The 122362-nt window shown below is 35.4% G+C and overlaps 6 protein-coding genes and 1 pseudogene across 9 annotated transcripts; 4 read left to right on the forward strand and 3 right to left on the reverse strand.

Annotated features, from left to right (window-relative positions):
- Nucleotides 1-8533: 8533 nt before the first annotated feature.
- Nucleotides 8534-9599, reverse strand: LOC102669058 (uncharacterized). Its single transcript, XM_006574139.1, has 3 exons — nucleotides 9529-9599; nucleotides 8829-9243; nucleotides 8534-8752 (listed from the first exon to the last, which is right to left on the reverse strand). The coding sequence occupies exons 1-3, from the start codon at nucleotides 9597-9599 to the stop codon at nucleotides 8534-8536; spliced, it is 705 nt and encodes a 234-aa protein (XP_006574202.1).
- Nucleotides 9350-14928, forward strand: LOC100799641 (ethylene-overproduction protein 1). Its single transcript, XM_003516928.5, has 4 exons — nucleotides 9350-11959; nucleotides 12675-12966; nucleotides 13054-13363; nucleotides 14245-14928. The coding sequence occupies exons 1-4, from the start codon at nucleotides 9927-9929 to the stop codon at nucleotides 14472-14474; spliced, it is 2865 nt and encodes a 954-aa protein (XP_003516976.1). The 5' UTR covers nucleotides 9350-9926; the 3' UTR covers nucleotides 14475-14928.
- A 32-nt stretch (nucleotides 14929-14960) lies between these two features.
- LOC102661002 (uncharacterized) lies at nucleotides 14961-16976 on the forward strand. Its single transcript, XM_014779385.2, has 3 exons — nucleotides 14961-15092; nucleotides 15611-15680; nucleotides 15816-16976. The coding sequence occupies exon 3, from the start codon at nucleotides 15902-15904 to the stop codon at nucleotides 16706-16708; it is 807 nt and encodes a 268-aa protein (XP_014634871.1). The 5' UTR covers nucleotides 14961-15092; nucleotides 15611-15680; nucleotides 15816-15901; the 3' UTR covers nucleotides 16709-16976.
- Nucleotides 16977-26268: 9292 nt separating this feature from the next.
- Nucleotides 26269-57638, reverse strand: LOC106799806 (lectin-domain containing receptor kinase VI.4-like; annotated as a pseudogene).
- A 5870-nt stretch (nucleotides 57639-63508) lies between these two features.
- LOC100800176 (gamma-interferon-responsive lysosomal thiol protein) lies at nucleotides 63509-69987 on the reverse strand. Of its 4 annotated transcripts, XM_014774825.3 has the most exons (6): nucleotides 69599-69987; nucleotides 69434-69488; nucleotides 65021-65086; nucleotides 64598-64735; nucleotides 64359-64451; nucleotides 63509-64280 (listed from the first exon to the last, which is right to left on the reverse strand). In XM_014774825.3, the coding sequence occupies exons 1-6, from the start codon at nucleotides 69604-69606 to the stop codon at nucleotides 64080-64082; spliced, it is 561 nt and encodes a 186-aa protein (XP_014630311.1). In that variant the 5' UTR covers nucleotides 69607-69987; the 3' UTR covers nucleotides 63509-64079. The 4 variants fall into 4 exon arrangements, with proteins under 4 accessions (XP_014630311.1, XP_040871222.1, XP_003516977.1 ...); XM_041015288.1 differs by lacking the exon at nucleotides 69434-69488; XM_003516929.5 differs by having other exon boundaries at nucleotides 69434-69987.
- A 14353-nt stretch (nucleotides 69988-84340) lies between these two features.
- On the forward strand, nucleotides 84341-92147 carry LOC100801248 (protein TIC 56, chloroplastic). The gene is made up of 6 exons (XM_003516931.5): nucleotides 84341-86349; nucleotides 89013-89210; nucleotides 89674-89956; nucleotides 90094-90256; nucleotides 91060-91309; nucleotides 91970-92147. Exons 1-5 carry the CDS (start codon nucleotides 85632-85634, stop codon nucleotides 91273-91275), a joined length of 1578 nt encoding a protein of 525 aa, XP_003516979.1. The 5' UTR covers nucleotides 84341-85631; the 3' UTR covers nucleotides 91276-91309; nucleotides 91970-92147.
- Nucleotides 92148-94899: 2752 nt separating this feature from the next.
- On the forward strand, nucleotides 94900-97666 carry LOC100801792 (40S ribosomal protein S4). The gene is made up of 5 exons (XM_003516932.4): nucleotides 94900-95012; nucleotides 96172-96249; nucleotides 96348-96528; nucleotides 96668-96765; nucleotides 97097-97666. The coding sequence occupies exons 1-5, from the start codon at nucleotides 95010-95012 to the stop codon at nucleotides 97529-97531; spliced, it is 795 nt and encodes a 264-aa protein (XP_003516980.1). The 5' UTR covers nucleotides 94900-95009; the 3' UTR covers nucleotides 97532-97666.
- The last annotated feature ends 24696 nt before the right edge of the window (nucleotides 97667-122362 follow it).

Genomic DNA, 122362 nt, shown 5'->3' on the forward strand with positions numbered 1-122362 from the left:
TAATCACTAAAAATGATAGCCATTGATATAATGATTGATATTTTATTCACCTCAATGACTAATTACATTTCAACTCCTAACTCTTAGAAATACCAACTGAGTTTATTTTAGTTATTGGTTAAGAAAAGAATTTTGTTGCTTAGTAGTTGGTGATTAATTATGACCCAATAAAACACAAGTCTAAGGGGGTTGAATCCTACATCCTCATACCTATATCCTACACTCCCAACCACCTTTGAAATTACTAAATTATCCTTAATGAATAACAACCCCAATCCTAATGCTTCATTTCTTTAGAAACATACCCTAACACCTCCATTTGTAACAGTTGGTTTCCTTTGATCTTTTTTTAAAATAAAATAAATAAAATAAGAATTAGGTCATTAGTTTTCTCACTATATAAAGAAAATTTTAACTCCAAAATAGTTTTACAAAACAATCTTTATTCTTTTTTCTCTGACTCTCAAGAACCCTAATAGAGCGATCGAAGGAAGAGTTCTAGAGAGCACAAAAAATGTCACCATTGCTAACGAACAATGCTTGAACGATTACATTGAGGTAAGGGATGAGTTACTCACACTTGGGGATTAAAATGAACATGTGTAGGGATCCCTAGAGGATCAATTTTTGGGTGATTTTAGGTTGTTTTATGAAATTCAATTTTGTTCTTATGTTTTTAATCATGGATTGATTGTGTTTGATAGACCAATTAGTATCCCGATGCAAAATTGTTATGAAATTGATATGTTCTTGTGTTGAGTGTGAACCCTAGAAATTGGAATTCTTTCTAATTAGCATGAATTGATAGAGTTTCTCTTGTTTGCTTAAACCTGAGAAGAATTTTTATTTTTCCTCTTTCCAAATCCTTTTGATTTTTTAAAATTTACATATATATTTTTTATACTTGACATATTGGCATTTAAATCTTGTTGGTTTCTTTTTCTTCTTTCTATAATTTCCAACATTGCACTGTATACATATTGACACTTTTATTTCACAAGCTTTATTTATTTTTCTTTTGCGTACGTGGTTTATCATGAAATGCATATCTGCAGTGGTTATTGGGTACTTGAATTGACTAAAGCTTTATTCACATCATGTAATTAGACAATTATTGGATTCCCTTGGCTTCATTGCAATATATGTATATAAATTTCTTATTTGTTATATGTGTATTATATATATATATATATATATATATATATATATATATATAATACATTATTAGTTATTATTAATAATTAAATATGTTTATCTATTGGTACTTTGATTATTTGTTGTTATTATATGTGTGTATATATTTAATATTACTTGTAGCTTTATACTAGTGTGCTATATCTATTTGTTACATGTAAATATATTTAAAAGCTTTTAAGTTAGATATATTTTATTGTTATAAGACATGCTTATTTAATTGTTAAGTATATTTTGTAGTTAGTTAGTTTGTGAGATGTTAAATTATGGACATGGGATATGGTTGTGAATAAGTGTGCGGTTAACACTTGATGTGACAATTACTTGTGTTGTGAGTTGTGAATTATACAATAATCCGACTAGTGTTTATTTACTTTGAGAAAAGTGTTTATACGTGAGGTGTTAAAAGAAAAGTGTAGGGTTCCAAATTAAGAACCTGAGGTGTTAAATTATAGCGCAATGTGTTAAACGTGTTTGAAAAAAAGTGAGGTCATGGATATTGTATAATTCATGAACAATGTTTACATGCAAAAATTATTTTAGGGGTTGGACCTGAATGAGGAAGGTGACACCCTAATGGATTCTTCGGAGTCTAGGCCTTGGGGATAAATACACTCGATTTGAATGCTCCTTTAAGCTTATGTTGATCTCATATGGTGGGAGCTTTCTCACAAAACAGAGTGATCTTGACTGGTCATCTTATGATTTTACTTATTGAGAGTTACCTGACATACCTATTGTGTGGCGTGTCTTATTATGTACTCCTAAGCACCTTGGTGTTGTTTTTCACTAACATGGTATCACATTGCATATAGGCTTGAGTCTTAGTATAATTGTTGCATAACGCCTGTGAATTGTTTATTATGAAATTGGTGAGTGTTGTTACGTCTTGAATCGAGTGTGTGATTCATGTGTAATGTGAATGATAATTGAAAAATGATTTTTAAATGATAAAGTGGTGAAGCAACGTGAATTGTATTAAGTTGGGCTATGTGATAAATATTTCCTTAATGTATTTTGCTTATGTCTTTGTTTATCCGTATTTTATTTAGAAATATGATAACTCACTTCAAGTGTGTGTTTGTGTTTGGGTTAATTGTCATTTTGTTTCATGTGAGTCAGCCTATGATGATGATCATGCTGGAGATGAAAAGACTTAGTCTTTCTCAAGAAAATGCTCTGATAGATGTGACATTAGGGCATCGGGCTTTTATTTCACATGTTATAATTGCATGAACAATGTAGTTACTTTATGATTTCCACTGTTAGTTAAATTCCTTTTCATAAACTTGGTTGGCCGTGTTTTAAGCTGAGACAATTCGAATTCATTATTTGGGCTAGTTCTATTTTGATACTTGAGAAGTGAATGTAAACCTTTTACCCTTCAAAATACTTTTATATACTATGTGGTTGATGAACTTTTGATTAGTTATGCATTTACCTTTCATTTATTACATATATGTGTGCAGGGTAGAGGGTGTCACACCCTTCCCCGCAGCAACAACACTTCTCATCTTCCTACAACCTCCTTGTTGCCATTAAAGGTAGGTAAGTTCCTTTCATCTCTTTTGGCATGGGGTGGGGCTTGGGTTCTGGTTTTGGTGGAGGGTTGGTGGGGTGTTGGGTTCTGGTTTTGGTGGAGGGGGTTGGTGAGGGGTTGGGTTATGGTAGGGAAGGTCTACAGGTGCCCAGAATACGTGTTTCAGAAAACCCATTCTGTAACAGGCGTTCTAGAATAGATATTTCATAATAGGAATTTTAAAATAGCTATTTCATAACCCTAGTTTTTGGAATAGGTGTTCTAAAATGCCTATTCCGAAAGAGGTGTAGAGTTGGAGGAGAAGGACTTCTGCACTAGAACCTTTGATGGTTGCGAGAAGAAGGCTTGAGTTGGAGAGAATAAAAGAACTAAAAAGCAAGGTGCGCCACGGGAAGAAGAGAAGAATGAACGAAAGGGTTGCACGTCTATTGTTGTTGATGCATGAGAAAGAAGAGGAAGAAGGGGAAGAATATAAGAGGGGTATGTTGGGGTTATTTAAAAAATGGGAGGTGCAGGATATACATAGGGTGGTGCAAGATTCAAGTCCCCAAGTCTAAAATTGACGATTGGTGAAAGCTCAAGTGTAACACTTATGATTGACCAAGGTCCAATAAGATCAAGTGCAACATTAGTGATTGGTCAAGACCCAATAAGACCTAATGTTGATTCTTAAATGATCATTCCAAAAGCCCAAGTGTAACACTCAATAGTGTTAGTATCAAATGGAAAGAAGAATCATGACCTATCTCTTTTCACTTATGTTGCCAAAGTTATTGGAACTCATGACCTATCTCTTTTCACTTAATTACTTTTCCACATAATTAATGAGTGCTACTCTTTTTGTTGAATCCTTATAGGAAAGACAATGCATTTATCTTTTTCGTATATACTAGTAGCATTTATTGTAAAGTAATTAAGAATATTTAGGTGAAAAAATAATTAATGTAAAATAAAACTTGAAAAATATCTTATAAAAATGGACAAACAAAATTGAAAAAAAGTCTTATATTTAAGGATGAAAGAAGTAAAATGATACACTCAAGCCTAGTCCCATGACCGAAGGGAGCAAAAAAAAAAAAAAACCTTTAATGTGAGGAGGTAAAAAGAGTTTCCAAATACTATGACAAGAATTCAAAAAATTACTAATTTTAACTTATCCAAACATTAAAGTTAAGAAAATTTTAATTTCTTCTAAAACATTAAATGACTATTCATATGTAATATTTTATATTTGTATGTATTTTTTAGTAGGGAAAATAAATATTTTGTCTGTAATAAAATATAGTATTTTAATGAAATTACATGCCTATTTTAACAAAATGTAGCTTAAATATATTTTTCTTTAATTCCTCGCATTGAAATTTTTGTTATTTTTTGTCTCCTAAATTTTACTTTGTTTTTTTAGTTCCTCATAATGAAATGTCTATTTGAAAAATGATCTTTCTAGTTCCTCCTAATTATTTTTTATTGTTTGGATGTATAATTTATGACGGTTTTATTATCATATGATGAACTAAAAAAAGTATTTTTGAAATCAAAGAACTTAAAAATAATAAATTTAGGGCTTATTTGGGACTGGTTGCAAGTCTTGGTTTTTGTTTTTCAAATATAATTTTTAAAACATATATAAACCTTTTCAATACTTGTATATAAAGGGTCCTTATAAATTGTTTTGCTTTAGGCCCCTAAAATTTTATGACCGACCTAATGACACCGAGATCCAAGTTACTACACTTTGCATATTGTAATAATTAAGTGAGTTTGGAGTAGCAATACCCAACAACCACTACTATAGAAAAAACCTTTTACATTGATTATCGAACGCATGCTACATCGGTTTTGGAACTAATGTTCAAGGTAATATTAAATGTAGGTGTATTGATAGTTCCTCCTACTACATCAGTTTTTACTAGAACCAATGTAGAATTCATTTTTTTAAAAAAATAAAATAAAATTACATTATGTTTTGTGTTCATTGTCCCATATTTTATACATGTAATTATGTATCTTTTTAATACACCATAGCCTATATGCTGTTAGCTTTAGATTCAATGTTAATTATAATAATCAACACATAAGTTGTAGTCAATAAAATTATAAGGTTAAAACTCACAAGACACAAAAGTTTTTAATGTGAAAAATAGGATAAAAATCACATGTCACCTAATAAGTACACAAACAACGCATACACAAATGATGAAAATAAAGCCAAACACAAAACTTATAAAATATAAATATACAAAATGAAAAAAACTCCAAAATATAGTCTGTGGGGTGAGCAAAGTGTTCTCCCTCTCTAAACCTTCGATCCAAGCAATTGTTTTCACGTATGATCTTGTCATCTATCCTGCCCAAGCATAAAAATGCTAGAATACAATATTCAAGCAAAATAATTAATTTTATTTGTTATATTCTTGCTAGATACCCGTATCTCTGTAATCTGTATATATAGAGAGGTGATAAAATTATTAAATATTTTTTTTTTGAAATTTATGAAAAATGTAAAATTTTTAGATAGGATTTATTAAGTCCGTGACTAATATAAATTGTGGTTTATTAGGCTAAGCCCCATGTTACGAATCTTTTTTAACGGCACTTGTTTTGAAGGCAATAATAAGAACATTTTTTTAAGGACAATAAAAAGAACATTAAACACCAGAAAGTATACATACCTATTAATAGTGGATACACGTACACAGACCCACCATGAGTACGTAATCTTTGCAAGTCCAATTTCAGTATACTGATAATTCGAATGAAATAAACGATTTCTCTTTAAGGGTGCACCACGTTCATTATTAATTGAACTTTGGAAAGAGAAGGAAGGGGAAACAGAAATAAGGATGATGAAATTAATGTACGTAGGTTTAAAGTCATAGACAGCTATCATCAATAAATCACCCAAATAATTTTGCTATCACGTGCTTTCATCACACGCGTTTAATTAATTAGACCAAAACCAAAGGGAAAATTATCCACCCTCTTCCTTTTATTCTCCTATTGCTGCGGGAGTTGCCGGTTTGAGAGAGAGAGTTTAGAGAGAGAAATAATGCAAATTATTAACAATAATGGGTTATTCTAATATTGGAGGACATGGCATCATACAACACCATTTTCCCTGGCTCTCCTTTACCACAGGCTTATTTCGTTTATATTGTTATTATTAGTTTATTAATTTTCCACAACACGTCCATAAAAGAAGACAATTCCTTTTGCTTTTGTTTTCATTAAAAAAAAATACATATGGTCATTTTTTACTTTACAATTATTTGTGTAGGAATGCTACTAATTATAAAATCAATATGTGGATGTTAAAACAAATTTGAAATTTTATCTATAGCCCGCTCATTTTGGTAAGAATTGTTTGTTTGAGTACACAAAAGTGCTTTTAAGATTGTATATAAGTAATTTATTATTTTTCAAAAATGATTCGCTATAGTTTTTAAATAACCTATTTTTTTCTTTTATTATTTTAAAACTGACCCAAATATATTGGAAGTAATATTATAAACAGAAAAAAAATAAGAAAAGAATCTTAAACAAACACACTTTTTCGGGTTTAAATCTCAAGGTTTCCTCCTCCACCACCGGACACAATTTTAGTTAAACAGAAATAATTTTCACGTAATTAAGTTGATACACTTGCTTGATAAATATTAATATAGGATAATTTTTTTTCTCATTATCCATCAATTCTTTCAATAATTATATTTCTCATGTTTTACATTTTAAATTGAAATTGAATTACTTAACACTTTAATACTACCTCCAACATAAGATAAATCATGGCCAAGGAAAGTGATACATACATTTAATACTATCACAAATTTAAATTTTATTTTAAGAGTATCCTCAAATTTAAATATTATAAGTAATGATTTTATTTAATCTTAATACTCACAAGTCTAATATAATATGTGAATGACTAATAAATAGAATTAAGATATAAAAAAAAATTTAATCCTTCATAAATTTTAAAACTAGTCATTATTTCTTATCATTCGAACTAAAGAAAAAATTAATTTATTACTTAAGAGGAAAGAGAGTAAATATTAATTTTGCTTTTTTATTAAAAGGTTAAAACTAATATCTAAGTTATCAACAACACTCAAGATTTTAATCACTCAAGATTTTAATCATCCATTGAGTCTCCTCTCCCTTTTTTTTTGGAAAAAATATAAATTATATTAAATCCAAAATGATACAATAATAAACGGGGCATACCCCGCACTTAAAGAAAATCAAAAGTCTCCCTAATACAAGAAGACCTATATCAAGATGCTAAAACAAATGTAACAGGTGCGCTTGTCTATACATAAGAAACTTAATCTTGCTAATAACCTCTATTACAGAAAATTGATAATCTTCAAAAATCAGTTTGTTCCTAGACAGCCAAATGCAGTAGACTGTAATTGCTATAGTCAGACAATGTAATTTTCCTTGAACACCTGATGTGGATCTGCCCCTAATTAAAGAGTCAGTAATGCGTTGTAAAGAAGTGAAACGCCTACGGAAAGGAGCCAAATCACGAATGTGAGCCCAAACTTGGAGAGATTTCCTACAAGAAAAGAACAAATGAGTATTTGACTCAGGCTCATTTGAACATAAAGGGCAGAGGGAACCCTTGTTCAAAAAAGCAACTTTGTCAAGAGTAAGTAGCCGATTCCTTTTAGCAAGCCACAAAATGAAAGACATCTTAGGAGGGATTGCTGGGTTCCATATAACAGAACACCAACTAACAGTAGGCTTGACACCTCTAATGTATTCATAGACTTTGCCAACAAGCAATTGTTCATTGGTGCTCCAAGATTGAATCCTCTTTTTGGCCTCTTCCGTACTTAGCTCTTTAGAGATAATAAAGTCCCTTATTTGAATGATTTTCTTTATCAAAACTGAATCTGATGAAGAAGTATTGTAATTCCTCACATCGCTCCCTCTGAAATAGTAATGGTGAACCCACCGAACCCATAGAGAATCTTTCTTACAATGAAAGTCCCATAGGATACGGGAAAGAAGCGTAAGGTTCCAGTCCTTGAGATTAAAAAGGCCTAAACCCCCTTCTGTTTTCGGAGAACAAACTACTGACCAAGCAACCAAGGGCTTGTTTTTGTCAATATCCGCTTTGCCCCACAGAAAATTACAGCACGAAGCGTTGATCCGGTCCAGAACAGATTGCGGCAAATGGAAAATCCCCATCCAGAAATTCACAATTCCTTGAATAACCGCTCTGATCAACTCTAACTTACCTGCATAAGATAAAGACTTTTTGTTCCATCCTTGAATCAGGCCAGTAATCTTGGAAAGCAAGGGAGCATAATGACATACATTTAATCTAGATGATAAAAGGGGAACACCCAAGTATCTGAAAGGGAAGTCACCCAAGCTAAATCCAGTAAGCTGCTGAATATGAGAAAGCTCATGAGGCCTAATACCGGCTAAGTATATGGCAGATTTATCAGAGCTGATGGAAAGCCCTGAAACCCTACAGAAGTGCTGAAGCTTGGCAAACATAGTTGACACAGAAGGGATATCTCCTCTAGATAGAAGCATAATATCATCTGCAAAAGCCAAATGAGATAGCTGAATACTTGCACAGTTGGGATGAAATTTAAAATTGGCATCATCCTTGAGGCTGCTTATATCTCTGGAAAAGTACTCCAAACAGAGCACAAACAGATAAGGGGAGAGAGGATCCCCTTGTCTAAGACCCCGCTGCCCTTTGAAGTGACCATAAATGGATCCATTGACTGCCACACTAAAGGAAGTGGAAGAAACACATTCCATGATCCAAGTACAGAATTAGGCTAGGAAGCCAATGGACTTAAGCATCCAATCCAAGAATTCCCAGGAAATGGAATCATAAGCTTTATGCAAGTCAATTTTTAGGAGGCATCTCGGAGAGGATCTTTTCCGGGCATATTTGCGCAAAATCTCTTGAACTAGGAAGATGTTGTCCATCATCTTTCTGTTCTTAATGAAAGCAGTTTGAGTTTCCCCAATAATAGTCAAGCACTGGGGCTATGCGGTTGGCCAGAATTTTAGATACAATCTTGTATAACAAATTACAACAAGATATGGGTCTAAAATGGTTAACCTGGGAGGCCTGATCATGCTTAGGAATAAGTGCAATAATAGCATGGTTGAGTTGCTTTAGAATTTTTCCAGTTGTAAAGAATTCATTAACCGCTGCAAAGATATCATCATCAATGATATTCCAAGCCTTCTTGAAGAATAAAACATTGAAACCATCTGGCCCAGGAGCTTTATTATTATCCATCACAGAAATAACGTTCCAAACCTCTTGCTTAAAAGTAGGACAAAGTAAGGCCGCAAAACAATCGGTGGGAACCTTAGGACCCCTGTTGCAGATCGAAATGGATGGAGTTTGGGTCAACTCATGAGCACTAAACAAATTCCTAAAGTGATTCACAAAAGCAAGGGCAATTTCATCTTGGGAGGAAGTGTTATGCCCATCCTCTAACCTTATGACAGCAATAAACCGACTGTGTCTGTTGCGCTTAATTAAAAATAAAAGAAATCCAAGGTGAATCTTGTCAGGAGATAATTTAATCAACTAACACATTCCCCTATCTATATCTTATTCTCTCGTTCTCATCTTGTCTATATCTATGTTCAACAAATAAAAATTAGACACAAATCCAATCCCATCCCAATTAGTAGAAATAGCAAACCCCACAAAGATAAAAGTGGCAAATCCATATATTTAGAATAAAAAAATAATAGCAGCAAAAGTTCAGAGAGAGAGAAAGGTCGTAAAAAAAAAAAAAACTGACATAAAGAGCGTGGGCGTTTCAACGGCAACCTCAATCTCCGCCTCACCAGACCAAGTTGGGCACTCCTCCATCGTTCCCACCTTCCCTATTTTCTGCTTCCCTCCATTTTCTCACTAACAAAAATAAGAAAACCCCAAACAAAAAAACATAACAGGATGGGGAAAAAGAAAATAAAAATAAAAAACCTGGGTTACCCAAAAACCAAACCACACCTCACACCACCCCCACAAAACAACACAACACAATCCTTAAAAATCAACCTATTCCTTCCACTTTTCCTCCCAAACCAAAAACTCTAAACACATTTTTTTCTTCTTTTTTTCTTTCTCCTAATGCTACCTCCTTAGAAATTGCTTAATCTTTTTCATTCATTCAATTACTTAGCAAATTGTTAGAAAATGCAACACAACATCTTCGCCTCAATGCGTAGCTTGAAGATCATGGACGGTTGCAAGGGCACTCAGGTCTACGCCATCAACCCCTCCAGCGCCACCGGCGGTGGAATTGGCGAGAAGCTTCTCCAACAGCTTCACGACCACATCAAAAGCCACACCCTTAGAACCAAATCGGTTCGGAACTTACAACCTCCGAACATGACGACGCCGTCGGAGGTTTTCGTCTCCGACGGGTCGCTCCTTCCTTACGGCCTCCCCATGACGGACCTCCTAGAGCCCAAAATTGAACCCTCCTTGGTGTCGGTGGATTTTGTCGAAACCCTCGCCGGAGTCTACCGCCGCACCGAGGACCGCCACCAGTTCGACCGCTCCGAGGTGTACCTCGAGCAATGCGCGGTATTCCAGGGGCTGGCCGACCCGAAGCTCTTCCGCCGCAGCCTCCGCGCCGCCCGGCAGCACGCCATCAACGTGCACGCGAAGGTCGTGCTTTCCGCATGGCTTCGCTACGAGCGCCGCGAGGATGAGCTCATCGGCTCGTCCTTGATGGACTGCAGCGGGAGGAACCTCGAGTGCCCCCGCACCACGCTGGTTCCAGGCTACGACCCGGAGTTGGTGTTTGATTCCTGCGCGTGCACGGGTGCACGCGCAGGTAATGGTGATAACGATAATGATGATGCAATGGCAATAGTGGTTGATGAGCAATGCTCCACCTCGGAAGAGGAGGAGGAGGATGGTGACATGTCTTTTTGTGTTGGTGATGATGAGATTAAGTGTAATAGGTTCAATATAGCCTCACTTTCAAGGCCCTTTAAGATAATGTTGTATGGTGGATTCATTGAGTCAACGAGAGAGAAGATAAATTTTTCGCGGAATTGTTTTTCTGTTGAGGCATTGAGGGCTGCTGAGGTGTTCAGTAGGAGAAAGAGGTTGAGTCATTTGGAGCCCAAGGTTATTTTGGAGTTGCTATCTTTGGCAAACCGGTTTTGTTGCGAGGAGATGAAGAATGCTTGTGACGCGCATTTGGCATCGCTTGTTTGTGACATAGACGATGCCTTGTTGCTTGTTGAGTATGGACTGGAGGAGACCGCATACCTGCTGGTGGCTGCCTGCTTGCAGGTGTTTCTCCGGGAGCTCCCTGGTTCGATGCAAAGTTTGAGTGTTGTGAAGATATTTTGTAGTCCGGAGGGTAGGGATAGGCTTGCTCTGGCGGGGCACGCGTCGTTTGTGTTGTATTATTTTTTGAGTCAGATTGCGATGGAGGAAGAGATGAGGTCGAACACCACTGTGATGCTGTTGGAGAGGTTAGTGGAGTGCGCAAAGGATGGTTGGGAGAAGCAAGTTGCGTTTCATCTATTGGGTGTTGTTATGCTTGAGAGAAAAGAATACAAAGATGCACAATATTGGTTTCAGGCAGCGGTTGATGCAGGGCATGCTTATTCTTTGGTGGGAGTTGCAAGGGCAAAATATAAGCGTGGTCACACATATTCAGCATATAAGTTGATGAACTCACTTATTTCTGATCATAAACCGGTTGGGTGGATGTATCAGGAAAGGTCTTTGTATTGTGTTGGGAAGGAGAAATTGATGGACTTGATGTCTGCAACTGAGTTAGATCCAACTCTTTCCTTTCCATATAAATTCCGGGCTGTTTCTTTCCTGGAGGAAAACAAGATTGGACCTGCCATTGCAGAAATCAATAAAATAATTGGCTTCAAGGTTTCTCCTGATTGCCTTGAATTGAGAGCTTGGTTCTTGATTGCCATGGAAGATTATGAAGGAGCCCTCAGGGATGTCCGGGCAATTTTGACATTGGATCCAAATTATATGATGTTCTATGGGCATATGCACGGTGATCAGTTGGTAGAACTTCTCCAACCTTTTGTTCAGCAGTGGAGTCAGGCTGATTGCTGGATTCAGTTGTATGACCGATGGTCCTCTGTTGATGATATTGGTTCTTTGGCTGTTGTACACCAGATGTTAGCAAAAGACCCGGGGAAAAGTCTTTTATGCTTTCGGCAATCTCTCCTTCTTCTACGGTGAGTGTAATCCCTACATTAATTCAGTTATATCTTATTTCATTAGTGAGTTCTGATATAGATTCTAGTTTGACTTAATAATTTTCTCCATGCATGAATTCTCTGCGAATGAATTGCCTACTGTGGGCTGTTTTATACTTTTCCTATTATCAGTGACGAGTAATATCAAAGTCTGGCTAGAAATATTTTGTTGATCCTTTTCCTTTTTAACTGGCCATATACCTGCATGGGATTCATGTTTCTATTTGCTGCAAAACAAACTAGTTTATAGTCACATTTTATTATATCAAAATTAGAGAAAATTGTCACATGTTCCACCCATCAAAGCAAACTATGGTAAACTAATGAAACTGCAGATCATTTTTATTGTGTACTGGCCAGGATCTACATTGAGGTATTTATTATGTAATTTGCCAAAAGCTACCCACATTTTATGTATAGTTTCATAAATATTAGTCCAGGAGGTGACTTTCAGTTATTGTATCTTCTCTGCTTTCAGAATGAATGGAAACTGATAAGTACTTTGAAAAACTAGTTGGCTGTGTTTTAATACTTATTCTATCTTTTTTAGTTATGTACTTTTTGCTAGTTTTTCCTTTTAGAAAGTGTTGATACTTGATTGTTATTAACTTAGATAGCTAATTTGTCTTAGTCCTGGTTCATTTTAATGCCAGAGCTTGACTATTATGGGTGTTGATTTTCCTGAATCTTGTAGGTTGAATTGTCCAAAGTCTGCCATGCGTAGTTTGCGGCTGGCTAGAAATCATTCTACTTCTGATCATGAAAGGCTTGTGTATGAAGGATGGATACTGTATGACACTGGTTATCGTGAAGAAGCATTAGCAAAGGCTGAGGAATCTATTTCTATTCGAAGATCATTTGAAGCTTACTTTCTCAAAGCTTATGCGTTAGCTGACTCAAATCTTGATTCAGAGTCTTCAAAGTATGTGATCTGTCTCTTGGAGGAAGCTCTTAGATGCCCTTTAGATGGTCTTCGGAAAGGACAAGTGAGTGCTAAGTTTTGGATTAAACATTTTATGCTGATATCAGTGCTGAAGTAATGTATTTATATTTGTTATTCTTTTAAATTGTAGGCACTGAATAATCTAGGGAGTGTCTATGTAGACTGTGATAAACTGGACCTTGCTGCTGACTGCTACATGAATGCACTCAACATCAAGCATACACGAGCACATCAGGGGTTGGCACGTGTATATCATCTTAAAAATCTCCGGAAAGCAGCATATGATGAGATGACAAAGCTAATAGAAAAGGCTCGGAGTAATGCATCAGCTTATGAGAAACGTTCAGAATATTGCGACCGTGACATGGCAAAGAGTGATCTTAGTATGGCATCACAATTGGATCCTCTAAGGACTTATCCTTACCGATATAGGGCTGCAGGTGAGTCTCATATGAGTGGTTCTATTATCCCGTGTTTTCTCCTGATTATTCATGATGGTAACTTGGTGAGGGAGGGGAATTGTAGCTGTGATTGTAATTTGCAAGCCATTTTTGTGTTTCAAATATTATCTGTGGCATTTGTATAGCCATGATGGTTTTATTACTGTCTTAGATTCCAGGGTACAATCTTCAATGCTGTTGTTTTTTACCAAATTTTTTCCTATAAACTGATTTGTCTGCATAACTTCATAGACATATTTTAGTTTTCCATGAAAAAAATAGTAGTTGATGACTTTCCTTAGATTTACTATGTAACATTTAAATGAATGAAAAATCACTGTGTTTATCTTTCTGCTTTCTTTGTTTACTTGTTTATATACCCCAACTCAAATGCCAAATGTTTATGTTGACCACCCATGATTTATTTAAGTTTCCCCTCTAAAAATGCTTTTTGTCTGAATTTGTGGCATTAATCATGCAGTTACTCAGAAACATTATATTGCATAAGTATTGCAGGAAATGACTTGTGGAATTTTCACAGTTATGCAGTAAAAACTGACCATCGTTGCTGTAAATGTTGACAGAAAATCATGGCTGTTCATAGGTTTCCTGTTCATAGCACGCCTATCAAATCATACATTATTGTAGGGTACATGTTCATTTTGCTTTGTTTTATCATATCAAGAGTGATCAGTTATGAAGAGATCTTTTGAGTTTGTGCCTATCCGTGTGGCTTTGTATGCTTATGTTCTGACTTTTGGTCTTGGTTCATGGTGAGATACTTTTGTTTGCCATGAGCATCTTGATAGAGCAATATGAACACAATATATTAGAACCTCTGCAACCTGTTATCAACTTCTGACTCAAACTCTGTTTACCAGTTTTAATGGATGATCATAAGGAAGCTGAGGCAATAGAAGAGCTTTCAAGAGCCATTGATTTTAAGCCAGATCTGCAACTATTACATCTTCGAGCGGCATTTTATGATTCAATGGGTGATTTTGTCTCTGCAGTCCGGGACTGTGAAGCAGCCCTTTGTCTTGATCCTAATCATAATGAGATTCTTGATCTCTGTAATAAAGCACGGGAGCATATTCGAGAACCAAAGTGACAGAATCAGATATTTAAAAAATATAATTTTTTCCTAGTGTTCCCTATGGGGACAAGCCTATTCTTGCCAACCTGTACTTTTTCTACTCATGAAGGTCCAGTAATCATCAGTGTCATTCATCTGTTGTTAGATTTTCAATCCAGAAGCGGCATGGTCTACATCTTTCAGCTGGCCTTCCGGAGAGTGGAACTACAGAAAAGGGAAAAGAAAAATTAGAAAGCTCATTTGGATTGAAACCAAAGAGGAAGTAGAGAAGGATAGCTTGTAAATATATGTAATGACTTATGTTTTTGTCAGAGAATGGTCAAGTAGTGCAAACAACTGCTGCTGCTATGCTCCAGTATGCCACACCAGCAAATTGGTGATTAGTTACTAGTTAGACAAAACATGTACATGGAAAAACCAATTGTTATGTAAGTCCAAGATTTAGATAATTACAATTATATTTTTGTCTGAGCAATTGGCCAATTCACATTGTGTTATAACATTTTCCACTTTTCTCTGTTGTATAAGCACAATTTTCCCTGACGACCCTTTGAACATATATTGATGCCGAGTTATCCATGGAGAAGCTATACCCATAACTAGTTATCAACCTTACATCTGCTTAATTCATCTGTACGTCTGTTCCCTTATTTTTCATTATTACTCTTGTTATTGTCGGTATTTTATTTTATGTAAAACCCAAGTGTCTATTGAGAGAGGCACACCGAGACTCTGTTTGGATAAAATTTTTCTTGGAAGAAAAAAAAGGTTAAAATATTGAATTTCTTTTATTTTTTTAAGTTAAGATCAACGTATGTTTTTAATTTTTTTTGTAGTTCTTTCATTTAACTTTTTCAAAAATTGAAGTGCATAAGTTGATTTAACTTGTATAAGAAATTTAATCCATTTTATCTTCTTATTTATGAAAAAGTTTTTCTAAGGGTGACACTGTTACCTGATTTTAAACCTCAGTCCTTTTTCCTTTTATGCTGCGTCTGCAACCCTCTATTTTTAACCTGTTTTATTAGGCTTTTTTGCTTAGTAGATATTATATTAGTTGCTCCTTTTGCGTGTAATACTTATTGAATAAGGAGATTTTTTTTTGTTGGGGGATGCTGTGCATGAAACGTTAAAATGGCCGGTGAGTTCAGGTTCCTTGCTTCTATGTAGTCTTCCCACGTGGAAGGAGAGCTTTTCAACGAACCTGTGACCCACTAGAAAGTAAGACCTTAGTTTAAATGCTTTTCACGAGATACCCATATTTCCAACTGCTGTTATTTATTCTCCCCAACCAACAATACGTGATGTACTTTCTAATACCATTTTTTTGAACTTTATGTCAAAAAATCATCTCAGATACTCAATTTAGTTATTGAAGCTCCCTTATATGGAAGCCAAGGAAACAAAAGAAGAATAAGGAGGTGGAGCTTGTTTTGGAAACCATGGATAGGAAACGTCCTAGAAAGTTAAACTTGAATGCACCCCTTTTGTCCACACGGCGTCTCGGTAGTCCAAATGTTGCAGATACTTCATGTTCATCATATTCAGTTGGAGCAGTCCAAAATACAAGTGAAAGGGTTCCATTTTCTTGGGAGAAAGCACCAGGCAAGCCAAAAGAAACTGAGAGGAGTGATAACACACAAGACGGTGGCACGCTGCGCCTAAGACTACCACCTCGCCATTGGTTTCTTCCGAAAGAAGCAGTCGAAGAAGATGTTGATCGTGGTGATGATGCATTTCATGATCAGGGAGATGGTAGTTGTGATGGCGACGATGACAAGGATGATTTCTTCTCGGATGCTATGGATGTTTTATCTCTATCAGAGGCATTAGATTATGTCCAAAAGAAATCGGAGAATGCTCATAGTAACACCAATGATGGGTTGAGGTTAAAGCTTGCAGAGTCTAATGGATACCAATCTCCTACTTACATGATCAATCGCTTTCTTCCCGATGCCACTGCTTTGGCTGCATCATCTGCTTTGCATTTTTCTACTAACTTAGAAGAGAAAGATTGTGATACTTGTAGCTATCCAGGGTGTTACACAAGGCATTCATATGCTTCTTCTCCAAAGGGTTGTGGCTTGGAACTACTCTTCCCGTGGCGTATGAAGCATAAACTTTGTTCTATAGAGAGCCCTGTGTTGCCATGTTCTACTAATCTGCACAAGCATAAGCGCAACTCCAAACAGAAGAAACACCGTTCTTCAACAACCTACATTCCTTGTACAAACATGAAAGATATTTGATGGGTGAGAAATGCTAGAAACATACTCTCTGTCACACCCTTTTAAACACCATCTCTCTTGTTGGTTGAAATTTATTAAAAATGAGAAAAATTTATGGGTTTCACATCATATTTAATTATTCTTTCTCTTAATGTTGTAGTTTTTAATAAATTTTAACCAATTAGAAAAAGTGTTAGAGAGTGTGTTGTTAGCTCTTCTTTGATGGGTAGAGCTAGTTCTTTGATTTGTTCATTGCTACTTCATACAAAATCTTTATTTTATGTGTAAATAATATATATTATTTGTTATCTTAGCTACTTAAAAAATGTGCAATTGTTGTCTTTCAATTCTTAATCAGTTTGTTGGTGGAGTGAGACTCAATGTGATAGTAGTTGGCTTTCTTGAAAACCAGTAACATATTCAGGTTGAATTCATTTCATCTTGCCATTATTTAGGAGTGGAGAAAGGGTATAGAATTAACTGATTGATAGTTTTGTGAAAAAAGCAAATCAGTTTATTATCTAGATTGGTAGTCATTCATAATTTAAAACTAAAGCAGCCAACTGATAAACTTTGATTCATTTAAAAGCTTTTGATTATAAGGGGTGACATTACTTGATCTGTGGTTTGTAAATCGACTTACTCCGTATATGGTATTAGTGTTTTCAAAATTAAATAAATTTATAAAATATAAACTGAATGAAAAATATTTCAAATTATAAAGAAGTATACACAACTAATATATAAACAATGTATTAAAAGGTAAAAAGTCATTAATAAATGTTAACTTTAAACCAATTAGGAATGCAAGTTTTGGGGTTTTAAATAATCAAAACTGTATTTTTACATTGTCACACATCACACTTTTTTTTTGTGAAGTGATTCCACATCAACATGGTTATTGAGAGTCTATTTGGAAGGAGTAAAAGTGAGAGGAAAGAAAATAAACATGCATAATGATGTATTTTTATTTGTTTGGTTAAAGAGAAAATGAAAGAAAAATTTGAAGAAAACCTGATTTCAAGAAACAAAAATTTAAATTTTTATTTCTTCCACTTTCTCTCCAATTTAAATTTCAAATTTTATTTGTTTCTTTATTTTCTTTTCTCTCTACCAAACATAGGGTGATGGAGATAGTGGAGGGACATTAGTTACAAATTTCATATTAAAGGAAAATTTCATTGATTTGAAAATGTAGAGTCAAGAGGTTGACTTCTTGAATGGATTGCTAACTAAAATCCTATAAAAATACGAAATAGTAACGTATATATTCATTATATTATGTTAGCTATATTATTTTTTTTAATATATATCAGACAAATTAGGTTAATTATTAACTCACCAATTCAACAACAACCCATTGACCCACTGACCGAGTTGGCGATCGGAGAATTTTCACACCATTGCTTTAAACTATATCTTTTTCTTTACAATTTTTTTCTTTTAGACGTTTAACCTTTATTTTCATGCAACTCTTTCTTTTCTTTCTTCTTTTTTGTTCACTCATACCAAGCATCTTTTGGAAAATCTTAGAAACCTAGTTAAGAAACAAATTTCCGTTCTTGACACAAATTGTCTGATCATTAATTGGGATCATTTTGTAGAAAGATTAGTAAAAACACTTTGGCTAAAAATTATTTTGCAACAACAACATATAACACACTATTAAGAAATTATAATTGTTGTAATTGTTAACAAAAATAAAAATAATTTTTTAATTACAAATAAAAATCTTTTATTTAAGTCGAATTCCTACATTTTTTTTGAAAAAAAATGCACTACGTCAGCTATTAATTAAATGCTATTAAACATTTAATAAAAAATTGCAAAAAATTATTTAACTTGAATTAGTCTCATGTTATTTAATGAGAGAAGATTTTGTCTGTCTGTATGTATTTTAGGTCAGCGACAACCACATACTGCAATCAAAATTAGTTTTTTACTCGTTAAATTGAGAAACAATCATATATAATTTCTAACTTAGAAAGTTACATTTTCTTGAGTGTAGGTAACTCAATATTATACAGGTTTCTTTTTTTATTACCAACATTATACAATTGAGTAGTAATATATCATACTTTCTCTCCTCAACTAATCCATCTTGAAAACAAAAAAGCAGCTCTTTCTTGTTTGTTTTCTTTCTTGTGGATTTTTTTGTTTTTTTAGTTTTTTAGGTCGACAAGGAGTTTGTCTTTGCTCCTATGTATCTCCAGATGCAATGAAAAAATTAGACTTACGTAGTTCTTTAAGTAAAAAATAGTTTGTGTGTTATGTTGATTTTATCTTCTTAGAAAGATTTGTTTCAATTACGTGAAAAATAGTTGTTAAGGTATTGGACCTTGAGATGATGTTTAATTTTAAAAAAAAAAACAACGGAGAAAATAACTTAAGGCATTGGACCTTGAAGTGATCTCGAGTAATGCAAAATTTTTGTGGAGAAAAAGAAGAATTGAGTGATCATTTGTTTGAGGAGAAAAATGAGAATCTCAAGTATGCTTTGTGAAGTCAAGCAAGTCAGAGACCCAACATGACAATCACAAAATTTCACTCACATGTTATTGAAACACCACCAAGCAAGACATAGACCCAACATGAAGTGAACGAAATGAGAACAAAGATTTTGGATTTGCGGTAAACTTTGTGCAGTCAAGCAAGTCGGAGACCCTGCATGACATTCACAAAATTTACCCACACGATATTAAAACGCCACCAAGCAAGTCGGAGACCCAGCATGGAGTGCACGGAATGAGAAAAAAGATTTTGGATTTGCGGTAAACTTTGAAAAGTCAAGCAAGTCAGAGACCCTGCATGATATTCACAAAATTTACCCACATGTTATTAAAACTCCACCAAGCAAGTCGGAGACCCATTATGGAATGCACGGAACGTAAGCGCATACTAAAGAATACTAACACATAATTGAAAAATAAATGAATAATCAACATAGTGTTATGTAATTAATTAAATGTATAAGATGTGCACAAATAAATTGAATGAGATAAAATAGAAGCGGGAAATACACTTAATAATAAAAGGTGCGAGGTTAAAACATGGGGAAAAATAAATAAGTGATAGAATATTTACAACACATTACTAACCAGACAATAATAAATCAAATTGGAGAATAAAATATATAATAGAGCCAAGCCGAAAAAAGGGTGGTGTAAATAGCAGTTTTTATTTTATTTGGACAGTGAGTGGGGTGTCCAGTAAATGGGGTGTGACTAGTAACATTTATTTTATGTAGGCTTTTTTTGAAAGTGGATCAGGCCCAAAATGATAAAAATAAGTGTATATGTAAAAAGGAGGTGTAAATAGCAATTGTGTTTTAGGGTTAAGCAACTAGGCTTGTTTCAACTCTTTTTTCGTTTTTCATTTAATTTTTTTTTCAAAAAAAAAAATTGCGCAACAAACAATAACAAAATAATTCTAAGGATCTTGCCGGTGGCCAAGAACCCATTAGCGAAATGAAACAAATCAAACAACAGATCAAAAGAAAGAACGAAGAAGGAGAAGAGAGGGAAGGAAGAGCGAAGGAGAGACGAAGGGAGAAATGAAGAGATAAGGGGGAAGGAATGAAGGATACCTGGAGTTCCGCTGTTGGCTCTTTTCGCCTCCTTGAGATTCATACCTCTTGTGTGTTCCTTTGATGTTTTCTCTGAGGGTTTGTTTTGTGTTTTGTTTATGTAATCGTGTGTTCTTGTGATATTCATATCTCTTCCTTTTATACTGTTTCTTCTCCTTTTGCCCCTATTATTCTTTTCCTTTTTATTATTATTTTTCTATTTTATTTTTGTTCTTCCTTTTCTTTTTTTTTCTCTCTTTTTTTTCCTTGTTTACGTTTTCTTTCTTTCCTTTTTTTCTTCTCTTTTTTCTATTTTCTTTCTTTCCTTTTTTTTTTCTTTTTTTTTCCTGTTCTTTCTTTCCCTTTTTTTGTTTTCTTTGTTCTTCCTTTCCTTTTTATTTTTCCGATTTCTCTTTGTTTCTTCCTATTCTTTTCTCTTTTTTTATTTTTACTTTTTTATTATTTTTTGTTATTATTATTAATTTTTTTTTACTTATTTTGCATTTTTTGTTTTATTTATTTATTTATATTATTTTTAACACAATTGTCTAGACATAATTAGGGTCAGTTGTCCCTCTTTACTTGTCTTTTATTGAAAATAAAAGACAAGTAAAGATGATGACACTAATTTTGTTCAAGTGATCCTTCGAAAGATCAAAATATGAGAACGAAGAGTTTTCAGAAAGATCACAACTGAAGACTTTGAATCTATGAAACATAAAAACATAGGACGTTGAGTTTTATGAAACATAGAACAGAGGACGTTGAGTCCTACGAAATTAAAAACAGAGAACATTGAGTCGTATGAAACATAAAACAAAGGACATTGAGTCCTAGGAAATTAAAAACAAAGGACGTTGAGTCATATGAAACTAAAAAATGGAGGACATTGAGTCCTATGAAACTAAAAAATGGAGGACGTTGAGTCCTATGAAATTAAAAATGGAGGATGTTGAGTCCTATGAAACTAAAAACAAAGGACATTGAGTCTTATGAAACTAAAAAATAGAGGACAAAAAGCAGAGGACGTTGAGTCATAGGAGATTAAAGATAGAGGACACTGAGTCCTATGAACATGCCAACAGGTACTAGTACATAGAGGCTCAAACTTGTAAAAAGGTGAGAGGTTGACTCTCTAAAAGGACCATTCATCCCAAACTCCAAAAGGAAAACACTGGATCTTAAAAACTGGCATATAGAGAGAAGGCTATGCACTTAAAGCTTGATATGAAACATATAAGTTTTGGAATGCATTATGATGAATGAAAAAAGGCATGCGAACTTCGCAATGAGTGCAGGCTTTGTACCCAGCAATGCAATGCAAAGGGCTTTGAGTCATGAAAATTGTGCAATGCTCATGCCATTTTTTCTCTCTTGTTATACTTTGCTGGTCTTTTTTTTTTTTATAAAAAAAACACAAATTGACTGTCTCTTTCTAAAATATGTAATGATTCATGCAACCTCATCTTGTCTTCTGTTTGATTCAACCGCTTGGCAATTTTGGATGATGGCAGTGGAGCCATTTGACATTTAATCAATCAATTGAAATATTGATTCTAGGGTTTGTTCCTTTTTTGTTTAAAAAACTTTGATTACTCTGCACAACAAGGAAATATAAGGCTTCAGGATTGACTGTGTGAACCATTGAAGGATGGCAAGGGATTGTTACACTTTGGTATATGACCCAAGTGAAAATTTCTTGATTTAAGATCATAGAGGAATACCATGGCTCCATCAATCCCATTGAAGCTTGATGATATGGGCTGACCCCGAAAGGAGTTACTTAACAAAGACTACCATTAGATTTGAAAGAAACCCTAGGGACTCAGTGTGAGAGACTGACGTCGAAGGTACCCACTATCACAATTGCCTTCAAGTATCTTCTGCGAGCTCTTGGTTTTGCTTCTCAAATGTGCAAGTGCGAACCTCAGGATTTTTTTTACAATCACAAGCGTGTGCGTGTTCCATTCTAGAATCCGAACTTAAAAGAAAAATTAGTCCTTCCTTGATCCACATAGGCTTTATTGGGCTTGTAACATGGCCAAGGGTTAAGAGGGCTATGAAAGAAAAGTTTGAGAGGCTCAAAGAGTGTTTAAGGGTTACATAGAGTAAGAACCTTGAGCGCCTTGCTCGCACTTGTTGGACAAACGACCTCAATAACTTAAGAGGGGGGGGGGGGTGAATTAAGTTTTAAAATTTTCCCACTAACAAATTTTAACCCCCATTTAAATGATATATGATAGGTTCAGAATGCAAAAGAAGAAGAAGCAATTAAGTTAATCAATGCTCTTTAAACGTGCAAGACAAAATCAGATGCAATAAAATAAATGAGATAAGAGAAGAGAGAATTGTAAACTCAATTTATACTGGTTCGACCACTTCCCGTGCCTATGTCTAGTCCTCAAGCAACCCACTTGAGATTTTCCACTATCTTTGTAAATCCTTTATAGTCTTTGAATACACCTTGGGATCCCTCACCCTTGTGTTCAAGATTCTCACAAGCTAAGAAACAAACAGTCTCTTGATTACAACTAAGTATATGAGATGAACAGAAAGATTTCTCTCCTTTAGAGTAGATAATACAAATTGAAGTTCCTAGAAGAATTCTCAATAGATTTGGAAGAGTTTGGCCAATAGTTGTTTAGAGAGCATTTGACAATTAAGTTCTCTTAGAAAAATATCTCTTGTACTTTTCAAAGTCAGACACACACATATATAAGCCCATTGTGCTTTTTCAAAATAGTTTGAAGAGATGTGTCTTTTTAAAAAGCTTTTCTAAAATTTTCTCACTGGTAATCGATTACAGGTTTCTGGTAATCGATTACACAATTATATTTTGAAGGGTCATGACTTTTCAAAGTATTTTCTGAAGTTTGGTTTCTGGTAATCGATTACAGACATTTGGTAATCGATTACAAGATTTAAAATTCAAATTTCAAAACCCTTTTTGAAAAGCCCATTTGCAATCTGTCTTTGGTAATTGATTAGAATACCTAGCAATCGATTACTAGTGCCTTGAGTTGTTGAAAATAATTGCTTGAGGCCAAAACTGATCAACCAATGTGAGATTCTTTTAACAAATAAACTAAGGCCTTATCTTTTTCTTGGTCTTGTTTGCTTGACCTTGAATTAATCTTGAAGCAATATCTGTTTGCTAAACCTTGAAAGTTTCTTGAAGCAATCTTGTTTGCTTATACTTTGGCATCATAAAAAACCTGTATACATACATTCACATTCTCCTCCTTTTTGATGATGACAACCATTATCAAGTAAATTCTTTTGACATCATCAAAACCTGGATGATTCACAGTACTATTATTCATTTCCACTTTTTGAGCTGGGCTATACTTCATTTTTCTTATACATTGACCACCATTGCACTTTTGTGCCTTTCTTGTGAAATTTGGAGAAATTTTATCTCTTTTTGATTCACTCTCCTTTGGCGGATTTTTTTTTACATCATTGAGCCTAGCCTAGAGCTTAGTAAACCTCATGCATGTGTTGCTTGCATTGCTCTTCTTGGTAGTTTGGCGGTGGTTCCTACTCTAGGTTTTTGTTTTTGTTTTTTTGTTGTTGTTGTTTATTCTTTTTTTAAGAAAACAATTATACTTTGGCTCAGAGTGGGTAGCAAAGGATAAATTAGTGTTTGGGATGAAGAAACACGACCACGTGTCATCTCAAATCTTGGCTAGAGACTCTTACAGTTTGGATTTTGGGACAAAACCTCTGATAAACACGCTTCTGATTGTTTTCTTCTTTTTTTCATTTCCTAAGTTTTGCCTAGGCTACCCTATTCGGGTTTTCAACCTACTAGGAGAGAACTTTTTATTTATCCCTAAGTTTGCTTGAAGCTCATGCATGGTGTTTGTCATTGCTGCGGTATAGTGTTTGGAGGTATCCGTTGTTGTCATCGGACATGCCTTTGTAGCAAGAAGAAATGAATGGAAAAGAAGAAATGAAAGAAACTGTGCAAGTTCTTGAAAAAGAATTTTCAAGGACGAGAAATAGTTAAAAAAAATTCTATTGATAGATTAAACCAAATGGCTCACTCCTCACAAAACTTTTAAGAAAGATAAGATGAGGTTGCATGCATGTTTGTATTTATATTTATTAATTTGAAACACAGTAAATGAAATATTTATTCAATTTTACTCATTGCTTATGGAACCCCCGCCAGACATATAGAATGTGTAATTTCTGATCGGGCAATCTTGGAGATCAACTCTGGAGCACAGGTCACATAAGCAAACAAACCAACAACATACACTCATATTCCAGTGAAAGTTAAATAAATATGTAAAGATATAATCATGAAAGAATGAGAGACAATGACATCAAATTCATCCATATTATTAACATCGCGATTGTTGTTTACAATAAAAACATGAAAGACCCTAATGAGTCCTTGGAATGTCCAACAATAAACCTTCAAATTGCCCCAAGCATTATGCATAGTATCACTTGACGACATCAGAATTTATAGGCAAAGGCAATTCTTCCCGATCCATGTTTGTGAGTATCAGTGTTCCACCTGAGAAAGCCTTCTTCACCACAAAAGGTTGTTGGATCGAGTGGCCTCAGAATAATTAAGAAGGGGGGGGGGGTTGAATTAATTATTCCTAAACCTTTACTAATTAAAAATTACTCTTTTAAGGCTTTTACTAAATTGTTAAGAGAAAGAGGAGTAGAAGAGAAACTTAACAAAAAGTAAAAGCGGAAATTAAATGCACAGCGGAAAGTAAAAGAGTAGGGAAGAAGGAAACAAACACACAAGGATTTTTATACTGGTTCAGCACAAACCCGTGCCTACCTCCAGTCCCCAAGCAACCTGCGGTCCTTGGGATTTCTTTCAACCTTGTAAAAAACCTTTTACAAGCAAAGATCCACAAGGGATGTACCCTCCATTGTTCTCCTTGAACCTAGTGGATGTACCCTCCACTAGAACTGATCCACAAGAGATGTACCCTCTCTTGTTCTTAGTCAAACCCAAGTAGATGTACCCTCTACTTGTGCCACAAATGATGTACCCTCCAATGTGTTAAGACAAAGATCTCAGGCTGTTACACCTTTGATACTTTGTGAATGGGGATACAAAAGAATTCTCAGGCGGTTAAACCTTTGAATGCTTTTGTATTAGGGAATGGGAAGAATCAAAAGAATTCTCAGACTGTGTCGTTTTGAATTCTTTGACAAGGGAGAAGGGAGACACAAAAGAATTCAGGCGGTTAGTCCTTCCTTCTTTTGGAAAAGGGAGAAGAGAGACACAAAAAGAATTCAGGCGATTAGTCCTTGGCGAATTCTTTTTGGCAAAGGGAGGAGAGAATGGAAAGGATGAATAGCACAAGTTTTCAAGGTTTGGAAAAACCAAAAAACTTCAGAAAACTTTTGGTACAAAGAAGAAGAAGAAGTTCAAAGAGATTCAAGGCTTGTAAAGGATTGTAAGAGATTGTTAGAAAGACTTGGAATTAATTTATTCAAAATGCAAAACAAAGCCTTGCTTTTATAGACTCTTCATGTCTGGTCAAGAAAGCCATTCAGAAGAGTTATATCTTTTAGAAAAGCTTAAAACCCATTTGAAAGAGTCAAAACCTTTTTGAAGAGTTACATCTTTAGTTTTTTCAGAAACAAACACTGGTAATCGATTACCAAATATATGTAATCGATTACACAAAGCTTTTGAATGAAACAATGTGACTCTTCACATTTAAATTTGAATTTCAACGTTCAAGGGCACTGGTAATCGATTACCAAAACATTGTAATCGATTACAGCCTTTTGAAAATATTTGGAACGTTGTAAATTCAGTTTGAAAATATTTTCAAACTCATTTTGCTACTGGTAATCGATTACAACAATATGGTAATCGATTACCAGAGAGTCATTCATGGTTTAAGGCCTATTTTCCTCAAAGATCTTTCTAAATAGGTGACACTTTCTTCCAAACAAGGTGTCCCTCATTGAATTTACGTGGGCACACCTTTTTGTTGAAAATGTTCTTCATTCTTCTTTGATACAACTACCCATGACTCATAGCAGTCGATCTCTTTCCCTCAATAAGATCCAACTTGTTAGAATGCGCCTGGGCCAATTCTACTTCCTCCAACTCTGCTTTCGATTGAACCCTTAAAGAAGGAATATCTAGTTCAAAAGGAAGAAGAACTTACATCCTATACACCAACGAAAATGGGGTTTCCCCAGTAGAAGTACACACAAAAGTTTGATAACCATGCAATGCAAACAACAACATCTCGGGCCAATCTTTGTATGTCACTGTCATCTTTTGAATGATTTTCTTGATATTCTTATTGGCGACCTCAACTGCATCATTCATGTTGGGCCGATAAGGTGTCAAATTATGGTGTTGGATCTTGAAATCCTCATACAACTCCTTCATCATCTTGTTCATGCTCATCATCATTTCCATCATCGTTGTCATCTGGTCTTTCATGGCCTCCATATCAACCTTCATCGGCTCCTATACTTGTTCTATGTCACTCATTATCTTAGTCTTGGCACACGTCTGGTATGGGTGTCGTAAAACACAATCTTTCTTTCTTAGCACAATGATTACTTTTTTTTATTTCAAGGAAAGAATGTAATGAGCAATGCAACAATGCAACAAAACAAATATGCATGAGTGCATGTAAATGATAAGTTGTTGAAGTATTGCTAATTTTACACAGAATTAGAACATAGGGTAATCAACTCTAATTTTCATTAAAACAATATTACATCATGTCAAGGTCAAAGTACAATTAGAAATAAAACGTGGACACATTAGCAGTTCATGATTATGTAAGTCATTAGTTCTATCCGCTGCCCCAACTTTCGCAAGTTGGCCACTTTTATAATTTTGACCTTGACTTGATAAAACCTTTCCTTAAAAGACTGGTCTTAGTTCAAACCCATGTTCTAAGGGATATAAATTTTGATTGTCAATACTTTGGCAACCTATCATAGAGGAGATATGATGAATGAACTGGATATGCTTATGCGATACATGGCAGATGTACTTTTGAGACCGACATGAGACCCCTGAAAGACCATCATTTCTTGCTATTAGACACATTGGGTACAATGTTCACATGATTTATTTTTTTTATCATTTTTAGGAAAGAGGAGTGTATAACCCCAACATGTTTTGTTTATAACTATCACCATAGTACCCAACGCACGTAACCAAGAATGCGGTGTAAGCTTTCACGCTTCATTGTGACTTTGGCTATACAAAGGAGAATTCAAGGTATGAACAAATATATGTTAGGATCATGCATGAGTGAACATGGCATGAGAATGACGACGACAAAATGAATGTGATTGTCTAAACAAAAAAAACATGCTAAATGGATATGTATGAAAATGCAATGTCTTATGTGAATGCAATGAGTGAATATGATAAATGATGAATGCAAAAATGATATGTCCATCGGGATGCTATGAAGAGACGCATGATGTGATCAAGGAAACAAGGTGGGGTGAGTCTGCTCCCTAATTTAGGAACCTATCAGAAAAAGTCTAAAATTTCACTATCTAGTGACAATTTCCAAGGGTAGTTTCTTGTAACCTCACTGGCCTCTAGAGATATCATCCTATTGAGTAACAACACTGGTGATAGGGACTACTAGCGGCAATGCATCACAAAAAGAGAAAAAATCTACATGAGATTTCACTGTCATTAAGCAAGTCAGAGACTCAGCATGACCACAGATCGACCTCCACTCCCTAAGGCTCACACAGACCTAGATATAGGGCCCAATATCTCAAAGTGTATGCAAAAAGTGTAGGTGTCATGTGTGAACGAAGCAACCTAAGAACTACCCAACCCCACCTACAAAACGACCAAAAAATTCCCAAGCAGATACAAAAAATATAGCAAATGTCGTCTTAAAGAAAAAGGAAAAATAAATAAAGAAAAAGTCACGATAAAATTGCATGCTCGATTAACTAGCTTAACTCTCTTACCAGTCTCTAGTGGAGTCGCCATCTGTCACAACATGGGCCGTGACGGGAAAGCGATAAAAAAATACAGAGAGAGGTCTTCCAAAAAGAAAAATTGGGGGAGTTGCCACCAACATTTATTTAAGGAAAATGTCAAGAAAACAAAAAATGATATAGAATGGTCTATAGTTTGAGAAAAATAATTCGAGAGTCATTTACACAACATTATACAGTCTTCCTTTTTACTGCCAACATTATACAATTGAGTAGTAATATATCATACTTTCTCTCCTCGACATTAATCCATCTTGAAAATGAAAAAGTAGTTCTTTCTTGTGGAGTTTTATGTTTTTTTAGTTTTTTTAAGTCGACAAGGGATTTGCCCTTGCTCCTACGTATCCCCATGTGTAATGAGGGAATCAGACTTACGTAGTTATTTGGGTAGAAAATAGTTTATGTGTTAAGTTGATTTTATCTTTTTAGAAAGATTTGTTTTAATTGCTTGAAAAATAGTCGTTAAGATGTTGGACCTTGAGGCGACAATGAATTTTAAGAAAAAAAGCAGAGAAAATCACTTAAGGGATTGGACCTTGAAGCGATCTCGAGTAATGCATAATTTTGTTGGAGAAAAAGGAGAATCCCAAGTATACTTTGTGAAGGCAAGCAAGTTGGAGACCCAGCATGACATTCATAAAATTTTACTCACACATTATTGAAACACCACCAAGCAAGTCGAAGATCCAACATGGAGTGCACAAAATGTGAAAAAAGATTTCGGATTTGCAGTAAACTTTGTGAAGTCAAGCAAGTCAGAGACCCAATATGACATTCACAAAATTTACCACATGTTATTAAAACACCACCAAGTAAGTCAGGGACCCAACATGGAGTGCACAAAACGTAAGCGTGTACTAAAGAATACTAACGGAGAATTGCAAAATAAATGAATAATCGACGTAGCATTACATAATTAATTAAATGGACATGATGTGAACTAATAAATTGAATGAGAATAGAATAATATAAAATAGAAGCGGGGAATACACTTAGTAATAAAGGGTGCGAGGTTAAAACATAGGAAAAAAATAAATAAGTGACAGAATATTTACAACACATTACTAACTAACCAGACAATGTAAATAACAACTTTTATTTTATTTGGGCAATGCCTAAAAGGGTGGGGGTGTGCGCGTAAATGGGGCGTGACTAGTAGCATTTATTTTATGTTAAGATTTTTTTGAAAATGGGTCAGGCCCAAAATGAAAAAAAAGTATATATGTTAAAAGGAAGTGTAAATAGCAATTGTGTTTCAACTGTTTTTCATTTTTTTTTTCAAAAAAAAAATTGCACAACAAACATTAACAAAATAATTCTAAGGATCTCGCCAGCGGCCAAGGGGCTCACCGGTGAGATGAAACAAATCAAACAATAGACCAAAAGAAAGAACAAAAAAAAAAACAAAAGACAAGAAGAGAGGGAAGGAAGAATGAAGGTTGAAATTAAGAGATGAGAGGGAAGGAATGAGGGATACCTGTAGATTCCCCTATTGGCTCCTTTCATCTCCTAGGGATTCATGTCTCTTCTTATTTTTTTTGTGTTCCCTCTATATTTTCTCTATGGTCTTTTTGTGTTTTCGTCTGTCTAATCGTGTGTTCTCATGATGCTTAGACCTCTTCCTTTTATACTGTTTCTTCTCCTCTTGCCTATATTATTCTTTTCCTTTTTATTGTTATTTCTATCCGTTTTATTTTTATTCTTCATTTCATTTTTTTCCTTTTTACCTTTTCTTTCTTTCCTTTTTTTCTTTTTTCCATTTTCTTTCTTTCCTTTTTTTTCTTTTTCCTGCTTTCTATTTTGTTCTTTCTTTACTTTTTTTTTGTTTTTCTTTGTTCTTCCTTTCCTTTTTCTTTTTCCCGTTTTTCTTTTTTTCTTCCTTTCCTTTTTTCTTTCTTTTTTTAATTATTTTTGTTTTCTTTTGTTTTATTTTTTTATTTTTTAAAAAAATTTGTCCAAACAGAATTAGGGTCTGACACATATGCACACACAAGAAATTTAATGGGATTCGACAAGTGTGTCTACACATATGCAAATACAAGAGATTTAATAAACTAAGTGTATCTATGTCCTTAGGAGCAGAGTAACTATTTGTTTTTCTTATTCATAAATAATAGGTTATATCACAATATATAATATTACACATACAGTGGACTTTACTAGCATCCCAATCCACTTTGTAACCCAATGACAGGTGGCATTTATGTTCTATTCTATCATTTTGTCTAACACACCTAAAAAGACAAAAAGTACACTAAAGAATAGATGTAATAAATATTGAACGACAAAGAAAAGAGAAATAAAGATAAGTGCCAAAAAATGTCTAAAATGTTTGAATATCACTCCTTAAATAAAAAAGTTCCAACAACTTTAATTATTGCAACCATGAAATTTAAGAATTATTTTTGTAGTCATCAAATAAAATAAAAACTTAAAAGGAAATCTTTGCTCGAAAACTATTAATAAGAATTGTTTTAACGTATGGAACTAATTTTAGTTAGTTCCTATTAAATCAAATAAACTTAAACGAATTTTTTGTGGTTTTTTTAATAATTTCAAACGGAGTCTTGTAACTTTTTCATGATTATCTATTACTTAACAGCAACAATCTCTAGTGTTCTTATCCCTCACAAGCCTAGCCACGCAAAAATTCCAAGACCCAATATGGATGCTGTTTTGTGTTCACGTACAGCCATATAAGAGAATTTGGGCAAAATGTAACTCATGCAAAGGGTTTACTCCTTATTCTTATGAAAACTTTTGTACCATTAATTAGCAAGACTATAAATAGAAAAAAAATTATGATTCATAATGTAAAATAATTTTATTTAATTATAAATCATGATATATAATAAATTTAACTTTTTAATAATTACTTTAAAAGTCATATGAATAATAATTTACAATTAAATGATACTGTAATAATTAAACTCATAAAAAGAATCATTAATTCTCACAAAGTAGAAGTAACAAGTCCCACATTGTGAAAGGGAATATGAAATAAAACTCTAGTACTCTAGTAGGTACAAACAAGTAAGGGAATATAGTTAAAAGAAATAACAAATTAAACAAATACTCTTGTGCTCTCTACCTGTTTTTATTGGCATTGTATTTCTACTGCCAATGGAAGATAAACTGTATGAAGATGCAATCTTTCTCGTAGACATGGCTTTTGAGAAACTTAAGCTTGTTGTGCTGCTTTGTGAATCACAGTATCTCCAATAAGAGATATCAAGAAGAGGGTCATCAAAGTGTAGGTACCTAGCCATTTGTTTCATAGAAGGTCTATAGTCAACTTTGTATTGTGAACACAAGAGACCCAATTTCAGCACTAACTCCACTTCCTCCTCATCATAAACTGAACCTAGCTTAGGATCAACCACTCTTAGAATCTGACCAAGTTGGCAATTCTCAAGAACCCAATCCACCAACAAAAACTGACCTGATGAGCCAAGAGGTCTTATGCCAGCAACCACTTCAAGGAGTAAGACCCCAAATGCATACACATCGGAGCTTGTAGATACTTTTCTTGTTCTAGTTAAGTCTGGTGCAATATATGTAGAAGAAAAGACATTTTAATGTTTTGATGATGCCAAAGAATCATGCGCTTTTCAAGTTTAATTCAAGACAAGAAATGTAAGTTCCATTGGAGCTTGTAGGCCTAGGATCTTCTTCATCAATGGATTCCTTTCCTTCTTGAAAGATGAATGGCAACGGAATAGAGAAGGAAGAGAGAGAAGAGACACCACTTCAAGTAGAAGATGAGTCTAGAAGAAGCTCACCACCATAGGAGGCCATGGATAAGAGCTTGGAGGAAGAAGGAGATGAATGAAGGAAGAAGAAGAGAAGAGCTCCAAATTTTGTGCTCTAAAGGAGCTCTGAAATATGAAGTTTAATTTTCAAATGATCAAAGTTGACAAAATGCACACACATGACCTCTATTTATAGCCTGAGTGTCACACAAAATTGGAGGGAAATTTGAATTTCTATTCAAATTTCAGTTGAATTTGAAATTGAATTTGTGGAGCCACATTTTGGAGCCAAAATCTCACTAATTATGATTAGTGTTTAGCTATGGTTCAGTCCACTAATCCAAGATCAAGTCCAAGATTCTCCACTAAGTGTGCTTAGGTGTCATGAGACATGTAAAGCATGAAGGACATGCACAAAGTGTGACTATATGATGTGGCAATGGGGTGTAGCAAGCAAATGCTCACCTCCCCCTCTAAAATTTAATTGGATTGAACTTCTTCCAATTCAATTAAATTTATTTCCAACCACACACATCAAATATTCACTTAATGCATGTGAAATTACAAAACTACCCCTAATACAAAAAACTAGTCTAGGTGCCCTAAAATACAAGGGCTGAAAAATCTTACACTTCTAGGGTACCTTACCTATATTATGGAGCCCAAAATACAAGGCCCAAAAATAATGAAACCTTAATCTAATATGTACAAAGATAAGTGGGCTCATACTTAGCCCATGGGCCTGAAATCTACCCTAAGGCTCATGAAAACCCTAGGGCCTTCTCTTGCATCTCTGGCCCAATCTTCTTGGAGTCTTCTATCCAATGCCCTTGCAGGGTAGGATTGCATCAACAAGAATCCAAGAAATTCAAGATATATGATCAAGATAATCTCTAGAAACTTAGGAAGGGAATTCCAAGTTGAAACAACAAGAGGTTTGGCCAAAGAATTTAAGCTAAAATGTTTTTACAAAAGATTTACTCTCTGGTAATCGATTACCAGAGGATGTAATCGATTACCAGTGGCCAAAATACTTCCTGAAATGCTTTTAAAATGATTTTGAATACTTTTGAAAGCATGTAATCGATTACATGAGTATTGTAATCGATTACCATCAGTTGAAACTATTTATAACAACTATTAGAAATTTGAATTCAAATTTTACAATATGTAATCGATTACACTTGGATGGTAATCGATTACCAGCAGTTATTGAATGTTTTTAATTCAAATTTTAAAGCCTGTAATCGATTACACAAGTCTTGTAATCAATTACCAGAGGAGATTTTCAGAAAATATTTTCCAAGAGTCACATCTGTTCAATTGGTATTTGAATGGCCATCAAAGATCTATTTATATGTGACTTGGAACACGAATTTGATTCGAGTTTTTCTGAACAAAAAGTCTTATCCTCTCAAAAGCAAAATTGTCTTATCCTCTAAAACATTCCTTGGCCAAAACACTTGCAATTCAATAAGGAATTATTTAAGTGCTTCATTGTTCAATCTATGTCTTTCAAGAGAGATTTCTTCTTCTCTTCTTCTTACTTCTGAAAAGGGATTAAGAGACTGAGGGTCTCTTGTTGTAAAGCAATCTGAACACAAAGGAAGGGTTTCCCTTGTGTGGTTCAGAACTTGTAAAGGGTTTTTACAAGATAGTGGAACTCTCAAGCAGGTTGCTTGGGGAATGGACATAGGCAGAAGGGTGTGGCCGAACCAGTATAAAACTGAGTTTGCACTTTCTCTTCCCTTAAACTCTTTTATTTATTGTTGCTTTACATTTACATTCAGATTGGTTATTTTGAATCATCTTTTAGAAATCTATATTTAAGGGAACTTGGAACTTGCATTAAAATCAAAGTAGAATTTTAATTGGGGAAATAGTTTGTAATATCTTAATTCAACCTCCCTTCTTAAGATATCTAAGGCCACTTGTCTAACAAGTGGTATCAGAGCTTCATTCTTGTATAAAGTTTAGAAACTTCAAGAATAATGGCCTTAGCAAACTTCTTATTCCCAGAAGGAAATTCAATAAATAGGCCTCTTATTTTTAATGGAGAGGGTTACCACTACTGGAAAACCTGAATGTAAATCTTCATTGAGGCAATAGACTTAAACATTTGGGAAGCCATAGAAGTTGGACCTTATGTACCCACCATGGTGGCTGGAAATGCAACAATAGAAAAACCTAGAGAAGAGTGGACTGAAGATGAAAGAAGATTAGTGCAGTACAATTTAAAGGCTAAAAAAATCATTACTTATGCCCTAGGAATGGATGAATATTTTAGGGTTTCAAACTGTAAGAGTGCTAAGGATATGTGGGACACTCTACAAGTTACACATGAGGGAACAACTGATGTCAAACGATCTAGGATAAATACTTTAACTCATGAGTATGAATTATTTAGGATGAAGACAAATGAAAGTATACAAGATATGCAGAAAAGATTCACACATATAGTTAATCATCTTGCATCATTAGGAAGAATATTTCCAAACGAGGATCTCATAAATAAAGTGTTAAGATGTCTAAGTAGAGAGTGGCAACCAAAGGTAACAGCCATCACATAATCTAGAGATTTGTCTATTATGTCTCTTGCTACACTATTTGGAAAATTGCAGGAACATGAGATGGAGTTGCAAAGACTAAATCAACATGAAGAAAATGATAAGAAGAAAAAGGGAATTGCTCTTAAAGTCTCATCTTCAATCCAAGAGGAAAGTGACATAGAAGATTCAATTGACTTAGATGAAGATGAAGATCTTAGCCTCTTTGTCAAAAGATTCAACAAATTTATTAGAATGAGAGGAAGTCAAAGAAGACAAAACTTCAAACCTAAAAGAAGGACAGAAGAGTCATTTCAAACTCCAAAATGCTTTGACTGCAATCAACCCGAACATCTGAGGGCTGATTGTCCAATCTTTAAGAAAAGAATAGAGAAGTCTGAAAAGAAGACTATTGGAGAAAAGAAGGCAAAGAAGGCCTACATCACATGGGATGATAACGACTTTGAATTGTCCGATGATTCTTAAAAATAAATGATTAATCTATGTCTAATGGGCAAAAACTATGAAAGCGACGAAGAGGAACCATTGAGGAAAAAGTGGTACATAGATAGCGGGTGCTCAAAACATATGACGGGAGATGCATCAAAGTTCACACATATCTCTCCCAAGAAAAGTGGGCATGTAACTTATGGTGACAACAACAAAGGTAGAATTCTTGGAGTTGGAAAAATAGGTACGAATTCTTCAAACTCCATTGAAAATGTTCTACTTGTTGAAGGCCTTAAGCACAACTTGCTTAGTGTTAGTCAATTATGTGATAAAGACTATCTAGTATTATTTGATTCTCAAAAACGGCTCATTGAACATAAACATGATACTAATATAAATCATATAGGGTTTAGAGTCAACAATGTTTATATGATAGACTTAAGTCAAAAACTAGATAATAATCAATGTTTTCTTAGCAAAGATAATGATCCATGGCTATGGCATAAACGAATTGCTCACATAAACATGGAACACTTAAATAAATTAATTTCAAAAGATTTAGATGTTGGTTTACCTAAACTAAAATTTGAAAAAGATAGACTGTGTGATGCATGCCAAAAGGGAAAACAAACTAGAGTTTCATTCAAATTCAAAAACATTGTTTCAACTACTCAACCATTACAATTGTTACATATGGATTTGTTTGGTCCTTCTAGAATTATGGGTTTTGGTGGAAGCTATTATGCACTTGTCATTGTTGATGATTATTGTAGATATACTTGGACACTATTTATCACTCATAAGAATGATGCATTTCAAGCATTTAGGAAACTTGCAAAAGTTATTCAAAATAAGAAAAATCTCAAAATTATATCTATTATGAGTGATCATGGGGTGAGTTTGAAAATAAAGAATTTGATTTATTTTGTAATAAGCTTGGCATTGAACATAACTTTTCTGCACCTAGAACCCCTCAACAAAATGGAGTTGTTGAAAGAAAAAATAGGTCTTTGGAAGAAATTGCTAGAACCTTATTAAATGATACTCCTCTTCCAAAATATTTTTGGGCTGAAGCCGTTAATACTGCATGCTATATCATGAATAGGGCTTTAATAAGACCCATTTTAAAGAAAACTCCATATGAACTATTCAATGGTAGGAAACCAAACATCTCGCATCTTCATGTTTTTGGTTGCAAGTGTTTTGTATTAAACAATGGAAAAAGAAAACTTAGGAAAGTTTGATGCTAAGTAAGATGAAGGAATTTTCCTTGGTTATTCTTTGCATAGTAAAGCTTATAGAATATATAATAAGATAACAATGACAATTGAAGAATCGATTCATGTTTCCATTGATGAGTCTAATGCTATTTCTCCAAGAAAGGATATTTTAGATAATATTGCAGAATCTTTAGAATAAATGCACATTCATGGACAAGATTCTAAAGGAAAAGGAGAAGGAAGCAATGAAGATCCTCCAGTAGAAGTCAAAGCAAATAATGATCTTCCAAGAGAGTGGAAAGCTTCAAGAGATCATCCCCTTGACAACATTATTGGTGATATCTCAAAAGGGGTAACAACTAGACACTCTCTCAAAGATTTATGCAATAACATGGCTTTTGTATCTATGATTGAACCTAAAAATTTAAATGAAGCCATAATAGATGAAAATTGGATAATAGCTATGCAGGAAGAACTAAACCAATTTGAAAGAAATAATGTTTGAGAGTTAGTTGAGAAACTTGAAAACTACCCAATCATTGGAACAAAATGGGTGTTTAGAAATAAATTAGATGAAAATGGCATAGTTATTAGAAATAAGGCTAGATTAGTCGCCAAAGGATATAATCAAGAAGAGGGGATAGATTATGAGGAAACATATGCTCCAGTTGCTAGATTAGAAGCCATCCGAATGTTATTAGCCTATGCATCCATAATGGACTTTAAGCTTTATCAAATGGATGTAAAAAGTGAATTTTTAAATGGCTTTATTCAAGAGGAAGTATATGTAGATTAACCCCCTAGATTTGAAAACTCAAACAAGCCTAATCATGTTTTTAGATTAAAAAAGGCTTTATATGGCTTGAAGCAAGCCCCTAGGGTTTGGTATGAGTGTCTAAGTAAATTTCTTTTAGAAAAGGATTTCTCTAGAGGCAAAGTAGATACTACTCTTTTCATAAAGAGAAAATTACATGATATTTTATTGGTTCAAATTTATGTTGATCATATTATTTTTGGATCTACTAATGAATTATTGTGCAAGGAATTCTCTCCTGACATGCAAAGTGAGTTTGAAATGTCAAGGATGGGAGAACTAAATTTCTTTCTTGGATTACAAATTAAACAAACCAAGACTGGAATTTTTGTCAATCAATCCAAGTACTGCAAAGAGTTAATTCACAAATTCAGGATGGAAAATGCTAAGGACATGACTACACCAATGAGCACTGCTTGCTATTTAGATAAAGATGAAATCGGTCAGTCAATAGATGTTAAGCAATATCGAGGTATGATCAGATTCCTTCTTTATTTATCTGCTAGCAGACCTGATATAATCTTTAGAGTGTGTATGTGTGCTAGATTTCAATCAAATCCCAAACAGTCACATCTTAGTGTCGTTAAAAGAATCATAAGATATTTGTTAGGCACTATGAATATAGGTTTATGGTATCCTAGGAATTCCACATGCACCTTAATAGGATATTCTGATTCAGACTTTGCCGGTTCTAAAACAGATAGAAAGAGCACAAGTGGAACTTGTCAATTCATTGGATATGCTTTAGTCTCTTGGCATAGTAAGAAACAAAATAGTGTTGACTTATCCACTGCAGAAGCGGAATATATTTCTGCTAGCAGTTGTTGTGCACAGATTTTATGGATGAAGCAACAACTCTCTGACTATGGAATCCTTCTTGACATATACCTGTCGCAACGTGCCCTTCGCGGGCGAGCGAGGGCGAGGCTCACGGGTGCGCTTTCCAAAGGAGGAAAGATGCGCGGAGTCGCCACCAACATTTATTTGTGGAAAACGTCGGAAAAACCGAAGGAAACCGGTCAAAATGAAAATTCTAAGTTCGGGAGTTGTATTTACGCTTGAGGAAGGTATTAGCACCTCTTACATTTGTCTCGAAAGACAACAACCTATTTTTAGAATTGTGGAATTGTGTTATCTTAACTTTTATTTCTTTTTATTTTTTGAGGTCGACAAAAGCGGGGCTTTTGCTCCTACGTACCCTCCTTTGGAGAGGAAATCAGACCTACGTAGTTCTTTCTTATGCGTGAATCAAGCAATTCTTTTTACTTGAGGGGTGATCATTTTAAGGCGTTGGACCTTAAAAATGATCCATTTACTTGGTAAGAAACTGAAATGATAAACTTTCAAAACCCTATTTTTGTGGACGAGCTTGACTAGGCGAGTTGATTTTAGCCTTAATTTCACTTTAGTTATTTAGTCAATTCAATTAAGAATGAGAAATCCCAAAGAGAAAACATCCGATTGATCTTTCGCTTTTATTTTACTAAAAGGTATTTTTTGATTATTATATTATTATTTTACCTCTTTTTTTATTTCCAACGTGATTACGGCACGACCGAACGGTCGGAATTCATTTTAACCAAAATTAACGGATGACACAATTCAAACGATCAGTGGAAATTTATTTTATTTTTAGATTAGGCGAGAAATGACTTAAATAAATGGCTTAAGCACGTCAAAAGGGGGTATAAAAAGTAAATGAAAACGAGAATAAAAATACATGAAACACAATGTGGACCACCACGGGTACATATAATGAATTGAAAAGCTTGGTTTGAGGTACTTACCCGTTGAAGACTGAAGAAAACGAAGAACGAATGGTGAATCTTGAAGAACGGTCGAGAATCTTCGCGTAATTACTCACGGAAACGTTACGGAAGCGCCTCGGCTTAGATTTTCTTCACGGAACTAATTTTCCTCAGCAAATTCGAAAGAGAAAGAAGTGCCTAAGGGGCTGAACCCTTTTCTTCTTCACTTCTCCCCCTATTTATAGCAAAATATGGGAGAAGCTTGCCGCCCAGCTCGCCCAGGCGAGCAAGGTTGCTTCCTACAGAAGCAACAGCCTTCTGGAGGAATCTTCTGGAGGGCCCAAGTGGGCCTAGTTGCTATTTGCACCCCCCTTTCTATTTTTTTGTAATTCTTTTTCCGTAACGTTACGAAACTTTACGAATTTCGTAACGATACTTATTTTCCTTCCGTAAGGTTACGAATCCTTACGGATTATGTATTTACTCTTTTTTACCTTTCGAAGAAGTTACGAAAACTCACGCATTGCACAAAAACACCTCTTTTCAACTTCCGCCACAATACGGAATTTCATGGATCGCGCAAGCCTGCTTCCTTTTGATTTCTGAGACGTCTCGGGACTTCATTTATTGTGCAACAAAGGACGCCAAGTATCTCAAAGCGGCTAACCAAAGGTTGCATGTTATCAAGTAATAATCCCCGGACGAAATTAGGGTATGACAGTTGCCCCTCTTTACTTACCTCTCATTGGAGATAAGAGGAAAGCAAAGATAGGACACTGATTTCGTCCGCCCTGCCTTTCCATGATGACGACTCTCATCTCTACTTCTTCTTTTTTCTTCTGCACAAAACAAAATACAAAACAACAACCAGAACAAACGAATATAATACATATATACACATATACACATACTTGGTGAAGGAACCGATATGGAAAACAACAGAATAACGTGCTTCCCAGTCACCAGAAGCTTCGCACTTGATAATGGAGAACACATGAACAGCGCTAGGCAATAACATTCATGGTACTCTGAACAAAGGTGGAGTATGGAGGATTGCCTTGAGGGTCCGCACTTAGGCAATCATGAAACTCAGCTCCAAACTCGAAAGTGGAGGACACATGAACAGCCCTAAGCAATAACATTCATGTGGCTCCGGCAAAGGATGAGAATGGAGGATTGCCTTGAGGGTCCTCTCTTAGGCAATCATGGAACTCAGCGCCAAACTCGAAAATGGAGGACACATGAATGACAACGCAATTCATCCATGTGGCTCCGGAAAAGGATGAGAATGGAGGATTGTCTTGAGGGTCCTCTCTTAGGCAATCATGGAACACAGCTCCAAACTCAAAAATGGAGGACACATGAATGACAACGCAATTCATCCATGTGGCTCCGGAAAAGGATGAGAATGGAGGATTGCCTTGAGGGTCCTCTCTTAGGCAATCATGGAACACAGCTCCAAACTCAAAAATGGAGGGCACATGAATGACAACGCAATTCATCCATGTGGCTCCGGAAAAGGATGAGAATGGAGGATTGCCTTGAGGGTCCTCTCTTAGGCAATCATGGAACTCAGCTCCAAACTCGAAAATGGAGGACACATGAATGACAATGCAATTCATCCATGTGGCTCCGGAAAAGGATGAGAATGGAGGATTGCCTTGAGGGTCCTCTCTTGGGCAATCATGGAACTTAGCTCCAAACTCGAAAATGGAGGACACATGAATGACAACACAATTCATCCATGTGGCTCCAGAAAAGGATGAGAATGAAGGATTGCCTTGAGGGTCCTCTCTTAGGCAATCATGGAACACAGCTCCAAACTCGAAAATGGAGGACACATGAATGACAACACAATTCATCCATGTGGCTTCGGAAAAGGATGAGAATGGAGGATTGCCTTGAGGGTCCTCTCTTAGGCAATCATGGAACTCAGCTCCAAACTCGAAAATGGAGGACACATGAACAACCCTAAGCAATAACATTCACGTGGCTCCGGAAAAGGATGAGAATGGAGGATTGCCTTGAGGGTCCTCTCTTAGGCAATCATGGAACTCAGCTCCAAACTCGACAATGGAGGACACATGAACAACCCTAAGCAATAACATTCATGTGGCTCCGGAAAAGGATGTTGGCGGGACCGAACGGTCCACCGGGTTTTTCCACCTAACAGGATAACATGCTTTTCGCAAAGAAAAATAAATCATTCGCGAGAGCACCACATCTTAGAGAAACAATATACTTGTGACAAGGGTAATCTTCCTTGTAACCGAGAATGAAGGGTAGGGTGTCAACTTCTAGCTTTCAAATGAACACGCAGGGGAAACATCAGGCTAAGCTGAAAATAAATCACTCATAGTGTATAAAACTCACAAGGCAAGTGTCTTAACCTATTCCCAAACCAATAACTGCACCATGACTCTATTTTGCACACGATTTCCTATCGAATCAAAGATCAAACATACGATCACGGACCAATAGGATTTTCTCGAGGGTAGTGTTTTTGGAGAGGAAGCTGGGTGTTTCGGTCTTTTCCCCTTTGCTCATGTGGGGTGGGATATCGCCAGTCGAATGATTCTGAGTGGCAATCTGGCTTGAAGAACTTTTGCCCTCTTTCCTTCATTGATTGAGGATTGCTTCTTTCCCCTTTTCTCTTCTTTTCGATCTTTGATCGGGAATCCTTCTTTCCTTTCTTCTGTTATTTCCTTTATTTTCATCTCTTTTTTCCTTTTTTCTTTCTTTCCATTTCTTCCTTTTCTTTCTTTTCACTTTTTCCATCCCCATCCCTTCTTTGGGAAATCGGGTTTTAGCATTCTATTTGCTCTCCCTTGAGGAGATTTCACTGTCCTTTGCTTCGGGGGAAAGAATGAGGATTCCTTTTTTACAGGCCAAGGTTCAAAAAGGTCTGAGGTTGTGTCTCAATGGGGTCTTTTATCGTGGGAACCCAATCTTGATATCTGGGGCGAAACAAATCTGGGTGACAAGGTGTCGGTCTCGGGCCGAACTTCCACATTATTCCATAAGGCACGCGTGACAATGATGATTTGAAAATAACGTGCAAAATTAGTCATGGCTACAGCCAGGTGGGCACTCAAGCATCCCTTTTATGGCATCGTGACACTACGGTTGCGAATTTACACAGACAAACCCAACGTTTCCAAATTATGTTCTTTCAGCAGTTCAATGCATTCATCCATCCTTATCTCGGTTCATTCCGGAAAATAGACTCTTAGCATCAGTCCCTTGTTTCCAGAAGATGCGTTTGCTCTTTACGAATGATTTATACTTCTTAACTATAACATGTTGACCTTCGCGGTCTTTCTTTCTTTTTCCTTTTTGTTTCATCTTTATATATTCACAAAATTATACACCTGTGGTCCTTTATGAGGAAAACCTTTCTTTGTACATCTATATGACAAACTTTTTTGTACACGCATTAGAACTCTTCTTTTTACGTCACACGGTCTATATACAAACCTTATTTATATTCAAAGATTTTTTTCATTTTTCCCAACACACACTTATAGTTCACACAAAAGTTTCTTCATATACACTCGTTGCTCACACACACAAGAATTTCTTTCCACGCATCATTTACACACAAAAAACCTTCTATACACATTTTCCTTTTAAAAACATTTTTCTTTGTATACGCAGACATTTTATTCACAACGCTTCTTTCTTTTTTTATCATGATTTTGGTTCATTTTATTTTTAGGATGACGTTCCTAAATGGAAAACTCCACACAACTCCGGAATTTCAAAAACACACTATTGACAACAATGAAGTAAATACTAACGTAACAGTTCAAACGACATGTATGCACAAAACAAAAGTCAATCAAAACGAAATAAACGTTAGTCCCTCAGTTAAACAAAAGATAGCATACAAATGATAAATGATGGAACATACGAATTTAGGGATCCCACGGTCATGTGGCTCCGCATGCCCCCGGACTCTTGGGTCACGGTAACAAAAAGTGTGGTGGTCGACAAAAGCAGGGCTTTTGCTCCTACGTATCCTCAATTTGTGATGAGGAACTCAGACCTACGTAGTTCTTGCTAACTGTGAGACTAAAAATAGTCTCGGTGTTTTCTTTACCAAAATGCGAACATGCTTTAGTAAAGAGACAAAAAAAAAACTTCTAACTGATCAGAGCATCAAATGTTTTTTGGATGAAAAAATGATGTGTCTATCGGGGAAGGAGAGTATGCTGATGAAATTTTCTCATAACCGTAAATGAGATTTTGGATATTAGCATTTTGTTTCTAAATGACCATTTAGAGGAAGCACTGGGTTCAACAAAAATAGAAGAAAATCACTCAAAGTGTATCAATCTCACACAGGTAAGTGTTTTATCCTAATTCCGAACCATAGATATGTCATGACTTGATTTTGCAAATCATTTCCTATCAAATCAAAGATTACATGCGTGATCATGGATCAATAGGACTTATTTTGGGAATGGCTTTTAGGTGGGGAATTTGGCTTTGAGTGTTTTCGCCTTTTCCTTTTCTATTTTTGTTTAATGCGTGCACAGGATTTTGGTTGGCAATCAAAGGGAGAGGGCCACTTTGGGTCGTGGTTTCCTTTCTTTTTGTTTTCTTTTTTTGTTTTTTTTTATTTGGTGACAATTCTGTATTGTTCAGATATTGTCTGGTCCGAAGACCTTTCTGCATATTTCTTCTGTTTTCTTCCGATCCTTGATCGAGAATTTTCCTTTCTTCTTCTTTTTTTTCTGCTTTCTCCCACTCTTTCATTGGGAATTTTCTTTCTGTTTTGTGTCTTCTCCCTTTCTTGGATTGGGAATTTTCTTTTCTTTTTGTGTCTTCTCCCTTTCTTGGATTGGGAATTTTCTTTTCTTTTTGTGTCTTCTCCCTTCCTTGGATTGGGAATTTTCCTTCTCTTTGTGTTTTCTTCCAAGGGTAAGGATTATGGTGAGTTGGGATTTTGGCTCAAGGCTTGTAGAACGGCTGGTCATGATACATGTCAGGGTTTGACTAGCGGTTCGGGGATAAAGGGGATGTCCTACATTATTTCCATGATACACATGCAACAATGATGATTAGGAAATTTTATGCAAAACTGGTCACGCATGCACCCATGTGGACACTCAAGCATCAAGTTTGTATGGTCATGTGACACTAGGGCTCAGGATTCATTTTCCCTATTTTAAGTCAACCCAGTGTTTCCAAAATATGTTCTTCTATCAATTTGTGCATTCATCTGAGTCTATCTTGGGTGTTCGAAAAACTTTTCACAGCATTTACCCTTCAAATGTGTACACATTTTTTTTCAAAAACTGGTTAAGATCTGTGAAATCTTTCAAAAAAAAGCTGGAAGTTATCTCTTTTCACAAGCATGTTGTTCTTTAGCTAGACAACTTTTATTATTTTTTATTTCTATATTTTTTTTCTTCTTATTCTTTTCTTGCTCGCTCTCTTTTTTTCCATGAGATATTTTGCTACCTAAACATACGTATATTTTTGTGAAGTGTTTTGCTATATACATGTGTGTCCCAGGTATCTTGCTACCTAAACATACATACATATGTTTTGTGAGATATTTTTGCTATATACATGCATATCCAAGGTATCTTGCTACCTAAACATACATATATATATTTTGTGAAGTATTTTTGCTACATACATGCATATCCAAGGTATCTTTCTACCTAAACATACATATATATATTTTTTATGAGGTATGACTACCCTCCGAGCTTGTGCTTGTTTTATTTAAATTCCTAGGATCATGAGCAACTAGGTGTGTCCTGCTATGACTTGAGAAACAAAAAGTGATCAAATAACAAGCAGAGATTTAAAAGGTACTAGGTTGCCTCCTAGTAGCGCTTCTGTAACGTCTTGAGCTGGACGCTTAATGGCTTGTCGGTCACGGACCTAGTACCTTGCTTACCTTTGGCTCTGGACTTGGTCGCCTATTGCTCGGCCATGGGTCGTAAGCAACTCTCTAACCTTTTTGTGGATGAGCTGACGTAAACTCTAGAGGTGATGGAGGTGTGTCTGTTGCCCGCTGCCGGCCATCCCCAGGCTGCTGTGGTGTTTCGCCCTGCGCCTGCCTGGAAGCGCAGTACTTCTTGACGAAAGCTCGATTAGTAGGGGGCCTGATGCCCTTGCTGGAGGTGACAGGCACTCCGTAGAACTGACAGAGACCTGTAATTAGAGCTTGACAATTCCAAGACCCTGTTGGGCTTCTTCGGGTCCACTGGGTGTTTTGCAGGCGCGATCCCTGCAAACAATAGATGAAATCAGAAATCAGTCGAGCGATGTGCATACTTACCTATGATGACGTGACCTTGTCGGGGGGAACGGGCACCCTGTAGGACTACAGAGGCCCGTAACCAGAGCTAGAAACCCCAGGGACCTGTTTGACTTCTCCGGGTCCACTGGGTCTCTTTGTGGGTGCGATTCCTGCAAACAATAGATGGTATCAGAAATTAGTTGAACCATCTGTATACTTACCTATGTCACAATGGCATGACCTCGCTGGGGGAACGGGCCCCCTGTAGGACTGACAGAGGCCCGTAACCAGAGCTGGAAACCCCAGGGACCTGTTGGACTTCTCCGGGCCCACTGGGCGTCTTGTGGGTGCGATCCCTGCAAACAATAGATGACATCAGAAATCAATTGAACCATGTGCATACTTACCTATGTCATGACGGCACAGACCAACCGATACATCTGTAGGGGGAGATTGGCATTGTGGTCGCCGGGCAGAATGTTACTTAATAGCAACGTCATCCATATCCATGTAAAAGTGGTCATGTTGGTGCGCATGATCTACACTCGTCTTTTTGCAGCGGCACGGGTGAAATCTTGCCCCGGTATGCATACTAGATGCGTGATAGCCTCCCTCTCTGGATGTGCTTGCACAGTTGGTCGCCCTCCAATATCAGGGGGTGGCCCAGGAACTGATAAAAGGAAACTACTGGCCCCTTAACCGAGAGCGCAAGTCTCGGTTAAGCATCTAAGGGCAAAGGACCTTATATTCTCTTAAGGTGTGGATATAGAGCACACTGAAAATGAGGACGCGTAGCCCTCTAAAGGTGAGGGCGTGCAGCCCTCTGCAGGCGAGGACATATAGTCCTCTAAAGGTGATAGGTACTAGTACCCAAGGGTCCACCTTTATGAGAAAGCAAGAGATCGACTCATCGAGAAGGCAGGTCATCCAAAAAGATTGGACACGAGATGTAGGAACTCTATGCAGTTAACATGATTTTTAGGGATGCAGACGCATGCAACCTTTGTTGTGAAATTTGGTAATGCTGACCGCACATGAAACAATGCAATGCAATGGAAAGTTGTACAATGTTCATGACATTCTTCCCCTATTTTGTGATTTTGATTTTTTTTTTTTTTTTGGAAAACACAGATTGACTGTCCTTTTGAAAAAGGTGATAATTCATGCAACCTTATCCTATCTTTTGCAAATCTCTCCGGGAACTCCCTAGAGTGTATATCATGTTTGATTTAGTCACTTGACCATTTTGGAGTGACGGCAATGGAGTCGTTTGACGTTTAATCAATCTATTGAAATTCCAGGGTTTGTCTCCCCTTTCTTTGTTTAAAAACATCGACGGGTGAGAACTTTTGATCTGCCCCTATGTTCACTTGAGGCTCATGCACGATGCCCCTCATTGCCTCAGTGTAAGGCTTTGGGGTACCAATTGTTATCTTTCGTCATGACCTTGTATCTGGGAACCTATTGGGTGAAAACTTCTAATCTGCCCCTAGGTTCGCTTGAGGTTTTTGCATGGTGCCTTTCATTGTCCCAGTGTAAGGCTTTGAGGTACAATCGTTGTCTTTCGTCATGACCTTGTAGCAAGGAACCTATTGGGTGAGAACTTCTAATCTGCCCCTAGGTTCGTTTGAGGTTTATGCATGGGGCCTTTCATTGCCCTAGTGTAGGGCTTAGAGGTACCAATTGTTGTCTTGTTTTCACAACCTCGCAGTGAGGAAGAACGAAAGATGCAGTCGATTCTTGCAAAAAGAATTTTCCAAGGACGAGAAATAGTTGAAGGATCTTTCAGTTGATGGATTAAGTCAAATGACTCCTATGTAGAAGCAAGATGTTTTGATGTCTTGATGATGCTAAAGGATCAAGTGCTTCTAAGTTTTACTCAAGACAAGAATCCAAGAAAATCAAGATATATGATCAAGTTGATCTCTAGAATCTTTAAGAAGAAGTTTCCAAATTGAATATACAAAAGGTTTGACCAAAGAATTCTATCATTTCAAATTGAGATTTTCTCTATGGTAATCGATTACCGACAATTGAAAATGTTTTAATTCAAATTTTTAAAACCTGTAATCGATTACACAAGTCTTGTAATTGATTACCAGAGGGGATTTTCAGAAAATAATTGCCAAGAGTCACACCTATTCAAATTTTTTATGAATGACCATCAAAGGTGACTTGGACACACGAACTTAAAGGGAGTCTTCATTCCCCAAAAAAGTTTTATCCTCTCAAAAGATTAAGAGTTTTTCTGAACTGAAATGTTTTATCCTCTCAAAAAGATTCCTTGGTCAACCACTTGCATATTCAATAAGGAATTTTGATTGATCTTCATTTTACAATCTATCTCTTTTAAGAGAGATTTCTTCTTCTCTTTTTCTTATTTCTGAAAAGGGATTAAGAGACCGTGGGTCTCTTGTGGTAGGGGATTCTTGAACACAAGGGAAGGGTTGCCCATGTGTGCATTGTTAATCCGAAAAGAGAGAGTGAAAGTTTAATTGGGGAATAATCTTCGTATCTTAATTCAACCCTCATTTTTCTTAAGTTAACTGAGGCCATTTGTCCAACATCCTATTCTTGATAACTCACTTCTCTCTAAAAAGACAAAATTTCCAGAATGATAAAATGAGGTTACATGAATGTCTTGAAAACACAGTCAATCAAATGCTTTTTTTTTTTAAACTCCCTTTTTTATTTTTATTTTGAAACTTATTTGTTTTGAACTTTACTCGTTGATTTATGGCACCCCCACCAACGTGCAAGACGAGTAATCTCTGATTGAACGGTCTTGGAAGTCCAAACTTAGGAGCACAGGTCGCTTGAGCAAACAGACCAATGGCTTGCACCCACATTCCGGTGAAAGTTGAATAAGCAAAGATGCGTTTGCGAGAGGATGAGGGACAAAGATATCAACTTTATCCATTTCTTTTAACATTGTAACTGTGGTTTACAATAATGGTACAAACTTGAAAATCCTGATGGGTCATTAGAGACATCTAACAACAGCTTTCAAAATTGCCCCATGTGTGGCATCCCTTGTCAATGTCAGGATTTACACGCGATTCTTCTCAAGTTTCAGCCAGCCCGCATCAATTAGACCTTGCACATTACGCTTCAGGCCCCTACAATGCTCAATGGAATGCCCCGGGGCCTCTCCATGACAAGCACACGTTGCGTTCGAGTCGTATTCTTGGAGAAATGGAGGTTGATGAACCTCGGCTAGGGTTATGGCTACCATTGAATTATCAAGTAGATATGGGAGCAAGTCAGCATAGGACACTGGAATTGGGGTGAATTCTAAGGCTTTCTCGCTGTAAAATTCATTTCTTGGTTGGTGTTTTGGTTTACGCTAAAGGTGGTGTTTGTCATTGGAAGTGCGGTAGGTAGGCTTTGTGATTGATTTTAGGGATGGCCTTTGTGGACAACTGGGCGGTGGGTAAGGAGAAGGTTTGTTATTGGCTGAGTAATGACATTGTTGGGTTGGTGGGAAACTTGGTTGTATTGGAATGGCAGTCACAGCACGGGCTTCTCCTTCATCCTTACCCTCTTCATTTGCCCCAGTTTTCTCATTTGTCCAAGCAGGATGACTAAATTTGCCTCTTTTCAGACCCACATCGATCCTTTCACTGGCAAAGACCAAATCCGCAAAGCTTTGAAGGTGCGTAGCCCACCATTTTCCATAGTAGAATACTGGTAATGTGTCTACTATCATTATCATTTTTTTTCTCCGTCATTGAGGTGCCACTTGAGCTACCAGGTTCTTCACCTTTGGGCGTATTCTTTGAAAGATCTGTGCCCCTTTTTGCACATGTTCTGTTGTTGCATCCTATCCGGAACCATATCAAAATTGTACTGATACTACCTAACGAAGGCAAGCATTAGGTCCTTCCAAGAGTGGACTCGAGAAGGTTCCAGGTTAGTGTACCAGGTAACAGCTACCCCAGTAAGATTTTCTTGGAAGGAATGTATCAGCAGTTCCTCATCTTTTGCGCGTGCCCCCATCTTCCGATAATACATCTTTAGATGGTTCTTGGGGCAAGTAGTCCCCTTGTACTTGTCAAAGTCCAGCACCTTGAACTTGGGAAGGGTGATGATATTGGGTACTAGGAACAACTCTTCTAGGTTAGCAAAGGCATAATCTTCACCTCCTTCAATGGCCCTGAGCCTTTCCTCAAGATGACCCAACTTTCCCATTTCTGCCATAGCATGAGGGTTTTTACTTGTCGTGGAATGCAAGAGGTGTAGTTGTGGGTGATACTGAGGGCCTTCCGAATTGTTTTCAAGGGGTATACCACCAACTGCTTGCCCTTCAGTGGCATATCCGAGCCAAGGCTCGAAGTCGGCTAGATTGTGATGGGGAATTTCATGTGTCTCACCCATGGGTTGAGAGACATGTGCATGATCAGTTTGGGGTTGTTGGCTCTCAATGGGTATAGGAGTGGAGTTATTGACATCCTCATTGGGAGTGTATGCCACATTGGGTGGTGTATAGTTGGGAGGCAGGCCATATGGCGGGAAGGCGTGCTCGTTTTGAATTTGCACATCATGGGGGCCGCCCATACTTCCCAAATCTTTGCTTACCATAGTTGAGGTTGGATGATTCATTTGGTTGAGGCCAGATTGGGGCATCGGATTCACCTTAGCAACAGTGCTGGTAGCGGCAACTGCAACTGCACTGGCTTCCATTATCTTCTTCATGATCATCATGGCCTCCATTATCAAGGCCATTTGCTCTTTCATGGCCTCCATGTCGGCCTTCATCTTCTCTTGTACCTCCTCTGCTTTACCCATTACTCTAGCTCTAGCACAGGTTCGGTGAGGGCACCGTAAAGCATGCTTTTTTTTTTCTTTTTGATAACAATGATTAAGTTCTTTTTTTTTCAAGGAAAGAATGCAATGAGCAATGCAACCAATGAACAACATGGATGTATGCGAATGATGCACAGTTGAAGTATTGCAAATTTGTACACTGGATATGGGGTTGAATCAATTTAGATTTTCAACATGGTCCATGACATCTTCGTCAAGGTGAAACTGGAAGTAATAGGGACATCAGCAGCCCTAAATGTGTTTGGCAGTAGACGAAGGAGCGATGTAACATGATCCATCTTTTGCCCCAATTTTTGCAAGATGGTTACTTCCATACTTCAACTTGACTCGATGAACCTTTTCGTAAAAGCACGAGCTTGGTTCAACCCCATAACCCAGAGAATAGCAATTTTGATCGCCAATACTTTAACAACATTTCATAGGGATGAAAGACTCGAGAATACGCATGCTATGCATGGAAAATGTAATTATGAGATTGAGATGCCCGAAGGGACATCCTTTATTAGGTACCATGCTCAATCATTTTGTTTTTTTGTTCGTGTTTTTTTTTTTAATTTTAGAAATGGGTTTATGATCCCAACATGGTTGGCTCATGGTACCTAACACATGCAACTAAGAATGCATCATGAATTTTCATGCTTCCCCTTTTTTTGTTTTTGTTTTGTAGAGGAAAATACAAGGATCATGTATGAGCAAACATGTAGAACAAAAAGTATGTTGAACGCATACGCATGATGATGCAATGACTCATGCAAAATGGGAATGTGATAACGGACAAATGCAGGAACGATATGTTCATTATGATGCTGAAGAGATGTTTATGTGGTGCATGATATGAATGCATTTACGGACACGAGAGCCCGGAAAATTATCTCTCCTTATTGCGCATTTGGGGGGCGCAGTGCCCCATGTGTGCAGTTAAGAAGACGATATGGATCTTCCGGCTTCCCATGACAAAAGACGAGACCCACATACAACGCATGTGTGACGGTAAGATGCAGATGCGCATGCATGAAACGGAAAGAAAACAACACAAAGGGGGAATTCACACATACGAGACTGCAGAGATCCAACTTTAATGCTACGTTTTGGGCATAATGGCGCCTCAACGTAGTATTAAAAAGGTTATGTATTACTCTAAAGAAACCAAACATCACTAGCAAAACTATAAACCAGTGCTATTTACCAAAAAATGCATGAGAACGAATGGCACGGAGCGTGTTTGCTCTTTGCCCCTATTTGGGAACCTATAGGACAATATCTAGGGGTCTCTAATAACTACTCCCCACAATTCATAACTCACACGGCTGTTTTCTAGAGGTATCATCACTCAAGATAATAATATTGTGGCGGTATGGAATACCAGCGACAACACATTATAAAGAGAGAAAGCTCTAGACGAGGTTTCACTATTATCAAGCAAGTCGGAGACCTAGCATGATGATAGATTCACCTCCACTCCTTAAATTCCCATGAACCCGGGTATAGGGCCCCTTTTTTACTCAAACCCGTGGGTGCTTAGAATGCAGTGTAAAGAATGTGAAATAGATAACAGTTATTTACATTTTGCACAGTTCAACAAATGCACACACGAAGTTTCACAAATCCACAATTCCTTAAAATAGGCCTAACTCACAAAAATAATCCCCAGTGGAGTCGCCAACTGTCGCAACGTGCCCTTCGCGGGCGAGCAAGGGCGAGGCTCACGGGTGCGCTTTCCAAAGGAGGAAAGATGCGCGGAGTTGCCACCAACATTTATTTGTGGAAAACGTCGGAAAAACCGAAGGAAACCGGTCAAAATGAAAATTCTAAGTTCGGGAGTTGTATTTACGCTTGAGGAAGGTATTAGCACCTCTTACGTTTGTCTCGAAAGACAACAACCTATTTTTAGAATTGTGGAATTGTGTTATCTTAACTTTTATTTCTTTTTATTTTTTGAGGTCGACAAAAGCGGGGCTTTTGCTCCTACGTACCCTCCTTTGGAGAGGAAATCAGACCTACGTAGTTCTTTCTTATGCGTGAATCAAGCGATTCTTTTTACTTGAAGGGTGATCATTTTAAGGCGTTGGACCTTAAAAATGATCCATTTACTTGGTAAGAAACTGAAATGATAAACTTTCAAAACCCTATTTTTGTGGACGAGCTTGACTAGGCGAGTTGATTTTAGCCTTAATTTCACTTTAGTTATTTAGTCAATTCAATTAAGAATGAGAAATCCCAAAGAGAAAACGTCCGATTGATCTTTCGCTTTTATTTTACTAAAAGGTATTTTTTGATTATTATATTATTATTTTACCTCTTTTTTTATTTCCAACGTGATTACGGCACGACCGAACGGTCAGAATTCATTTTAACCAAAATTAACGGATGACACAATTCAAACGATCGGTGGAAATTTATTTTATTTTTAGATTAGGCGAGAAATGACTTAAATAAATGGCTTAAGCACGTCAAAAGGGGGTATAAAAAGTAAATGAAAACGAGAATAAAAATACATGAAACACAATGTGGACCACCACGGGTACATATAATGAATTGAAAAGCTTGGTTTGAGGTACTTACCCGTTGAAGACTGAAGAAAACGAAGAACGAACGGTGAATCTTGAAGAACGGTCGAGAATCTTCGCGTAATTACTCACGGAAACATTACGGAAACGTTACGGAAGCGCCTCGACTTAGATTTTCTTCACGGAACTAATTTTCCTCAGCAAATTCGAAAGAGAGAGAAGTGCCTAAGGGGCTGAACCCTTTTCTTCTTCACTTCTCCCCCTATTTATAGCAAAATAGGGGAGAAGTTTGCTGCCCAGCTCGCCCAGGCGAGCAAGGTTGCTTCCTCCAGAAGCAACAGCCTTCTGGAGGAATCTTCTGGAGGGCCCAAGTGGGCCTGGTTGCTATTTGCACCCCCCTTTTTTTTACTAAATGCACCCCCTTTCTATTTTTTTGTAATTCTTTTTCCGTAACGTTACGAAACTTTACGAATTTCGTAACGATACTTATTTTCCTTCCGTAAGGTTACGAATCCTTACGGATTATGTATTTACTCTTTTTTACCTTTCGAAGAAGTTACGGAAACTCACGGATTGCGCAAAAACACCTCTTTTCAACTTCCGCCATAATACGGAATTTCACGGATCGCGCAAGCCTGCTTCCTTTTGATTTCTGAGACGTCTCGGGACTTCATTTATTGTGCAACAAAGGACGCCAAGTATCTCAAAGCGGCTAACCAAAGGTTGCATGTTATCAAGTAATAATCCCCGGACGAAATTAGGGTATGACAATACCCATTAGGTATGATAATACCAGTGCAATTAATCTTTCCAAAAATCTAGTTCAACATTCTAGAACCAAGCATATAGAAATTAGGCACCATTTTCTAGGAGATCATGTTCTAAAGGGAGATTGTGTGCTAGAATTTGTTGATGCAAAGAATCAGCTTGCTGATATCTTCACAAAACCTCTCCCCAAAGAAACATTCTTTTCCATTAGAAGAGAATTAGGCCTCTTATATATTAGTGATTTGGATAAATAAGGATTGATTGGTTGATTGAAATATTTGTGGTTAATGATTGATTGATTGTATTTGATTCTAAGATTTTGATTGTGTTTGATTGGTGTGTTATTGTGTGATTGATGCTTGTTTCATTGAATTAAATAAGTATCAGTATTGATGATTGATATAGTTAGATGTTTTTAGCATAGACATAGATAATTTTTAGAGGAAAAAGCCTAGTTAGTGTTCTGGTAATCGATTACCATTATGTGTAATCGTTACACAAGAACAGGTAGCCTGTAATCAATTACAGCAACTTGTAATCGATTACCAGAAGGCTAAGTGCTCCTGTAATCGATTACCAAATCTTGTTATCGATTACAGAACGTCATCTTCTATAAATAGACACGTTTCAGAAGCTGCAGCCACGAAAACTTCAAGCTACGGCACCCCTTTTCTCCCAAAACTTCCAACCATCATATCTCACTCGTTTCTCAACCAAATCACCTCCCACAAAGCCCATTTTTCATCATTTTTTATTCTCTTTCATTCCAACCGATCAAAATCTTCAATAACTTTATCAAATGGCAGAATCATCCAAGAAGCGTAAGGGTTCATCCACCTCTGTTGCAGCAACTCGAACACCACGTCCCGGGGCCACCGGAGCATCCCCGACACCAATTCTACCCTCCTTGTCATCCTCTACACTGTTTTCATCTTATGAATAGTGTATCCAGTACTCCTTTCTCTTTCAATCACGTCAAATTCTTGATCCCAAATATCTTGACCTAGAATTCTTTGATGGGGAAGCATTTGATTGCTATCAAGTGTTTCAAAACACTGGTATGATTCCATTTATGTCATTAAATGTACCATATTATCCTGAATTAGTCCAAGTCTTTTATTCAAATTTTCAAATTCAGGGTAGCACATTAATTTCTAAAGTGCATGGCATATCAATGGTTATTGATGAATCTATTTTCTTTTCATTGACACATCTGCCCAGTCAAGGTGCACCTTTTGAGGGCACCATTGTTGATGACTGGAAGTTTGATTACTCCAGTCTTGATGCCCGCCGTATGGTCTGCAATGATCAGGCGGATATGACCGGCAAATTTCTTGCCGATTCATTGACATTCAATTGTTGCATCATGCACTACATCATTGTTCGCATTCTATTACCCAGATCATCAAACTTAGCTCAAGCCTCTGAAGAGGATTTAATATTGATGTGGGCTTTTCACACTGGTTGTCCAATTGACTGGGCCCATTTGATCAGATACTGCATGCATAAGGCATTGTGGTCAAATGCACCTTTGCCTTATCCACAGCTTGTTACTTTTTTTCTTCATCATTTTCAAATTCCCTTAGATAATGAGCCATTTGTGAAAGTCAAATGCTCCTTTGCTATTGGTGTCGGTGCGGTAACCTCCTTAGGCTACCGTAAGGACATGGATGGGCAATGGTTGATGAAGGATGTGCAACCTCCACAAGACAAACGTACTCCCTCTCCTCCGCCTCAACAAGATGACTCTTCCGCCCTCATGCATGAAGTTCTTTCGTAATTATGAGGACTCCGCACCTATGTTTGTGAGCACTTTGATTCCTTGGATGGCCATATCGATGCCATTGATGCTCACTTTGTAGGCATGGATACCCGCATCACTCAGCTTGAGGAGGATATAAGTTATGTTCGTCAATGCTTCGACCTTCCACCACCATCTTCATAGATTTAGATTATTATTATATTTGATTTTACGTCGTGTATTTGGCTATGTTTTATGACATTATTCTCTGAACTTTGGTTATGTTTAAGTATTTGGCACTTAGTTATTTACGACTAAATTATGTTTGATTTCGACTTGTGACTGATTATGACTGTGTTATTTTCTGCCTTATGTTAATTTCCACATACTTTGGCCTTTTGATGTTGCCAAAGGGGGAGAGAAACGAGGCTTTGAAGCTTAGAAATCAAGAAATTATAAATCCCAAAACATAAGGGGAGTATGGTATGAGTGAATTTTCTATCTTGTATATATTCTATCTTGTATCTTGATTTCAGGAATTAAATTGTCATCATCAAAAGGGGGAGATTGTCGAAGCAAAGACATTTTGATGTTTTGATGATGCCAAAGGATCATGCACTTCTCAAGTTTAATTCAAGACAAGAATCCAAGAAATTCAAGATATGTGATCAAGATAATCTCTAGAGACTTAGGAAGGGAATTCCAAGTTGAAACAACAAGAGGTTTGGCCAAAGAATTTAAGCTAAAATGTTTTTACAAAATATTTACTCTCTGGTAATCGATTACCAGAGGATGTAATCGATTACCAGTGGCAAAATACTTCCTGAAATGCTTTTAAAATGATTTTGAATACTTTTGAAAGCATGTAATCGATTACTAGCAGTTGAAACTATTTATAACAACTATTAGAAATTTGAATTCAAATTTTACAATGTGTAATCAATTAGACTTGGTTGGTAATCGATTACCAGCAGTTATTGAATGTTTTTAATTCAAATTTTAAAGCTTGTAATCAATTACACAAGTCTTGTAATCGATTACCAGAGGAGATTTTCAGAAAATATTTTCCAAGAGTCACATCAGTTAAGTTGGTATTTGAATGGCCATCAAAGGTCTATATATATGTGACTTGGAACACGAATTTGATTAGAGTTTTTCTGAACAAAAATTCTTATCCTCTCAAAAGCAAAATTGTCTTATCCTCTAAAACATTCCTTGGCCAAAACACTTGCAATTCAATAAGGAATTATTTGAGTGCTTCATTGTTCAATCTATCTCTTTCAAGAGAGGTTTCTTTTTCTCTTCTTCTTACTTCTGAAAAGGGATTAAGAGACTGAGGGTCTCTTGTTGTAAAGAAATTAGAACATAAAGGAAGGGTTGTCCTTGTGTGGTTCAGAACTTATAAAGGGTTTTTACAAGATAGTGAAACTCTCAAGCGGGTTGCTTGGGGACTGGACGTAGGCACAAGGGTGTGGCCGAACCAGTATAAAACTGAGTTTGCACTTTCTCTTCCCTTAAACTCTTTTATTTATTGTTGCTTTACATTTACATTCAGATTGGTTATTTTGAATCATCTTTTAGAAATCTATCTTTAAGGGAATTTGGAACTTGCATTAAAATCAAAGTAGAATTTTAATTGGGGAAATAGTTTGTAATATCTTAATTCAACCCCCCTTCTTAAGATATCGGAGGTCACCTGTCTAACAATATATCCAATGGTGCCAACTACACTAGTTGTGTCTAGCACTTGGTCATGGCTATAAAGCCTTGCTAGTCCAAAATCACCCAAACGAGCATTGAATTCACCATCTATTAGAATATTGCTTGATTTCACATCTCTATGGATCACCACTTGCTCCCACTCTTCATGAAGATATAATAACCCTGTAGCTACACCTTTGAGAATATTGAATCTCTTGTCCCAATCCAAAGCAAAATTTATGTTGAATCGGAAAGAGTCAAGACTCATATTTTGGAATGTAATCATAAATTAGGAGAAGGTCATTATTTTGCTTGCACCATCCTTGAAGGTTGACCAAATTCTTGTGCCTCAATCTCCCTAATCTTTCAATCTTAGCTACAAATTCCCTCATCCCTTGCATTGGACTTCTCATGATCCTTTTGATAGCAACCTCAGTTCCTGTGTTAGGCAACACACATTTGTACTCAGCACCAAAGCCTCTGACTTCAATTAGCAGGCTCATTATGAAATCTTTGTTGTTATGTGAAGATCTCTATATCTGAACCTGTGAGGACAATCTAGCTCCCAGCCTTCAAGGGTTTCAAACATTATGTATCTCTTATAGAGTGTCACAATAAACAACAACACTACTAGAAAATAGACTTTTAACATCAGTTATTAAGGACTGACAACATCAGTTTTTTAAAAAAAAATATCGGTTTTTTAAACAATAGGCTTTAAAACAAAAAATGATGTTGTGGTTAACTAACAACATTGATTTGTCTAAAAACTGATGAAACCAATGTTATCAGTCAATCACAACATCGATTTTTCTAAAATCCAATGTTGGTGAGTAGAAAAAAATCATCATTTTTTCTAAAACCGATGTTGTTTTTTGGAATTTTTTTTAATATGTTGTCTGTTTTTTTAATTAACCTGCAAATTGAAAAGCAGAACCAATCTAGACAGTTTTCAAATAGTCTTTATCAGGCAGTTCAAATTTTGTCCATAATAATTGAATATTTACTATCGATTAAAAGAAATATTTAAAGTAATGAAAGTCATTACTTAATATCATTTGTAACCTAATATAAATTTGCATAACTCTATAGGGCATTGGATAGAAGAATCCAAGAAGATTAGGCCAGAGATGCAAGAGAAGGCCCTAGGGTTCTCATGAGCTTTAGGGTAGATTTCGGGCCCATGGGCTAAGTATGAGCCCACTTATCTTTGTACATATTAGATTAAGGTTTCATTATTTTTGGGCCTTGTATTTAGGGCTCCATAATGTAGGTAGGGTACCCTAGAAATGTAAGATTTTTCAACCCTTGTATTTTAGGGCACCTAGACTAGTTTTTGTATTTGGGGTAGTTTTGTAATTTTACATGCATTAAGTGAATATTTAATGTGTATGCTGGAAAATAAATTTAATTGAATTGGGAAAAAACCAATCCAATTAAATTTTAGAGGGGGAGGTGAGCATTTGCTTGCTACACTACATTGCCACATCATGAGGCAGGTAAAGCATGAAGGACATGCACAAAGTGTGATTATATAATGTGACAATGAGGTGTAGCAAGCAAATGTTCACCTCCCCTCTAAAATTTAATTGGATTGACCTTTTCCCAATTCAATTAGATTTATTTTCCAACACACACATCAATTTTTCACTTAATACATGTGAAATTACAAAACTACCCCTAATACAAAAACTAGTCTGGGTGCCCTAAAATACAAGGGCTGAAAAATCCTATATTTCTAGGGTACTCTACCTACATTGTGGAGCCCTAAATACAAGGCCCAAAAGAATGAAACCTTAATCTAATATGTACAAAGATAACTGGGCTCATACTTATCACATGTGCTTGAAATCCACCCTAAGGCTCATGAGAACCCTAGGAACTTCTCTTGCATCTTTGGCCCAATCTTCTTGGAGTCTTCTATCCAATGCCCTTGGGGTGTAGGATTGTATCATTCCCTCCCCCTTGAAAAGGATTTGACCTCAAATCCAGAGGTTCTTAAAACTCTAGACTTCTTCCCTCAACACCTATAAAAAGAATAAAAACATATATATTAGTGGTGTTTGGCTTGTTGGAGTAAGGTAAGGTCTGAAAACCCATTTCCTGGGCATCTTCCCATGAGAGAACATGGTTCCTCACCAACTCAATGAATGGTGCTACAAGTATAGAAAAATATGGGACGACCCTTTTGTAAAAGTTTGTTAAGTCATGAAAGCCCCAAATTTTCCTTATACTTGGTGGAGTGAACCACTCAGGAATTACCTTTATTCTCTTAGGGTTTGTGGAAACCCCTTAATCACCATTTAAAAAATTAGGGAAAGTAATGCAATATAACGTACCTTTTTTATATTCTCATGTTGATTACTCCTATAAAAAGTATGACAAACCTAAGGTGTCCCATATAAGCACCTAGGTTTGTATTGAAACAAAAAATAAGAACAAACCAACCTACTAAGTCCCTATGTACATAAATCATGAAAATGTTGAGTGCATGAATGATTTTACAAAAGAGGGTTGCACTACTAAACACATTCATCATACCACCTATTTTAGGAATTTGTTGCCTAATAATACCTATTTTGGGCACCAACAAAGCACAAGGATTTAAGCTCTTACTAACCAAACCCTCATCCAACAACTCCTTTTACTTGAGGAATAACCTTAAGCCCAAGAGGTGTGACAGTGCTAACAAGTGTCTTTTGACAAAGGAGAAAATGTGGAGGTTTTCTAAGAGGGAAAGTTTCTTTAATGTTTGTCTTTAATTCAAAATGAATTTCCTTCTTAGCTAACCTCTTGGAGGAGACACTTACTGATGTGAACCTGAGTAGGAGCGGATCGTTTGATACAGGCTACGGAGGTTTGGATGACGCCACTTCCGATGAAGGAAGATAAGTCAGGGTAGACGCCACAAGGATTACCTTGATAAGTCTGAGATTGGTTCTACAAGGAACTCAGAGAGAAACTCTCACCAAATTTTATCAAATGCCAAAAGTCCCTTTATTGAAAACAAAAACAAATACTTATAGTGTATATGAACAAAAAGATAAAAATAGACATGGGCCTTCTAAACAGTTTGGGCCAAAATTACAATAAAAATAAATTATAACTAAAAACTTATTTAACTTGGGCCTTCAAGTTAGTTTGGACCTTCAGCAACAATTAGTAGTCTTGGTAGTGCCTCTGCCTCTGGGCCTTCATCTTTCTCCACTTGGGCCTTCAATCATCATCAATGGCAGCTATACAAATGACCAGCCTTGTCTCTATGATGTGTTGGGCTTGTTTAAGTCTGCCTTTGGTCATGGGCCCTTCAAGTGCTTCATGGTCCTTGCCCTTGGTTATGTCCCCATCACTTACCTCCTTACACTCTTCCTTAACCATTAATGGTTGTCCTTCTTCTTAAGGGTAGATTTCTTCACTAGATTCTTCCTATTTTGCTTCTTCACTTTCACTAGAGGAAGGTGAAGTAGCAACCTCATCTTGACTACTATAAATGTCTTGGCCCCTCATAATCATAGTTTTCTTGGTGGGGCATTGAGAAGTAATGTGTCATCTTTCAAAACATTTAAAGCACTTTATAGAGCTAGTCTTCTCTTGCATACTAGCCTTAGGGGGTTGCTTTTCTATTGTCTTCCCCTTATCATCTTTGGGCTTAGAAGGTGTTGCCCCTAATATGCCTAGACCTTGGTTTTTCTTTGGATAAGAGTGAAAGCCATAAGATTTTGAAGTAGACTTTCTTTTAAGTTGTTGCTCTACCCTTATTTCTCAATCTAAGTAAGCCTCTACATTGTCCTTCCCATGGAAGTATGGGAGGTTAATGTTAGCCTCTTGAGGCTTTCTTTCCTTTTCTCTCCTATGGGAGTAAGGTCTAAGATGTGACCTATGCCTTCCTTCATAATAGTCACGAAGTTCTTCACTTAGGCTCTTATCAGAGTCATGACTACTATAGGTGGCATGTATTTCTTTCCTTAACTCTTTTAGTATTTTTCTTCTTTCTTCTTACCTTATTTGTTCCCTCTTATCTTGATTTATTTCTAGCCTTTCTTTTCCTCTTTTCTTTCTATTTTTTCATTCCATAACTTGAGGGAACTTAACTCATCTAAGATTCTAGATAGAGGGTCCTTATGACTAGTACCCTCACCATTAACACTAGATGAATGATGACTCATGTTGGTTCCTAAGTTGTGGTTCTCTCTTGTTGGGGGTTTGCAAAAGATAAAATCTAGGATTCAAAAGAACCCAAGATAAGCGTGATAAGCAAGAAGAAAGTATCATGCAATAACAAGATAAACTATGTGTGACTAGTAAAGAAACCAAGCTATGAAAGTAAGCAAGAAATTAAAGTGCAAGAAATATAAAGTAGGCGAATCCTAAGAGTGTTTGGATGACCACATTTAAGGTTCCCAACAAAACACTCACTATCCTAAGGGAAAATTGCCTAAAATTATTACACAGAAATGGAAGTTTGGTAACCTATTGGAGGCTCCCAACACACTTCCAACGAAATGTCTTTTTGTTACAAAATTTGAAAGCAATGAAGGTAAGCAAATTGTCAATTACAAAATTACACGATAGTCCTCAATTTTGGTGGTTGTGCTCTCTTTGGTGATTCACTCAATTTAGAGTGCTTCTTAGTCCAATAGCTCTTAAGGTGGTTGGCCTCTTGCTTCTTGACTCAAATTCTTCAAGGGGTGACACCAATCCTCCTTTCCAATTTCCTATATGGCAACCCACAAACAAGGAAACAAAGAGACAAGCAATAACCAAAGACCAAAAAAGGAAATTAAAGATAAAACCAATAGAGTTTTAACAAGACAAATTTTCAAGGATTATTCAACAATTAAAGCAATGAAAAACACATAAAAGCAAGTTAGGACTCAAAGAGAAACGTAGAATGGCTCTAGAGTAGAGTAAAAAAAAAACAAAAAAAAACTCAAGAAACCTCTAGTTTTGGCACTTTTTTTCACACTAATTTTCAATTGAAATTTCAGAACTAAGATTGGTATAAAATATGAACAAATTATAGAACAAATTTCAAGCCAAAACAACAAGCACACTTCCCTTTCACTTTTTTTCCTAGACACTGATTTTCCTGCCAACTTGTGTGATTTTTAGTATTTTTTCCTTTTATCCAAATCACTTGGTTCTTTTTTATAATTTTTTTCCATATGTCTAGAAAATTCATTAAAAATTTCAGCAAAAAATTCACATTGAAAAATTCCCAATAAGTTTTACAAGTACGTATGTTCAAGCTGCTAGCACCAGTGATTTCAACCTAGAAATCAAGAGTAGTGTTTATGTTGCTTAAGGCTTGGATAATTACAATTTGTGTTTGCTTATGCTCAAATGTCTTGAATAACACAATTCAAGAGATATTAATACTTATTTTTATTCACAAATCCAGCCACAACTCAACACCAAAACTCAATTTCTTCAAAGGCATCATATAGGAAACTTAGAAAACAAAATGAAGTTCAACAACAAGACTACTTCTAGGAATTGATTTAGAACATGCTATGAACTAAATAACATGCATGAATTAGACTCAAAATTCAAAAGATAGGCTAAGAATGAAAAGAATACATGAACAAATGTATCTAGAATTCAATCAACAAAATCAAAATTCAACACAAACTTAGTACATAATGTGACAATTATTATGACTAAACATGACTCTAAGACAACATGGACTAAGTGATTTACATTTATATTTTTGTGTTTTTTTTTTCTAATCAATATTTTGGAAGAAAATTTAGATCTAAAGGTTCAACACAAGAAGATTATGACTGAAAATGATGGAACCTAAAATCAACACAAAAACATGAGTCAAGAGTAGATCTATAAAATTTGAACCATAGAAATACAAAAACAAGTGTAGATCTAAGATTTAATAGGTTTATTTTTTTTAATCTACTTTAAACAGTACCAAACCACAAGACAATGGAGGATATACATGGAGAATAAGATGAAGAACAAGGAATTAAAGTGAATTCACCAAACAAAAAGATAGAGGAAGCAAAAGAACATCACCTAGATGAAGATGCTCTTGATACCACATGATGTAACTCATTGTGGAGCTTGTAAGCCTTGCATCTTCTTCATCAATGGAGTCTTTTGCTTCTTGAAGACTAATGGCAACAGAATGAAGAAGGAAGAGAGATGATTAGAGACGCCGCTTCAAGGAGAAGATGAGTCAAGAAGAAGCTTACCACCATAGGAAGTCATGAATAAGAGTTTGAAGGTAGGAGAAGATGAGTGGAGGGAAAGGAGAGAAGGAGAACGAAATTTTGTGCCTCAAATGAGGTTTTAACTTTGAAGTGTAATTCTCAAATGATTAAAGTTTAAAAAAAATGCACACACATGACCTCTATTTATAGTCTAAGTGTCACACAAAATTGGAGAGAATTTTGAATTTCTATTCAAATTTCACTTGAATTTGAAATTGAATTTGTGGAGCCAAAATTTCACTAATTATGATTAGTGAATATTAGCTATGGTTCAGCCCACTAATCCAAGATCAAGTCCAAGATTCTCCACTAAGTGTGCTTAGGTGTCATGAGGCATGTAAAGCATGAAGAACATGCACAAAATGTGACTATATGATGTGACAATGGGTTGTAGCAAGCAAATGCTCACCTTCTCCTCTAAAATTTAATTGGATTGACCTTCTCCCAATTCAATTAAATTTATTTCCCAACACGCACATCAAATATTCACTTAATACATGTGAAATTACAAAATTACCCCTAATACAAAAACTAGTCTAGGTGTCCTAAAATACAAGGGTTAAAAAATCCTACATTTCTAGGGTACTCTACCTACATTTTGGATCCTTAAATACAAGGCTCAAGAATAATGAAACTTTAATCTAATATGTACAAAGATAAATGAGCTCATATTTATCTCATGGGCCCGAAATCTACCCTAAGGCTTATGAAAATCCTAGGGTATTCTCTTGCATCTCTAGCTCTAATCTTCTTGGAGTCTTCTATCCAATGTCCTTGGGTGGTAGGATTGCATCACTAACCAATATGAAAAAGACCTCATTTTCTTTTGCAGTTTTAGAGACTTCTCCGAGACTATTGCCCTCCTTACAAGTTGCAAAATCTTCAAAGACGCGTGCGTCCTTTGGCACGAGAATAATGATGCGATAAGAGGTGTGAGATGGATGCAACCAAGCTAGCTAGAATAGGGGAGTAAAAAAAATAATAAGCCATCATTTTAATTTTTAAATTAAAGTGCTTAGCGTAGATATATTAGTTTTCATTTCCCACAATAACAATAATTCCCTCGCTCCATGTGTTCATTAATAGAGAGAATTAATTAAAATGGAAGAATACATGAATTGGTTTTAACATCCTATTATGATAATTTATTTACACGTCCACAGTCCAAGGCAAGTCATGAGCATCTGATGTTATAGATTAGTCAAGAGGTTAAGCCTTTTGCCAAAGTGTAAGTTTTTATACAGCCACATGAAGTAGTATATTCCCACTTCATTTTCACGGGGACTCATTACTTAATAATCTGGTGATCACCAATGGTAAGGTCAGATTTCTAGCTTCATCTACATAGCAAACAGGTAGAAAGGAATTGACTTTTTCATTTGAATCATAAGTTCTTGTTGAAAGTGATCTACAAGCATTTGGTATCACGTTGCCTTTGTAAGCCCTACAAATATAGGTCACAAAATTTTGGTAGTCCTACAACCACAGGAAAAAGGAAAAAGAGGTTAGCCACAATTCACTTGGATTGTAGAATATCTCACATTTATCACAAACCTCTTGGAGTGCTTGGTTGTTGACAACCACCCATGGAACAAATCTATGGGGAGGATTAAGCTGAGCAGTTTCCTTTGCATACTTTTGGTCAATCTGTTTGTTAGACATAAAAAGAGTTGACATATAATTTGGTCCCTAAAATTTACATGCTCAGTTATTTTAGTCGTAGAGTAATTTTGTTCCTAGAAATTAGTCTTTTGAAGATGAAATTAAGAAATAACAAGAGAAAAAGAACTAACAGCTTTCCCATTTCCATTTGTGTAGCAATCAATAGGAGATGTGCCCAACCCAGTCATTTGGAAGCAGTTAACCCATTGGTTATGTCTCCCCTCTAAGGTAAGACGCTCCAAACACCGTACAAATCTGAAATGCTGCACCTGCATCATAATTGTGTATGAATGCATTATACACTATAATACACTTGCATAGTGCGTGCATGCACAACTATTTGGCTTTTCTATACTATGGCTAGGTAGCAATGACTAATTAGTGTGTCCTACTTGAATGATAGCCTTCCATTAAAATCATTGCAAAATTAGCTGATAAAATTAAGCTATTAAGAAATCCAATTAACAGTGTATTATTAATATTTAAGAGGATTTGCTTCGTAGAACAACAGAAAGTGTTAAGAGAAAATTAAAATTTCCCTGTAGGAACTCTACCACGTCTGGATAGATTGTAATAGCGCAAGCCTCGATCGTGTTTAGAAAGCATTCATCATCTCCATGCTGCAATTATTCAAATAAAAAAATTGAAAAATGATAGTGAAAATAAATTATAAAACAAAAAATAAGAACAAGTTGTTTTCATTAAAAAAAAAAAACAAGAATAGACATTATTTATATTTCATATGGTACTAAAAAAACAAGATTTTGCCTCTTTTTTTTTCTTTGTTCTCTTTTACTTGCAGGGGATTTGTCCAATGGGGCAATTTCCACTAACAAATAACAAAAAGACCACATGCTGTGTGGTCAGTGAATTCTACCAGTCGACAGAAGATTGTGTTTTTGGTCAACCAATTACTACATAAATTATTCATAATTATCCTTTATCACACAATAATTATAGATTATGGTGATTGAAGACAAATTCACATGCAATTGGATCACACAATATATGTGGACTCCATTACAATAAAGAGACAAATTTAAGATCAGTTTGGTTTGCATTTTCATTTTTTGTTTTTATTTTTTGAAAGTTATTTTCATTTTCAAAACATTAAAATTCTGAAAACATGTTTGGTTTGACTTATTGTTTTCTACTTTCAAGAAATAAAAACATTGAAAATGCATTTTCAAAAGGAAATGTATTTTTAGATTTGTTTAAAATTACATTCTTTGCCTCCGCATTTTCAATTTACACAATCAATAAAATTATCGTAGAAGTTAATTTGTGATTGAATGATAATATAAAATTATAAAACTGTTTTACAATACAAAATATATCTTTCATAGATTATAAATGGGAGTTATTATTGTCACTATAAAAATTGCTATGGAGACTATCAAAATGTTTGAATTTATTTTATTACCTTTAGTTTCATTTCCCCACACCCCCCTCACCTTCCCCTCCCTATGTTTTGTGGAAGCAAAGCTTCTTGATGAATCAACAATGATTCAAAGGTATTTTGATGATAACAATGATGACAACAAAAGATGATGACAAAAAGCTCAAGAGAATCAAAGAACATCCATCTCAAGAAAATCTAGAACAAGTCAAAGAATTCAAGAATCAAGAAGAATTCAAGACTCAAGAAGAAAGCCTACAAACAAGAATCAAGATTCAAGATCTCAAGAATCAAGATCAAGATTCAAGACTCAAGATTCAAGAATGAAGAAAAGACTCAATCAAGATAAATATTAAAAAGTTTTTCAAAACTTTGAATAGCACATGAGTTTTTGACAAAACCTTTACCAAAGAGTTTTTACTCTCTGGTAATCGATTACCATATTGTTGTAGTCGATTGCCAGTAGCAAAATGAGTTTGAAAATGTTTTCAAACTGAATTTACAATGTTCCAAATATTTTCAAAAGGCTGTAATCGATTACAATGTTTTGGTAATCGATTACCAGTGCCCTTGAACGTTGAAATTCAAATTTAAATGTGAAGAGTCACATTGTTTCATTCAAAAGCTTTGTGCAATCGATTACACATATTTGGTAATCGATTACCAGTGTTTGTTTCTGAAAAATCTAAAGATGTAACTCTTCAAAAAGGTTTTGACTCTTTCAAATGGATTTTAAGCTTTTCTAAAAGATATAACTCTTCTGAATGACTTTCTTGACCAGACATGAAGAGTCTATAAAAGCAAGGCTTTATTTTGCATTTTGAATCAATTAATTCCAAGTCTTTCTAACAATCTCTTACAATCCTTTACAAGTCTTGAATCTCTTTGAACTTCTTCTTCTTCTTTGTACCAAAAGTTTTCTGAAGTTTTCTAGTTTTTCCAAACCTTGAAAACTTGTGTTATTCATCCTTTCCATTCTCTTCTCCCTTTGCCAAAAAGAATTCGCCAAGGACTAATCGTCTGAATTCTTTTTGTGTCTCTCTTCTCCCTTTTCCAAAAGAAGGAAGGACTAATCGCCTGAATTCTTTTGTGTCTCCCTTCTCCCTTGTCAAAGAATTCAAAACGACACAGTCTGAGAATTCTTTTGATTCTTCCCATTCCCTAATACAAAAGCGTTCAAAGGTTTAACCGCCTGAGAATTCTTTTGTATCCCCATTCACAAAGTATCAAAGGTGTAACAACCTAAGATCTTTGTCTTAACACATTGGAGGGTACATCCTTTGTGGCACAAGTAGAGGGTACATCTACTTGGATTTGACTGAGAACAAGAGAGGGTACATCTCTTGTGGATCAGTTCTAGTGGAGGGTACATCCACTAGATTCAAAGAGAACAAGGGAGGGTACATCCCTTGTGGATCTTTGCTTGTAAAAGGTTTTTTACAAGGTTGAAAGAAATCCCAAGGACCGCAGGTTGCTTGGGGACTAGAGGTAGGCACGGGTTTGTGCTGAACCAGTATAAAAATCCTTGTGTGTTTGTTTCCTTCTTCCCTACTATTTTACTTTCCGCTATGCATTTAATTTCCGCTTTTACTTTCATTTAAGTTTCTCTTCTACTCCTCTTTCTCTTAACAATTTAGTAAAAGCCTCAAAAGAGTAATTTTTAATTAGTAAAGGTTTAGGAATAATTAATTCAACCCCCCCCTTCTTAATTATTCTGAGGCCACTCGATCCAACATGTTTAGCCACTCTCTTCTCCCATTTCCATTATCTCACCTTAAAAAAAATTCATCATTGAGGTCATCTTCGTGGACACCATCCTTTGCAATTGTCATCACATTGTTCTATCCTTTTCCAAATTTGATCTAAGAAAGGCAGAGAGAGATTGATTCCTTTGTTCACCATTGGAGTACAACGAGTCAGACACTACCACTGTGGACTTTGCTCGATCTGTTCAAACGGCAGTGGCTCTGCCTTCACCTTCGAGTCAAATAACTGCACGGGGCAAAGATCGCATCACTTGGCGAGTGGTAGAGATCGTGTCGTGCCACATCATGAGTGGCAGAGATTTGTGTTGCACCAGCCAACCCCCCAAATGTGTCTTGCTTGAATCAGTTCTTCACTAGATGGATGAGACTTCAAAGGTGAGCTCTTTCGTTGGTGATGGGTGTGTGGATGGTGAGGGAGGCCAAGAATGGAAGAAGTGAGGAGGTGATGTGTGAGTTATTGAATATACACGGAATTATATTTCCATTGTTTTACACCCCCTTTATTATAATAACTGAAATACAATTTCATAGTAAAAAAATCGCATCCCAAACAATACAGTGGAAATATGATTCTATTGTATATTTGTACAATGGAATCATATTTCCTTCAAAAGGATATTTCTGAAATTTCATAAAATTCTACCCACTTGGTAGTGTGAATAGTAATATTGGTACTGGGAATAGGAGCTCCCATTATAAATTACTAAAAAAACCAAATAGACAAAATGATAAGCAGGCCCAAATTTTTAAGCCCAAGGGCCCTGAACAAAATTCTTATGGCTTTGTAAAAAAAGATGTTATAGTTGTACTACTCAAATCTGTCTGGCCAGGTAAAAAACCGAATAACAAACAGATATCATAAAACCAGTACTTTTTGCTAAAAAATACTGACACAACACGTCTTTTTTACCTTCCTTCCCTGAATATTGATCATCAATTTGGTGGGTTGTTGAAGAACTCAATTCGGGCAACAATCAATTGGACAATTACATGAACAAGAATTTATTAGGCTGACAGTACCTTTAAATTACTTGTGTTACTGATCCCAGAAAATGACCCATAACTGTTACAATGTTATTTCAACATCATAATTAACTTTTAGTTTTGGTTTCAGGTTTGTCCTGAAACCCAATTTATTTTTTAATAATAAACTCTCATGCAAAGAGTTTAAATGTTGTTAATTATAAGAACTTTTTTAATTAATTCATATTTTTAAAGAAATAATTAATTTAGTTAGTTATATTAAATTTGTTAATTAATAATATTATCATTCTAAAACTATCTTTTTCTTATGTTTCTTTTCACTTAATTATTTATCATTAATATTTAGAAAAAGAATAATTAAATAAGAATATATAGGAAAAAAATAATTAATGCATTAAAAAATTTAAAAATATAAAAAAATAAACAATTTTTCTGAAAAGGATCATATAATTAAGAAGGAAAGGATAATTCTGAAAAAAAAAAACTAGTAAAAATAATGCAAGTATATTGAAATAAGATCAACTAGGATTCTGTCTAGTAGAAATATCTAGAATTCTTCATAATACTATGAATCAATATTCATACATACATATGTATCCATATTTAATACATGTCTTAAGGATGATTGACTCTAAAAAAAATATTCTATCAAAATTAGAGTTTCACTTTAATAATCCACGTTATAAAAGTTTACATTAATAGCAATCGTAAATTATCAAAATACAAATTACAATTACAATCGAAAAATAACAACAAAACGCATATCTATTAAGGAGAAACAATCAACATTGAGAAAAATGGAAGAGATGTAACCTTACCTGACAAACAACAGTGCCATCAGGTGCAATCCTAGCATTGCCCCAAGGGACCAATCTGAGGTTTAAAATGGATATGAGACCCGTTTGGAAGAGCCTCACAAGATGGTTCACTATGAAATCAGCACGATAGGGGCATAAACTTTCATAGTAGAGTGAGAGGGTTACCTTTTCATTTGGAGCACCTGAAGAAGAAGGTGCCACCAAGAGCAAGAGCAAAAGTGGAAGGAGAAGGAAGCAACCAAAGAAGAATATTAATGAACGAGGAAAAGAACGAAGAAAAGGACGCATTTTCATCTTTGTGCTTTGGAACTGGTAGAGAAGAATCGAAGAGTTTGATTACTATAGTTGTGTGATTCATAGGCTGTGGAAGGAAGGTATCTTCTTCCCTCTCATTGTCTCAACTTGCTCCAGCAAAGTGCAAATGTCACTTTTGATTTTTGAAGTGGAAATTGAGAAACAATTCTCATTTTACATTCTAATTTTAGTACTTTTATCACATGACACTTCTAAATTACTTTATACTTATTTCTATTTTACTTTTTTTCCTTTTTATCTTCTCTTTTAGTCTTGTCCCCCTTCCAACTCACAAAATGTAGATCCCATGAATGTGGTAAATTCATTTTGCATTATTAAATGCTTAGAGCAATACACCAACAATGATCAATCCAATTAAAGAAACAGTTACAAAAACTATTTTTATATACATTAAAGATTTTTTATAAATAAAAAAATGGTAGTTGCACTTCTGCTGATTGGGAGGGTGGATCATTAAGACTAAATCAAATTGGGTGAATGACTTAATTGGGAGGGTTGACAGATTAAGTTTTATTTATTTATTTATTTATTTTAATTTACAAGACTTAAATAAAGTAAATATTTTATATAAAAACATGAATATTATTATACTTAAATTAATGTAGGTACAAAAATTTAATTTACAAGACTTAATTTCACTTTTGCAGTTGTTTGTCTTTTACATCTTTTTTTATCTATTCTTTTTTGGCATGCATCAAAGAATTACTTTTCTTGATGAATTACAATTTGATTTTTTTTACCAAAAGAGGTGATGATTTTTTTATTTAGTTTAATTATTTTCTAGGTTCTCATATTTTTTCTAAATTTTCAATTCTTTTTTAATTGGGTGTTCTTTTAATTGGATCATTGAACTTTTTTTTTCCAGTTGGTTCTCATCTATTTACCATTATGAAAAATCACCAGCAAAAATCTAATTAGAGATACAAACAATGGATCGATACTTTTGGAGTGTGTTATAAGCACAATTGAGTTAATTATGAAAGATTATGCAAATTCAACTTCTAGATGTCAATTCAACCTAAATATTCTTTCAAAAGTTTTTCACATTTGTTTGACTCTACCTAAAACTCTCATAACTAACTCAATTGTGCTTACATCACATTCTAGAAGCACCAGACCGTTGCCTACATCTCCAAATAGGTGTTTTGTTGTTTAATTTTTTTGTAATGATAATTAAACGGGAGAATCCAATTGAAATTAAGAATAAAAATTTAGGGATTCAATTAAAAAAAAGTTTGGAGAACTAGTTGAAAATTTGGTAGAAATATGGAGATCCAAAGATTAATTTAACCTTTTTTTATTTTTTAATGCATTATAAGGTATTTTCTAACAACTAGTCAGAGACACATGTTTATTTTTAGTAAACCGGACATACATATAATTTAAGATAGAGATTATTGAAATAAATTTTACCTTTTCTAACAATAAGATGCATGTTCCATATCTACAACCAAAAATCAAACTCAAGTTAAGGTTATAAAAATCCTCAACAAATGTAACATATTAGGTTTCCTTTTTAGTCGGCAAAGAAGAAATCTCATTAAGATAAAGGATCAAAGGTACAAAGGGTACCCACCCTTACATTACCTATAAGACTACCAAAAAAATGACATAATAGTCTATCAAATATTAACATAATGTGGCATGATTGATAAATAACTTTGTCCCTTAAGCATGCAGTCATGGATATGATCCCCAGTTCATCGTATGAAAAAACATTTGTTGAGAGAGGTCAACCTCTAAAATGAATCTCAGTACCTCCAAGATTAGTCGTTGACTTTTGTCTGAGAATGCCCTATTTCACAAAAAAAAAAAAAATCTACCAAAATCCCTTGAGTCCTTAACCCAACATTCTCATCTACCAAGGAAAATTGAATCATATATATGAAATGGTATACATATTTATGTTGTATTTAAGTAGGAAAGAACCTCTAATACACAACTAATTGATTAGTTTAGGTTATTTTTATAAACAAAATACCAATATGGATTTGTTTTAAAATAATTTATAGCAGCATGAGTCTGTTTTGACCATTTGACTGGTCAACATTATTATTTTGACTAGTAAATTTAAGGAGAACATGACACATCTATTGGTCAAATAAATAATTTTGACTAATCATAAATCAAAATGTACCCATACCTTAAAATAGACCCATATTAATATTTTATTTATAAAAATGACCCAAAATGATCAATTATCGTCTAACACACACATCACCTAGTATGTATAACCAAAGCACCGCTTGTTGTGGACAAGTGCACAACTATTAATAGCAACTCAAAACAAAATAGCTAGTGCATGTCCCACCTACCAACAAAACTTCCAACATTATTAAACAAATAAAACTCAGAACTTCATCCCTATAAGTATTAGAAATTCAAACATAAGCCAGGATTAGACTAACATTAATTGCTTGAAGGAGTAATTGAAGGGAAATAGGTATATTGTCGAACTATCAAACATATCTCCTCTTAAAGATACATTGATTCCTTTGTCTCCAAATACTCCACACCGCTACACACCAAGCACCCCACATTTTTCACTTTCAATTTTACTTCCTCTATATAATACACAGGCTACATAAAATTGTCTCTTAGGGCTTTCAAGCAACACTCCATAAATTCAGCCATTAATAGCAAGAGTTCCAAACTTCTTGGACCTTCATGCATGAAAACAGGATGTTTGCCACCGATTCATCCTTTAAATAAGCTAAATGTTTCTATGGTTTAGGTTTACTCTTGTTGGCAATCTATTTAGAAGTACTCTCCAAAACATAGTATTATTTGGTGATATTATCTTTTTTTCTATATGTTTCTAACATACTCGTATTATCTAATACACTCCATCTGACACATTCTTTGTTATTTGGTGATATTCATGTAAATTCCACTAAATACATGAGTTTTTTATTTCTCATTTAGTAGGTCCTATTTCTAAATTAGTAGGATATTTTAATTTCTATCTATGAAAAAAAATGTGCAAGTCTTGAAAAGAGAATGTATGTTATTAACACTTATTAAAACTCAAATATCTATTAGCTTTGCTAAACTTTGTTACTAGTAGTATATAAGATGAACAATATGAAAAAAGATGAAACAATTAGGCTAGAAGTTAAATTTAAAAAGGAAATTTTAACATAATATTTTTACAATTTTTATGAGATTAAGAATATCATTATATATATATATATATATATATCAGCAAGGTTTTAAATATCGATCGTGTTACAGCTTCGTTTGTATTTGTTGATATCATGGACAAATGCAGTCTCAATTGCAATCATGTTATGATCACACAGATAGTTGAAAAACTTTGATGTTGTAGCCCAAATCATAGTCGCGGACAGTTTTTTAAAACCTTGTGTAGAAAACTCAAAGACTCAACTTACACATGATTGAACACCCTCAAACACCTTATACGCATGACAGAACATACCTTAACCGTGATCTTGCAACAAGTTATTAATCAACGTTACCCAAAGCAGCAATCTACCCCAAATTTGACAAATAGGTTTGCACAATTGAATATACTCTCAAACGCACCATACCCTAATTTGAAAGACAACAAGTTCACACATTCACTTATAAGTATATAGATTTACAATGAAAATATCTCACGAAATCAATCTCATAATTAAAAATAGACAGAGGGTGGTGCAAATGAAGAAATCGTAAACCTAAATCTAGTAGGAGTAAGATTCTTTCTTTAGCCTTCAACAATGGAGATGAAGGGGCCAAAAATGGAAAGCTTGAGCGAAGAGAAAGAGAACAACCAACAAGTGAAATTTTAAAACAAAATGTTAAAACTTTTTTTTTAAACTGCTCTCAAACTAGTAAAGTAATTTTGTGGAAGACTACTATTCCCACTATCACCTTTGCTATTTTAACTACCAGCATTGTTAAAAAGACATCCCAACCCTCTATCTGTTTATCCTCACCTCCTTCCCTTCCCTTCCCCTCTATTTGTTTAAAGACTTTCTTCCCACTCCAACTTTTCATTTCCATTTTCTCACCTAAACAACTCCACCACTACACCACTTTTCTTGCCACTTGAGCATCATAGTGTCGTGCCACACTCCCCCGTCCAGATCCAAGCATCCACCAAGGAAAATGTATTATAGGGTACAAGGGGTATTCAAAACCCATATAGAAAAGACACTTCCTAGTTTGGTTATAACATATTTACCCCAAAATAAAGTAAATATATCATAACCGAAATTAAGGGAGGCCCATGTGTTAAAATAAACCAAAGTAATTGTTACTAATTTAAGAACCCTCTTTCTCAACCAATGAAATTCCTATATTGTTTGCTACCCCACCAATATATATTAATTACACCCTAGGTAATAATTTTCACCTACCTAATAAGCCAATCCAAGATAGTCATCATGACCCTCTTGAAGAAGCGCTAGACCATACAACACGCCACACGCCCCTGTATTGACAATACTTGCCCCTGTAGCTTCGAGAGTCATTGTTTCCAAGTTGTAAACCCATTCCAACTTCCAAACATTTTACTCCCTTGGTGATATTATTCGAAAATGCTATGAGAATCAAAAAAAGACCTCTACCCATGAGTTCCGACATAGTGATGTTCTATTTCTTTCATTACATCATGTACTTGAGTCAATCCATTGCTAGAACTGCTCTAATGTTGGTTTCCCATTGGAAAAAAGGACAACTTAATTCTTTGAGGTAAGATCTTCCCCACTGCCATGATTTGAGTTTTATCATATCCACTACTTTGTCAATACGCATAACTAGATGATTGAAAGCAACTTCATTTCTGATGAACCATATGATAATAGCTTTATGAGTATATTTTGGGGTTAAATTATAAAGGAATTTGTAATTTTTCTCTTCTAATTTTTTCCTTTTTGTGCAAATAATTGTTAAATTAACATCATTTAAATTTTTCTGTAGAAAATATTAAAAGTGATAGATTTATGATGCTTAGTTAGTAAAATAAAGCTTAGAAAATGCAGGAATAACTAAGGAAAGCAAGCTAATTGAGGAAATAATGGCTAATTAAGAAAAAAAGGCTAATTAAGGAAAGCAAGCTAATTAAGGAAATAAGACTAATTGAGGAAAGCAGGAAAACAAAATAATTAAGGAAAGAATGACTAATTAAAGAAATCAGACTAATCTGCACCTATAAAAGAAGAAGAGAGAAGAATGAGAAGACACCCAAAAATTCCAACAGAATACAATTTCTTATAGAAAGCAAAGGCTAAAAGAAGGAGAAGCAAGCAATGAGAGTCATTCCTTCCCTTCATTCCCTTTCTTATCTTTTCCACATTTACTAAATATTCCCCTCTTGCAATTGTAAAGTCTCCATGATAATGAGAGGCTAAACCCCCTTTGTTGGGAACTTGACAGCCAATTACTCTTGATGTAATTTCTTTTCCTATCTATTTATAATATTACATTTGCATTATCCTTTCTTGTGCTTAATATTATAGCTTGTGGCTTGATCACCCATTTGCATGGTAAGTTTTAGTGGTAGCGTTGGGAAACATTATTTTCTAATAGAACTGAGAAATGGTATCTAAATAAAGTCATCACTAGGGATAGGTTGATATTTGTTTATCATATTATACATCTTTGTTCTTAATGCAATATACTATTTTAGCTCTGCAAAAGGATTTGGGAGAGAAAATAGATAAATTAGGATCTTTCGTGTGGGAGACCAAAGTTAGAGTATACTAGTAGATGCAGGTGTAAATTGGAAAAATTATAAATAAAGAAAAATCATTAACATTACATCAAAGAGTAACTCTGGTAGGCTAAGTTCTCAACATTCTCATCTTCTCAATTCATCTTTTTATCATCATCTTTATCTTTTATTTTTCTTATCTTTTGCATTAAAATTTCTTATCTATTTTATCTTTATCATCTTTTAATTTAAATCTTTATCTTATCTTTTATCTTTCTTTGTCATCTTTCAATTTAAATATTTATCTTATTTTTTATCTTCTATTTTAAATTCCTTATCTATTACTTGTAAATTAAATATTCATCTACCTAAGTACAAACAAAGTCCCTATAGATACGATACTCGGACTTCCGTTTTAACTTTACTACTTGGGATGCATTGGTACAATTTTCAATACATCAACAAGTTTTTGGCGCCATTACCGGGGACTTTGTTCTTTGTACTTGGCATTTCGGATATTCTATTTTCATTTTTTATTTTTCCCTAATTTTTCAAAAAAATAAAAATTCAATTTTCAAATTTTCTTTTTCACTCTTAATTTTAATCTTTATTTTTTTGTGATAATGTACACAGTACTGTTTTCTTTCTTGTATTCGAGGAAACAATCTTGTTCCATTGGATTTAGAGATTGAAGCAACATGTAGAAGAAACAATGATGGAAGAAGAAAGAAAGAACAACTAGGGAATCAAGAACCATCATCCTTTATATCATCTTTTTCTTTTCCACATCCCAACTTTGAAGAACACATTATAGCAGAAGACCAGCCACGGAAGATCATCTTGGAGGACTACTCTAGTACCTATACACCTCAATATTTCACAAGCATAGCCCGGCCCGAAGTTCAAGCTGCCAACATCTCTTATCCACATTCTCCCATCCCGTTGATTCAAGGCAATCTCTTTCATGGACTACCCAATAAAGATCCATATGCCTACCTTGCTACATACATAGATATTTGCAACATAGTGAAAATAGCTGGAGTTCCTGAAGATGTCATCCGCCTCAACCTATTCTCCTTCTCCTTGGCTGGTGAAGCAAAAATATGGTTGCACTCATTCAAAGGAAATAGCTTGTGGACATGGGAGGAGGTGGTGGAGAAATTTTTGAAGAAATATTTTCCAAAGTCCAAGACTGCTAAAGAAAAGGTGAAAATCTCTTTATTCCGCCAATTTCCTGATGAATCACTGAGTGAAGCTCTTGACCGCTTCCATGGTTTACTCTAGAAGACTCCCACCCACGGGTTCAACGAGCTGGTTCAACTCAATATCTTCATTGATGGCTTGTAACCCCAATCAAAGCAGTTACTTGATGCCTCTGCTGGTGGGAAGATCAAACTAAAGACACCTGATGAAGCTATGGAGTTGATTGAAAATATGGCAGCCAGTGACCATGCCATCCTTCGTGATCAAGCCTACACACCTACAACGAAGAGTCTTCTCGAGCTCACATCACAAGACACACTACTAGCCTGGCACAAACTCCTACCCAAGCAACTAGAAACCCTCACAGAGATGCTGAGCAAGCTTCCTCAACAGTTGCAGGCAGTGCAACTTGCCCATTCTTCAGTCATGCATATTGGGGGATGCAACATCTGTGGTAGGGCCCATGAGTTAGCCATGTGCATGGTCCAAGACGATGTATCCAAAGAAGTCAACTATATGACCAATCCACACCATCAAGGGTTCCATCAAGGAGGACCTCCAAGATACAATCAGGGGGGATATTTCTCTCAAGGCCAAGGTTAGAGATCCCACCCCGGGAATAACTTCAACAGAAATCAAGGAGTTTCATCTAATCGGCCTCCCAATTAAAGGCCTGATTTATATGACAAAACCATCAAGCTAGAAGACACTTTGAATCAGTTTATGCAACTTTCTCTATCAAATCACAAGAGCACTAAGTCTGCCATCAAGAATCTAGAGGCACAAGTGGGTCAATTAGCTACGCAATTGGCTGAAACGTCCACGAACAGTTTTGGGGCCAACACAGAGAAGAATCCCAAGGAGGAGTGCAAGGTAATTTTTGTGAATCATGCAGATTTTGATGATGTCAAAAGTATTTACTTGATGAAAGTACACATTGTTTCAAGTCAACAAACAAGATCAAGAAAATCACAGATAAGGACTTAGTCAAATTGTTAACAGAATCTCATTTTTATTTGCAATAGTTTGGCCTCAAAGTCTTTTATCAAAATTTCTTTATCAAGATTAATCAATTCAAAATAAAGATCTTTTTGAACTGGTAATTGATTACCAGGTCCTATAATCAATTGCCAGAGAGACTATGAAGATGGCTTTTTAAAATTTTGAACTGGTGGAATAACAGCACAAACTTATTTGAATTTTGGTCTGTGTAATCGATTACCATAATCCTGTAATCGATTACTAGCGAAGAGATTTCAGAAAAACTTTTGAAAAGTCATGACTCTTCATAAATATAATTGCGTAATCGATTACAAGAATCCTGTAATCAATTAATAGTGAGAAAATTTTAGATAATCTTTTTGAAAAGACATTTTTTTTCAAACTATTTTGAAAAGTCACAAAGGGCCTATATATATGTGCGTCTTACTTCGAAAAGGAAGAGAGTAATTCTCAGAGAACTTAATTGACAAAATCTCTCTAAACAACTTTGGCCAAACACTTGCAAATTATTGAGAATTCTTCTAGGAACTTCAAATTGTATAAGAGAGAAATCATTTTGTACATCTTATAAACCCAGTTGTAATCAAGAGACTATTTTTCTCTTGGTGTGTGAGAATCTTGAACACAAGGGTGAGGGATCACAAGGTGTGTTCAAATATTGTAAAGGATTTACAATGATAGTGAAAAATCTCAAATGGGTTACTTGAGGACTGGACATAGTCACGGGAAATGGCCGAACTAGTATAAATCAAGTTTGCAATTCTCTCTTCCCTTATCTCATTTATTTTATTGCAACTGATTTTGTCTTGCACGTTTAAAGAACATTGATTAACTTAATTGCTACTTCTTCTTTTGCATTGTGAGCCTATCATATATCATTTAAAAAGGGATTAAAATTTGTTAGTGAGAAAATTTTGAAACTTAATTCACCCTCCCTCTTAAGTTATTGAGGCCACTTGTCCAACTAGTGGTATCAGAGCATGATTCTTGTCTAAAGTTATCTCATGAACTGTGATTGGTAAATTCTAAACTTTTTCCTTTGCTTGAGGACAGACAAAGATTTAAATTTGGGGGAGTTTGATAACTGCTATTATGAGTATATTTTGAGGTTAAATTATTGAAGAATTTGAAAATTTTCTCTTCTAATTTTTTCTTTTTGAGCAAATAACTGTTAAATTAACATCATTTAAGTTTTTTTTTGTAGAGAATATTAAAAGTGATGGATTTATGAAGCTTAGTGAGTAAAATAAAGCCCAGAAATGCATGAATAATTAAGGAAAGCAAGCTAATTGAGAACAGAAAGGCTAATTGAGGAAAGAAGGTCAATTAAGGAAAGCAAGCTAATTGAGGAAAGAATGGCTAATTAAGAAAAGAAGACTAATTAAGGAAAGAATAGCTAATTTAGGAAAGAAGACTAATTGAGGAAAGTAGAAAAGCAAAATAATTAAGGAAAGAATGACTAATTAAGGAAATAAACCTAATTCAGAAGCCCGCTAACCTGCACCTATAAAAGAAGAAGAGAGAAGAATGAGAAGACACACAAAAATTCCAACAGAATACAATTTCTTATAGAAAGCAAAGGCTAAACGAAGGAGAAGCAAGTAATGAGAGTCATTCCTTCCCTCCATTCCCTTTCTTATCTTTTCCACATTTACTAAATATTCCCCTCTTGCAATTGTAAAGTCTCCATGATAATGAGAGGCTAAACCCCCTTTGTTGGGAACTTGACAGCCAATTACTCTTGATGTAATTTCTTTTCCTATCTATTTATAATATTACATTTGCATTATCCTTTCTTGTGCTTAATATTATAGCTTGTGGCTTGATCACCCATTTGCATGGTAAGTTTTAGTGGTAGCGTTGGGAAACATTATTTTCTAATAGAACTGAGAAATGGTATCTAAATAAAGTCATCACTAGGGATAGGTTGATATTTGTTTAGCCTGTTATACATCTTTATTCTTAATACAATATACTATTTTAGTTTTGCAAAGAGATTTGAGAGAGAAAATAAATAAATTAGACTCTTTCGTGTGGGGGATCAAAGTTAGAGTATACTAGTAGATCCATGTGTAAATTGGAATAATTATAAATAGACAAAAATCATTAACATTACATCAAAGAGTATCTCTGATAGGCTAAGTTCCTAACATTCTCATCTTCTCAATTCATCTTTTTATCATCATCTTTATCTTTTATTTTTCTTATCTTTTAAATTAAAATTTCGTATCTATTCTATCTTCTACTTTTTTATCTTTATCATCTTTTTATTAAAATCTTTATCTTATCTTTTATCTTTCTTTATCTTCTATTTTAAATTCCATATCTATTACTTGTAAATTAAATATTCATCTACCTAAGTACAAACAAAGTTTCTATGGATACGATACTCGGACTTCCATTTTAACTTTACTACTTGGGACACATTGGTGCACTTGCCAATCCATCAACACCATATTGTCCCGATCGAAGCCATCCAAATGATTTGTAGTCCTTTACTCGCTAGTTTCCCGGTAGCCACCCTTTTATCTATGCAAGAGAGTCCTCAACAGCGTTTGATAAAGCTAATCAAATCCCGAACCATCTCTCCAATTCACACCATATCATAGAAGAGTGCTTGCAAGCAAAAAAGAGATGTGAAATATCTTCACTGCATTCAGCACACACTGGACAACTCTCATCGCTTATTGGGATCCTCCTAGAGGCCATGTAAGTTCTCGTTTAAATTCTATTTAGAAGCATTTTCCAAACCAAAGCCTTCACTTTTGAAGGAGCTAAAACCTCCTTGAAAACAAAATTTTCAAACAAGTCATAATTATTTGTTCTCTGCATCAAGCTATGGTATGCATCACCTACTAAGTAAACACCTTCCAAACCTTGATCCCACCACCATTCATCTTTAACAACAGACCGAGGTGATATACCTTTTATTAGGGTCGTCGATTCTTCTTTTAGGCTTTCCTCCCATACAAATAATTGTCTCTATCACGATAGTTGCCACTACCAATTACCTAGTATCCACTTACCATATTCTACCACTTTTTGTGTTTGCTGATTAGAAATGAAATAGAGTATGCTAAAATGACTTTTTAAATGTTGTTCCCCTAGCCATGTATCATTCCAAAAGGAGATTTGTTCATTGCTTCCCAATATCTTTCATGCATTTTTCCAAAACCATCCTTGTTCTTCCTGGCACATCTTGGATTTTTGGTCTGAAGCGCATATCCTCTGCAAGGCTTTCTTTATTTTTCACAACCTTCACCCACTGTGCTTGTTCATTTACAATGGATCTCCACATCCATTTTGCAACCAAAGAATCGTTAAAATTGACCAAATTCCTAATCCTAAGTCCACCCTTATCTGTTGGTTTACACATTTGCTCCCAGTTAACCAAGCGCTATTTTCTTCCTTCATCATTTGATCCCACAAAAAGTCTTTTTGCATCTTGTTGATCTAGTTAATAACAGCCTTCGGAGCCACATGGAATGAGAGGAAGAAGAGTAATATCACATATATAACTTACTTAATCAAACATATTCTGCCTCCAAATGATAAAAAATTATGCTTCCTAGATGTTAACTTCCCAGCAATATTGTCTAGAACCAGCTCCCATGTTTCTACTCTATTGAAATTTGCCCCCACTGGAATGCCCAAATATTTGAACGGTAGTTGCATACCTTGGCAATTAAGTATTGATTCAATTTTACTCATCCTATTATCACTAACTCCCACACCCAACACCTTGTTGTTGTGAAAATTGACTTTCAACCCTGAACTTAGCTCATAACACCTTAGAATAGCCTTCTACACAAACACATTTTGTATTTTTGGTTCTCCAAAGAGAAGCATGTCATTTGCGAATTGTAGAGATGCAATTTTGACTTCCCCCACAAAAACATCATTTAAGTAAACCCTTTGAGATAAATGATCTAACCAGTCCCTCTAACCCTTCTTCCACCAGAAGAAACAAAAAAGGTGCAATTGGATCACCTTATTGTAGGCTTCTTTGATTTTTGAACTCTGCGGTGGGGCTTCCAATGACCAAAACTGACATGGTTGGTGATTCTAGACAACCTTTCATCCAATTAACCCATTTTCACTAAAATCAATCCTTCTCAGCATATAATAAAGGAATTCCCACCGAACGAAATCGTACACTTTTTTTAAATCCGCTTTGAAAACAAGACATTTTTTCTTTTACAGCTTGTACTCTCCAATTATTTCATTAGCAATTACCACCCAGTCCATCATTTGTTTCCCCTTTAAGAATGTCGACTATGTTTCATCTATGACCTTAGGAAGTACCTTCTTTAACCTCCCCGCCAAAATCTTTGAAATAATTTTATAGATGCAGCCCACCAACGAAATTGGTATGAAATCCCCAAGTGATTGAGGATATTCCAGCTTCGGGATTAAAGAGATAAAGGAGGCATTGCAGCCTTTTGGCAATTTTCGATTTCTGTGGAACTCTACCATCACCTTTACTAGATCATCCTTTAGATATTTCCAACTTAACTTAATAAAGTTGAAATTGTACCCATGAGGCTCCACGCACTTATTGCCTTCACAATCCCACACTGTATGTTTATCTCCTCTTCTGAAAATGTTTCTAGTAGCAGGGCATTATCCTCCTGATTAATAGAATCAAAATGCACTCAATCCAGCAATACCATTGGTACCTTGTCTTCTTGCTTGAATTTCATCTCAATGTCGCACTTCACTTCCTCCTTTACTTTCTTCCACCCACTCCCAATCTATGTGTAGCCCCTTGAAGTTGTTCAACCTTATTTGCCAATTTATTATGAGTGAAAGAACTTGGAATTATTATCACCTTCCTTTAGCCACATAATCCGTGATTTCTAATGGTAGATTGATTCTAACAAATTGGATGATAATTAGAATTCCTCCTGTACTTTCTTTCTGTCACTAATTTGAGCTTGGTCCAACCTTCCCAAAGCATTTTGCTCATCAAATTCCAGTATTCTCCTTTTTGCCTCCTGTTGTCGTTTCTAGATGTTTCCAAAGGACTCCTCATTCCACTTTCTCAATTCAAACTTTAGTTGCTTCAATTTTTCCTTCAGTGCATATGTTGCCTATCCTTGTACTTGAAAATTTTGGAGAAACGATGCCAATAAAAAAAGGAATTGCTTTTGTGAAAACCAACCATTCATAACTCTAAATAGTTGAGGTCCCCAATTTTGGACTCCATTATTGATCATCAATGGACAATGATAGGAGAGTGACATGTTCAAAACGTATTGAGCTTGATTTGGCCACTTATTTAACCACTGCACACTTACAAAACATCTATCTAGCCTACTCACAGCATCTCCCCATGGGCTAAACCATGTAAAATGCTTCCCTACCAGTGGCAGCTCAATGCATTTCAAAGAATCTAAGAAGGAATTGAACTCCCTAACCTCCACATTTTCCTCAATATGAATCCCACGTCTGCCCCTCTTTTCCTCCACACCACACACTGCATTAAAATCACCTATCCAACACCACAAATCATCTCTACTCTCCTATTTCAGATCCAGTAATTCACCCCACAAATGTCTTTTATCCTCCATTGCACATGGTGAATAAATATTAACTATTGTTATAGTTTGATCTTGCTCAGACCATCTACCTCTTATGCCTAAAAAACTAGCACCAAAATAAGATTGCTTCGCAATTAATCTGCTCTTCCCGCACAAACATAATAATCCCCTTTTGCCATTAATTACAAGAATTTCCGACCATTCAACTAAATGATCCCCCCAAAATGCAAAACATACCTTTTGATGAACTGATTGTTGCTTAGTCTCTTGTATACAAACTAGGTTTGGCTCATTTCCCCTCACTTCACTTTCCTCCCTAGCCCCCTTGCATTAACGCTTAGGATCTTCATAACAAAACAATGGCATCCCCGCCTATGTGTTGCTTTTGAGCACCTTCTGATTCTTATTTATCCCTCTCTTCTATTTGAACGAGTTTATTAGTTATCTACCCTTCATCTCTATTCAGCTATGCTCTTGCCTTCTTCCCTAGGTCCAACAACTTACCTACCTTCACAACCTCAATTCTTATCCATACAGTCTTGTTAGGATATGTGCTAGCACATTCAAAAAGAGAGATTTTTTTTTTAAACAACCTTTCTACCTGAACGAACCTTTAGTGTTCCGAAAACTACTTTATCACTTGAGGTGGTATTTTTACTATAAAAAAAACCCCTTCTAATTTTGCATTCTAATAACTTTCTTTTTCCACCATGTCCCAAAACATCATCCAGGACCTCCACTTATTATTGTAACTTCCCCCCTGATCATCATGCATGTTTCTCTTCTGTTTAGCATTTCTACACATGGTTGTGAACTTGCTCTTCGTGAACCTCATTCCTTGCCTTTTGGAATTGCCTTGTTTGTAAAAAGATTTCGGTTGGGGCTTTGAAGAAAAGATTAAGCTATTCACCTGGAATAAGTCATTATGGACAACTTGGGAGAGATTATGTGTAGTTTGTCCATAATCTGTTGGGCCCAACCTCTCCTCATAAGATGAGTGTACTTGTAGCACCTCCCCCTTTTTCTACCACATGTTCTTTCGATGTGCTTCCCTCCATATCTTTGTAAACCCCTTGCGTTGGAAGGACTATGTTGTTAGAGTTAAGCCCATCTACCTCCCCAAGCCCAATTTGCTATTCTCCCTGTTCTTTGCTATAAGTCTGTGATAGTACATATTTAGCCCTCTTTCCATGTTAGTGAAAAAGCTTTGTAGGTCTACTGCCCTAATCACCCCTTTTCCTTTCTCCTTATCCCTAAACTTCCTTGATTTATGAATGTCTATCTGGTCATACTTTTTTTCCTTAGCCTAAATCCCCTCCAAACAACCTTTTGTAGCCTAAAGACGTGTTTCCTTGTCACTATTTGACTTATACCCTTTATCCTGCATCGCCTCGACTCTTGTGCACTCTTTCTTAACCCCCCACATCAGGTCACCACTATCAGCCTCCTCCTGTAGATTAGTTTCCTCCACTACAAGATCCCTTCCACACCATGACCCCATTATTTCTTCTGCCAAACTCTATTGGGTGGTTTAACAACATTTGCAAACGACACTTCAGGTTTTGTCCATGCTTGTTGAGCACCATGAGTTGCACCCCTCCTTGGTTCCAACTTCGCTTGTATCCCAAGTATTCTTCTTCATTGTCTTGACAAGTGCACATGAATCTTCAAGTTGCCAAGAAAGATGTTGTTTAATGCCCTCTGAAGTTGCGATGGGCTATCAACGCTCATGAACTTAATGAACCCAAACCTAGTCCCTTATTTATTCCTGGTCCTTGCTATGAAAAAATCCCTCACTCTGCCCCTTCTCAAGAAAATATCCCATAGTTGACGCTCAACTGTGTCTTTTAGAATATTGGAGAAGTAGTATTCCGTTAGACCTCCCCAACGCTCCTGGTGTTTCCCTCCCCCTTTCACTTTCTCTCTCATATCTCTAAAACAATAGCTTGTGAATATGGTTTTGTGGCTTTTGAATCTATGTTGTTTAATTAGTGACTATCAATGGGTTTGAGATGGTAATCGGGGTTTGTGGTGTCAATGGGTTCTTGTTCCGGTGATCAGGGATGTCAAGCCAACAACGGAAATACGAGTATGTTATTGTATAGTGTACAACAAAATCATGTTTTTATTGTTGAATAAAGGGGTGAAAAAAATTAACGAAAATATGATTCCATTACAGAATTATATTTTTTTTTGTTAATTTTTTGTTCACACTCTATGCAGTATAACAAAAATACAATTTTATTATACAATTCTACGCCAGAATCATATTTATGTGAAAATAACACGAAAATCCACCCAATTGAGTAGTTTAAATAGCACTTATGTAGCTGTAACCGTGTGCGACCATCTAGTATCGTTCAGTTCGGCCCGCTCCTTTATCTCTTCTTGACCGAAACACTCTCTCATTCTACTATTCCCCTCCTTCAATTTTCATTCTCCATTTTCTTCACTAAACCTCTCACTTCTTCTTCCAATGGCTTCCATCAACTTCAACCCCTTCGGTGGAAACTGGTTCTCAAAACCCCCTAATCCCCTCCCTCTCCCTTCCCTCCCCAACACCCTCACCGACGCACCCTCCCTCCCTCCCAACTTCGCCGCAATCTCCCTCCCAAACCCCTTCCGCCGCAGGCCCAAGCCCAAGTCCGCCGAGCCCACCGAACCCGGGCCCTACGAGCAGCTGGCCCGGCAGGTCCTCTGGGAGTGCGAGACCCTCCCGGACCACCGCCACACCCCGGAGGTCGATAAGATCCTCGCCGACAATGACGCCGCCTTCGGCGGCGACGACGACTCCGTTTTCGTCCGCCGCGAGGACGCAACGGACGAGGAGGTGCGGGAGAACGCGGAGCTCGTGGAGCGGCTCCGCAGCAGCCCCGTGGTGCAGTTCATGGCGCGCGCCGAGGAGATTCTGGACAAGATGAACGAGATGGAGCTGAAGGAGAACGAGAGGCCGTACCACAAGGAGGATTGGGAGGTGTGGAAGAATGTGCCCAATGTTATTGGGCTTGACGGGAGGCCCATGCCCAGAAAAGCCCAGAAAACCCGCGAGGAGGCTGATGATAAGTTTTGGGATTTCGCTAGGCAGTTCTTTTTCGGGCTGTGGAATTTCAGGCAGAGGCCCTACCCTCCTGGGAAGCCCATTGACGCGGCCCAGTCTATTGGGTATAAGAACCTTGAGAGGCGCTACTATGACTGTGAGTTGCAATGACTTTCCAATCATGTTGTATTTTGCCACTGTAACTGTAAGAGTAGCTAGATATATAACTGTGGTGTCATAGAATTGTAGAAAGGTCTCTACTCTCTTGTAATCTTTCATCAAAGGATAAAACCATAGGCAGATGTTTCGTGGACTACATGAAAACTAATTCATATCACTCTTAGGTTGTAATAATTGCACGACTTTTTGTTTTTTTTTTTTTTTGTTTTTTTTTACGTTGAATGACATTTTGAACAATTACAATTTATAACAATTGTTGAGGTGTCACATTTACTACAGATATGACCAATATTCCACCAAAAAATAAAAGAGAGATGACCAATATAGTCTTTATAAGTCAGTCTTCATCTTACAAGCTGGTTTTATGAGTATGAGTTAAGGATTATGCCAACTTTTTAAAATTGTATTAAAGTTTATCCTACATTTGTTATTGGACTATCTGTTTGTTTACGCTCCAAATGTTCTTTCCTAGGTGTCAGGGGTTCTTAGTTATTGTGTCACTTGATTTTGATGCCTAGTTCTGGGCTTGAGGGAGTGTGTTGAGATCATGCATTGGTTAGAGATATGGACAATGTAGTTTTTACAAGTCGTGAGTAATCCTTATCTTATAAGTCGATTTTGTGGGGTTAAATTAGGTCTTAAAATCCAAATTTTAAGAACAATAGCCTTATTTCATCATGTGAAGTTGGTTACATGGATTATGCAATACCCTTTAAACTTGTTTAAAAACCAAATTCTCAAGGATATTAATACTGCATGAAGTGACATTTAAACATAATAAAAAAGGTTATGTTAAAGTTTTGGAATTAGAAAAGACGCAAAGTAACATGTTGCAAATGGAACTATATATCAAATGCTATAGATATAACTTAGTGTATCAAACTTATAAAACATTTAATTCTTAGATTAGATTCTTCTCAAGTAATGGTAAAGTAAGTTATCTAAGTCATCGATAGGAAAAACAATGGTTAATATTCCAATACTTTCATTTGTTATCCATGTGCTCATAATATCAATCATAAATTACTCATTTGATTCCTATAGTTTCATGATTCATACCTTTTTAGTCCATATGGTTTGAAAGTGATTTTTTTAATCCCTATATTTTACATTTTAATTTTATTTTAGTTCTTATAGTTTGAAAGTGGTCTTTTTAATTCTTATAGTTTGTATTTTAATTCTCTTTTAGTCCTGATAGTTTGAAAGTGATATTTTTAGTCCTTATAATTTGTATTTTAATTACCTTTTAGTCCTTACTACAAAAAAAAATATAAAAATAATTAGTTACAAATTAGTTATAAATTATAAACTATTTTTTTATTACAAATTATCTTGCGATGAATTAGTTATGAATTATTTGCTAATATTTTTGTAGTTAATGGTAATTGATAATATTACTCATATTTTGATGGTAAGGATTAAAAGGGAATTAAAATATAAAGTATAGGGACTAAAAAGATGATTTTCAAACTAAGAGACTAAAAGGGAATTAAAATGTAAATTATAAGGACTAAAAAAATCTCTTTCAAACTACAGGACTAAAAAAATCACTTTCAAATTATCGGGACTAAAAATGAGTAATTAAAACTTTTTTTTATTAACGATTGAGATTACTCACTTGATCCTCTGAAGTGAGTTGCTTACTTTAGAAGAGGTGAATCTTTAATTCTTAGCCTTAAATGGAAAAATACTAACCATTAATAATTTCTTCGTCAATTACTCAATTTACTATGAATTATATGGTTCTTTGCATTTAATATGTAACTCTTTTGCAAATTGAATTATTGAGTTCCATAGTTGAAAAGACTTTAAAAGTGTTCTGTTAGAGTTAGAGATGGGTTTAATTGTATTAAATGAACAGAGGTAAGAATGTTGAGTGGGTGTTTAAACTTTAAAGTCAAGTGTGTCAATGGTGAGAAGACTTAGAAAAGCAGAACAGTTGTTGAAATGAAATGACATTTAAAAAAGAGTAAGAATGTTAAAAATTTGTTGTGTGGTTAGGAAAATCCTTTTCTAACACGGTGACTATGATTCAAGCCGCTGTTGATTTACAGAAGTTGATTTTAAGCTGTTTTGAACATAAAATAAGCTAATCCAAATGCCAATGAGGGTTAGTTCAATTGGTAGGCTGATGGCGATAGCACTGGCAAAAAAGGTGTTTAGGTTCTATAAGGTCTAGAGTTTGACTCTTGTTGAAATATGTGCTTGAATATCTGTGTTGAAATATCTAATCTACATTGGTGACGAGGTTAATTGGTAGGAACGAATAGCCTGGTAAAAATATACTGATTCTTGTTTGTGATCCCTCAATGGTAGGCATTCACCAATCGTGGTGCTCTCTGCTTGGTTGTGGAATGTGGAATAAACAAGCTATCCATCTCCTTAAGTTTTAATTTGCTGGAATTTTTATTTTTTTTTGATAAGTTAGAATGGATAGTTGTGAACATTTTGTGGTTATATATTAATTACTATAAAATGAGCTGAATGTGAGATATCCAATCAATATTATCTTTGTTTTTTGAAGGTTTTGCAATAAAATACAAATCCCTTGATGTAAATATTTCATTAATTGATGTGTCTGTTCTTTGATTTAATTTTGGTTGGTTGTTGTATGATGTTTCTGTTTTCTTACTGATTTAGTTATCATGAGAAGTGGTGGGTGGTACTATAAGGATCGGCTGGGTCGCACTCGAGGACCGTTAGAATTGATTACGCTTAAAACTGCATGGGGTGCTGGGATTATTGATAAGAACACTTTCATTTGGGGTGAGGATATGGACGAATGGGCGCCCATCCATATGATTTATGGAATGGAGCGTGCAATCGCCACTTGGGAAGGTCTGTTGAGTTTCATCCTTTTTCTTTCTCTAATATTTATACTTTGATAATTTATTGTTTAGATCTGAGCAGAGTCTATGATGAAAGTTATAAACTTACAACATTTACGTATGTATTTTGACCATTTTGGCACCGTTCTTTATGATGATTGATGAATATAGAGTTAAAAAGTAGAGTGTGTAACATTATTTCCTGCAAAATAAAGTATGTGAACCTCTCATAATAAATCAATGTGTATGTCTTCTTACTTGGTATTTTGTTGGGGGATTCTTTCCACTTAGTTCAAATAAAGCAATGTGTTGAAAGCATATTCATGTGCATAAGTTTCCATACATTCTTAAATGAACCTCAGTAAAACTTTTCACTTTCCGTATTAAAGAATACATAATATGAATCCAAGCTGGCAGGCCCCTATGTTTTTGTATTTGATTAAAACTGATTCTTGGTTATGCAATCCTTTTAGTTAGACTTGCTGCTTCCGCAACAGCATTGCTTCACAAACTACAGAAAGGTATACCACCGTGGGTTCCTTTGAAGGGATTTGAAAAGAAGACTTATAAGCAACTTCAAGAAGAGGCTATAGAAAGCAAGAGACGTGATTTAGCAGTATTGGAAGCTAATGATGGTCTTTGGCCTGGAGCTAAAATTCCAAGTCATGCCCTATTTCTTTGGGCTAGTGGCTCTGAACTGACCACTATATTGGAACAGGATCACATGCCCAACAAATACATTCCCAAATATCTTAGGTATGTATACACTGGGACTGTTACTAGAATAGCAGCGAATTGTGATTGCTTTACTATATTCAGCAATTTGTTATGATTCCCCCCTCAGTTCATTTATTTATTTACTTTGGGTTGGGGTGGATGGCTGTGTGAGACAGAAAGAAGTTGGCTGAAATTATTCCAGGGTTGAGGCCATGGGAAGTTCTGAGCATAGAACAAGCAATGGATCGATTAACATTTAACGGGGAATGGTACCGTGAACCACTTGGTTCATTCACCACTGGTCCCCCATACCTTGAGCACTGGAATAGAGATGTTATGGTATGCCTTTTAATCAAAGCATTTTGGATTCATTTATTGCATATATTGAAGTTTTTTTTCTGTTTTTTCTTTAATTTCTTCTTTTCTTTTATATGGCTATACTTATGATCTGCCTTACCAATTACAACTTTTCTTTTTTATTTCTCTCCTCGGTAAAGAGTAAATTTATATTTGTATAACTTTCCCTTCCCTTGCCATCATTACTAGGAAGGTTGTTTATCTCCAGGCATACAGACTTAGCACTAGTCTCTTTTCTCCTAGCATGAGTAAATATCCAAACAACAGGAAGTCAGCTGTTAACTACTTCTCTCCGATGTCCCAATTCCCTTTCTATAGAAGCCTTTCCTTCCCCAACAAGATCTAAAACATGATGATGATACTGTCCAATTTCTGTTAATGGTTTCCTTTTATGTAAACAAATAGATTTTCAGATGATGTGTTGCATGTGCATGAGATTTTTGCAAATACCCTAAACAGTAAACACACTGCTGGAGTGCTAGTACACAAGGAAAGGGAGAACAAATCTTTCATTTCTAGTAAATGTTCTCTAATTTGATGATTTTTTAAAATAAAGAAATAAAATGATATATTACTAGCTTAAACTTAATGTGTTAATAACTTAATATTATGTTTATTTTTATAAACATGATATCTCTTAATTTAAAAACAAAATATTCCCCCTCCCCCTTTTCCTCCAAAACATATCCTTAGAGTGCCTGTACAACTACAATCTAGCTCTTGCCATAACTTGCTTTGTAAGGTCTTATGGAACATGAATTTTCATTTTCCCTAACTGTTTGCAGAGGTTGTATAAGATATTTGATGATCTTAACACCGAGTTGTACGAACATATGGAGAATTCAATTGCTGGCTTTGATAAAATTATGGAGAAGATCAGGGATGATTTTATTGCGAGAACTGATAAAATGTTGGAGAAGAAAGACAAAGAGAAAAGAGAAGCTCGGAAGAAAGCTGGGTTGCCTGAGTATCAATGGCCCGAAAAACCATATGTTCCTTAGTTTCATTTCTTGCATGATTTCTGCAGATCATATGGTAAGACTCTATTTTGAGTGAGCAGATTAAAAAATTTAAATTTAATTACTTTGAACTGACTAATGTATCATCAGTTGTCAAAAACAATTTATTTAGTCGCATTTGACTAAAATGGTAAAAACGTAATTTAGGGGGGGTGGGGTGAGGGTAAGGTTTTTCTTCCACCAGTTATTTGAGCTACATAGTTGACATATTATCGATGTATAAACATGCTTCCAGTTCCAGGAGTGCTAATAACACGTTCTCAACTATTAATATTTGTTGCAAACTTCAGAATCATGAGTGAGATTCATTAAAAAAGGAGCAAGTGTGATTTTCAATAAATGTCAGATTATAGTAAGGAGTGCATTAGAGAGCATATTGCTAGCATTTCTAGACACATTAATTTGGTTACTGTCATGTGAGATTCATTAGTTTGTTGCCTTTGGTAATTGCATATATCTAGTTGGTTCATCTTTTTGTGCATTACCTTATTTTTTATGGAAAAAATAAAAAATAAAAATCCAGATATTTTAATCTAGATGGGCTTTCAACATCTTAGCTTTCATGCAATGAGTCATGTTGTCGCAAGGTTGGTTCTGGTAGTTACATCTCTAATAGGTTCTCAAATATTTGTATTCAGCCAATATCTGATTGATTCATTAAACACAATTGCAACAGGATCTTTTGCATTACAGGGCAAGGTTGTTAGATGGTGAGAAGTGTAGCGAGGCTGATCCATTTATTAAGATTGCAATCTGGGATTGGCTATAGCAATTTTTGTCTTTCTTGGAGTTGGTTCGAACGTCTCTATTGTTAAATATTGGCATCTAATGAATGAAAATATTTTTTAGCCTCTTATCTGTTCTTTGCTTTTCGAGGAGGTGTCTTGCACAACCCCAACCTTTGACAGCTTGATTAATGGTGTGTTTGGTTCCACTTAGGGAACCAAAATTCACCGGAAAAACTTGAAAACGTTGTCATGATCCAATGTAGCTTTGGACACTGTTTGGACGCACTTATTTTTTAACTCACCGCTGAAACAAACATACACTAAGCCGTTGGTAACCACTTGAATGAAGCTTAGGGCACGGTGAAGTTAATTCCCAGGCATTTGTGATTTGTTGGCAAAACCAAATTGTTTCGGTTCTTCCATATGAGTCACATGGTGATGGCAAAAAGAATATTGCAACATTCATTTAGCCTTATTTTTGTACTTGTGTTTCGTATTAGCTTGCAACCATCTGGTCAACCCCATCTTATAATGTTTCACTGTATTTAAAAGGTAGAAATAAAATAGCAGGAGAAAAGTAAATAGAATATAAGTTACTAAGTAAATAAAAAGATGAAATAATAGAATCTAGAACTCGAAAAATGATGAGAATTATAAGTTGATATAATCTATTGCTAATTGATAATAAGTTTGATATTTCACTTCAAACGAATATCAAGATGAAGGACAAGAGGAAAGTCATGATTAGACAGCTATGGAAATTATTTGGATTGCATAATTAGAAAAAAAGTTTATAAAGATAATTATAGCAATAATTATACTGATAACTTGTAACAATAACTACATTGAGAATATATTTCTTTAGAAATGATTTAAGAAAGCTAAATACTCAACCATCTAATTTATGATACTTCAAAGTTTAAACACCGATGAGAAACTGCCATTGGGCCTAGTTGATACAAATGCCTTTGGTCTGAGCAGATTTTTAACATGGATGTCTACAATGAAGTCAAAATTGAAATTATAATTAGGGGTGGGAATAGGTCAGGTCAGGCTTTAAAAGGCCTGAGTCTAGTCTACGATGAATCTTTGAAGCCTGAGCCTGACCTATAGTCTATCAAAGGCTTTTATTTTGGCTCAGCCTAGCCTTTTTAAAAGTTTGGTCTGGTTTTTAAAAGTCTTCTTCACAATAAATATTTAATATTTTATGGAGTAGGAACGTAATAGGAAAGTTAAAGAAAAAAGAAAATCAATCAAAATAATGAGGAATATAAAATGGCACATGACTCACACCTAAATTGTAATTAAAGTCGTTGATTATAGGAATAGAAGTTATGGAACAATAATGTGTAATCAAAGTCTAATAGTTTCAAAAAAATTAATTGTATCCAAAAAATAATATTATATATTGGTACCCAAAAAATAATATATATATATATATATATATATATATATATATATATATATATATATATGCCGGTCTATCAGACTTATAAGACTTTTTAATAAGTCTAAGCATGGTCTATTTAATTTAATAGGCTTTTAAAAAAGCCTGAGCCTATCATTTTAATTAAATAGAAAAAGTCTGAGCCTACCATTTTAATTAAATAGGGCAGTTCAGACCAGACTTTATGTAGGTCAGGTCATAGGTCCCTGTAAGCCGGTCTGACCTATTCTCATCCCTAAGTATAATAGAACACCAAACTATCACTAGGTTTGCTATTCAGTAAATAATAATAATAATAATAATAATAATAATAATAATAATAATAATAATATAAAAAAATTGAATGTTTAAATAATAAATGTTGCTTATTGAAGTCATGACATGACTGTAATGAAATAATAATTTATGAGATGTTGTCAAGTGATATTAGCCTATGGGACAAAATAAAAATACGCCGTGTAATTTTTTATCTTAAATAAGGATATATATTTGTGTTAAGGTGTATTAGTGTTAAGGTGTAAGTGACCTGGATTGAAAACTATTTTTTAACTTAATTTTATTAAACTTAATTGGGTTAGATTGGATTGAGTTTATCTTTTTTTTTTTGTCAGCCCAATCCAATCTAACTTTAATTGGATTGGATTTGATTAATTATCAGGTTAAGTCATTAAAAAATTGTCACCTTAAGTCTTAAAAAAAATTATCAAGCTAAAAAAATAATAAGATATTTTATTTGACAGAAAAAGAGGAAATATTATTCATATGATAAACAATAATCACTAATAGAATTCGATAATTATAAAATATAAAATTAATTTATAACTCCAACTACTTAAGTCAATAATAATCATAAATATAACATTGTCTTACAACTCAAAGGACTTGAGTCACTAATAATCATTAATCATCAAAATATAAAAGTCTTAAACTACATAATATCTCACAGCAATGTAAGTGTGTAGCGCTTAGTGCTTACTAGGGTTTTTTAATATATAGTAACTTGCAGAGGTCGATTGGTTTTAGTTGGATCCAAACCTCCCAACCAGTCATCTAATTCAATTATAATTGGTTTCATTAGATTAAAATCAAATCAATCCAATGATCCAATCAAATCCACCAAAATCTAATTTGATTGGACGGGTTTACAGATTGGATGTAATCTAATTATCTAATCAACTCACAAAAATCTAATTGGACTAGATTGAAGGAGTTTATGGATTGAGTGTTATGAATTAATTTGGATCAAAATATATATTGTATTATCCATTAAAATGTTCACTTAGCAACTTATTATTGTAATTTGACAAGATTGAAAAATTGTGGCATGAATTATTATAAATTATATTGTATTTTATTTGCATGAATAAAAAAAATTGCATTTTTTTTCTAAAAAAACACTTAATATTGGACTTTGGTTATGAAACGGGTCATGGGGCTCCGTGAATATATATTCAAATAGAACCCTCCTAGGGTTTTAGTTTTGGGTCTCTCTCATTCTTCACCCGCTCAGACGCAGAGGAGCAGAAGCCTAAGCCTCAAACATGGTTAGCTCTTCGTCTTGAAACTAATTGCATTCAACTTATCATTTTGCTTTTACTTTTTTTTTCCTTGTTTTCGTTTTTATCATTAAATGGAAATGAAAGGGTGAAATAAATTGAATTTATACTTTAGCATACCATTCCTTAAGCAAAAGTTTTTGTCTTCGGTTCTGTCGTTAATCGTTAGAATTATGGTATGTAGTCTATTGATGTGGTTGGGTTGCTTTCTGAGTTGTTCTCTGCTTGAACAATTCACTTATTTTGTTTTTTATTGATGAAAATTGAGTCCTTAGCTGAAGCTACATCCCCTCAGTTATATAATTGGCTTTGATGTGTTGAAATTCTTATAGCATGACATGTTGATTTTTTTTTTTATGATTGTGTTTTTTTTTATTTTTGGTGGGATGCACCTTGACAAGTTTTGTGATGTTTTTTTTTTTAATTATTTTTTGGGATTTTATTTCCGTCAATGCTTGTTTTATTGTCGAACTGGTGTAAATACTATCAGGTTTTAAAGAACGATTCTTGACTGTGATTGTGCCCACAATGTCAAGGTTGTTGGGATCTCTTGTGGTCACATTAGTTGTATTTGTTTGCAATTTTCCACAACACACTTTAATACTGTTGGAATATAAGTTTAAGTTGAAGTCCCGCATCAGATAGGAATGAGAAGAGGAATGAAAAGGTGGAACACTGTATAAGTGAGGATAAGACCCATAAACTTGAGCTTTAATGTTTTGAATCAAAGTGTGGTGTCAAGTTCACTTATGTGGTTGCTCGAGACTCATTGGTTTAAGAGACCCATTGGTTTAAATCTCTTCGGTGTTGACACCCCCTCTGATGCTCAACAAATACCTTGAGTACTATTTACAGTTTAATACTCAACTGTGGTTGAACTGGTCTGTGTGTAAATTTAGGGGTTGCGTTCGGCTGTTGCGTTGTCAATCTCTAGCTTTTTTCGGATTTAATGGTTTATATGACCTGACCACTGACTTGGTTGGCTAACGGTTCGATTAATGGTTGAATTTGTCAGACTGTCCGGTTCAGTCTAGTTTTTAAAACACGGGCCTACAATGATTCATTGCTTGGTGTAATTGTTAGGAATATTGAGTATCTTAAGTTCTGACCTCAAATTCTAATTTGTAGTTTTTCTCCTGTATTTCAGGCGAGAGGGTTAAAGAAACACCTGAAGAGGCTCAATGCTCCAAAACATTGGATGCTTGACAAGCTTGGTGGTGCCTTTGTATGTACAGTACTCACAATTGTCGATGATATTATTTTACTCAAATTTATTTGTAATTTTCATTTGAACTCATGTACTCATTTGGCCTGGCTCTGTAGGCACCCAAGCCATCATCTGGACCCCACAAGTCCCGGGAGTGTCTTCCTCTGATCCTCATCCTACGAAACAGGCTAAAGTATGCTCTAACATATAGAGAAGTTATTGCCATCTTGATGCAGCGCCATGTTCTTGTTGATGGCAAGGTTAGGACAGACAAGACATACCCTGCTGGTTTCATGGGTATGTACATTTTAAAACTTGGTTGCCATATAGTGCTGTTATGTCCAAATTATTGTTTATTTGGATATTTGGACTATATTGTCACTTTTGTATATTCATATCAAGATTTTTAAATTGGGATTTTGACAATTTTGACCAGATGTTGTTTCTATTCCCAAAACAAATGAAAATTTCCGTCTACTGTATGACACAAAAGGTCGATTCCGTCTCCACTCTGTAAGGGATGAAGAGTCAAAGGTTTGTCTATTCTTGCATAATCTCTCTAATGTCTGTTCATACAAATTTGTGCCACATATTGGTTTTGCATGTAGTAAATTTTTTGTTTCAATAATGTATTTTGCATCAAAATTTCTCAATGGCATATTATCACTCACTGTTGAAGGTGTGTCGTTGGATGGTCAAATACTAAAATTTAGGACTATAAATTGGAAACTTGTTTGGACATATCTTAGATTGGTGCTACTTGATGCTTTTGAGCTCTATAAATTTGTTTTGCTGGATCTTATTTTAATGTTTTTCTGTAGATTTTCTTTCTAGTGATTTTACTCTAATTTTTGCCTTGTTATAGTTTAAGCTCTGCAAGGTTCGATCTGTTCAATTTGGGCAAAAGGGTATCCCCTATTTAAACACATACGATGGGCGCACCATCCGCTATCCTGACCCACTAATCAAGGCCAATGACACCATCAAGCTGGACCTTGAAAGCAACAAGATCACTGATTTCATCAAATTTGATGTGGGGAATGTTGTTATGGTCACTGGTGGAAGGAACAGAGGCCGTGTCGGTGTCATCAAGAACAGAGAGAAACACAAGGGAAGTTTTGAGACCATCCATGTCCAGGATGCAACTGGTCACGAATTTGCAACTCGTATGGGTAATGTCTTCATCATTGGCAAAGGGACAAAACCTTGGGTGTCTCTTCCCAAAGGCAAGGGTATCAAGTTGTCTATCATTGAGGAGGCTAGAAAGAGGCTTGCTGCACAAAATGAAACAGTTGCCTAAATGATTTTGCTGGTAAAATTTAGCTATTTTATCTCTTCGGCTGTCTGAGCATAGGATTTTTGGTGAAATGACTGAGCATAGTTTTGTATCAAACTTTATATTACAATTTTGAGCTGTTGATTTCAGTTTTTATTACCTTGTGATTATTAATATTTTGGTGAGATATTGATCTTTTTAGGGGGGTAAAATTACGTCCTTAATCTTTTACTTTAGTTGCAATTTTACCTCCTCAGATATTAAATTCAGTATATTTTCTCATTTATATTCCTACCTAATATGGAATTTTCTTTATTCATCACTCCAACTTTATATCGAACCCGAATGAATATTTGTATAACAGGTGTGAATTAAGTTAAAAAATTGTTGATCTATCTTAATGCTAGCTTTAGTTTATTTGGGCTTTTTCATTGGTCTGTATTATTTATTTATATATAATTACAATCGAGAAATGTAAACTTAAAACACTATTTAATTAAATTATATAACTACAAAGTTAAATCCAAAGATTTACAATCTATTATCTTTTAAAATAAATCATTTTTATTTTCGAATATCATTATGATAAACTTGAAAAGGAGAAATTCATTAGTTATAGTAATTAATTATGTAACATGTCAATAGCTTTTTTGATAACTTTTTTTGCCCCAACTCTGATGTTTGTTAACTGGATATGTCCACATTACAATACCTATTAAATAATAATCATTTTAATTCTTAAAATTATATCAATAAAAATTAAAATTACTGGTGGTTAGGAATTTTAGGAACTAAAATGTCGTTTTTATAATTTCGTAAGCTAATTTAGAGTATTACTCCATTGAGTAGGTTAAGATTTTAATGATGTGGCGAAATAAAATATCGTGTAATTGTGTCAGAAATTATCTAAATATTTTTATTTAAGAGAATAATTTGCTTCTAAGCAAATGTTACATAAATTAAAAAAAAAGGTCTTTTTATATAAATTAAAACAAACAAAAAAAGTAATTTGGATTATGTTGTAAAAATTTACTCTACCATTATTATTATCATTATCATTAATCAATTATTATTATTGTCACCACCAACTTATGACATCTTTATTATTGTCTTCATCACAATTATCATTATCACAATTACTACCATTATCTTCACTATCATTATTGTAGCTATCTTGACTATCACTTCTACTAGCTAAAGTCACAATTATAAAATTAACAATCATCATTATTATTGTCATGATCAATACTACTATCATGTAGGCATGGCAACGGGGCGGGGCGGGGCGGGGTCGGGTTTTATTTACCCCACCCCACCCCTGACTCCCCATTTCCTTCCCCACCCCCGAAACCGACGGGGTTCGGGTTTTCCCCGCCCCGCCCCCGACATTTTTATAAAATTTTATTAAAAAATATAATTTTAAATAAAACATAAAATTCAATTCAACACTAACATAAAATTTAATCTAATAGTTTCATATTTCAATGTGTTATATATATTAATAATTAGCGGGGCGGGTTTGGGTACGGGTTCGGGGTGGGTATTGATAATCTCATCTCCGACCCGAAATCCAAATTTGGCTATCAGGGAAAACCCGACCCCGACCCCGACCCCGGTCAACTCGGATTTTTCCCGTCAAAATCGGGGCGGGTCCGGGGCGGGCCCCACGGGTTCGGACCCCGTTGTCATGCCTACTATCATGATTATGATCATCACCATCTACCATTGTTACTAGTGTAGTAACTTACTACTATTGCCCACAGTCATTGTTATACCTTCCCTTTCACCGCCATCAATTAATAACATTGCTATCATTACTTTCATCACAATAATTGTCATTGCCATCATCATAATTTTTGTCACTATTATCATTGTTACCCCATCTTATCCACCATCACCACTATAACAACAATCTTCACAATTATAATGATTGTTGCTAAATTATATATAATTATCCCAATTGCCATAAGTTCACCTTATTGTCATTCTTATATCACTGTCTTATAATTTAACATTTTTTTATTGATCAATATTAATAATTAATTTTTGTTGGTGGAAAAATTTAAATCCACAATCTCTTCCTTCTCCCTCCACCACCAAGATAACCTTATAACCTCCTTTCAATCTAACACAATGAAATGCTAAAAAGAAAAAGCAGAGGCAATTACTACTTGGTGTGAAGAATCATCAATTTAGATAATATATATTCTAAAAGTTACTTTGTTTGAATATTTCTTGTAGTATGAAAAGGGGGGAAAACATAAAACCTAAATAAAGTTTTTCTACATATATTTTTATTAAAATTTCCCATCAACTTATAGAATTTGAATTTTGTTTCAAAACTTGCAACACATTTAATGTAAGTTATTCAATATTAAAAGTGAACATCCATTTATAACAATATTCAATTGAAGAACTTAACAGCAAGAATAAAGAAAAATTAATCTAAACTTTGTAAAAACAAAAATGCTTATCTGCCCAAAAGTGATCACCGAGCAGTTGAGACTTGAGAAGACCATCGCCAAAAATAGTTCACGAGCACATGCAGTCTATACTTTTAAAATTGTTGGACCAAAATAAATGTTTTTAAACTCGTATTGACCTGAAGCGATTATGTTAGCATAGAAAGTGATTGCAACAACTCTTCCAATCCAATTCAATTATGCCAAGCAATCACTACACAAAGACACTATAGAGAAAGCGCTATTACTACACAAAGACACTTAAGATAAGCCAACCAAACGCTTGACCAGGGGCCCCATCACCACTCTCGTGTAGATACCATCAAATTGTTGAGAATATTTGGTAACAAAGATAAGGTAGTAAGAGCCAAATCCAAAACAATTCCCCCTACTCACAATTTATTTACTGTATCCTGCATTATATTCATATGCCATGGACACGTGAATATCTAACACTACCTAACCAATGGTTTCACACACACAAATGTTACTAAACTTGATTTTGCAATCTATTACAGGTTGTAATTATGTTCTTCCTTAACAAGTGATAACTTCTAGGTACAGTGATGGATTCAAAAACATGAGTCAATGAGTGCAATTTATTTTTTAAAAAGAAAAATCATAAAATGAAATGAAATATGAGATGTAATGAAATGCCCAATTAAATAAAATGTCACGTATCCAGATAGATAAAAATGGAATGAAACGTGAGAAAGTAATAAAGAAGCCAGCTAGCTAAGTGAAAAATTGGAAACAATGGATTCAAATATATAAAATAACGGCATATGTTTGTATGTACATGACAAATTGGAGTTTAATTTTCATGTATATGATTAATATAAATATTTTAATTTTATTAATCAATTAAAAATTATCTTATATATAATTTTTAAAATAATTTTTATAAAAGTCATCAATTTTATCATACATAAAAAATTATTATTAAATTACATTATCAGTGTATTTTAATTAAATTCAACTAAATATTATCATTTTCACTTTATCAAAGGGTCAAACGGGGTCTTGGAGATAGGATTAGGAAGTGAAATCCATATATTTTAGGAGTCAAAGTTTGTTTAAGAACAAACAAGGCTGAAAATCAGGAATTACACGAAGGCCTTGGCTTTTTATTTGTTGTTTTCTGTTCTGGCAGGATTCACCTATGGTTTTGTTTACTATTTTTTTTTTTTAAAAGGGAATGATGCATATAAAACATGGAGGCTGCAAGGAAAAGAGTTGAAGAAGGGCTGTGTTTCTACTTTGAAAAATGGGGAAGTGGAAGGACTGCTGCTACTTCAAGGACTTGTCTATCTATTCAATCAAGAGTATCATTAGGAAACTCAATTCACTCTTGAGGTTCAAACATGAAGGTAAAGTAGTATGCTGCTTCAGATTATTGTTAACTAAGTTGTGTGAATTTTATGCTTAGTACACACATCCTTAATGGTTGCTTAGTTAGAATAAGTAATTAGTCTGTTTCTTGTGGTAAATAATTAACGTCTCTTAAACTTTCATTCTTAATTAAATTGAATGATGTCTTGTGATTCATGTAACTGTAACTGATTCAATCTAATGGAATAAGTTGCTTTGTTGTTGTTATAGTAATTTGTTTCTGATCTGATTTTTTTAATGTGTGTTTGTTTCACAAATTAAAAGTTCATTTTTTTAAAATGTAAATATACCAATATCAAAAGTTACCAAACTTATGTTTTTTACATGTCTAAGATAACATTTTTTTAATGATAATATTTCCGTGAACGTGATTCTTAAAAACTCAATGTCATATATACTTTCAAACAAATGTCCTTATAGCTTGTTTAATTGTGGTGTTGACTGCAGGGCACAGAAATGGGCTTGTTAATCTTTATAAGGAGATGGAGCCTTTTAAAGAAAATGATGATATACAAATTATGTGGAAAATGATTCAAGTTCAATCATCAACTCTGCAATGTACCTGCACCGTCAAAAGGACCAATAGATGTTTATATTGGACACTATGTTTTCGACCGACTTGAAATTTTAAAAACATCACGGCAAAGTAGTCCTAAAGTTTCTAGATGAATTAACTAGTCCTGGTTTAGAGTGTGCTAAGTAAGAGTGGTTACGGAAAAGGGTAGAGAGAAATAAATAAAATTGGCAATGTGTCATAACCGCAACCATGTCTATAGACTCTATATTCAACAAATTGTCAATTTCCATTTTTCTACTTCTGATCCTCCTTTCCACGTTTTCTCTATCATAAGACAAAGTGAACGTGTTACTGCTGTTCAGTGTTCAGCTTATATTTTGGGTCCGAATTTCCTGTTTTTTTTTTCTTTAGAAGGAATTTTTTTATATCATAAGACAAAGTGAATGTGATAATAATGTCTCTTGAACTTTTGTAGGCTCTCAAAGTAAGGAAAATAACTAAAAAATAATTACAATTGATGGATTGTGTTTGGTTGAAGGTCTCTACAATTATTTCTGAAACAAATATTTATACTATAAAATCTAAACTAACTTAATCAAAATCATGCCTTGTCCATTTCATTTTTTAACTGCTCCGGCCTTTACTCGCATTTCGGTTAAACAGCAAGGCATCGCATCGCCATCTTTTTTATTTTTTATGACCTGCTCCTAAATCATGGGGTTCTTTACGTACATATAGCATGCGATCCTAGCTTCAATTTTAATATCTACTTGCATTTATCTTTGAAACTTTTGATTTAATCCTCTGAATTTAAAAAAAAAGACTGAATTATTGCTTCCAACGGTCATATCTTATCACTTATCCGAGATAACAATTAACCTCCTTTCGATTAAGTTTCTAGTTTGATTCGTTCAGCTCACTAAAAATATTTTAACACCTAACAGAAATAAACTTTCTCTTCTTATTGAATTTTTATCTCACGGAGAGTTCCAAGATGAACCAAGCGAATAAAATTACCTAAACTACGAACTTTTTGATTGGGAATGCAAGCGGCATACATAATGAAGTTGATGCTTTTGGGGAAATTTGTGCATTGCAGCTTTTCTCATTTTTTTTTTCTTTTTCAAAAGTCCTATTTAGAAAGAAAAAAATATTTTCCATTCTTTTGGTCAATAGTGAATTAGTGATTCATTAGAAATGTCCTGCAGCACTTGCATAAATATACAATGGTGTTACAATAGTACATAAAACATCAAATAGGGCCAGAGGCTTCTCTGATGTGTTTGATGAATCCGATTCCAAATGTGTTGTTAATCTCATTATGAAGGGTTGCTCGCCTACGCATGAATGTTCTCAGTTTGTTTAACTCATTCATGAAACAGCAGGGCCCTCTTTTGTTTATCAGATAAGCCAATCAAGTGGTGGACTGATAGCAAACACAGGAACAAGACCAAGGAGGAAGAGCATAGCACCCACCTACCTTAAGGATTTCACTAGTCGTTAGTACCCGTTGATGAGAGCTGTGTCACTGGCTAAGTTGGAAATTGTTGAGCTGAATATAAGGGGAATAGCCCTTGATTCTTGTCTGCCATTACTAGGAATATTCCCTTTCTGTTAGACCTGTCCACACTACAATACAAATTCTGTTATTGTAAATTCATTATAAATATCCATCTAATGAAAGAAGGCAGCATGAATTTCAATCCCAATACTTATCTTTTAATTTTGTGCTTGGGAGGTCTGGCCCTCGAAGTCCAGGAATTTGATCACTCATAACATTTTGGTGCTCTCGTTTCGTACTCATGGCCGACAATCGTTCGAAATCTTCCTCAAACAAATTGGAAGATGCCATCGCCAAGTTGACTACACACCAGATGAGCCTCAATGAATGCCTCCAAAACATGACCTGTAACATTTCCTTTTTTTCATAAATAAATTTAAAAAGTTTTTTTTAGTAAAAATAATAAAAATAAATAAATAGAGTGAATAATAGGTCGTAAATGCCCCTAACTATAAATAGTAACATGCTAGGTTTTTTCAGACTTCCTCGGCCTCTTCTGCCTCTCATTTTCGTTTATCCCCTTCTCCTCTCAAAACTCATTCTTTTTCCTGCAGCTCACAAAACCTGTCTCAGAAAAACGACGATCTCGGACTCATTCACCGTTGGATCGTCGTGAAATTTAAACACCAAGTTCAAAACTCAATTCCGAGCATTCTAACCGTTGGGAATTTCAAAATCATGTCTCAGTTTATAGAAAAACCCTTCGCATTGTAGCCTTTTAATTTCCCGCAGAAACCCAAAACTGTCTCGGTAAAATTATGATCTCGGTCTCGTTAACCGTTAGATTTTCATGAAATTTGGATATGTTGTTCGAAATTTAATTGCGCATACTTTCACCGTTGGGATTTGCGAGATAATATTCGTGGAAAGAGAAAAAGGAATCGCACGAAGACAGTACAAGTGGAGGTTTTAATCTCTTCTCCGTCTCTCTGACGTTTGGTAATTCTATCGGAGCAGTCGGAGGAATAACTGAGGGAATCTCAGGGAACCGCTAGAGATGGATGCTGCTATCGTTGGCTGAAGACACGTGAGTCCGCTCAGAGGTAAGGGATGAGTTATTCACAATTGGGAATTAGTGAGAACATGTGTAGGGATCCATAGAGATAGTCATTGGAATGTGTTTCAGGGTGTTTTTGCAATTTTCATTTTATCCTTTTAATTATTACAATGAATTATATATGTTTGATGAATCAGTTGATGTCTGTCATACCCTAATTTCGTCCGGAGACCTTTGCTTGATGACATGCAACTTTTGTTTGGTCCTTGTGAGGTGCTTGGCACCCATCATTAGACAATTTGTGAAGTTCCGAGACATGCCGGAAATCAAAAGAAAATACTGATGCACAATCCGTAAGGTTCTGTAACACACCGGAAATCAAATGGAAGCATCGTTGCATAATTAGTGAGGTTCCGTAACATTCCGTAAGTCAAAAGAGGGGATAATTATGTAATCCGCAAGGTTCCGTAACATTACGGAAAGAAAACAAGTATCGTTACGAGATTTGTAAGTTTCCGTAACTTTACGAAAAAAGAATCACCAAAAAAGGTAAGGGGGTGAACTTATCAAGATAGGGGTGTAAATAGCAATTCAAATCTAGGCCCTTCCGGAACATTTTAGAAGTTGGGTTGCTTAAGGAGGAAGCAACTGGGCGGCAAGCTCCTCCACGTTTTTGAAAAATGGTTTCCGGGGCTTCCGCGGCTTCCGCGGCTTCCGTAATGCTTCCGTAAAATTTCCGAAAACCTTGGGTAAGCATATTCCACTTAACATTGGTGAAAGGGAAGAGAAAAAAGATGAAAATCAAATTCGAAAACACTTCCGTAAGGCTTCCGTAACTTTTCCGTAAAATACAAAAAGGGGGTGAACTTAGTAATTCGGGTGCGCTTAGAAATCTTCTTCATTAAGTCTTTGGGCGGCAAGCACCTCCCTTTTTTTTCTATAAATAGGGGAGGGGGGAACTGTTTCAAAATGTTCAAGACCCCTCTGGCTATGCATTTCGGTTATTTTTGGCAAAAAACACGTTTTCGTGAAGAAAAATCGAGTCGAAGTGCTTCTGTAACGCTTCCGTAAGCGATTCTGTGGAAATTCTTCATCGTTCTTCGTCGTTCTTCACCGTTCTTCATCCGTTCTTCGTTCGTTCTTCGTTCTTCAACGGGTAAGTTTCGAATCCGAGACTTTCAATTCATTTCTTGTTTTGTGTACTTTCACTTTAATTTCGTTTACTTTCAGTTTTCTTTTCTTCCCTTTTGACATGCTTAAGCCATTTATTTAAGTCATTTCTCGCTTAATCTAAAAATAAAATAAATTTCCACCGATCGTTTGAATTGTATCATCCGTTAATTTCGTTTAAAATGAATTCCGATCGTTCGGTCGTGCCGTAACCACGTTGGAAATCAAAAAAAGAGGTAAAATAATAATATAATAATCAAAAAAATATTTTTTAGTAAAGTAAAGCGAAAAATCAATCGGACGTTTTCTCTTTGGGATTTCTCATTCTTAATCGAATTGACTAATAACTAAGGTGAAACTAAGGCTAAAATCAACTCGCCTAGTCAAGCTCGTCCACAAAAATAGGGTTTTGAAAGTTTATCATCTCAGTTTTCTTACCAAGTAAAATGGATCATTTTTAAGGTCCAACGCCTTAAAATGATCACCTTTCAAGTAAAAAGAATCACTTGATTCACGCATAAGAAAGAACTACGTAGGTCTGATTTTCTCATCCCAATTGAGGAATACGTAGGAGCAAAGGAAAACACCCTTGTCGACCACAAAAAGAGAAAAAAATATAAAAAGGGTATAAAGGATATAAGGACATAAAAGGGAACGTAAAAATCAAAGTCATGTTTGCACATTCGATTAAAGGCTGTCGTCCCTTGTGACGGACGTGTGGGGTGCTAATACCTTCCCCGCGCGTAAATACAACTCCCGAGCCTTTCACTTAAAAGTTCGTAGATCGCGTCTTTTCCGGTTTTTCCAATGTTTTCCTCAAATAAACGTTGGTGGCGACTCCACGCGTATTCCTTTCGTGGAACACGCATCCTGCGAGTCACGCATCGCCCTCCCGCCGAAGGGTAGGTTGCGACAATGTCCCAATGAGAAATTGCTATGAAATTGATGTGTTCTTGTATTGAGTGTGAATCCCTTAAAAAAATTAAGCTCTTTTTATTAACGTAAATTATATTTTAAACAATATTATTCAATGACTTATTTTATACAAATTATTATCTTGTTCTAATTTTTTTACGAGGATGATCAACATGTTATGCGTATATAATTATTGTAATACTAGAATAATATAAATTAAAGAAAATTGTAAGGTTAATGCCTAGTGATAATTTCTTTTGATGTAATTTTAAATTAATTGTTATAGAAATTCTTTGATTAACAACAATGTAGTTTAATTTACGATATACATATGCATATATATGTTTTGTATCATGCAAATATTATTATTGAGTGATGTGTATATGAGTTATAAGGTGTAATAAGTTATTATAATGGTATTATAATATTATTGTGAAGATTGAGTAGTATAAAATTGAATGTGTCTATTTGCGAGATACATGTAAAAAATGAGATGGTTGATGTGATATTATGAGATGTTAAATTATGGACATGATATTTGACTGTGAATAAGTGTATGTGTTTGACACTTGATGTGACCATAATTATATTGTGAGCTATGAATTATACAATAACTCGACCAGTGTTATCTTGAGAAAAGCGTTGATGCGCTGTGTTTAAGAGAAAATGTAGGTTCCTAGTTAGGAACCAATGTTAAATTGTAGCGCAATTGTGCTAAACATGTTTGAAACATGAGTGTGAGGTCGTGGTATTATATAATTCATGAGCAGTGTTTATAAATGAAATATGTGATGAATTATGGAATAATATGTTGCCTTGAGATTATAATATTGTTATTGAGATTGAGTAAAAGTGTAAAGTAGAACATGTGTTAAATTGTGAGATACGTGAAAACATGTGATGGTGGATTGTGACATTATGAGATGTGAAATTGTGAATGAGTTTTGGTTGTAAATAAGTGTGTGATTAACTCTTGATGTGACATTATTTATGTCGTAAGCTGTGAATTGTACAATAATCCGACCAGTGTTATCTTGAGAAAAGTGTAAATGCGCAGTGTTAAAGAGAAAGTGTAGGTTTCCTATTTAGGAACCAATGTTAAATTGTAGCGCAATATGTTGTACGTGTTTAACACACGAGTGTGAGGTCATGGGTATTGTATAATTCACGAGCAGTGTCTGTGTGCTAAAATGATTTTAGGGGTTGGACCTGAATCAGGAGGAAGAGGCTCTGACGGACTCTTCGGAGTATAGGCCTTGGGGGTCACCGGGTTTGAGTGCTCCTTTAAGCTTATGCTGATCCCATATGGTTGGAGCATTCTCGCAAAACATCGTGACCCTGACTGGTCTCCCTATGATCTTACTTAGTGAGAGTGACCTGACAAACTCATTCTTTGGTGTGTCTTGTTATGTACTCCTAAGCGCCCCAGGGTGGTTTTTCACTGACATGGTACCACATTGCATATAGGCTTGAGTCTTAGCATAATTGTCTCATGCGCTTGCTAATTGTTTATTATGAAATTGATATGTTATTATGTCTTGATCAAAGCATGTGATTCTTGTGTAATGTGATTGATGATTGAAAAGTGAACTTTGAATGACAAAGTGGTGGAATTACGTATAACTAAGTTTTATTTGGTTTATATGATATGTATATCTAGTTGTCTTGTTTCTCTATTAGTTAGGAATGTGATAACTCACTCCCCGTGTGTTGTTTATGTTTGGATCCTGTGATGATCTTGAACTTTGTATTCGGGGGAGCAGATGACTAGGTGAATTGCTTTAAGGAACCATGTGCTGAAGGACGTCGGGACACAACGCTCTGATAGGATGTGACATTGGGGTATAGGGTTTTATAGACGGCCTTGTTTGAGCCGAAGTGAATTTATTATTTATTTAGAAAAGTATTATGATGATGTTAGAAAGGTGAATGTGAGCCTGCTACCCTCTTGAAAGGCTTGTATTTAAATATGTTTTAAAAACTTGAATTAAGTTAAATTTTTTTAATTATTTCTTTTATTATTAGTACATATATGTGTGGGGTAAAGGGTGTCACATGACCCACAAATTGGATACCTTGATCACTACCCTTTCCACCTCTAAATCCTCTGATTCTTCTCCAACCTCTTTTCCCCATAACCCATCGCCTTCCTCTTCTTCACAACCACCCCGTGTAAAGCTTGATGTCCCCAGATTGATGGCTCAGACCCCTTAGGCTAGATATTCAAAATTACATAGTTTTTTGAATATCATCACACCCCTGAACACGAACGCCTAACAATTGTATCCTTCTACATGGATGGTCGTGCCTTGGCCTGGTACTAGTGGATGGCTGGCAACGGTCAGCTCTCGTCCTGGGCAGGTTTTCTCCATGCTCTCCAAACCCGGTTCGCATCCTCACAATATGAAGACCCCACCGGAACCCTGTTCGAATTAACACAGCAAACCACAGTTCAAGCTTACCTTTCAGAGTTCAAAGATGTCGCCAATCGCGTGGCGGGCCTTCCCCCGCATTTCCTTCTTAGCTGTTTCGTATCGGGGTTGAATCCCGACATCCGCCGCGAGGTCCAAGCGTTGCAACCATTAACGCTGGTCCAGGCGGCGGGCCTTGCGCGCTTGCAGGAAGAGAAACTCGCGGAGACAAGACGCGCCTTCCGTAGTCGCGTCCCTTCCTTCTCGACTTCGACCGCGCCCTCAACGCACACCCCGATTTCGGTGTCTCCCTCACCACGAGCCCTTTCGGCGCAACCCCTCTCGCCGGTACCGTTAAAGCGTCTGACGCCGAACGAGCTTGCTTCTCGCAGGGAGCGAGGCCTTTGCTTCAAATGCGATGAACGCTATCATTGCGGCCACCGCTGCCATGCTAGGGTTAACCTCCTTATTGTAGATGATGAGGAGCGGTCCATTGAAGAAGCAGTGCCTTTGGGCTTCTCACCCGACCCGCCTGACCCAAATGACCCGAATGAAGCCCAACTTAATTTACACTCTCTCATGAGTCCATTAGCACCAGAGACATTACGTTTTTCAGGCTTCGTGGCTTCAAAGCAGGTTTTAATCTTGGTGGATGGGGGGTAGTACCCATAACTTCATCCAAGATACCATGCTTACGAGACTGGGCCTTTCCCCTTGTGACACCACCCCCCTCAAGGTCATGGTTGGTAATGGACAATACCTCCATTGCAATCAAATTTGCATTGAGGTTCCAATAGTCATTCAAGGAGTTGAATTCATCATTGACCTACACGTCTTACCATTATGTGGCGCGAACATAGTGTTAGGGGTGCAGTGGTTGCGATCACTAGGATCCATCCTCAATGACTACACCACTTTATCAATGAAATTCATGCACCACGGTCGTGCCATCGAATTCAAAGGAGAAGACACCTCTGTGCTCTAACCATTATCTGTTACTCAAGTCCGACGTCTGGTTCGGACCGCCGGCGCCAATGTTTGCTTTCTCCTTTCCGTTACACCACCATCGGACACCACATCCCCACCCACCTACCCTCATGAAATTCACTCTTTATTGACCAAATTTGCCTCTCTATTCCAACCCTCACAAGCTCTTCCACCATCACGGCCCACAGACCACCATATTCACCTGGTCCCTAACTCCGAACCCGTGAATGTCCGCCCATATAGGTATCCACACTATCAGAAAGCCGAAATTGAGACCCAAGTCAGCTCAATGTTGTAGAAAGGCATCATTAGGCCCAGCACCAACCCATTTTCGTCCCCTGTGTTGTTGGTACACAAGCATGATGGAACCTGGAGGTTTTGTGTTGATTACAGAGCGCTCAATGCTCTAACGATCAAGGATCGTTTCCCGATACCGACAATTGACGAATTGTTGGACGAGTTAGGGGGTGCGTCCTGGTTTTCAAAGCTGGACTTATTACAAGGATATCACCAAATCCTACTGTTGGAGGAGGATATAAGCAAAACAGCTTTTCGAACCCACCATGGGCATTTCGAATTCACGGTGATGCCTTCCGGGCTTTGTAACGCCCCTTCATCCTTTCAAGCTACAATGAACACCATCTTTCGCCCCTTCCTTCGTCAATTCATTATTGTATTTTTTGATGACATCCTTATTTATAGTGCTACACTGGAAGATCACGTTTTCCATTTAGAACAAGCTTTTCAGGTGTTGTTGCAGGAGCAGTTCGTCTTGAAGTTAGAAAAATGCACATTTGCCCAACCTCAAGTCGAGTATCTAGGTCACGTGGTGTCTTCTCGCGGAGTTGAGCCAGTGCTAGCCAAGGTTCAGGCTATTCAGCAGTGACCGAAACCTCGATCGGCGTGTGCACTCCGCAGCTTTTTGGGACTTGCAGGATTCTACAGAAGATTCATTCGTGGTTATGCAACAATTGTTGCGCCTCTAACCAAGCTTCTCACATTAGAATCTTTTCAGTGGACCCCAGACGCTACTGCAACGTTTACTACTCTTAAACAGATGCTGACTTCATCCCCTGTTCTTCGATTGCCGGACTTCAACCTCCCTTTCACGGTGGAGACAGACGCATCAGGCACAGGCATGGGCGTAGTGTTATCACAACAGGGCCTCCCAGTTGCTTACTTCAACAAAAAATTTCCCCTAAAGCTACTTGGTGCTTCCACATACGTTCGTGAACTATTCGCTATTATGGCCGCCGTTAAGAAGTGGCGCCAGTACCTCCTTGGCCGGCGCTTCAACATCCTCACTGATCATCGAAGTTTGAAAGAGCTGCTTACTCAGGTGATTCAAACACCTGAGCAACAAAAGTACCTTGCACGTCTCATGGGTTACGATTACAACATTCAATACCGCTCTGGAAACTCCAATGTCGTTGCTAACGCGTTATCGAGAGTGCCAGAACCAACCTCTGAGATATTTTTGCTTTTATCAGTCCCCTGTTTCACATTTTTGCAGGAGCTCAAGGCTCAGTTGGAGCAATGCCCAGATTACACTCAGCTCCGACAAAGCATTATGGATCACCCCGACCAAAATCCTGAGTTTTCAATCACCAAGGACTTCGTTCTTCACAAAGGCCGTATATGGCTTCCTTCTACTTTGCCATTTTTGAACACCCTGTTACAGGAATACCATTGTACACCCACGGGTGGACATATGGGTGTCGCGAAGACATTGGCTAGGCTGACCGAGAATTTCTATTGGCAAGGGATTCGCAAGGATGTGAAAAGATTCGTTGCTTCGTGTCTAGACTGTCAGTACACGAAATATAAAGCCCGAAAACCGGCGGGATTGTTGTGCCCATTGCTAGTGCCTTGTCAGTCGTGGGAGGACTTATCCCTGAATTTCATCACCGGGCTGCCGGCATTTCGCGGCAATACTGCCATCTTGGTCATTGTAGATCATTTTTCGAAAGGGATCCACCTAGGCATGCTCCCAACCCATCATATGGCATACACAGTGGCCATTCTCTTTATGGACCTTGTCGGAAAACTCCATGGCATGCCACAGAGCTTAGTTTCAGATCGCAATCCTCTATTTCTCAGCAAATTCTGGCAGGAGCTCTTTTTCTTGAGTGGTACCAAGCTACGGCTAAGCTCTGCGTATCACCCTCAATCAGATAGGCAAATAGAAGTCTTAAATCGGGTGATTGAACAATACCTTTGAGCATTCGTCCATAAGAAGCCTTCTTCATGGGGCAAGCTGCTGGGTTGGGTGGAGTGGTCTTACAACACCTCCTGGAACTCAAGCTCAGGTCTCTCTCCGTATGAAGTCACATTTGGAAAGAAGCCTTTTAACTTTCCACAATATTTGGCAGGGGACTCTAACATTGATGCTGTAGATGTTATGCTCACGAACCGCAAGGCTGTTTTCACCGAAATCAAATGGAAGCTGGAAAAAGCTCAAAGTCGCATGAAGTACTTTGCAGATAAAAAGCGTTGTGAAGTTGAATACCAAGTAGGTGACATGGTTTTGGTCAAACTTCGTCCACACAGGCAGATATCGGTCTCGGGTCAACCTAGTGCTTACTCGAAGCTTACTAAAAGATTCTATGGGCCTTTCCGAGTCGTAGAACGAATTGGATCCACAGCCTACAAATTGCAATTGCTAGAGGAAGCCCGAATACATCCAGTTTTCCACTACTCCCTCTTAAAGCCATACTAATCCATTGAGCCCGATACCAGCCCACACTCCATCACTTTACCAGTGCTTTCGAAGGATGACCACCTGCTGATTCAACCTTTAACCATTTTAAACACCCTCCGCAGTAAAGATTCTGAACTAGAAATACTTGTGCAGTGGCAAGGACTTCCCCCGGATGATACCACTTGGGAGAACTGGGATCAGTTACAGGCTGATTATCACCTTGAGGACAAGGTGCTTTCGGAAGCAGTGAGGAATGATAGCAACATAGGAACAAGACCAAGGAGGAAGAGCAGAGCACCCACCTACCTTAAGGATTTCACTAGCTGTTAGTACCCGTTGATTAGAGCTGTGTCACTTGCTGAGTTGGAAATTGCTAAGCTGGATATCAAGGGAATAGCCCTTGATCCTTGTCTGCCATTACTAGGAATATTTCCTTTCTGTTAGGACCTGTCCACACTACAATACAAATTCTGTTATTGTAAATTCATTATAAATACTCATCTAATGAAAGAAGGCAGCATGAATTTCAATCCCAATACTTATCTTTTAATTTTGTGCTTGGGAGGTCTGGCCCTCGAAGTCCAGGAATTTGATCACTCATAACACGGACAATTTTGCTAAATATGATCTTGGTTTGTTTGATTTTGTGGATTTTGACTAGGTGCTTCCTTTGTTTTTTTTAAGGTGCTTGTTGATGTAGTTTCCATTTGTTACCATTGTGATTTTTAATGTGATATCTTCTCGTTTGGGTTCAGACTCTTTTACTTCAAAAAAAAAAAAAATCAAAAATGGGCACGCACAGTCCCCTGACAAAGTAATAATCGTGCACTTACAAAATAAAAAAGTCTTAAGACTTAAATGCACTTTTAATTTTATAAGTATAGCATATTAGTTATTTTTATCGTCAAATTTCAATTAATCAATTTTGGTCCCTTAAGTATTATTGCGTAATTTTGATTCCCTCCATCAACTAATATGTTGATGATATGACCTAAACATATAAAAATGTAAAAATAAATTATTAAAATAATAATTTTTTTTTCAAAGACTTAAAAAACAACAAAGATGAAAGTACAACCTCAACCTTAAACTCCAAAAATGATACTTAACCTAACTCTAAGATAATGAATTTCTTTGATATGTAAATAAAAGTAATAATATATATGGGAACAAAAATTGTTCGTATATTTACTACTACTAAATAAAAAATTATAGTATATTATACTTAAATATGTTTTTAATCCTTATAATTTAATATTTTTTTATCATCCTTTAATTTTTTTTTTGTTTTAATTAGTCCTTACAAATTACGTTGTGTTTGTTTTTTGTTTTTATAACATTTATGATAATATTTTTTTTCACGATTCAAACTATTATCTAAAATATTTTAAGAATGAAAAATAAAACAAACATAATTTATAAAAAAGAAAAGTAAAAAAAATAGTAAATTGTAAACACTAAAACATATTTAAACCTATCTATTATTATCTCTCTCTATGTGTTTTATTAGTATTATATGCATTTTCTATTACTAAGTATTATTACTAATATATTTAATAAACTAATAGTTTAATAAATTACACTAATAACTTTTTATTTGTTAATTCACCTACTAATAATATCAATAATATTATTAATACTAATTATATATATATAAATCAATTTATTTACTATTAGTAAATATATGTTTTTTTCTATAAAAATGAAAATTAGATATGTAAATTATATACGTCAACAATTATATAAGAATTATATAAGGCTTAATTAAAAATTTCATTCCTATGTCCTAATTTTGGTTTTAGTCTTTTAAAAGATTTTTTTGTTTGTTTTAGTTCTTCTTAACAAAAATTGATTTTAATCTTTGTTGTCAAATATTTTGATTAAGAAATTATGTAATCCTGACGTTGGCAATTCATTATGTCTGATGGATAGTCATAAAAAGTCTGATGGATAGTCATGCTTATTTTTTTAGTTTAAATGTTATTTTTAGTACATTTTGTTTTAGTATAATTTTGTTTTGGTATATTAAATTTTAAAAATTTTATTTTTGTCTTTTGTATTTTCAAAATATATTATTTTAATTTTTTTTTCTAATTTTTCATTTAATCGTTAAATTTTCATTAACACTTAAATTTTAAAATAATTATTTTAAAATAGTCACAGCTAGAATCCTTCACTATATTTATTTGATTTTAAAAACTATAAATCACCAAAAAATCATCTCCTTCCATCTCTTCCAAATATGAGTTATGTGATATCATTTGATATTTGAGATTTCACATAACGATCTAGAAAGAACTTATCTTTTACCATCCAAATCCCCTATTTCTCAAAACCTTGGTAGCAACACCAACAAATAATCTCATCTCAAATATGTGGTTGCGGCAATGGCGGAGCATTTGGCATCGATATTTGAGACAGAGAAGGACAAGATGAACTGGCCCTTCTACTTCAAGATCGGCGTTAGCAGGCACAACGTTGGTTCTTGCATCTCCACACCAAGCCCAACATAAGCAGCACCACTCCCGACCCCTACCCCTTTGTTTTTGCAATTTTTTATTTATGGGTGCATTTAATTAAACGCGGTCATTTTCAGGTGGAAAATGTGTACATTCAGTTCAAAGGGAGCAACATGGCGCTAATATCGTTAGGAACCTCATCGAAAGGTTGCGTTATGTTGGTTAGTTGTTTAAATGTTAGGAACCTCATTTGTTTGGTTCTCTGCTATTTCCCGTTTAAATGAATGTATGTATGAGGGTGATGCATGTAAGAGTTCACTTCATATAAAAATAATAATAAAAAATCTATAAATAATACAATAGTCTAGTAATGCATCACTACTAAATAATAACTTAAAGATATTATAGTAATGATAGATCATTCTCATCGAGGGTTTGATGCTACTAGAGAACAAATGATTGATGTTATTAAAGGTAAAAAAAATTTATTCAGAAACAACACACTAAATGAATGTATGTTGAATACTAAAAAGATAGAAAACAACCCAAAATGACTTATATTTTTGTCTAATTTTTTTAACTTGTTGACTCGATGGTAAACTCGAGAGTCTACCGAGTTTACTTAGAATTTATAGAGTCTACCCAGAGTCTACTAAAAAGAGAATTTACACACGAGTTAACTCGTAGAGCATAAGTAGACTCGTAAACTCATAAGAGTTAGCGAGTTAGCGAGAGAATTTGATAACCATGAACATGATTATGTGTGCTTATGCTGAGTTGTGATTGTAATTCTTTTTGAAGATTGAATGTGAACTATTGATTTGTGTATGTGGTTGGAGGAGATATTGGAGGTTGAAGATTGAATGTGCCAATCGGATGTGAAAAAAAGGTTAGAGGAGATGATGATTTTTTTAATGATTTATAATTTTTAAAATAAAATAAAGATAATTATGATTTTTAACTAGTCGTTATCTTAAATTAATTATTTTTAAAATTTAAATGTTAGCATCAATCTAACATTGTAAACAGAGAATTTAAGAAAGGATCAAAATGATATATTTGAAAAAATACAAATAATCAAAATAAAGTTTTTAAAATTTAATGTTCTCAAGTGAAATTATAATAAAACAAGGATAAAAAAATAATATTTAATCTTTATTTATAAACTAGTTTTTAATTTGTCATTATTTAGTTTGATGTCTCAACTTGGTTAAATGTTACTTTTTGTTCATTATGTTTTAGTATTGTTTTACTTTGGTACATTAAGTTTTAAAATTTTCATTTTTGTCCTTTATGTTTTTGAAATTTTTATTTTGATTTTTTATATTTTTTTAAGTTTCATTTTAGTTTATTAAGTTTTAAAAGTTTCATTTTGATCCTTTATGTTTTAAAAAATTTTATTTTGGTCATTTCTTCTTATTCCATTAGTAAACATTAGTATTCTGTTAAATTCTAAAATAATTAATTTAAAATAGCGATGACTAAAACTGCTACTATCTTTAAAATGCATTCAACAACACATTTTCTCAACCTTTGTCATCTTCTGCAAACTCCATAGCCACCACAACAGAACACTAGAACAATCGTCCACTCCAATTCGCAACCTCCACAACACTACATCCATCATCAACAAACAACTTAGATCTACAACCTTCATCCACCAAACAACACTAGTATGCCACCCCATAGCCCACCGGTACCCAACACCAACATAAATCAGAAACATTAGGTATCGATAGTGATGAGAAGCTTTAGATATGATGTCATGTTGGTAATTTTGGGTCTTACTTCGATTTTTAGCTATTGCTATTTAAAATTAATCGTTTAAAAATTAAAAGAACAATAATGTTTTCTAATTAATTGAAATCATAAGAAATAACCAAAATGAAACTTTTGAAAACGTAAAAGATAAAAATGAAATTTTTAAAATTTAATGTACCAAAATGAAATTTTCGAAAACATAAAGGAACATAATGAAGTTGTCAAAAATATAAAGGACTAAAATAAAACTTTTAAAACTTAATATACCAAAATGAAACAACACTAAAACATAATGAAACAAAAATGATATTTAACACAAAAAAATTACACATGACTTATCTATCAACACCTTGATGTGGTGAACTTGCTATTCTACTTACATGCACTAAGAGTTGGGCCTAGGTCTGGTAGTTGAGATTACTTGAGAATATCAAACACTTTATTTCGCTAACTTATAGAGGTAGCCTCCCTACTAACCTCCTTTGCTTTAAGCAACATATGTCTTTGTCTTCTCTGTGTTGCTGGTGTGGTGGAGAGTAGGAATCATGGATTTACACTATCTATGACTACACTAAAGCCATGGAGATATGGCACATTTTTTTTTTATGTTCAAGTCAACCTCCATGATAGAGACAAGGCATTCTAGTTGTGCTTTAACCTCTCTGGCAACAAATCTCAGCTTTTTGGAGTTTCCATTTGGAGCATATGGAAAGCACGCAATAACAAAGATTTTCATGGAGAAGAGTGGACGAATTGGCAAACTCTAAGCCATATTATGTCCTTATTGAAAGCTACTCAGGAGTTCTTTCCAACCACTAGTTAAGCGACAACACCTAAACAAGTTGCTTGGAAATCTCCTGATGATCCTTATTACAAGCTCAATATTGATTGGAGTTCAATTGGAAACCTAGATCATGCGGGTTTTGGTGGCATCATCAGAAACTCTTGTGGCAATTGGATAATGGGTTTTATGGTCATTGCGGTCACACAACAAACATTCATGTTGAACTTTTAGCTATCCTTCATGGACTTCAGCATGCTTCAAACCAAAATTTCCCTCATGTCTTAGTGGAATAGGATTCTTTAACCTCTATTCAATTGATTCAACAAGGCTTATCAAGCTATCATCCTTATGCATCAATCTTGGCTTAGATCGGATCTCCTCCATCCAACCATTGGAATGTCAAGGTTCAACATGTTTACCACGAGGCTAATTCTTGTGCCAATATCTTTGCAAAAATGGGATCTTTCATGAGATACAACCTTCAATATTCTTGATTCATGTTTTGATGTTTTACTTTCAAGCCTATTGGTTGATGCCATAAGAGCTGTTTTCTTGTGTTTGTACTCCTTTTCTATTTCTTAATAATAATAAAAAAGACTCATTGATATCGTCACAAATCAATAGGTTGTCAACATCATCGTTACATCAACAGTTAATATTATTATTTAACGACAAAGACTTACAATTTCTTTTATAGGGACTAAAACAAAAAAAAAAACTTCAAATCACAAATTAAAAATAAGATATTTTATATGAACTAAATTTTTATTTATGTCATTATATATCATAAAATAGTATGAAAATATTATTCTCTCATTTTTACATGTCACATCATGATGTCATATCATCAACATATTAATATTTGCCTCATTTGTCACATAAGTGTCATGTCATCTTGTCAACGATAGTTGTCAACACCATAGCATCTATCAACACCACATCTATTTGGAAACCAAAAGTACATTTAAGGCAAATTATAAAACACATTCTCCTATTGCAATGAAGCCTAAGTAAAGGCAGGAATTTCTTTTCCATTTTTTTTTCTTTGTAGTTCCTTCTTTTTTTATTACCATTTCCTTTACTTAGATTTTAGAAATTCATACAATATACCTCCTATGGTCCTTATTATAAGGCACTTTGAATATCAATCACACAAACTGATAAAAGTAATTAATAATGTACTAATTTTGTCCTTATTAATAATCATTAACTTGTTATAGGCGATGTGAAAACAATAAAGTTCAAGAGTATTATGCACTACTATCAATAAAAAAATACAAATACATAGAATATTTAATAAAAGCAACTAATGGAAAAAAGATTAAATGCTTCATAGGAATTCTTAAATGCCTTATAAAAAGGATCATCAATTCTTTTCAAACTATGCCTTATAGTAAGGACTACATGGAGTAATTAGTATAGGTGAGCAAACGTAATTGACCCAGGTTGAAATCGAGAAAACAAGAAAAAATTGGCATTTGGGTGGGTTTGGGCAGGTCAACAAGTAAGGATGGATGTAAAATGGTTTCAAAAGAGTTTCTTTTGTCAGTCTCAAATTCAATATACTTGACCCATCGAAACTCGAAACTGACCAAGTCATCAAGTTTAATAAGAGGGTGTTTAAAATATCCTTGGTATATAAGTATTGTTAACCAGTTTCACCTAGGGGTGGGTATACAAGCCAAGGTCCATGGAACAGTCTATTAAGCCTACGGATCGTGCAAATAGTGAACCTCTTTTCTTAAAACACACATAATTATGGGAAAATTTGGGTTTGGTTCATGAAACCCACAGACTTCTCATAATTTGGGTTTGGTTCGTATAAAATGTGGGCTCCATGGATTGGGTCTTAAATGGACCAAACCGATCCGTATACCAACAACTAGTTTCATCCTTCATTTTTCATCTATTGTCGTTCCCTTTTTCACATCCATACCTTAAAATTGTTCTTTCCAAAATCACACACTAAACTCCCTTTCCTCACCTTATGAATTTTTTTGTTCTAAATCTTTTTTTCCTCCCCCTCTCCTTTTTATGGCTTTCAGTCCCAAAGCAAAAGCCAAAGAGGCCTTCGTGAAAGATCATTTCAAATTTGTGGTGGAACTTCTCACTGAGGTTGTTCACCATGAGCCCACAAAGCCAAACTTCGCACCTATTGTACACAAGCCAACATCAAACTCAACAAAGTTATTGGTACCCTCACTCTTTTCCATGTCACCCCTTCTTCTTATATCACAAAAAGTTTGTATTTTTCTATACCTTTGTCTGTTTGTATGGATAATTGGTTTTATTGTGTGCTTGTAAGTGTCAATGTTGTTTACAATTAAATATTGATTCTTCCTAAAGCCAATATGTCTTCGATTTGGTAGACTTTCTCTGTTGCATGGTCTTCCAAGTGTGTTTATAAAGCCTACTTTTTCCTCAATTTTTTTCTAAAAAATAAAAATGACATCATTTTTAATGGCGTTGTGGCTCCACTAGTAAGTTTCTTCAAATTAAAGCATGTTTAAAACCAAAAGTACGAAATATTCTTAGCTTGAAACTACGCTATTCTTATTTTTGTTGCAATTAATTTGAAGAACCTAAATTTTGAGTTTTCTAAATTGAATGCAGATATGAGAAAGCCCTTGCTAAGTTATATATCTAATAGTGAATATTGGAAACTAGGCAACTAAGTAATTTCATATTCTATATTGAATATGATTACATGACTAACTATAGAAAGTAATCACATGATATGATTCATATATGCAGCAATAAATTTCAGATTTTGTTTTTTTTTTTAAATTGTTTTGAAAATAATTTCTAAAAGTTTCTAACTTGGTTGATTGAGCTCTTTCTCTATGTTGATTGATTTTCCATGTAACTCTCTAATCTTTGATATGTGAATATATCTTTTTAGAGCATCTTTATTGTTGGGTCTTAAGGTAGGATCTTAAGCTCAGGATCTGGTCTTGACTAGATCTACCACTAGAGCCAAGATTGGGATCTCCAGTATAGAGGATGGGTTCCTCTACAAGAACCATGAAGATCTGCACCATTCTAAAAGAAATCATTTTTTACTATCTCTCTCCCTAACGACTTGTTGAGGGAACCAGCATAAATGAAGAAAGAAAAGGGAAACCAATATGAAACCAAAACAACACAACACCCATATCTTAAACAATAACAAGAGGTCAAAACAACAACAACAAATCCAAATTTAAAAAATAATAAATACAAAAAAATGAACTACATCACAAGCACAACCACGATCTATCACCGTCATGGCCAAGGCCTTTCATCGTGTGAGAGTGATTTGGTGTCTAGTGGACTGGCGACTTCGGAGATCTGTGCAATTTTCGCCAAATCGATGACCCTGGAGACAAGATCTACTTGGGGGTGGGGTGCAAAGGGGAGGTGTGGCCACAGAGGGGAAAGGTCAGTCGCAGAGGGAAAAGGGAGGTCGTAGTGGAGAGGGAGGCCGAAGGTTGAAGAGAGAGGAGAAAGTGATTCATTATGAGTAAGGCTAAGTGTTGGTGAGAAATAAGAAAGTGAAAAGGTGATTAGTGAAGGGTTGAGTGTGGGTGAGAAATGGTAAGGTGAAGAGTGAGTTGAGAGGAGACACATAAAAAAATTAAAAATTGAAGGGATGATCAGTGAGTGTTGCTTATCAATCTTTATCATTCCTTACGAAACTTTATCGTTTACACACAAAATTTATTTGTTTGCTACTCCTACAAAATGAGTCAATCTGATAAATTTTGGGCATTTTTTCATATTAAAATATTGTAAAAAAATGGCTTTGATAAATCCTGTAGATTGCCTCATTGGTGGAGCAATTTTGCACACAATTTCTTATTCTCATTCTTAAGATCAATCTTAATCCTCCAATCCTAATTTGAATTGTAGTTTTATTTCTTTCTTGCCAAATGAATCCAAATCAATTTCATTAGCAAACTTATTACAATTTGTTGCTAAATTACCAAATGGCTCTTTCAAATGAAAAATCTCAAAATCCTCCGTTTTTTCCTTCATGCACCACCACCACCAATGAATTTTATGCAAAATAAGCAATCCCCTTCCACCAAATTTGTCGTGTTTCGTAGACCTCTCAATAGTTCTGGTGATCCATAAACTCTTTTGAATGATGAAGTTGACACACAATTTCCATAATTTTCTATGCAAATTGTGCTAGAAAGTATCACAATAAAGGAAGGAGGGGAGAATTCTATAAAAAAGAAAGCATGAGTTTACTATTCAATTGAAGATGATACGCATCTCATTGATTCATGGCTTAATGTCTCAACGGATCCAATTATTGGTGATGGTGAATCAAGAAACTATTTTTGGTTGAGAGTAACAAAAATTACAAAAACATTTGTGGCTATCTACGAAGAGAACATTCAATCAAGTAAAATCTTGATGGCAAAAAATTAATGCCAGCATTCAAAAATTCAAGGGTCAGTACAAGTAAGCTGTTGATTTGACTAATAGCAGTTAGATAGAGAATGATTTCATAATTAACGCATATGTCATTTGGAAGGAAGATGAATGAAGCGACTTTGCTTTAAACCATTAATGGCATTTGGTAATGATTAAAACAATGCACAAATACTAGTTCAAAAAGAACATAGCTTTCTGCTACTGGGGATTACTCATCGTCATCTAGTTCATAGACATCGATTGGGGTTTCTGAAAGTGATGCACCCACAAGAATTACCCATCCAATGGGACAAAAGGCAGCCAAAAGGAAGAT

Source organism: Glycine max, chromosome 1 (assembly GCF_000004515.6).
Source record: "Glycine max cultivar Williams 82 chromosome 1, Glycine_max_v4.0, whole genome shotgun sequence".
NCBI classification, from domain to species: domain Eukaryota; kingdom Viridiplantae; phylum Streptophyta; class Magnoliopsida; order Fabales; family Fabaceae; genus Glycine; species Glycine max.

Bases quoted from the DNA above. Each gene is read 5' to 3' on its own strand.
- LOC102669058 (XM_006574139.1), bottom strand. From the start codon at position 9,599: ATGGAGGAGTGCCCAACTTGGTCTGGTGAGGCGGAGATTGAGGTTGCC. The intron at 9,244-9,528 runs GTCAGTTTTTTT...TAAGCGCAACAG, and splicing joins GAAACGCCCACGCTCTTTAT to ACACAGTCGGTTTATTGCTG. The intron at 8,753-8,828 runs GTTAACCATTTT...CCAACCGCATAG, and splicing joins AGCATGATCAGGCCTCCCAG to CCCCAGTGCTTGACTATTAT.
- LOC100799641 (XM_003516928.5), top strand. From the start codon at position 9,927: ATGCAACACAACATCTTCGCCTCAATGCGTAGCTTGAAGATCATGGAC. The intron at 12,967-13,053 runs GTGAGTGCTAAG...TTTAAATTGTAG, and splicing joins ATGGTCTTCGGAAAGGACAA to GCACTGAATAATCTAGGGAG. The intron at 13,364-14,244 runs GTGAGTCTCATA...TCTGTTTACCAG, and splicing joins TTACCGATATAGGGCTGCAG to TTTTAATGGATGATCATAAG.
- LOC102661002 (XM_014779385.2), top strand. From the start codon at position 15,902: ATGGATAGGAAACGTCCTAGAAAGTTAAACTTGAATGCACCCCTTTTG.
- LOC100800176 (XM_003516929.5), bottom strand. From the start codon at position 69,727: ATGAAAATGCGTCCTTTTCTTCGTTCTTTTCCTCGTTCATTAATATTC. The intron at 64,736-65,020 runs GTAGAGTTCCTA...ATTATGATGCAG, and splicing joins TTACAATCTATCCAGACGTG to GTGCAGCATTTCAGATTTGT. The intron at 64,281-64,358 runs GTTTGTGATAAA...CTGTGGTTGTAG, and splicing joins ACAACCAAGCACTCCAAGAG to GACTACCAAAATTTTGTGAC.
- LOC100801248 (XM_003516931.5), top strand. From the start codon at position 85,632: ATGGCTTCCATCAACTTCAACCCCTTCGGTGGAAACTGGTTCTCAAAA. The intron at 86,350-89,012 runs GTGAGTTGCAAT...TTACTGATTTAG, and splicing joins TGAGAGGCGCTACTATGACT to TTATCATGAGAAGTGGTGGG. The intron at 89,957-90,093 runs GTATGTATACAC...TGTGTGAGACAG, and splicing joins TACATTCCCAAATATCTTAG to AAAGAAGTTGGCTGAAATTA.
- LOC100801792 (XM_003516932.4), top strand. The intron at 96,529-96,667 runs GTATGTACATTT...AATTTTGACCAG, and splicing joins ATACCCTGCTGGTTTCATGG to ATGTTGTTTCTATTCCCAAA. The intron at 96,766-97,096 runs GTTTGTCTATTC...GCCTTGTTATAG, and splicing joins TAAGGGATGAAGAGTCAAAG to TTTAAGCTCTGCAAGGTTCG.